The sequence below is a fragment of the Sturnira hondurensis genome, unplaced genomic scaffold, assembly GCF_014824575.4.
Source record: "Sturnira hondurensis isolate 20B ecotype Veracruz unplaced genomic scaffold, ASM1482457v3 Scaffold0009314, whole genome shotgun sequence".
Taxonomy (NCBI): Eukaryota; Metazoa; Chordata; class Mammalia; order Chiroptera; family Phyllostomidae; genus Sturnira; species Sturnira hondurensis.
Genome location: NW_028081945.1, coordinates 2,246,031 through 2,390,209, shown reverse-complemented (window position 1 = coordinate 2,390,209; position 144,179 = coordinate 2,246,031). Strand labels below are relative to the sequence as shown.

At 36.8% G+C, this 144,179-nt stretch overlaps 1 protein-coding gene across 4 annotated transcripts; it reads right to left on the bottom strand.

Moving 5' to 3' along the window:
* Positions 1–44,042: 44,042 nt before the first annotated feature.
* Positions 44,043–135,736, bottom strand: ORC5 (origin recognition complex subunit 5). Of its 4 annotated transcripts, none has more exons than XM_037057076.1 (15): positions 135,609–135,736; positions 135,504–135,533; positions 131,265–131,357; positions 129,616–129,816; positions 117,897–117,971; positions 114,805–114,916; positions 109,165–109,295; positions 100,411–100,459; positions 100,235–100,325; positions 89,541–89,593; positions 88,063–88,175; positions 87,071–87,118; positions 79,156–79,266; positions 53,358–53,470; positions 44,043–44,761 (listed from the first exon to the last, which is right to left on the bottom strand). In XM_037057076.1, exons 1-15 carry the CDS (start codon positions 135,648–135,650, stop codon positions 44,716–44,718), a joined length of 1,308 nt encoding a protein of 435 aa, XP_036912971.1. In that variant the 5' UTR covers positions 135,651–135,736; the 3' UTR covers positions 44,043–44,715. The 4 variants fall into 4 exon arrangements, with proteins under 4 accessions (XP_036912971.1, XP_036912972.1, XP_036912970.1 ...); XM_037057077.1 differs by lacking the exon at positions 135,609–135,736 and adding an exon at positions 132,836–132,975 and having other exon boundaries at positions 135,504–135,574; XM_037057075.1 differs by lacking the exon at positions 135,609–135,736 and having other exon boundaries at positions 135,504–135,596.
* Positions 135,737–144,179: the final 8,443 nt, after the last annotated feature.

The following is a 144,179-nucleotide window of genomic DNA, read 5'->3' as shown; positions in this document are numbered from 1 at the left end:
GGGCCAGTTCCCTGCAGGGGATGCACCAGAAGCAACCATGCATTGATATTTCTCTTCTTCTCTTCTAAAGATAAATAAATAAAATTTTAAAAAATAATTGGTTCTAACTACTCATCACCTAACCCTAAATGGCCCTGAATTTTTTCTAAAAATAAATTGAATCAAGTATAAAGCATATCTTAAACATACAAAATAAGAGTCAGGGTAGACAATTGATTTATGAAATAATAGTTTTGATTTGTCACAATTCACTGGTGAGAGACACTCCAATGTCTAAAAATGCAGTTTTAAAATAGAAATTGTTAAAATCTGTGTAGCATTAAACAAATTGTCTTTTGATTCTCACAACCAACCCATAAAGGGGAATAGAATGGTACTTACAAATGATGGAATTTTAGGGAACTATATTTTACCCCACTTTATTATATGAAAAATTTCAAATAAAGTTAAAAGGAAAGTACAGTGGATACTTAGGTACCCACCACTTAGATTGAACTATTGTTAATATTTTGTTAATTTTGGACCCATGAACAAAGCCTGTGAGAGGAGGATTGCAAGTAGAATGTGGGGAGTGTTTAGGGTGGGAGAAATTAATGGGGAGGGTGAGGATAATTGTAATTGAGCAACAATAAAAAATAAATAAATAAGAAAAATATTTTTGATGTTGCTTTATCTATACATATATAAAAGTATTTGTCTTTTGCTGAACGATTTGAAAACAAGTTGCAAACATAATATAAGCTTTATCCCCATATATTCAGAAGTTGTTAATTTTAAATGAGGACATTTAAAAATTTTTTTTATTTAATTGTTGTTCAAGTACAGTTTTCTGTCTTTTACTCCCATCCCAGCCCACCCCTGACATTTTTCTTTTATAGCTATTTTCAGACTATGAAAATTAGAAATTATTTTATAATATAGTTTAATATTTAGGCCATGTCTAAATTTTCTCAATTGTCCCCTAAAAGGTCATTTTTATTGACATATAACTCACATACTATAAAATTTATCTTTTCAAAGTGTGCAGTTTAGTGTTATTAGTGTTGAACATCATGATTGTCTAATTGCAGAACATTTCCATCCTCTCAAGGAAATCCCTTACCCATTAGTAGTCACTCCTCATTCCCTCCTTCCTCCAGTCCCTGACAACCATGAATATATTTTTGTCTCTGTGGATTTGCTGTTCTGGACATTTCATATAAAAGGAATCATAAAGTATGTGGCCTTTACTACAGCTTCTTTCATTTATCACATTGGTCTCAAGGTTCATCCACGATGCAGAATGTGTCAGCATTCCATTTATTTTCAGAGTTGAATTGTGTCTATCCATTAATCAGTTGATAGACATTTGGACTGGTTCTACTTTTTGGCTATTCTGAATAATATTCCTATAAACATTCATGTACAAACTTTTGTGTGAACACATTTTCAATTTCTTTGAGTATATACCTAGGAGTGTAATTGCTTGGACATATTATAACTCTATGTTTAATGTTTTAAAGAACTTCCAAACTGTTTTCCAAAGCAACTGAACCATTTTACATTGTCACCAGCCCTGTATGAGGGTTTCGGTTTCTTCACATCTTCATCAATACCTATAATCGTTCATCTTTTGATCATAGCCACCCTAATGCATGTAAAGTAGTATCTTACTGTGGTTTTGATGTGCACTTATCTAATGACAACGATACTGAGAACCTTTTTACTTACTCCTTCGGAGGACTGTCTATTCAAATCCCTTGCTCATTATATTAGGTTATTGGGCCTTTATTGTTGAGCTGTAAGCATTCCTTATCTATTCGTGACTTCAAACTCCTATCAGATGTATGATCTATAAATATTTTCTCTCATCCTGTGAGTTGTATTTTCACTTTGTTGATGCTACCCTTTGAAATACAAAAGTTTTCAATTTTGATGATGTTTACTCAATTTTTTCTTTTGTTATTTGTTCTTTTGGTATCATATCTAAGAAACAACTGCTTTGTCCAAGGTTGCAAAAATTTACCTCTATGTTTTTTTCTAAGAGTTCCATAGTTTTTGCGTTTACATTTAAGTTTAATTTTGGATTAATTTTTGTGTACAGCATGAAGTAGAGATTAAATTTCATTTTATTGCACATGGATATCCAGTTACTGAAAAGACTATTCTTTCCCTATTGAAGTCTCTTGACACCTTGTCAAAAATCAGTTGTTCATAAATGTATGAGTTTGTTTCTGGACTGCCAATTCTATTCCTTTGACCTATATGCCTAAACATATGCAAATTTTTTGCCAGTCTTGATTACTGTAGCTTTGCAATAAATTTTGAAATTGGTAAGTACATGTTTTCCAACTCTACTCTTCTTTTTCAAGATTGTTTTGGCTATTCTGGGTCCCTTTTATATCCACATAAATATTAATATCAGTTTGTCAATTTCTGCAAAAAATACAGGTGGAGTTTTGATAGTGATTGTGTTTAATATTCTAAAAAATTACATACACTGACTTTTCAGTAATAGCCAATACATTTTTTTCAACAAATAGGACAATCACTTTTAACTATTGCAATTGTTTAAAAGGACTAAATGTGAGATATTTATTCCCATTTTAAATACCTTCATTTATTTTGAAAAAAAATTACACTGAATAGATGCAAAACTGAATTTCAAAGGGTATTCATGAATAAAGATGTGCATTACTAAGTAATCTACATCACTCTTACCAAGAACTGGTGCTCTTTAATCAGCAACGCAAAAAAAAAGATAATTTTGCAAGGTTTTTTTTTTCTTTTGAAGAAATCTGATTGCTAATTATTAAAGAGAGTACTACATAGCTCCAACAAATGAGGAACAGACTGAAAGATGAATTTTCAGCAAATGAAAATTCTAAAAGCAACAACCATTCTTCAATCTGTTGGTGTAAGCTCTTAAATGTTATCTTCTAGAAGCCTGATTGCCTAGGATTTCAGTTAGTGATACTGTCATAGCAAAAGATTTTTAAATGCTTCCCCTGTGTGTTTGCATGCCAGACCCTTGCAGATGATTTTGATCACTGCTTTTTCTCTTTCTCAGTTCTTCTCATCACTCACCCATATCCTCTTCACTGAGTGCTTTCTTACTTGGGAAACTTCATGTCTAAATTTTAAAAAGTATATTAAATAAAGTTACAATATGTTATTACTTAAATAATTTATTTTCTTTTTAAATATATTTTATTGATTATGTTATTACAGTTGTCCCATTTTCCCCCTTCACTTCCCTCCACCATGCACACCCTGTCCCACCCTCATTCCCCCCTTTTAGTTTATGTTTATGTGTCATACATATAAGTTATTTGGCTTCTACTTTTCCCATACTATTCTTAATCTCTCCCTGTTTATTTTCTACCTACCATCTATGCTATTTATTCTCTGTGCCTTTCCCCCCTCTCCCCCTCCCCCTCCCCCGTTCAAAACCCTCCATGTGATCTCTATTTCTGTGGTTCTGTTCCTGTTCTAGTTATTTGCTAGTTTGTCTTTGTTTTTTGTTTAAAGTGTGGTTCTTAATAATTGTGAGTTTGTTGTTATTTTACTGTACATATTTTTTATCTTCTTTTTCTTAGATATATCCCTTTAACATTTCATATAATAAAGGCTCGGTGATGATGAACTCCTTTAACTTGACTTTATCTGAGAAGCACTTTATTTGACCTTCCATTCTAAATGAAAAGTTTCCTGGATAAAGCAATCTTGGATGTAGGTCCTTGCCTTTCATGACTAGGAATACTTCTTTCCAGCCCCTTCTTGCCTGTAACATCTCTTTTGAGAAATCAGCTGATAGTCTGATGGGAACTCCTCTGTAGGTTACTATCTTCTTTTCTCTTGCTGCTTCTAAGATTCCCTTTAATCTTGGGTAACTTGCTGATGTGCCTTGGTGTGTTCCTCCTTGGGTCCAACTTCCTTGGGACTCTCTGAGCTTCCTGGACTTCCTGGAAGTCTATTTCCTTTGACAGATGAGAGAAGTTCTCCTTCATTATCTGTTCAAATAAGTTTTCAATTTCTTGCTCTTCCTCTTCTCCTAGTACCCTATAATTTGGATGTTGGAATGTTTAAAGATGTCCTGGAGATTCTTAAGCCTCTCCTCATTTTTTCAAATTCTTGTTTCTTCATTCTTTTCTGATTGGATGTTTCTTTCTTCCTTCTGATCCACACTGTTGATATGAGTCCCACTTTCCTTCTCATCACTATTGATTCCCTGTACATTTTCCTTCATTTCATTTAGTGTAGCCTTCTTTTTTTTTAAAATCTAATTGGTGACCAAATTCAACCAATTTTGTGAGCATCATGATTACCAGTGTTTTGAACTGTGCATCTGATAGGTTGGCTACCTCTTCATTGCTTAGTTGTATTTTTTCTGGAGCCTTGATCTGTTCTTTATTTGGGGCCTTTTTTTTTGTCTTGATGAACCTGAGGTGTGGAGCCTTAGGTATTCACCAGGTCAGGGTAACCCAAGTGACTGGGTTGTGGCGCTGTATGTGGGGATGGGGTCCGAGAGGGAACAATGGTACTTGCTCCTTTCTCTGCTGTATTTCAGTCACTTCCCCCACTTCCCTCAAGCAAATTAGGCCGTTCTGGTGCTGATTCCTGTGTGGGTGGCTTTGTGTATGTTCTACGACCCTGTGGGTATTTCCAATGAACTTTTCTGTGAGGCTGGGAGTTCCTGCTCCCCCTTTTTTCACCTGGTTTATCTGCACATGAATGTGGGACCACCTTGTTTGTCAGCTGCAGCTTTGCTAGCCTCCTTTCACAATCCATTGCCTCACTGGGTCCTCCAGCTGTGGCTTTGTCATGAGTCCTCTCTATCCTGGCTGCCCAACTCCGCCCCTCTTGCCTTCTTTAACTCCTTGGTTGTTGGACTTCCATACAGTTCAATTTTCTGGCAGTTCTGGTTGTTTTTTGCTTTTGAATTGTTGTTGTCCTTCTTCTGGTTTTGTAAGGAGGCACAGTTGTGTCTACCTACCCCTCCACCTTGGCCAGAAGTCTTAAATGATTTATTTTCTTACATCCACATCATCACTGGCACATTCTACATCAAAATCTTGGGTTACATCCTGAAAAGTGGCAGGAACCTGGCTAGGTAGTATGGATCAAGTCAGAGGAATGTGCACACGAATACCAAGATATGATGTTACTCACCCTACACTGACTCTACACATAACATTTTCTAATGAAAAAGTTTGGTACTTCTAAAGCAAATTTATTGTAAATAGGATTCAACATTAGAAAAATTAAATTTTTTTCTACTGAAAATATTATGCAATAGAAGAAAATAATAGTCAAAGGTATATGTCATAAGTGTAATCTTTTTACATTTCTTAAATATATTTTATTGATTATGCTATTACAGTTGTCCCATTTTTCCCCTTCATTCCCCTCCACCCTGCACACCCTCTCCCTCCCACATTCCCCCCCTTTAGTTCATGTCCATGTGTCATAAGTTCTTTGGCTTCTACATTTCCCATACTACTCTTACCCTCCCCCTGTCTATTTTCTACCCACCGTCTGTGCTATTTATTCTCTGTACCTTCTTCCTCCTTCTCCTCCTTCTACTTTCCTGTTGCTAACCCTCCATGTGATCTCCGTTTCTATGGTTCCTCTCCTGATCAAGCTGTCCACTTAGTTTGCTTTTGTTTTTGTTTTAGGTGTGCTGTTAATAACTGTGAGTTTGCTATCTTTTTACTGTTCATAGTTTTGTATATTAAATTTTGATAGTTGCAAAATCTCTTTAAAAATAGCGCTTTCATGGATTATATGAGGCAAATTTTAACCGCAAGGTGGCAACTTTCACTTAGTTTGCTTCTGTCACCCTCCCTTCCTCCACTGTCAGAGATTCTATGTTCAGAGAATAAAGTTCATTTTAATAAAACTATAAAGAAAATACGCATAATAAAGTATATATAGAAGAAAAGCTCAGGCAGCACATTCCAAAATGAATACAAGTGATATTTTTGTCTAGTATTTTGAATTCAATCATCTACAAACCTCCCATGTATTTTACTAAACTATCAAAAGATGAAAATACGTAAATTTAATGTATCTGGGCTTCAAAAGTTAACGTGTGTTAAGTTAAATACCCACTCACAAACAGATACATTCACCCTCACTGGTTTTACTGAAAGGTATAACCTGCCAGTTATATGCAGTTTCTTAGAACATCCTTGTTTACTCTGGTTTGAAACAATTCAAGCCTGGGCTCTTCTTATCACAAAATTTTCTGGAAAATTATTATAACAAAGTATGCTCTACCAGAGAATTTTTAACTAGTAACTTGCTATTATTCAAGAAAGTACTGCCCTGGCTGGTGTAGCTCAGTGGATTGAGCACGGGCCTGCGAACCAGACGATCGCGGTTCGATTCCCAGCCAGGTCACATGCCTGGGTTGCAGGCCGGTTCCTTGCAGGCTAACTACCAGCAGGGGATGCACAAAAAGGCAACCATACATTGATGTTTCTCTCCCTCTCTCCTTCCTATCTAAAGATATATAAATAAATAAAATCTTAAAAAATTTTCTAAAAAAAAAAGAAAGTACTCTATGACAGTAGCATTCAGTAGCATTGAAACTTCTTTCTGACCCACATAAAAAATGTATATTGCAACTCAACCCACCCCACTGATTTCACTAATTAGTGATGGTTTCCAACCTGCAGTTTGGTAAACACTGCTTAAGAACAGTCTTATATTAGAGTAATGTAAAAACCAGACCTGAGTCTGTGGCTTAATAACCCCAGCTTTGATTCAGCTGCTATGATGTACTGCAGGTAAGTACAAACATGCACGGATATAAGACTCAATAATCTTGTAGCATCAGTCACATGATTTTAAAAAATCTTGGAAAATACCATATGATCTCACCTACAAGTGGAATCTAATGAATAAAATGAACTAATGAGCAAAACAGAACCAGAGGCATAGAAACATAGAATAGACTGACATCTATAAGAAGGGAGGGGGGAGGAGGGCAGTGGATGAAAGAAGGGGAAGGGACTAGCCAAAGAGCATCTATGAATGGCCCATGGACATGGACAATGGTGAGGGGATTGACTGGGAGTTGGGGGTGGACTGGGTGGAAGGGGACAAAGGGGAAGAACTGGAACAATTGTAATAGCAAAAACAATAAAATGTTCAAATAAAAAACCCCTCATCTTAAACATGACAGTGTATAAGATTGACGATTATGTAATCTGCAATCTAGAGAGGGGTGCATACTGAAGAAGAAATAGTCCCACAAAAGCAAAACACACAGTGGTACTGCTGTACAATCTGCCTTTCTCTCAAATCATTTTTTATCCTCTGTCCTCCCTAATGTCAATTTTCTGCTGGGTAAGTAGAATACAGTTGACTTCTGTGCCCTAATGTCTGCTTTCTTTCCCAGAAAGTTGCTTTTCTGTTAGACTTATGGCAGCCTTCCATGCAGTCTCTCCCCATCCTTCTCTTGAACTCTCTGAATAATGGAAGCTCTTTTCTTCCATCCAGGGCACTAGTTCTCGCTTGACTCCTCACCCACAATCAATCACTCACTGCCCAAGGATTCCCAGTAAACTCTGGCTCCCCTGTCTCTCCTGCCAGAACTCGTCTTTTCAGCTTTCATCAAACAAAGGCACATGATTACATAGCCAACCTAGATAAGAATAATACAAAACAGGGATTGAAAGAATTATTTCATTGCAGACAACCATGTGGTCTATTGGGTAGATATTAGTCCTTGCATCTACCCGGTGTAAGATAAAGTTTTATTTGATTTATCCAGGGATCAGGTGAAATTCATTGACCCATAGGGCGTTGCCTACTCCAGCTGTGACTAGAAGAAAATTCCGTTAGAAGTCTCAGCCTTTCTGTTTAACTGCACATATTACCTTACTAGTGAGGCCATGTCACTTTTCACCTTCCTTCTCATCAGTTGTGAGTTCTGTTAATTGGTTTAACTTTTTCTACAGTGAACTTTTTTTCTTGGTGCTTAGATGGACAAACTAAATACAAATTAAACTTGTAATGTAGAGTGGAGTAGCTGTTCAAAAATGTTTTAGCATCTACCATATCATTTTTTGGAAGTCATATTTTGTTATATTATTCCATCTAAAAAGAGATGATCTGGATAATATTTAACACCAGGTTCAAAGCAAAAATATAACTCAGTTGAGTCTTTTTACTTTATTGATTTTTCTCTGATTTTAACTAACAGATATCCACATATATTTTTTCCAATATTATATAAATGTATATAGATAAAAGTAAATATCAACCATCATTCCACCACCTAGAAATAAGCACTGACAGCACTTTGGCATATATCCATGGAGACGCTTTTCATATATATATATATATATCACATACAGAAATACAATATTTTTAAAAATATCAAAGCCATTGCTTGGGGTGGTTGGATTAATGATAATTTTTTCCTACTCCGTTATGCCTTTCTCTGCTCTCCACATTTTAAAATAATATCCGTTGCTTGCAGCTTACAAAAAGAAAATAAAACACCAAAAAGATTAATCTAGGGTCCCTGGTAATGAGAAGCCCCAAGTCACATGGCAGCAGGGGACAGTAGGGGCAGATAGGGTGAGCAGGCATGGGGGGATTGCAGGTGGGACTGGGGAAGAATCTGCAGGGAAGGGAATTTCAACTAATCACACCAGTTCCCAGTTCCTCCTGTTGTCCTCTCAGAACTTTCACACTTAGGCACTTGCACATGTTTGTATTTTCCATAACTTTACTAATAATAGTTGATAAAAAGATTACCTAGGTCTTTTGTCAATGTCAAGAAGGGAAGAATAATTCATAAGTATTTCTTTAACTAATGCTGGTTGGATCACTATGAAAACTCCTGCTCATAGGTAGGACGTAGCTGGCAGGAAGATGTGATTATTATCTGTGTTCCTCCATCAGGCTTGGGGAGGAGGAAGTAAGCTCATCTATGCAGGGCTAGAACTGACTCCCCATAGGCCACTATTTCAATTCAACTTTGTTAAATTACACTACCTCACCAATCCCAGGAAACTCCTCTCTTTCCCTAATGAAGCATTCATCACCCTCTCCACACTGAATCTCCAGCCTGTTCCCTCTCCTGCACCTTCATATCTCAGCCCATCCATCTCCTCCCTTTGTTTTACTTTAGGAGGGAGGATTGTTATATATTGCTTGTGTAATGCTTTAATCATGGATTATGAGTTACTTTACAGCTCCCTGAATGCCTTGGCAAGGTCTCTACATAAATAAAATTATTATTATTAAAGTCAATTAATCAGAGACACAATTCACTTTTCAGTGTCTGACATCCTGAAGGCTTACTGATATAGAAAAGTCTTTTTGTTTACTTCCAGTGTAATAACATTTTGGAGAATCAATAATACAGAAGATACTACTGTAGAGGTCTTTAATTAGATTGTAATTTGTATATACATGTGGATACACTTCTTTTTGTTGACTGTTAAGAATCAATGATTGATCAGCAGTGAAATAAGATATGGTACTGAGTAAATTATGTTTAGGAAGTGCTGGTGAGACTTGTCATATAATTTGGAAGTTATTTTAATTTATACTCAGTAAAAGAAAGAAAGGGAGAAGCAGCTCCTTGTATAATTAGAATCTCTCATCCACCTTATCTCTTTTGATAGGTTTTCTGACTAGGGCAATTATTTGATTTTTCTTCTTTAGTAAACTTTTCATTGAAGCATACATAAATACATACAGAAAAGTGTGCAAATCATTAGTGTACAGCTCAAACAATTTCACAAAAGAAAAAAAAAGTACCACTGAGATCAAGCACCAGAACATTACCCCCGCTCAGCATCCCTGCCACACCACCTCCCATTACCACCTCCCATTATCACCTTTACTCAAAAGTGGTCCTGACTCCTATCCCCAGATCAATCTGCCTGTTTTGGACATTTCTATACAGGCAGTCACACAGGCTGCATTCTTGTGTCTATCCAATGATTTGGCTTCAATGGTACTTAGGTTTTGAATTTATTAAAAACATACCATGAGGCAGGAATTATATAAAGGGCCATGACTACAAAAAATTACTAGAGACAGTACCTGCCCCTGACAGTTTTTCACTCTGGGCTGGGGTGCAGAAGGGTGGGCACAAGGGTGTACACAGCTGGTAGTTACCTGTTACCGGTTCTGTGCAGGAAAACAGTGGGGCCCCATCCCATTCAGGCTCAGAAGATGAGTTAAATGTCTATTTTGGTACCTATTACAATTTTTTTAATTTTCTAAGGACTTAAATAAAGAATAGGAGGGCCTAGAAGGGTCATTTAGACAAATTATCCCAGAGAGACTTTCTAGGTGGTTGCTGGAGTACTTCCTCCTCCTTTTTTCAGTTTTTCCACCCCTGTCCTTCCCTAAACTTCCTTCCTCTGAATTGTCCTTCTCCCTCTCCACTTTCTTGGCTTCCCTCCCATAAGAATCTGTAGGTTCTTACCCCACATCTGGTCTAGATCCTTCTCTCCTGACTGACCCTTGCTTTCAGAGTGAGAGGAGACAAAAGTTTGGAGCCTCTGTGTTCACGATGGCCTGCATGTTCTGCCCACTCACTTCCCCTGTATTTTTCTTGGGTTTAGTGGGCTCAAAGCATTCCTGGCAGTTGAAGCAGAGCAGGTGGAAAGGATAGATAAAGGGAAGGATAAATGTAGGTGGAGAATGAACAGAGGAGACAAGCAAACCCATTTTAATCAATTCTATTCTGTTTCCCACTTTGAGTCTTGTGGTCAATTGAATTGAGTTTAGCTGATTTAAGATTTATTGTTCTTCTTGTACCATTGCCAAACACTATTCAATTTTTGGTGTTGACAATAGAATTTTGTTTTGTTTTGGCTCCTATAAATCCATCCTTCTCTCTAAAAACCCAAAAGGTGGTTTGTGGTGATTGCTGGTCCACTGAAGAGATGCTGCTCTCGGGTCTCCTGCCAGAGGAAAGCTCTATGTTCAGTGTCAATAAAGATCATTTAAAATACCAGCAAAGGACCTGGACTTCCCACTCACACTACAGCAAAAATCCCCAGCTGTATTTTTTTTATTCCGACAGAGTGGTTTTTGTATTTTACTCACTGGTTGCCTAAATTGGAGACTGGGCTGAAAATGAATTGGCTGAAGTTCAATCCTGTCAAGAAGAATATCCAGGAATGGTAAACTACAAAAATTGGAAAAGATTGCCTTTTCACAGGATTTTCCTTCAGAGGATGTTGGAGTTTCAGAAGAGAGGATGAGACTATCATTTGGCAAGTGTTAGGTTATGTTAAGTGGCAGAGTACTGAAATAGTAAACTCAAAGGGCTTTGGATCAAACCATCTGAGTTTAAGTCCTGGCTCTATCAACTAACTAGCTGGGTGACCCTAGGTGAGTTGCCTAAACTTGAAGGCTGTTTACCAGTCTTTCACTTGGGCTGGGATAGCAGGCCTCACAGGTACTGAGCTGGAATCAGTGTGATTCTGCATGGGAAGGACTTGGTGCATGGTCTGATACAGCTAATTATGTCTTTATTTCTTCTGGATGGGATTATGTTTTTAAACCAGGGGATGCTCTGGTACTACATGCCAAAGCTTGCTGGTGAAAGGCAGATTTTTGAACAGGCCAGATTTCAGGTCCCATTGGAGGTTAGATTTCAGAGGGACATGGTTGTAGCTCTCTGGTTTGGCTGTCTGATGAACAGATCATATGGAAGGCCAGAGGTTTCATCATCTGTACAACAGACAGTGGGTAAGGATCTTCCGGTCTCACTGAGCTGTCACCGAGACCCAGACATTGAATGATAAAGAAGTGCTTCTAAAGAAGCATCTCCTTATGCTTTTTTGAGGTGGAAATTTAATAAAAATCAGAGATAATAACTTAGCCAATATAACTGCTTAAGCTGCTTATGCTCCCACTGGGAGGTAAAACTCATTGGATAAGAATAAATATCATATGGATACTGATGTAGATACTTAAGAGATAGTAAGTAATAATAGAGTGCTGGGGTTATTTGCAGGTTATTTTCTCAAAAGATGTATGAGAGAATTGCATGCATGTATCATATGTATAAATAAAAATATAACATCTCTTTTTATGTTATAAAACATTTATTTAGAGTCTGTACCTGGAATCATGTCTTATGTTGGAGTCAGATGTGGGAAAAAGCAGCCTCTTTCCCAAATGCTGCCACAAGTCCCACGTTTGAATTCACGATGTTCCTATGAAGAACTTACAATGGTAGGGAAAAAATCAAGAACCAAACAATTGATATCTCTTTTTCTTACATACTATATCCCTGTAGGTCAGGAAATCCATAAAAATATAACTAGAATCTACCACTTCCCACCTCCTCTCCTCTATCACTCTCGACCAAGCCATCCTCATCCTCTCTCACTTGGAATAAGCTCCTAACTGCTCTCCCATCACATGATTCTAAACACAGCAGACCACCCCTGTACTCAAGGGTCTATGCTCCATGGTTTCTTACTTCACTCAGAGAAAAGGACAGAGTCCTCACAGTGGCCCTTACGGATCTGGGATCCCATTCCCTCTCTGACCTCACCTCCCCTTGACCTCTCTGCTCTCCTACTCCTTGCTGCTCCCTTATCCATCATCCCAGCTACCTTGCCCAGGTCTTTGTGTAAGTTCTTCCCTCAGCTGAGACCATTCTTCCCCATAAAGCCATGAGACTAATCCCTTGTGTTCTTCAAACTTTTATTGAAATGTCACCTTCTCAACTAGGCTTGTCCTTATGATAGTATTTTAAATCACGTCCCTCTCTCCCTGTCTCCCAGTCTGTCAGTCTCTCTCTCTCTCTCTCTCTCTCTCTCTCTCTCTATCACACACACACAACAAAACAACTCTAGCACTCTGATACATCTAACTTGCATTTCTATCATTTACTTACTGCTCTACATTTGTTCAATTTGCTCAGTTATTTTGTTTATTGTTTATTCTTCTTCTCCTTCCACTAGAATGTAAACTCCATTTTTGCTACCTTATTCACTAGTGTATTTTAAATATCTGAAACACTTAATAACATATTTGTTACATGGATGAATTAATCACACAACCAGGGTAGAAAGATACCTTAGAAAGAATCTGGCCTCTTCTGTCTGATACCTCAAACTTCTCAGGATGCCTCTGATATGAGAAGTGAGGACAATCTATACTCCTACACTCTCAATTCAGTTCTGCTAAGACTCCTGAGCAATGGTTTCATTTACAGAGTTCAATTTTATTTCAAGCAATGAGTCCAAATATGGAATCCTTGTAAATTCTAGTTTAACAGAAGCCTAGTGAATTGACATTTGGAATGTGGGGCAAAGCCTTATCTTTCTAAAGTCATTCATTCTTCTTCTCCTTTTGTAAGATTTTATTTATTTATTTTTAGAGAGAGGGTGAGGGAGGGAGAAAAAGGGGGAGATAGATCAGTGTGTGGTTGCCTCTAGAGTGCCCCCTATTGGAGGACCTGGCCTGCAACCCAGGCATGTTCCCTGACTGGGAATCCTATCAATGACTCTCTGGTTCACAGGCTGGCACTCAGTCCACTGAGCCACACTAGCCTGGGGTATTTATTCTTCTGTTGGGGCATGGCAAGGCCACTCTGTAAAGTTTATTTTATATTTTATTATGCTCGCTGTTAATAAAATTTCTTAAAATGCACATGCTTAATATGGTTTGTATATGTAATACCTGGGATTATCTAAAAATAAATCTAAAACTGTATCCATATGTGTAAATGTAGTGAACAATATTATATTTCCCTTATTACACATCATTTAATAGGCTATTATCTAGACACAGTAATAATAAGAATTGTATCTGTAAAAAAGATGTGACCATTTAAACTGCCAAATATGTTTCAGGAAAGAAAGTTGAAATATAATTTTGAAAAAAAAGGTAGTGAACTCATATTTCTCTAGACATTTAAAAAATATGACATATGAAGCTGAGTTCACATTTCAGTGTGCTGCGCTTTTTCCTCTTAACAATACCCTGACTGAGCTTTTAGTTACCAGGCATTTGTTTTCAGTTTACGGACAGGATTTCTCCATGGATATACGCCCATAACATGAAGGCATCCAATATGGAAAATGACATGCAATGCCTTTATTCCTCCAGTTTAAATAATGCCATGACAACCTCTTGGCAGAGACTGCAGTGGGGAGGAGGCCTCTGCAGGGAACTGCAGGTTATAAGCAGTAAGGAAACTGTCAAACTGCTCCTGGGATCCAANACCCTGACTGAGCTTTTAGTTACCAGGCATTTGTTTTCAGTTTACGGACAGGATTTCTCCATGGATATACGTCCATAACACGAAGGCATCCAATATGGAAAATGACATGCAATGCCTTTATTCCTCCAGTTTAAACAATGCCATGACAACCTCTTGGCAGAGACTGCAGTGGGGAGGAGGCCTCTGCAGGGAACTGCAGGTTATAAGCAGTAAGGAAACTGTCAAACTGCTCCTGGGATCCAACACATCAAAACCTGAAGCTAACGCTGCAGCATAACTGGAGATAAATTCCAAGGAGAACAAGCACTTGCAGAATTAGGTTGTTTAGTCTAACAAAGAAGTTGATAGTGGTAGAACTTGCAATTTTTGATGAATCTCAAATGTCTGGAAAATAGATTTCCACCTTTAAAAAAATCCTAAGACCTGGCCAGTGTAGCTCAATTGGTTAGAGCATCGTCCCCATTTGCCTAGGTTGCAGGTTTGATCTCAGTCACAGCACACACAAGAATCAACTGATGAATGCGTGCATGAGTGGAGCAACGAAAATCAGTGTTTCTCTCCCCCTGACACACACTTTTTTCTCTCTATTTTTAAAATCAACTTAAAAATGGAGTGGGGGCCAAGTTTATCTCTCTATGGGAGCCATGAGCTGAGTGATGTGATCCCAGTTACGTGGAGCTCTTCTGCCAACCAGATACCACCCCTCACTCTTCTGGAAGAAGAAAGCATGAACATCCCCTTAATGTCTTATTTATTCTTTAGTGCCCAGGCCACATGCCACTGTCTCCCTTGCACACTTGTCCCTTGTTCATTGCACACAATGAACTGTCTCTATTTTGTCCAGCTGAATGAATTGCCTTCCTATTTGTCCACCCTGTGTGATCTATCACAGCATTTACCCTAACCAGGAGAAAGGAGGCCTCCCATGACCCCCAAGTGAATGGGACCTTTCCTTTTCTGAGACCCTCATCACTTTTCTTGGTCATGACATAACATGGTATTGGCACCCTGGTTCCATCATCCTTACTAGATGAAGCTCTGTGCAGGCAATGATGGGGTCCCACTCATCTGTGTATGCCCTGCACAATGCCTCACTACATAAGTGGGTGCTTGATGAATACACAGGTATTCATGGTAATATGGTAATATGGCTATTTTTCTCCTTAACAAAGAAGAGTCCTCACAATAGCTTATAATAGTGGCAGGCACAATAATAGCTCCCCAAAGTTGTCCATATCCTATTCACTGTGAATACATTGCCTTACATGGGAAAAGGGACCTTGAAGATAGGATTGAGTAAGCAATCTTGAGATGGGGAGGCTACTCTGGATTATCTGGGTGGGCCCAATGCAATGCCAAGGGTTCCTATAAGGGAGAGAGGGTGGCAGAAGAGGCAGAGATGTGATGACACATAAGGACAAGTCAGTCAGAGAGATTTTAAGATGCTCTGCTGCTGGCTTTGTAGATGAGGAGGGGTCAAACAATGGATGAAGGAAGCATCTGGAACCATCTGGAAAAGGCAAAGAAACAGGTCTCTCCTAGAGTCTCCAGTAGGAAGTCAGGCCTGCTGACAGGTAGATTTTAGCCCAGTGAAACCCATTTCAGACTTTTTTACCCCCAGAACTATAACAGATTTGTTTTAAGGCCCTAGACTTGCAGTTATTTTTTACAATAGGAAACTAATGCATCGCATTGTTCTTCAGCTGGCAGAGGCCTCTTCCTCTGGGCCATGTGAGCCCCAGGGCTGTCTCCAGGAACACTGCCTGAACTTGCCTTTTCAGCATCACGACATGCCCACTAACTTGCATTACCTTCCAGGTCCTTTTAAATGTCTCCACAGGGACAGAGGCCACATCCTCCCCACCTCTCCACTCCACCACCACCACTGAGATTAGAGTTTGCTCAAACTTAGAGGCCACCATTTAAGGAGAGCCCCATTTGAGAATGAACTGTTTTTACTCTATACGTTGATAAACCCAGAAAAATTCCCACATTCTGTGCCCTGAGTCTGGGGAGAGGTGGGATCTTATAGCACAGCTTGTGGAGCAGGCCACTTTCTGCAGAGGAGCTGGGACCCCTGCAGCCCTGCTTGCAGGCCAAGGAGACTCTCACAGACTCTATGTGCTCCCAGCATCTCTGACTCCTGTCAGGTTTCCTGGCATTGCCTGTCCAGGAGCCCTCTTTCCTGAAGTAGTGTATGCCTGTGGGTGCAGGGTCTGTGCCTGTCTGCATTACCAGGCCCAGCATGGTGCCTGCCTCACAGGGGCCAGTATACATCTGAATGGGATGGATGAAGCCACCACTAGGTGTATTGCCTAGAAGGAAAGAGCTACCCAGAACCAACACCTACCGGTGGTTGAAGAAGGTACTTTAAAAGGGATTCACTGCCAGTCATTGCCCTCTGCCTTTTATTCCTTTTCATTTGACAGAATTCATATTCTTTCCACTTGACTTTCTCCTAGTTAGCATCTATGTCCCAAATTTCTCTGGTATCTTGACCTTCCTTTCTTTTCACTATTCCTCTTTGCAGGATTCCAACCACTGTCAGGACTTCCGCTGCCACCTGTAAACGGATGACCCTCGAATCCAGCTCCAGAGCTCAGGATTTCCCCAGTGATGCTCAGCATCTTAAGGTGCCTGATTATCGTAAGGACAAGCCTAACATAAACAGATCACCTTGAACAATACACAGTAATGATAATGAGGCCCTAAATCTTTTGATAAAGTTAAATGATTTTCTGTCTTCATCACTTTACAAGGAAGGACATATCACCCTGTTATTATATAAACAACTGTAAGTAAGCATCCTCATTTCAAAAATCCTTAACAAATAACCAGAAATATAGTCACCTCTTCATCTGATGTGAGAACAGAAGGGAAACATTCAGAAGGAATAGAATCAGCTGGAATACAGTACTCCTCCCCAAACCCACTCTTTCACCTCCAGCAATTTCAGTTACCTGTGATCAACAGTGATCTGAAAATATTAAATGGAAAATTTAAGAAATAAACAATTCACAAGTTACAAATTACATGCCATCTGAAAAGGATAATGAAATATCTTGCTAGCCATCTTCTCCCCACCCTGGATGTGAATCATTCCTTTCACCAATGTATTGACTCCAAGGGGCTCTCCAGCCCTCAGTCACCTCTGTTTTCAGATCAACTGCCAAGGTATCACAGAGCTTTTTTTTAAGTAACATCCATTTTATATAATCATGGCCCCAAAGCAATTCATATAACTTTTATAATTGTTTTATTATTAGCAATTGTTAATCCCTTACTATGCATAATGTATTAGTTAAACTTTATCACAGGTATGTATATATAGTAAGAAACATAGTATATGTAGGGTTCAATACTATCCATGGTTTCAGACATAAACTGGGGTCTTGGAATGTATTCCTCACAGATAGGGAGGGAATACTGTAATCACATTTCCTCAATACCAAGCTTTATGTCCCTCTCCCAAGTATGACCTTCATGAACGACATTGTGCCACTAGATAATAGTAAGGTCAATTACCTGTTTGGCATCATACAGCATGTATTTTGGTATTGTTATTTTGTGGGGGGAGCTTCTTGCTTTCAAAAATAAATACTCAGTAGAATTTGGTTATAAAGATACTGTCTACAAGGGACATCTCTGAATTCTTCAAGAACCTGGCCAGATGATCCTCAGAGTAAGTGACTGTTGATGGAGAAACTCTGTGGTGGATGCCCCTTTCTTGGTTGTTGCTGTATTTTAAATGTGGTTGTTGTTGTTTGTATTGCTTATTTTCTACCTTTGTATTGCTTAATTTTACTGCTGGTGACACTGATCTACAATCACAATAATTATCAAATGTCATTAATGCACCATTTGTTCCATAGATGGAATGGTCCAAACATTTACAAACCAAGTTCAAAGCCTCCACTGAGCACTGCCCATCCTTTGGTACATTGCTAATGATTGACCTTCTATTTTAATCAGTATACTTTTAGATATATTAATTTATAAGAACTAGTTTGAAAAAGGCCTTTTTCCAGATGATTTTATTTTCATATAGACATCTAATACTTCTTGTTTATTAAGTTTGAGAATTTACAGATACAAGGCTAGGATGTTTAGTAAATAATTTTCAAACCCTGGCTTTGTTCTTAATAAGTCCATTACATTGTCTCAGCAACACAAGTCATAGATTTTTAAAGTAGCATGTTATCCTCAGTGCATATTCTTCTGTTAGCACTTCAAACAGATTCCCATGACAACTGAGCTCCACAGGGTCCCGACTGGCTGCTCATGACTTACTGGAAGACTGCAAACCCAGCTGAGAAAGATTGTGGGGTCAAAAGCTTCAGCGGCATCCCCTCACCATGACCCAGGTGCATTTCCAGAGACAAGGAGACATGACTGGCCTAAACCTATCAGCAATGCCCACCCCTTCCTACACATGATTGTTCTTGATTGTACTCCCTCTCTGAGCTAATCAAGGGCAAGACTTTAAAGGAGAAACAGACCAGCTCTTCACCACAAACATTCTGGGGCTCCTTGGAATACAATGCAGTGCAAATATGCTGATTCAGTACTTGACAAAAGTAAACTAAGAGACCCTGAAATTGATGTTTGTGGTACCTCTATTCCCATTAACTAGAATTGTCAAGGACTCGATCTGTGACATATGCAGCTTGTAGAGAACAACATTATTGAAAAAAATACTGATCAACCTACATCAACAAAATTGTAGGCATGATGTAATGGTTTGAGTTTGAAACCTGGCTCTGCATCTTGCTTAGATGTGCCTTAGATACACCTGCAAATCCCTTCTCCCACCTCAAAGCTGTGGTTTCTTTATTGATTAAAAAAAAGAATAGAGTCTCCCTTACAGGGTTGTTGAAAATGTAGCAGAATTTGTAAAAATGGAAAATTTAAACCTAGGATATGCTTCTCTCCTCTTTTTTCCTTTCTGCCTTTTCTTTGTTTTATTATGATGATTAAAACCACTATAAACATCCAAGTACAGCTGTGTTTTTGTTTGTTTTTATTGTTGTTTTGGTGGATAGTGGTTTTTATTTCTCATGAATAATACCTTAGGAGAATTGCTGGGGTGTGTGGTTAGTGTATGTTAAACTTTTTAAGAGTCTGGTAAACTCTTTTCAGAGTGGCTGTACCATTTGGCATTACCAGCAACACCAAAATGAGAGAGTTCTGATTGCTCTGCATCCTTGTCAGCACTTGGGATTTTCAATTTGTTGTTGTCTGTTTGCTATCTTCAGTTAATCTAATATGTGTGCACTGATGTCTCCCTGTGGTTTTCACTTGGAATTTTCCTACTTATTAATGATGTTGAGTATCTTTCATGTGTTTTCTGCCATCTTTATATATATTTTTGTTAAGGTGTCTGTTGACACCATTTGTCAATTTTTTCATGGGTTATTTTATTACTGAGTTGTGTGAGTTCTTTACATAATACCAGCCCTGTGTTATATCAATCACTTAGTCTGTGCCTTGTGTTTTCATTTTCTTAACTAAAGAAAAATACTTTTAAATTTTGATGAAAAATGACATCACTTTTTCCTTACATTGTTGGCAATTTTTTTGTCTTAATAAATGTTTGCCTCACCCAAGATCACAAAGATTTATTCTTGTTTCTTTTGGGATTTTTATAGTTTTAGGTTTTAAATTTAAATTTATACTACAGTTTAAGTTATTTTTTATATTCTATCCAAGTTATGTACCAAGGTTTTTGTTATGCATTTGGATGTCCAATTGTTCCAGCATCATTAATTAAAACAACTATCCTTTCTCCACTGAATTAACTTGGCATCTGTGTCAATCATCAATTGATTTATTTATCGGTCCATCTATCATCTATCTACCTATGATCAACTGATGTTGAACAAAGGTGCTAAGATAATTTAGTAGGTATATATAATATGTATCATATATATAAGAATATATATGTAATTCTGGAGTCTGTATTATGTTCCTCTGGTCTATGTGTATGTACTTCCATCAATACCTCACTATTTTAATCACTGTAGCTTTATATTTGGCCTTTAAATCTGTTAGTGTAAATCCTCCAGGTTTTTTTTCATTTTTGAAAAATTGTTTTGACTATTCTATTTCCTTTGCATTTCTATATAAATTTTACAATCAGCTTTATCAATTTCTTTCCCAAAAAATCCTGCTAGGATTTTGAATATTATTGCATTAAATTTATATGTAAATTTGGGGAGAAGTAACTATACAATCATTCGATTCATGAACAGAGTATATCTCCACTTATTTAGGCCCTCTCATCATTGTTATTTTGTAGTTTTCTTTTTTAAAATTTTGTTAAAAATTATGGCTCAAGTACGGTTTTCTGTCTTTTACTCCCATCCCAGCCCACCCCCACAGTGCTCCCCACCTCCCTCCCATTTCCACTCCCCACCTTAGTTGTTGTCCATGTGTCCTTTATACTTGTTCATGTGAATCCTTACCCTTTTCCCCTGTGATTTTTTCCACTCTCCCCTCTGATCCCTGTCAGCCTGTTCTGTGTTTCAGTGTCTTTGCTCATACTTTGCTTGCTTGTTTGTTTTGTTGTTTAGGTTCCTGTTAAAGGTGAAATCATATGGTATTTGTCTTTCACTGCCTGGCTTATTTCACTCAGCATAATGCTTTCCAGTTTCATCCATGATGCTGCAAAGGGTAGAAGCTCCTTCTTTCTCTCTGCTGCATAGAATTCCATTGTGTAAATGTATCATAGTTTTTGGATCCATTCATTCATTGATGGGCACCTAGGTTGCTTCCAACTCCTGGCTATCATAAATTGTGCTGCTATAAATATTGGAGTGCATAGGTTTTTTTGGATTGGTGTTTCAGGGTTCTTAGGATATACTCCTAACAGTGGAATTGCTGGGTCAAAAGGCATGTTCATTTTTAGTTTTCTTAGAAAATTCCATTCTGTTTTCCATAGTGGTTGTATCAGTCTACAATCCTACCAACAGTGAACTAGGGTCCCCTTTTCCCCACAACATCTCCAGCACTTGTTGTTTGTTGCTTTGTCTATGATGGCCATTCTGACTGGTGTAAAGTGGTATCTCGTTGTGATTTTAATTTGCATCTCTCTGATAGCTAGCAATATTGAGCATCTTTTTATGTGTCTCTGGATCCTCTGTATGTCCTTCTTGGAGAAGTGTCTGTTCAAGTCCTTTGCCCATTTTTTAATTGGATTGCTTGTCTTCTTATAATGGAATCGTGTGAGTTCTTTATATATTTTACAGATTAAACCTTTGTCTGAGGTATCATTGGCAAATATGTTTTCCCATGCTGTTGCTTCTCTTTTTATTTTGATACTGTTTTCCTTATCCATGCAGAAGCTTATAATTTTGATGAGATCCAATTTGTTTATTTTTTCCTTTATGTCCCTTGCTCTAGGGGACATATCAGTATAAATATTGCTGCGTGGAATATCTGAGATTTTCCTGCCAATGTTCTCCTCTAGGGCTTTAATGGTTTCCCAGCTTGTATTTAAGTCTTTTATCCACCTTAAATTTATTTTTATGTGTGGTGTAATTTGGTGCTAGAGTTTCATTTTTTTGCACATAGCTGTCCAGTTTTCGCAACACCATTTGTTGAAATACTATCTTTACTCCATTTTATGTTACTGCCCCCTTTTTCAAATATTAATTGACTGTAGAGATTTGGGTTCATTTCTGGGCTCTCTGTTCTATTCCGTTGGTCTATGTGCCTGTTTTTATGCCAGTACCATGCTGTTTTGATTACAGTGTGATTTGCCAATATTTTGTTGAGGATTTTAGTGTTTATGTTCATCAGTGAAATTGCCTGAAGTTTTCTTTCTTTGTTGTGTCTGTATCTGGTTTTGGAACTAGGATGATGCTGGCTTCATAAAGAGTTTGGGAATCTTTCATCATTTTGGATTTCTTGGAACAGTGTGTGAAGAATAGGGGTTAGCTCTTCCTTAAATGCTTTGTAGAATTCTTCTGTAAAACCATCTGGTCCAGGGCTTTTGTGTGATGGGAGTTTTTTTATTACTGCTTCAATTTCATCTACTGTTATGGGTCTATTCAGGCTTTCTGCTTTTTCTTCATTGAGTTTTGGGAGATTATACTTTTCTAGAAATGTGTCCATTTCACCTATGCTTTCAAATTTCTTGGCATGCAGTTCTTAGTAATTTCTTACAATCCCTTCTATTTCTGTGGTGTCAGTTGTAATCTCTCCTCTTTCATTTCTAATTGTGTTTGGGTCCTCTCTCTCTCTCTCTCTCTTTTTTTGATGAGTCTACTTAAAGGCTTGTCTATTTTGTTTATCTTTTCAACAAACCAACTCCTGGATTCATTGATTCTTAGAATTGTGAATTTAGCCTCTATGTCATTTAATTCTGCTCTGATCTTGGTTATTTCTTTTCTTCTACTTGCTCTGGGCTGTCTTTGTTATTTTCCATCAGTTCTTGTAGGTATAGGGTTAGGTTGTTTGTTTAAAATGTTTCTATCTTTTTTAGACAGGCCTGCATTGCTATGAACTTCCCTCTCAGGGCTGCCTTCCCTGTGTTCCATAAGTTTTGGGTTGTTGTGAGTTCATTTTTATTTGTTTCCAGAAACTTTTTGATTTCTTCCCTAATTTCATTCTTGACCCATTCGTTGTTTAACAGCGTGCTATTCAATTTCCATGACTTTGGGTGTTTTGGGTTTTTTCCTGTGGAATTGGTTTCTAATTTCAGTTGCTGTGGTCAGAGAAAATGCTTGGTATGATTTCAATTTTCTTTAGTTTGTTGAGGTTTGTTTTGTGTTCTATCATGTGATCTATCTTTGAAAATGTTCCATGCGCATTTGAAAAGAATGTGTATTTAGGTTCTTTGGGATGAAGGGCTCTATATACATCAGTTCAGTCCATTTCATCTAGGGCACTGTTCAATGCCACAATATCTTTGTTGATATTTTGTTTTTAAGATCTGTCCATTTTTGACAGTGGGGTGTTAAAATCCCCTACTATAATTGTGTTGCTGTCAATATGTTTCTTGAAGTCCTCTAAGATTTTACTTATATATTTGGGTGTTCCTATGTTGACTGCATATATATTTACAATGTTTATGTCTTCTTGGTGGATTCTTGCCTTGAATATTATGAAGTGACCTCTGGATCTCTGTTTATGGCCCCTTTTTTGAAGTCTATTTTGTCTGATATGAGTATTGCTGCCCTGTTTTTTTTTTTTTTCTTGTTCATTTGCTTGGAAAATTGGTTTCCATCTCTTCACTTTTAGTCTGTGTAGCTGTTTTGTCCTGAGGTGGGTTTTTTTAGGCAGCATATGTGTGGGTCATGCTTTCTTATCCATTCAGCTATTCTGTGTGTTTTGATTGGAGCATTTAATCCATTTACATTTAAGGTTATTATTGATAGGTACTTAGTCATTGCCATTTGTGTACCTGTGTTCCTCTCTGTCTCTCTCATTTCCTTCCTTTCCTTAAAGCAGTCCTTTTAGCAACTCTTGCACAGCTTGTTTGGTGGAGGCATATTCTTTTGGACATCTTTTGTCTTGGAAGCTCTTTATTTGGCCCTGTATCTTGATTGAGAGCCTTTCTTAGTAAAGCAGCCTTGGTTGCAGTCCTCTGATTCTCATTACTTGAATTATTTCTTGCCATTCTCTTCTTGCTTGGAGTGTTTCCATTGAGAAGTCAGCTGCCAACCTTACTGGGGCTCCCTTGTATGTTACTTCCTTTTTCTCCCTTGCTGCCTTTAAAAATTTTCTCTTTATCTTGGAATGTTGCCATTTTAATGATGATGTGTCTTGAAGTGGGCCTCTTTGGGTTCCACTTGATTGGGATTGTCTGTGTTTACTGAATTTGTGTGACTTTTTCTCTCTTTAAATTAGGGAAGTTTACCCTCTTTACTTTTTGAAATAGGTTTTCTATCCCTTGTTCTTCTTCTCCTTCTGGTAACCCTACTATTCAGATATTGTTATGTTTCATATTGTCTTGCATTTCTCTTAATCCTTCTTCATATTTTCTGAGCCTCTTTTTCTTTTCTTGCTCTTTCTGGGTGTTTTTTTCTACTTTGTCCTCTAACTCACTGATTCGATCTTCTCCTTCATTGATTCTGCTTTTGATTCCTTCTACTGTGTCTTCAGTTCAGAAATTGTATTCTTCATTTCCTCTTGGCCTTTGCTGATAGTTTCTATTTCCCTTTTCATGTTGATATAGTTTGCAGTGAGTTCATTGTACCTCCCCTGTAGTTTTGAGCTCTTTGAACTTTCTGATAACCAGTGCTCTGATAGTTGACTTGCCTCTATTTCATCTAACATTCTCTCTGAGGCTTCCTCCTTTCCTTTCATTTGGGGATTGTTTTTGTCTTTCCATTGTTTGTGAGACTCTTCTTGTTAGCTTCAGCTTCTTGAATTGATTTCTTCTGGCTTCTTGGGTTTATGGTGTGAACTTCTGTGGTGTAATGCCTGTGAGTTTTGGTGGTGTAGTCTCCTTGATCTCCCAAGCTCACTTGTCTTGGGCTGATGTTTAAGTTGGCTCTGTGTTCGTCTTTGGGTTTTGGTTGTTTTTGAGTCTTTCTTTTGCGGGTCCTTCCCACCAGCTTGTTAACTGAGGGTCACTCTGTCTACCACTTCTTGTATTTTATTGTGCTGGTAAGGGCAGGTTAGGTTGAAGTTAGTTCTTCCATGTGTACAAGATTTTGAGGATTCTCTTTTGCTCTTGTTCAGTTGTTTGTACTGGGTAAGTTTCTACACTATTTAGTTGTATTTCCAGATAGGTCTTGGATTGAGGTTTGTATGGTTTCTACTCCCTCCTTTACCTTCTTCTGTTGTTATCTGTTGGTGGTTCCTTTGTTGTTGGGTTTCCTTTTCCAGTGGGTATCCTGGTGTTCACTGCTTCCACCTACTCCTTTGTGTGTGTGTGTGTGTGTGTGTGTGTGTGATCAGTTGGAGGGGGAGGCAAAATGGTTTATGACAGAAGGAGAGTATTTTATGATATTTACAGTCACAGCAGGTAGAGAAGAGATAGAAGATCTTTAGGCTATGTATAGTGTTAACCATGGTCTTCCACCCAACTTGCCTCTTTTAAGAAAAGATGGACAAAATATAAGTCTCTTGTTGGGGAGGGAAGGCTTGTGAGTTGGATCTAGAAAGCAGTGAGATTGTGGGAGGTCAGATTCTGAGGTAAAGTGAGAGTAAAGGATAGTAAATAGGTGTAGTGTGAGAGCAAATAGAGTTAACCACTACAGTAATAGAGTTCAGGAAACTGTGAAGTGGGCTAAGACCCGAGAGATGCGTTGTGAAGTATTTACAGTTGTATAGAACAGCTATTATTTAAAATAATATTAAAGCAACAATCATATGACAGACTCTTTGTGATCTGGGTAACATGAATAGGGGGTATAGAACTTTGGGTGGTGTGCTAAAGGAAAACAAGTGGCGTGAAGTATAGAAAATTAGCAATACACTGTGGAGGAGAGAACAGGGAAAACCTGTCAAATGATACAATATAACCAGCCAAGGCAAAGAAGCCTATAGAGAAAAAAGAGGAATACAAAGATACTACTGAAATATAAAAGAAGTGAGAATAATGAAGAAAATAATAATGATACAAATACGCAGCAACTTGTGGCTTCTCTGCTATAGCAAAGTGAAAATTGTCTCTCTGTCTCTACTATTGGGATGCCCCTCTTTGGGTCCAACTCTGGTCTTTTCGCAGTTCCAAGTTGTTTGTGTCACTTGTGGGTAAAAGAAAAAAAGGCAGGAGAAGAGAGAAAGATGTGATAAGTTTGGAAAGAAAGGAAGAAGGAGTAAAACAAGAAAGAAGAAAATAGAGGAAAAGAGTATTGAAAGATAAAACAATAATAAAATTAAAAAGATACAAGATTACTTTAAAAAGAAACAAACGTCTCTTGTTGATTTCAAACTGGCCAAACCAGTTTTTCTGGTCTCGCTGGCTGCAGCAAGCTGTGGGGTGATTTGTGTGGTCTTTCTGCAAGGGCTCTCCCAGGAGCCAACCTGGTGCCTCTCCCCAGAACCTCAGGAAGGGGATCTAGGTCCTCTTCAGAGCACTTTCTTTAGGGGTCATCGCTGTGGGCTGGGGTGCGGGGATGTGCGTGCACAAGCCAGGCTGCCTGGGTCCTGCGAGTTCGGGACCCTTCCCAGTTCTGTGGGGGAACGCAAGGGCTTCCGCCCAACCTGTGGATCGCTGCCAGGGTGGGTGGGGAGCAGGTCAAGTGGCTGTGGCACGAGAATCCTTCAGTTTACTTTCCAAAAATGTCTCCTTAAGAAAGCCTGCCTCTCAGCACAGCCTCATCCCCCAGCCAGACTGGTGAGTATCAGAGTCAGAGCTGGACACTGCGCCTCTCAATTCTCCCAAGCTGGCGACCACAGACTCCGTGGTTGATCACCACCCTTTGTCCTTAGTACCCTCTCTGCAAACCCAAGCAAACAGGTCTCTTCCAGTGTCAACCTTGCTTGGCCAGGGAGGGAGGAAGCTGATGTCTCTTCCAAGGACCCTTCGGCAGGCCCGGGGCTCCCAAAGAATCCGTGGTAGAAGCACTGGGCACTGGGTGCTTGGCGCCGGCCAAGGCCATTGCTGCTCCTATCTTTGCTCAGGTCCCTGAGACCCTACTGTCCTACAACCACCTCCTTACCATCTGGTCTTTCAGTGTCCGTTACAATTTCTGGTCTCCTATTTTCATATATGCTGGGGAACTGTTGGCTGTTTGCGCTGTTCCTCCATAGATTGACCAGGAGTTTCTCTCATGTGTATGGGGAAATGTAATTCACTCTGTCCTACTCCATCCCACTAGTCCTGTAGTTTTCAACATACAAATGTTGTAATTTGTTTATATCTAAGTATCTCCTGATTTTTGGTACTACCGCATTTTTTATTTCAGATTCTTTTTTAAAAGATTTTATTTATTCATTTTTAGACACAGGGGAAGGTTGGGAGAAAGAGAGGGAAACATCAGTGTGTGGTTGCCTCTCACTCACCCCCCACCAGGGACCTGGCCCGAAACCCAGGCATGTGCCCCAACCAGAAATCAAACCAGAGACTCTTGTGGTTGACAGGCCAGCACCCAATCTTCTGAGTCATACAAGCCAGGGCCTATTTCAGTTTCTGATTGTTCATTTCTAGTATAAAGAAATACAATTAATTTTTGTATATTGCCCTTGTATTCTGTAGCATTGCTAAAGTCACTTATGACTTCTAGAAGTTTGTTTTTTATAGACAGTTGGGATTCCCTGCATAGTAAATTAGGTCTATGCAGTTAGTGACGTTTTTATATCTTGTATTCTAGCCTGCATGATTTTATTTTTTTTTTCTGTTATTGCATGGGCTAGACTCTCCAGCATATGTAACTTATTTATTAGAGTATGAATAGGAATGATGAGAGTATATTTTATAGGAGTAGTGAGGGTAGGCATCTTTGCCTTATTCCTGATGTTGAAGGGAAGCACTAGGTCTTTCAACATTAGTTGTGATGTTAGCTGTAGGTTTTTCACAGCTGTCCTTTACCAAGTAGAGAAAGTTCTTTTAATTTGTCATTTGCATGGAGGTTAGTTTTTTAAAGTCATAAATGGATGTTGAATTTTGTCAAATGATTTTCATTACCTATTAATCATGTGGTTTTCTTTTTTAGTCTATTGACTGGTGCATGATATTGATTGACTTTTTGGATATTAAATCAGTCTTGCATCCTTGAGAAAACCTCACTTGGTTATGATATATTATTTTTATATATTCACTGTGTTTGATTCATTATCTTGCTGTGGATTTCTGTATCTATTTTAATGAGGGATATTTGTCTGCAAGTTTTCTTATTATGTTTTTGGTTTTGGTATCAGAGTAATGTTTCCCTTGTAAAATGAGATGAAAAATGTTCCCATTTCTTCTTATTTTCAGAAAGAACTTATATAGAGTAGTTATTATTTCTCCCTTCAATAAATGTTAGAATTCTCCAGTGATGTACAGGGCTCCTTAGGTTATTACTTTTTGCGTAAGTTTTAGTAATTTGTGTGTTATAAGTTTCATTTCATTTGAATAATAAAATTCATGGGCATAGGACTATTCAAAACATTTTATAAGGTCTGTCCAGGAAAAAAATCCAGCTACTGTTGATATAATGAGAACAGTTTTCACCACATCAATGAAATCGAGCAGCCAAGGAGAGTGGACTGGAATGCACAGGCATGAACAATGACAAATCTGCATCAAATTGTGTGTTAAGCTTGAACATTCCTCTGTGGAAGCAGAAACTATTTGGATGCAGCTGTGGACAACTGGTGATTGGCAGCTCCATCATAACAATGTACTCATTCCTGCATCACCTCTTGTGCAGAGTTTTTTGGAAAAACATCAAATCACTCAGGTGACTCGGCCCCCCTACAGCCCAGAGTTGGTACCCTGCAACTTCTGGCTTTTTCCAAAACTAAAATCACCTTTGAAATGGAAGAGATTTCAGACCATCAGTGAGATTCAGGAAAATATGATGGGGCAGCTGATGGTAATTGGGAGAACTGACTTTGAAGGGGACTGAGACATCATTGTCCTATGTACAATGTTTCTTGTATCTTGTATCTTCTTCAATAAATGTCTCTATTTTTCATAATACATGGCTGGATACCTTCTGGACAGACATTGTATTTTTTCCTTACAATGACTGTGAAATGAGTGGTTATATTCTTTCTATTTTAAAGTTATTCGTGTCTTCTTTTTTCTTGGTTAGTTTACCAACTTCGTTGATCTTCTTCAGTAGTAGACATTTATTTTTCTGTTCCTTTCCTTTGGCTGCAATGTGTCCCCAATGATTATTAGATTTGTTTCCTTTCCCCCCAGTGGTTTATGGCCTTTTTTTCACCCATAAGGAAGTTGGGGAAAGACATTTGAGTGGATCTTCATGCCTTTCCCCAGCAGCTGTTTCTCCCCTCTCTCAAGCCAGCACAATGGAGGAGAATTTCTTCAGTCTCTTGCCCTGCCTTCCATCTTTCTGGGGAACATCGAAGAACCTGTGAATACTTGTAAATTCACTCTTTGTCTGCATCTCCCAGGAATTCTATATTCTCATAATAGGTGACATTCAGTCTTTAGCAACTTGTTAAAAACTTTAGCTGTATTATTTTTACCAGCTTATATGACACCTGGCATCTGGTCCAGGGTAAACAAATGCTCATGTCTTGGTTTTCTTTAGTTTCCAGTCACCTATCTTTCCCTAGATCTCTAGCAAGTTGGTTGCTCTACCACCTCAGCTTTCTGATGGGCTAAGGGAAGTCATTTTTTTGTAGATTTATCTTTTTTTGCTGTAGGGTTGAAATGCTTTCTGACTTATTTAATACACAGCTTTTGATCTAGCAAATACATTTTTTCAATGCCCATCAGAAAGCAGAATCACATGCATTTCTTATTTATATATAACAAACAATTATATATATTCATGATCTTATTCCAGGGTTATGCTAATTCCCCTGCTCTCTGTTACAATATACCCAAAAGTGTTGGGAACTGCTCTGCCTGGTTTCAGGAGTTGTAACTGCCCCCCACCACGGCTAAGGCTGAGTGAGTGACCTCCGGAATGTGAGCCACTAAGGAGACAAAGCTTGTCTCTGCTTCATCCCCTGCCCCCAATGCTTGGTCAGTTAGTCAATGACCAGTACGACCCCTCAGAGGAGGGGCAACCTAAGCCAGACACAATCACTTGGGAGGCCATCATGGAAGGACTCGGGGGGCTGCAACAAAGAGGGAGTGATGGACCTCCCCCCCGCCACCAGCTATTTTGACATAGCTGAGTCCCCATGTCCTCTGGGAGAAGGGCTTCTTGGCTCTAATCCACTTAAGATTGAAAACCTGTGATAGGGAAGGTGGTGCAGCCCCTTGCCTGGCTAGAGTAGGATCTTGGGTGATCAAGCATAAGAAAGAATATGTAAAATCCTGTGAAACCTGCTTTGTTTAGAATGCTCTCATTTAAATGATAAGGGTCCAAACAAGAAGTTTGTTCCTCAAAGTTTTATGGCTCTTTAGCTATGTCACCCAGAGTTCTTTGAATGCTATCTATTGTTTGATTCTTACCTATATTCTTGCAAATAAACCCAATAAAAGCCCCTTGAGGAAGGGGCTCTTGGCCCTTCCCCTTTGAGGGATCGGCCACCTTTCCTCCCCAAGCAGATCACATCTTGGTAGTTTCACTTTCATTCATGGCAGACGAGGGGACTTGCTGGCAAAGTTGTCCCCACACGAAGGCACCTGAGCCATCTGGATATTACATAAAACCTCACGTTGGTACACTGTGTCGATGACATGGTATTAGTGGGTCTACTAAGTAAGAACCTACAAGGAATCTAGGTGCATGCACAGTATGGCAATGCCTATGTCCAGGTGCTATATGGGAAATAAGCTTCATGACAATTCAGAAGCCTTCCACATATGTAAAGTTTTGGGAGTTGGTGGTCTAGGACATGATGTGACATCCCTTCCAAAGTAAATGTAAGTTATTGCATGTGTATATTCTATTGCTAACAAAGGAAGAGTGCTTCATAGGCTTCTTCAGATTCTGGAGGCACTATGTACTACTCCTTCCCATTTATAAGTGAAAACAGGACTGCTATTTCTGGGTAGGGACCAGAGCAGGAAAGAGGTCTGCCATGGATATAGGCTATAGTACTAGTAACCCTGTCTTGTGGGCTGTATAATCCAGTAGTTACCATGGTAATAGAGGCCTGTCAGAGAAAAGGATGCTGCGTGGAGCCTCTGGAAAATCCCGATATGCAGCAGTGGAGCAAGGTCCCCCTTTAGGCTGAGCAAATAGTTCTTGATATGCTACAGTGTCTTGGTAGGAGTAAGCACCAAACCGTGGACATCAAGGGTCACATGGCCAAAATTATCCATTATGATGAACTGGGTACTCTCAGACCTACCAATTTATTAGCCTCTATCCATTTTCAAATGGAAATGATACATCAGAGATCAATCTCAAATATGTCCAGAAAACACAAGAAAGCACAAGAACAGGAGGCCCAGATCCACCATTGCACCAATGCCTGTTCCTCAGGTCATTTGTATGGCTTCATTGTGGGTTTCCTCATGATCAACTGATGCAAGACAAAAAGGCTGTTTTTGTTTCAAAGATGGGTAAGCTCTGTATGTTTGTGCAAGCTGAAAATGGACTGTTGTTGCAATAGAGCCCTACTCAGTGGAAGTGAAAAGACAGTGGTGAGTAGAAAGCCTCTCAGTGGGCAGTTTTGAATAAAGAGAGAAGTGGATCCAAGTAAGATTACAGTCTGACTTGGGGGCAGTTGTGAATGGCTTGTCAGGTTGGTCAGGAGCCTACAAGGAACAAGATTGGGTAATCAGGGACAAGGAAGCCTGCAGAAGAGTCATGCAGACAGCCTTATGAGAATGGGCACAGCCTGTGAGAAACTTCTGTATCCACTGCAGAGGATGCATTACCTTACCAAGTGAAAAGAAATACTGGGTCAGACAATGCCAGCTAGCTTCTGTCCTCAGCTATTCCACTGCCTGCACAATAGTCTCATGAATACAGAGTCCAGCCGTGCATAGGCCTGACAATATGGATGGAGGGAAAGGAAAAGAACCCTGGGAGGCCAAATTCAAACTACAAAAGGCTGAATTAATCTTGAATTGGCCTGTTAGTTTCTACCATCAAGAAAAGTGGGGGCTCAAAAGCTAATTCATTTATAAAAAATAAAATATGTGATACTTTTTGTTTGGATTGGTCACATCCAAGATGTACCTGAATTCCTCGTTTAAACGGAGGAGTTTGAGGTTTACATTCTCATGGTCACTTCTAATCCATTTCTTATTTCAACTAAGTTTGTGGTTTCCCTTATTATTTTGTAGGCTTTAACAGCAACTTACTCTAGTGTCAGCCCATTTGTAGGAAATAGCCTCTTTCCTGCAAGTCATCTCTCCCAGAGCATGGTTATTGCCCGTGACAGACTGTTACAGAAAACTGAAGGGTTCTAAAAAACAGTCACATCTTGAATTGTAAAGCAATAAGTCAGAATTTCTTCTTGGTTATATCACCCACCCATACAAGCTCTTGTTCGGCAGACCTTGTATTGATCCTCAGAATCAAAAACACATTCTTCCTCTTTTTTTTAATGCGGAAGGGTTCAGCCATCTTTCTGCTGCCTCACTTCTTCCAAGGAAGAATTCAAGTCTCATCTTCTTCCCTTCCTGCATCTTCTTTCTCAACTTTTGTTTCTACCTACCCAGCAAGGTATTTTCTTCCCTAAAAGGCATTCTGCTGTCAGCTGAGTGAGTACATTTTTTATCCAAACTATACAATATAAGCATTACACATAATATATGTGAATTGTCTATTACAGTACCAGGCACATAGGTGTGCAAGTAACAGTTATCATTATTACTATCATATAGTTTTAACAGTGGAAAGTATGAGGAAAAGAAAAATCAATTTCCATCTAATAAACAATGTGTACCCAGTAATATAACTCTTGTCCTCATCTTTCTTACTCAGGTAGCTGTTAGTTATTGTATGATGATGATGGAACTATCTTGACAGTTTTAATCATTATACAGGCCTGTTGGTTTCACTCTGTTCTGCCTCCTATAATTGCCTTGTTAATGACTGCCATTGTTCACAATGGAAAGTAAGAGAAAATCCGTGCAAACAAATCCAACATCTGGAGCCACAACTCCAAGCATGCCCTCTACTGAGTGTGATTCAGTGGTTGATGTGTCATGATTAGGGGAAAAATGCAACAAAAGATAGATGAATAGTTTCTGGAAAAAGTTAGATATTAATTAACAAATAATCCTGCTTAGATCTATTTAGAAGAAATTTTTCTTTATGATGGAGAAATTCAGCATTTAACCTTATTTGTTTATTTCTAAAATGGAGAAAAAATAAATATATACTAATAAGAATAGCTCTAAAACAATGGGCTTTTGAAATTTAAATAGCATATTTTACCTGTGAACTCAGGATTTAGAGGTCATTTTGTGCAGACTAGGCATAACATATATTGTTATATCTAAATGATGCAGTCACTCCCTTTTTTCTTTTTAATACTGCAAAGACCAGTTAAAAGTTTTGTATTACAATTGAGTATTTTAAATTTTAGTACTTAAGTGAATCCTATCTTCCCACAGAAAAACTGACCAAGGTTCCTCACAGTTTAGCAGCAACTTCCCAGGAAGAAAGTCCCCTTCTAGAGGTGCTCTGAATGCTCCCAGGTGGGGCTCAGCCAGTGAATAGGACAGCTTTTCTAGCCCAGCAGAGTCAATCACCATTCCTTTATATACACTGTTCCATTACATGTTTCCATTTAAGTACTGGCAACCCCACGTGATATCCCCAGCCTGGGCTTCTGCCCTGAACAGCAGTCTTGTCTAACTGTCTCCTTGACATCTCCATTTAGATACTTAATAGCAACCTCCAATTTATCATGTCCACACCTGAACCCCTGGATCTTTGCTTACTTCTACTCTTCCAGATGTTCACATCAAAAACTGTGGCATCTACCTTGACTCTTTCACAATCAATATCCAGTTAATTAGTACATTCTGTAGACATTTCCTTCAAATTATATCCAAAACCTAACAACTTCTCAACACCTCCACTGATAACACCAATACCTGAACGACCATTACCTCTCTGTTCAGATTAGTTTAATAGCCTTCTAACTATTCTTCCTGTTTTTATCCTCATCTCCCCTATAGCTATCTCAGTGTGGTATCCAGTGATCCAGATGGTGAATCCAATCAAAGTCAGATCATGTGACTCCTCTGCTCAAAACTCTCCTCATCATATAGAATAAAAACCAAGGCAGTAAAATCTTGAACATTTCTCATAGCAGTATTTTTTCTGATATATCACCTCAAGCAAAGGAAACAAAAGGAAAAAATGAGACTACATCAAAGATGTTTTTGCACAGCAAAGGAAATCATCAACAAAATGAAGACAACCCACTGAATGGAAGAACATATCCACTAGTGATACATTTGATAAACGGTGAATATCAAAAATATATGAAGAACTTACACAACTCAACACCAGCCAGAAAAACAACCCAATTCAAAAATGAGCAAAACACCTGAATAGACACTTCTCCAAAGAGGACATACAGATGGCCAATAGACATATGAAAAGATGCTTAATGTCATTAATCATCAGAAAGATGCAAATTAAAACCCCAACGGGATGTCACCTCACACCTGTCAGAATGGCTATCATCAATAATAAATCAGCAAACCACAAGTGCTGGTGAGGGTGTGGAGAAAAGGGAACAATCATGCACAGTTTGTGGGAATGTAGACTGGTGTAGCCACTATGGAAAGCAGTATGAAGTTTCCTCAAAAAATTAGACGTGGTACTGTCTTATGACCCAGTGATTCCACTTCCAGGAACCCTGAAACACCAATTCAAAAGAACATATGTATCCTTATGTTCATAGCAACATTGTTTACAATTGCTAAGACCTGGAAATAGTAAGTACCCATCAGTAGATGAGTGGGTAAAAAAGCTGTGGTATGTTTATACAATGGAATACTACACAGCAGTAAAAAGGAAGGAGATCTTACCCTTTGCAATGGCATGGATGGGCCTGGAAAGCATTATGCTAAGTGAAATAAGCAGTTCAGAGGAAGACTAATGCCATATAATGTCACTCATATGTGGAATCTAATGAACCAAATAAACTAACAAAATGGAAACAGACTTAGAGAACAGAGTGATAGCTGTCAGAGGGGAAGGGAGTTGTGGGCCTGGGTGAAAAAGAAGGAATTAAGCAAAGACAAAAAAAAGCCTTTAGACACAGACAACAGTATGGTGATTTCCAGAGAGAAAGAGCAGTGGGGGGAAGAGGGTATAGAGGGCATAAATGGTGATGGGAGGAGACTGGACTTGGGGCGATAAACCCCCAATACAATATAAGAAATGTTTTATAGTGTTGTACACTTAAAACCTATATAATTTTTTAACCAATGTCACACCAATAAATTCAATTTAAAAACAAAGAAAAAAACAAAGTTTTTCAGTGTCCCAAAAGGGTCACACATGACCTAGCCCCATGACTTCTTTGATTCCATCTTTTCCACAATTGCTTTTGTTTCCTGTGCTCCAACCACATTGGCCTCCTTGTAGCCACAGCTCCTGTGCTTTAGAAGAAGGAAGGAGAGATACTTGTTGAGGGTAGAGGGACAATCGACAGTCACTGCCACACCAATTCAAATTTGGAAATGACATAAAATAAAGCCTGTTTGCAATTTCTTTGACATTCCTTCTATCAAGAAGATGGTTTAATTTCGTTCACTTTAAATATAAGTAGGCTATACTCACTGCCTTAAACTCAATGCTGCCAAAGTGATGCAATATAACTTCTGATGCTGGATTAAACAAGGCCTTGCAGCACCTCTTGGGATGCTGGCTTTCTGAACCTAATCATCATGTCCTGAGGAAGAGCAGAGAGCACAGAGATCACACACAGGTGTTCCAGGTAAGAGGCACCAGCAGGCACCAGCCTCCAGACATGAGGCCAAATGTGAGGCCAGACATGAGGCCAGTCTTCATGGGACTCCAACTTGAGTCTCAAGCTGCTGTTTGGAGTTAAGACCTGCCAAAACTACAGTTTTATGATCAAAATTGTCTTTGGGCGATTAAGTATGTGGTGGTTTGTTTCCAGCAATAGAAAACTGGAACATCCTGTTCCTGTGCCATTTTGATTAAAATTTCTGTAAGCTGTCACCTATTCACTGCCTTCCTCCTCCCATACTTCATTTTTGACTCTTTTCTTACTTTTCTGTTTTGTTCTTTCTCCCATTTTATTATCATAATAAGCATTTTAAATAAGCAATTCTACTAAGATACATATTGAAAACACATATTTGAGAATTAGTTTTTGATGTTTTTATTATGTTGATGTAGATTCACATTTCTACTTGTATATAAATGACTAAAAAAACTTGTCACTCTGGGAAGGTGGCTACAAGGGCACTAAATAATAATGGAAAAAATACAATAAAGATTAAATTAAAAAAAAACTTGTCACTCTAAACATTTTTGGTGAAACTTTAATCTTAATTCTCCTACCAATCATATTTCAGACTGCTGTTTGCCATTGGTCCACCTGACCTGTCTTTTCTTTCTCTCTATAAAACACAATTATACTTTCTGTTAAATTACAAGAACAATATAGTAATTAGAAGTAAATATACAGAAACTTGTACTAACAGTCAACATTTTTTAATTAAATAAAGCAAGACTGATGCATAAAACATCAGGAGTTTCTGTTTCAGCATCTTTCCTTGTGGATGTCTATGGGTTAGTGCATATCAGTTCCTTTGAGGCTCCCTTCATTTCCAAATGAATGAGTCTTATAATGTGAATCTAAAGAAGGTTAAGAAGCTCCATAAACACCTGAGCCAGAGAAATGCTTCTATTATAGTTGACCCCTGAACAAAGCAGAGGTTAGGGGTCAGCAACCCCCAACTCCGCCCCATGTAGTCAAAAATCCACATATAACTTTTGACTCCTTGAAAACTTAACTACTGTTGACTGGAAGCCTTGTCAATAGCATAAACAGTAGATTAATACATATTTTGTCCATATGTACTATATACTGCATTTGTAGAATAAAGTAAGGTAGAAAAAATGTTATTAAGAAAATCATAAGAAAAAATGAAAAGATATTTTATGCATTTATGACATACATTTTTCTTAATTTTCTCAGTATTTGTAGGTTATGCAGTTTGCCAGTTTTTTCAAGTTATATATAGTGAATCTCCAAAAAAATTCCAATATATTGAAAAAAACAGCAACATATAAGTGGACTTGTACAATTCAAACCCATTTTGTTCAAGGGTCAACTGTATTGTGAAAGTCACCCAAAAGTGATGAAGATGTTTTTGGATCTAACACTCTCCACAGAGCTAAAATTCTAAGTTGGCTTGGCTTTTCATTTTGGGGCCCTATACTACATGGAACTTAGCCCAGGTTTCTTACTGCTGCTTCAGATACTGAAGCAAATGAGGTTTACATGAATAGTGGAAAATTGTTACTTAAATAATTAAATTAACTTTCAGTTGAAGAGCAATAGTTATAACCACCTTCTATATCTTTTTTTATTGCTGTTCAGGTACAGTTAGTTGTCCTGCCTTTTTCTCCATTGCTCTCCCCTGCCCTGTTCCTGCTGACTCCCACAATCAATCCCCCCTCTATTGTTGGTTCCAATAAGTCCTTTATTTGTGTTTCTTGGTTTATCCCTTTCCCTTCTTTCCCCGTTATCCCTTTCTCCCATCCACTCTGGTCACTGTCAGTTTGTTCTTTATTTCCAAGTGTCTGGTTCTATTTTGCTCATTTGTTTGTTTTGTTGATTAGGTTCCATTTCTAGGTGAGATCATATGGTATTTGTCTTTCACCACCTGGCTTCACTTAGCGTAATACTCCCTAGGTCCATCCATGCTGTTGCAAAGGGTAGGAGCTCCTTCTTTCTTTCTTCTGCATAGTATTACATTGTGTAAATGTACCACAGTTTTTTATCCACTCATTTACTGATGGGCACTCAGGCTGTTTCCAGTACTTGGCTATTGTAAATAACGTTGATATGAACATTGGAAGAACAATAGTTATAACCACCTTCTATATATTGTCTTTAATTCATTTCTCATTTCAAGATGGCTTCCCCCTCACCATGCCATGGAACTACTTTAAGAACTAAGACCTTAACTCATTAGTTACCTGTATTCTGATGACTCCCACACTTATTCTTGTCAGTAACTCTGATCCCTAACCTAAATCCAACCACTTACTTCATATCACTCTTTGAACTTATAAGCACATCAAGGGCAACAGGTCTAAAACTGAACTCACAACCTTCCTCACACCACAGACCTAACTCCTCCCCAAGGATTTCCAACCTCAAAGAATGTCTTTGCCAATGTTGACAGTACTTGTTGTCCAGGTCAGAAATCTGTATCTCCTGTATCCTACACAATGCCTGGCTCATAGCTGCTACTTAGAATTTGCTGAATGATTGCTGAATTATTACTGAATACTTTTATGGAAACTGCTGTTAAATCAGACTCTCAACTCCTTTATAGACCAAGAAATGAATGATGGTTTATCTAACACCAAGGCAGATCTTTACTGACTAAGAATCCAGGCTTTTCCATCATGCCAAAAGCTACCAGTATTTACTCCAACAGCTAAATGCCTTCTAAAATTCCCATCATTACTGTGCATCAACATGCAGTTAAATGAATGGATTGATTATAATTTTCTCTGCTCTACCAAATTTCTAGTTCTCATACTGTGCCTCATGAATGTGTCACTGTTGGAAAATGAACACTGTGTATTCAGGGCATTTAATGGCAAATTTGAGTGAAATGTTGATATCTTGATAGGAAAGATTTCTCTGAGCTCTACTAAGCATTTTTGAAAGCAAATTTTTTCAGCAGACTAAAATTACATGCAAAATTATCTAAACTATTCATATATAATAGGCAGTCCCACTTTGTAGCAGATGAAGCTCAAAATGTAGGAAACGAAGCTGAATAATATCAACCTCTGGTCTAATTACCTCCGAGTCTCTGTTCATGGCTAAAGGCATGAAATGCAAACAATTATAGTACGCAATAGTGCGAGGCATTGGGTAGCAAGAGAGGACACCATCATAACCCTGACTGAGCATACGAGGCAGTTGTCACATTTTATCTACTATTTTAGAGACCACAAAGTATGTGATAAAGGATGCATTATTTCTAGATTTAGACCATTATTTTACCTCTTTTAAATTCAATTATTTATTTATATTTAGAAACAAAACCAATTATTTTATGCTAGGATATTTTGCATATGGATATTGTTATTGCTTTCTAGAATTACATTTTTAAAGTATATTTTATTAATTATGCTATTACAGTTGCCCCATTTTTCTCTCCCCTTTAAACTTCTATGCTAGGCACCCCACCTCGCTCAGCATTCTCTGCTCCTCTGCTTAGTTCATGTTCATGTGTCATACATGAGTTCTTTGGCTTCTCCACTCCTTATACTATTCTTAACCCCTCTATTTTTTACCCACCACTTAAGGCTTCTTATTCACTGTACCTTTCCCCCCATTTTTCCCCCTCCCCATTCTGGCTGATAACCCTCCATGTGATCTCCATTTCCATGACTCTGATCCTCTTCTAGTTATTGGCTTAGTTTTTGTTTTTGTTATATTCTTACTGATAGTTGTGAGTTTGTTGTCATTTTACTGTTCATAGTTTTGATCTTCTTTTTCTAAGTCCCTTTAACATTTCATATAAGGACTTGGTGATGATGAACTCCCTTAAACTTGACCTTATCTGGGAAACACTTTATCTGCCCTTCCATTCTAAATTATAGCTTTGCTGGAAAGAGTCATCTTGGACATAGGTCCTTGCCTTTCATGACTTGGAATACTTCTTTCCAGCCCCTTCTTGCCTGCAAGGTTTCTTTTGAGAGATCAGCTGACAGTCTGATGGTCACTCCTTTGTAGTTAACTATCTCCTTTCCTCTTGCTGCTTTTAACATTCTCTCCTTTAAGCTTGGGTAATGTAATTATGATGTGCCATGGTGTGTGCTTCCTTGGGTCCAACTTCTCTGGGACTCTCTGAGCTACCTGAATTTCCTGGAAGCCTATTTCTTTTGCCAGATTGGGGAAGTTCTCCATTATTTTTTCAAGTAAGTTTTCAATTTCTTGCTCTTCCTTTTCTCCTTCTGGCATCTCTATGATTCAAATGTTGGAACATTTAAAGTTGTCCCAGAGATTCCTAAGCCTCTCATTTTTTTTTAATTCTTGTTTCTTCATTCTGTTCTGATTGAATGATTTTTTCTTCCTTTTGTTCCAGCTCACTGATTTGAGTCCCAGTTTCCTTCCCTTCACTGTTGGTTCCCTGCATATTTTTTTTATTTCACTTTTCATAGACTTAATTTTTTCTTCTATTTTGTGACCATACTCAGCCATTTCTGTGAGCATCTTGATTACCAGTGTTTTGAACAATGCACTTGATAGGTTGGCTATCTCTTCATCGCTTAGTTCTTTTTCTGGAGCTTTTATCTGTTCTTTCATTTGCACCGCATTACTTTGTCTGAGTGCACCTCTTATATTGTATCGGTCAGAGCCTTAGGCGTTCACAGCGGTGGGGAGTGGCAACCCACTATGCCATGTTGTGTGTGGTACTATATGTGGGGGAGGGAACTTCCCTTGCTTCCCATAAGCAGATTATGCCCTTTCTAGTGCTGATACCCAGGTGGGTGGGCCTGTGCACATTCTAGGATCCTGTGAGCCCCCCTAACAGACTCTCCTGTAAAGCCTGGGAGTTTCTCCTGCCACCATAACCTTCCACAAGTTTTCATAGCCAGAGGTTTTGAGGTTTTAGTTTCCTGTGCTGGAACCCTGGGTTGCATTGTCTCTCTCCCCACTCGTTTCTCCCCATTCATCTGTACATATATGTGAGATATCCTGGTCCGCCAGCTGCTGCCTTGACACCTGCCCTTGCTGCCCCAGTTTCCTGTCTCCACCCCTCCTACCTATCTGGATGAATGTTTCTTTAATTCCTTGTCAGACTTCCATATAGTTCAATTTTCTGGCCAATCTTGTTTTGTTTTGTTTTTTTAATTGATTTTTATCCTTCTTTGGTTGTGCGAGGAAGCGAAGCTTATCTACCTATGTCTCCACCATGGCCCAACTGCTTTTCTTTGTGTAGTACAAACAGAGTGGGGCAGACTGTGGAGGGATTAAGGAAGCTTCTTCTTACTGAGATTTCATGTCCTGGACCACCTGAATTACATTAAACAGTTGTTGGTTAACTATAATGAACCCACTGCAGGTGCACCACTGTCTAGCCATCATACCTTGAGGGCAAACAATGTAATTTCTCAGTCATCTGTTCTGAATCAATCATTCTCAGCTGATGCATTTGACTGACTATTCAACAAGATTCTGAACAATAAGTAATGAAATCTGCATATGGATTAGAACCTAGTAGACAATTTCATTCTAAAAATAAAAATACAGCCTTGACAGGTGGTTCAGTGGGCTAGGCATTGTTTCACAAAAGAGAGGTCGCAGGTTCAATTCGTGGTCAGGGCACAAGTCTGGGTTGCAGGTGTGCCAGAGACAATTGATGTTTCTGTCCCTTTCTCTCTCTCTGTCCTTCTAAAATACATAAATTTTAAAAATCTTTAATAAAAAAAATTACAAGGTATTGTATCCATTTGAATAACCCTCAAATTTTAAATAAGAAATAACTTTCATAGGTAGAGTTTGGCCAGAGTACATCTTTTTTTAGCTGTAAACCTACCACATTCTCACTTAGCTTCTTTCTAGGCCACAAATATTGGTAAATATTTCATGGTAATAACAGTACCTACCATTTATTAAGCACTTATATGTGACAGGTACCTCGCTTAATTCAGTTTCTCAACCTTGGCAGTATTGACACTTTGGACCTGATATTGCTGTGGGATATCCACCTAGTATGGTTAGCAGCATCCTAGGCCTCTACCCTCCACTAGCTGGGACAAAAAAGTCTCCAGAAATTGTAATCATTCCCGTAAGGGCAAAACTGCCCCTGAGAAGTATTGCCTTAAATGTTTAATTAATTAATCCTCTGAACCAGGGGTGTGAAACTTATTTCCACCAGGGGCCACATCAGCCTAACAATTGCCTTCGAAGGGTCAAATGTAGTTTTAGGACTGTATAAATGTAACTACTCCTTAACTAGGGGCAAGGAGCTTGGCGCTGCGGCTGGGTAGAAACAATGTGCTGGGCCGGATAAAACAAGTGGAGGGCCAGATGTGGCCCATGGGCCTTGTGTTTGCCACCTGTGATCTAAACCACTCCTTAAAGTAGTTCAATTCTCCATTGTACAGGTGCAAAAACAGGCACAGAGATTCAATAACTTGCCTAAAGTCACACAGCCTGTACAGATACAGCCAGTATTTGATCCAAGGTAGTCTTACTCTAGAGCCCTAACTCTTAACTGCTGCCCTAGGGACTTGACCCCTTTCTGACTTTAGGGCTTAATGAGAAGAGGCTAGCTGGCTCACAGTCATTTCTGGAGTTATTGAAAAAGAACTGCTTCGGCAATGAATTCAGGGATTGAAATTGACATGAAAGTAGGAAGAGGAGGTTAGTATCTCCACCTGACTATGTATACCTGGGTCATGGTAATTGAAAGAAGACATTTTAAATCTGGATTAGCCATATACAAAAAAAAATCTAAAAACTCACAGCTTGGCAACCTTCTTCTACCACCTAAAGCACTTTTAACTAAGTAGAATAGATGCTGAGTATAATGTAAGAACTTCCTTCTTTTAATGAAAATATCTGGCCCACCAACCAGCATAAATCTCATCATTCTACTCCCTCCTGTAATTGGAGATTTATACCTTTCAATTTAGAGGATTCACTTGCAGATGACCCACGTAAAATACTAATATCCATATTAAGTCTTCATTTAATAAATTAATCAAATTAGTGAGTCATTTAGCAAGTCATTAGAAAGTAAATAACAAGAAATTTCTGACTGATGGCCCTGTCAGGGGCTGAGAAAATCTCGTTCCAAGGCATTCTGCAGTGCAGCTCAGTGTGGGGCCACACAGGAGAGGCATCGTGCTAGGCAGTGGACAGTTGGCCAACAGTAAGGTGAAGCCATGGAGAGTCACAACAAACTGCCTCCTTTCTGTCCTTCTCCCATGTTCCCTCTTTGACGTTATCTTCCCTCTCTGATACTCTAGAGTGCTTCCCTTATAATGCAGACTGGTCCCAGCCTATCTAAAAAGGCTGCACAGCAGACCTACCACTTTATAACAAACTATGAAGGCTGAAACTGCCCTAAGTGGCATTGTTCTTCCCAAAATCAGCTATCCAAACTGTTAATCAAGTGTAAATAAATCTGACTTTGCTGAAAATGGCAGTTTTAGTCAATGATCTAAGTAACATCCAGAGTGTTCCAAAGAAAAGGGAAAAATTTTGAGTTAATAGTAAAAAGTTCATTCTTAAGAAAAAAATCAGTCCTGCATTCTTAGCTTCTGGATTGGTCTGAGATGGTAATCTCTGTATGGTTATCTGGATATGCATGTCAGGTGGTCTGGACACATGAACATGCTTTCCTAAGTTCTTCAGAGGATTATCTATAGGATATATAGATATATGTACAGGACATATGTACAACTGAAAAGCTCAAAAGTTTATGTTCCCAGGCCAGTTAAAACAAGGATACGATTATTTCCTCAGCCTCAACCTACTTCATTTTAGTCATTTATCAGCTTCACTATACCGACTCCATTTTTTTCTTTACTCTTTCCTCACTACTGTAATGATACATCAATTTCTATGTGCAGGAGACCTAAGCTTGAATTTCCAATGCACATGGTTTTCCCTGGACGCTGGCTTCTGTACACACAAAATTTTACCATCTTCTGTGGGATAAAAGACTCAGGGTGAGGGAGCTCTATCACCCTTTGTGGATGCCATCCTTTGGGCAAGAAAGTCTTCCCTTGCTGTCATATGCAGGGAGACAAAAGGAATTCCAGTCTTCTCCCTCTACTCATTACCTCTAAATAAATGCAAGTAGACAAGTACTTGTTTCCTTTGATCCAGAAAATGTTATATAATCACATTTTTAAAAGGCTTCCTATCTGGGAGTGCCCAGTGTGAGAATTTTTCTTCAAGATGCCACTGAAATTTAAACTAGTCTCTGTAACTGAGCACTTTAAATCTGCTCAATTTTCAATTATTCAATTGTTAACAGAAATCTTCCATAAAAATATGAACAGACAAGAAAACCAGACTCAAGGTTACACTGATATAACTGAGAAAAATTTTATTGTAGAACTACAAAAGTCAATGGTTAAAAAAAGAAAACCATCATGCGGATTACAAAGCTAAATTGGGTGGTTTAATGGCAAGAATGACCAGATGAACCTCACACACTAGTTATCAAGTAAGCTGACGGTGGAAAGTTGGCCAATTTTTAATCAAACTACTTTGCCTTTTGAGAAAAGCAGAGTGAAAAATAAGCATATACAAGCTTGAATTAAAAAAAGGCTTCTATTTATTATTTTTTGCAACTATGATCTTTTAAAACAGGGGCCTTAGGAAAATCTGCTTTGGCAAGAAACTGCAAAGGATCCCGTGGAGAGGAAGTGAAAAGACTGGGCTTATATACAAGGGCTGCTGGCACCTTCAAAGCACAGGGGATAGTTCACAGCAAAATGTAGTCCTAAGTAAATGGGTTTCAGGCAATTTCAGTGTTAAGATAACATCATTAAGAATAGAACAGATTGTGCTCAAACCCTGCTGTTTATAATTAACACATTGCTTCCAAATACTCCAGGGTCTCTGGTAAATAGTCTTCTGCTCACATCCACCCAGACCAATCAGAGTATTTTCATCAGATACCATGCTGGGCCAGCACCTGTCTGGACAAATCCAATAGAGCCAAAGAACTCCTCTCCCTGGCCAGCTAAATAGTTGGATGAACACAGCTTGGCTTAGTCATTGTCACAGTGTCCATATGGCTTTGAAGCTTGTTTTCACAAGAAATCATACAAGTATTTTATTATGTCAAAGTTCACCGTCCTGTAAACAAAAACAGAAAATAGGTTAGCATCCTCACCGCCCAGACTGCTCAGCTTTGTATGTCTGACTCTGGGAAGCACATGCAAAATAATTTACAACTGATGGTAAATAATTCTATGGTGCTGTCAAAAGCACCATGATAAAATTGACATTAATTTTTTAAAAATTAACTAAGAAAAGAGTTTCTTTAAAAAGTTTATTTTCCCACTCATAAAGTTTGTTTCTCTAAAAAAGAACAAAGTTAGAACTATTCAACATTGTGTATTTCAATTATTCTACAGAAAGTTTAGATTTCATCTGAAAGCTATTTGCTTTTTGTCTAGTAACCAGAATAAAGTAATTAGAGATGCAAAAGTATTTAAATCTTTGCTTTTGAACACTGTTTATCTTCCAAAACACCTGTTTTATCATTACAGAATGCATAGCTCATCTGTCCTCATTTGAAGTGTTCATTCTTTTCAGTCTTTTAACACTGGCTGACCTGTGTATGTATTGTAACTAAATCTGTCTGATCCAAGAATACGATACAACAGACTGATGTGAATGTATATTTTTGTACTCTGATAGCAGGCAGAATAAAATAGCAGGGAGAAAAAGACATATAATTATTTTCTTTTCTCCAAACTCATTTTTCACTATAAATATTCAGACTTGGAGGTTTATTATTTGAATAAATGGTCAAAATAATTAGATATAATGATCTAGCAATAAGTATAAAATTAAAGCCTTAAAGTATTCAATTCTGCAAAAATAATCATCCATGTGAGAACAGCCTTTTAAAGATTCACTAATTGCATGCTCTTATTTATTAGACCATCATCAATTAATGTTTTTGTCTATCATGTCGTAATATACTTTCTAAAAACGTTTCTAAGCAAATGACTGACATCTGAAATATTTTAAAAATTTGGAATGGGAATTATAGATATCGCTTATGAAAACACATTTAAAAATAGCTGAAATGCGATGCTTTGGCCATTGTGGTACCTAACAGCAGACTGAAAAATACCTTAATTGTTTCATTCCAATTGTGCCTCGGAAGAATACTTAATCTTTCCAGATGCACACAGCACTGCCAAAACAATCCTATCATCACCAGAAGGAATAAAACAACTAAAAATAGGCGCTAAAATTTAAAAAAAATCTTATCTCAGGCATAAAAAACATAAAAGGTACAGTTATATATCATAAAAGCTATTTTATTTTTATGTGTTTTTCTTTCATTGAACTCTGGGACATTCCCACACCCCCACCAAATGTACCATCAACAAGGTACTGCTAACAAATGACTTTTTAAAAAAATTATGGTACTGGCTGGAAAAAAAATCTTTTTAGAAGATCTTAGAAGAAAAGAAACATAGCAGGCTATTTTTAACCACAAGCAAAAAGGGAAGTGAAATTTGTACATCTTTCCAGGCACATTTCCCTATAATAACTTTGGGTTTTAAGGTTATAAACCTAAAGTGACAAGGTAAAGTGAACTTACTGTTAACTTTTAATGTTATTTCTTAGCATTGGGTGAAAAAATAGTTTAGAAGAAGCTAAGATTAAAATAATTAAAATTCCAATACTATGCGATTAAGAAGACATTCTTTAATAGAATATCACACAGCCATACAAAACGATCTATATGAGAGATACCCACAATATTAAGAGGGAAAATGAGAACAGAGAATTGCACTTATGATGTGACAACTAAGAAGAAATGTTTGTGTCACAGACTAAAACTAGAAGAGAACACAGACAAATGAAAATACTGTGATGTTAGTGGCAGGACTTCTTTACTTTATTCCATAATCTATTTGTGTAACTATAGCATAGTTTGTTCAATAAAAATTCCTTTAATGGAATGAATGAACTGACTTAAAAACACCAAGTGATTTAAGTGTATTCATTTATAAAAGCTCCACTACATTCTATTCCTCTGCTTTGCCACTGAGAAATACTCAAGAATCCTGAATCTTACAGTTAACATTTTTGGAGTTTTTAATTAAAAACTAAATTATTCAGGAACTGAATATGTAAGATCATTCCTTTAAAAAAAAAAATTTCCTCCTCAACAAGTATGACTACCTTTTTCTATGATCTCTCCATCCCCCAACAAAAACAGGTGACCTGCCAATAGATCCCCACATATGTTATTCTAAGACATGGCAAAATAACCACAAGGACAATATAAAAATTATGTAATATAGTCCAAAGAAAACCCTTTTGCTTTAAGGGCCTGGAAACAAATAATTCACTTAAAAGACAGTTTTAACTTACAAAGAGACTCATGTACTGTAGTTTTTCATGGCTTCGGATGCATATTAGATTCATATGAATACATTTTTAAGATTTTAGATAGTTTTCGGGCCCTGGCTGGTGTAGCTCAGTGGATTGAGCATGGGCCTGTGAACCACACAATCGCGGTTTGATTCCCAGTCAGGGCACATGCCTTGGTTGCAGGGCAGTTCCCCGCAGGGGACTCATGAGAAGCAACCATACATTGATATTTCTCTCCTTCTCTTCTCCTCTAAAGATAAATAAATAAAATCTTTTAAAAAAGAGTTTAGATAGTTTTCATACACTGCAAGGAGCTTTCTCACAGAACCTAAATGAATCATTTTCTAAAGTAAGCATGTAGAAAGAAATAGGATCAGTACAAATAGTGCTGGTGGTAATTTGTCTAGGAGTAATTTTTAAATCAGAATTTAGAATATTTTAATGCAAGTTAATTACATATATAGCTAAGGAGAGAATTAGTCTTCATCCTTTTATTTCCCTTTGTTGATTTTTTATGACACCAAAGTACTTCTTTCCTATGCGATATGTTTATTTCCTTTTACTTTAGTGGGTATTTTGAGTTTGAAGTTTTTTTCTTTGTTCTCCTGACAACTTGCAACTATACAACTTCAAGCTGTAACCTTAAGTTATCTTGTTGTATCTTCCTGCTGACTATGGAGGAAAAAAATTGGGAACTTAGAACTATCTTTCCCACAAAAACAGTCCAAGGACAATATTTAGTAAGCTTCTCAGCCATCTGTCTTTTCTCATACTCTATCTGTATATTCTGCGCTCCCCTTCTACAACAAGTCTCCTACCGCATCTCTGAACAAATCTTTTCACTGTTCTCTATCACCTCTGTCTCTCCCACAAACTTGTTTTTTCTCTTCTGGGCTAACTGAACAATGGCTCCTCATAAGGACCAACCCTCCTCTTCAGCTCTGACCCACGCAGTTAAGATTTGCTCCTGTACCCAGACACTCCTGTCAGGTGGGGTTGGTGTCCTCACACAAAAAAACTCTCCTCTGAGACTCGGACCATTCCATTCACCATCCTAATTCCCTTTATCACTGAATAACGTAGCACCCAGTTTAGACAACCTTCCCATCCCAAGATTTACATGAGCCTTAGGGACTTCTCTGCACACTTATCTTTTTTACCTTCAATGGCCTTTCCAACTTTCTCGTGATCCATGATCAAACTCAGAAATGTCCTACCTCTAAAAACACAAATATATACATTTTACTCTCTCACCCCCATCTCTTCCTTTAAGGTACCTGGAACAACTTGAAGTAACGAGTTCATAACCCCCTTCATTTTCTCCTGATCAAATACTTACTACCTATGTGCCAGGTACTGAACTAACAGCCATCTACTGGCTTTACACTTTTCCTTCCCTTCCTAGCTTAAACTCCAGTTTGTTCCTTCAAGCTTTCATTTGCTAGCATTCACTGAATTCATGTGGCAAAACCCCAATTTTACATGATTTCAATTATATCCTTTTGCTGTCCCAGAACCTAGCGTATCTCCAGAATGCTCTTGGAGAAGATCACAAATTTCACAGATTCTTCACTATAAATTCAAGGTCAGGAACTTCAACTGAACCCTCAACACTCCTAGCAAGTTGCTTTCTGTTGTCAGTACTTTCTTCCATTCCCCACAGCAGCTATTTCAAATCTCTACATTCCCCTCCAATTGCTACCACTCTATCCTTAGTGTCAATTTTGCCTCCTCCTTTACAGGCAACTGGTAGTCATCAGATCAGAATTCCCCCAGCTTCGTGCTACCAAAGCTGGACAAACAACTCTATCTGCACCCTTTCCTCTTGTTTTAATACAAAAGGATTTCCCTCCTCATCCAAGGCTATTTCTTTCTAAATCCCATGCTATATATCATTTTCAGGTCTTCACAGTTTAAGTTAATCTCTATTTTTTATCATTAACTCCCCTTCTCTAGCAGTCCTTTCCTGTCTGCATTTAAATATGCTCAAATCTTTACAGAATAATGACCCTCTCACAACACCTTTTGTAGGTAATAATCCTCTGTCTTTACGGTAAAACAATCTAAAATGTTGGGTCATGGGCATGGTATATAGATCTGTTATACTTGTGATGCCACAAAAGCCCAGCATAATGATTACAATGGGCAACACAATAAATGTTAAATGAATGAAGCCATTCTATCTGCTGCTTCAACTTTCTTAGAAATACTATTTAAACACATTATAATCTGACTTCCACCCCACTGTATTCCTAAAAGTATTCCTGATAGAGATACAGTGCCTGTTTAAATTGGGTGGACTCTGCTTTACTTCTTGGTAGCAATTGACAATTTTGACCATTAATCCCTTCTCTCACGTTTTTCTTGTATATACAACTTTATAAATAACTCCTTTATCTGTTTAAGCTCATAATTATTCACTTAACCTCATGTGTTTATCCTTCAATAGTACGATTTTTAATAACTATACTGTGGTTTTTAAATAAGAATTTACAATAAATTGCTATCCCACTCCCTTATTTTGGACATTTAGGTTGTGTTCTGTCAACTAATTGCTGGCGCTCTGCCATAGGCGTCTGGAACTAGGCCTACCTACCTCTCCTCTGGTAACTACCCTTGGGATAACCATCCTCGGGCTCTCCGCTCCCCACTAGGCCTTGATTTGGAAGAAGACTTTGTCTCTTTAGCTTCCTTCTTCTTGCTGCCCCAAAAGACAAGCCCTTTCATCTAAGGTTTTACTCTTTCTCATTACAGGAAAATAAATGATATTTATATATTTGGCTAAGTTTATATATTTATGCTAAGTTTAAAACATTGTGCTAGGTTTGACGTAAAGTAGAGATTGACACAAACACAGTCTCTGTTTTGAGTTTTATGGACTTACGAAGAAAGAAAGATGAATTCTAATTGTTAAGTTAATTAATTACAACTATGATTAAGTATCAGATTGTATGTGCATGTGTGTTTGGGGGAGAATGATATGATGGTGTCAGGTGTCAGTGTATATTGGAGGCTTCCTGAGAAGTAAGGTAGATGAAGGAGAAAAGGAGCTGAAAGTGCTACATATATGCACAGATAGGAATCACAACAGTGAATATCAAGAACTGAAAAAGCCAGACAGGCTGAGGTGTAAATAACTAGGAGAGAGGTGTGGGCCAGATGTGGCAGGGCCCCCTGGTCCCCTTAGTAGGCAGGGGCTAGGTTACTGGGGCCTTGTCAGCTATTTCAAAGATTCTGTTTTTATCCCAATTTAGAGTTAGGAAAAACTATTTGAGACTTAAGTAGGAGGGTGATATTAAATTTTTACATGACCATTTTGGCTATAGTGTGGATAACAAATTACAAGGGGATGATAAAAGACCAATGAAGAGGCTATTAGAGAAGAGATGATGGTGGCTTTGTCTATCGGGATAACAGTAAAATGACAAAAGTGAATGATTTTGTGATCTATAGGGGGGAACTGTAGGCTCAACAGGACTAATGCTTGGATGGTAGAAGTGTGAGACAGAGCACTGTCAAGAATCCTGTGCAACACGGCAGGATACAGTGCGAACTAACTGCTGAAATAAACACTGAAGGAAAGTTGGATCATTCCATTTTTGTTGCCAGGCAGAAGGAGAGGTTGGAATTCCTGAGTTTGGTTTTGAAAGTATGTTGTTGTAGCTGAGAAACATCCAATAAAGGTAAGGAATATAGAAGAAAAATCTTGCCTTTACAATGAGGGGGTTATTAATATATAGGCGTTGAAGTCATGGGTACAGCTAAAACTGACTAGGAAAAAACAGCCAAACCTCAAGGACCAGCTACACTTAAAGATTAGGTAGAGAAGATAAGCTGGCAAATAAAAATGTGCCTTAGAAAAAACAGCCAAAGAATAAAGAGGAAAACAAGAGACTGGGACCATGGGATTTAATAGAAGAGAGTTTTATGAAAGAGAGAGTGGTCAACTTGCCATAGAGTGGACAAATAGCCTGAGGAATAAAAATTATTCTAGGGAAATGGAGAAAATGGAACTCAAAGCAAAAGCAGAAGAATCCACCTTAGATAGAAAGAGGCACTGTCCCTAGTGAAACAGTAGAGAAGAGATGGATACCAATGCAGGCGGCAACTGAAAAAATACTCAACTGCTGGTTTTAATTTGTTCTGTGAAACATAGTGAATACTGAACAGAGTGAATACAGATGTTAGGATTTGTAGTTTGAAGAGTCAAGAATCTAGGTTGAAGTCTGTGAACCACATGCTCCAGCCTTCAATACACAAAGTAGAATGGTTGCGAGGTTGATGGAAGATAATCACAGGAGAATAGGGAAACAGAGCCAATTGCATGAGTCTCCAAAAACCCTTAGTTTTTACAAAAATTTAGGGTTAGTAACACTCTGTAAGCAGCAATAAGAAAACAGGATGGCACTCAAAGTGCTGCAACCCTGACTGGGATTTGAGAAATAAGTAGCTACCAATACAGAGAACTCCAGGGAGAACTAATATGCCCAGATAAGAATCAGGTTTTCATTAAGGCAGTATATTAGGAAAAGACAGAAGAATATGGGAGAAAGGGAAAGAGTGTAAAGTTAAATCAGCGAAAAGAAGTGGAAGGGGGCAATGTGGGACGATGGAGGTTTATTCTTTGGACACTGTCCATGGAAACTGAGAAGAGTCAAAAAACAAAGGTAACAAAGCAGATTACAGAGTTGCCAAGTTCCATGGCAAAATTCCAGGTCTACAATTCCTGCTCCCTTTTGAAGTGCATTCAAAATAAAGAAGTGCACTCCTCTGGATGTGTCTAATATCACTGATGCTACGGATTACGTGATGCCCAATTCAGTTAGGTTCACTGTATATGCACCATATTGGGCACTGACAAACCTCTGTCCTATTCATGGTTATCTTGGGGCACGGCCCAGCATATTCACAGCAGTGACAAAAGCCCTGAAATGAAGATATTTCATTCAAAAGTTATGCCTTTGATAGAGTCTCTTATATAGAGAGTTATTAATATTGTTGTTTGGAAAAAGAAAGTTACTGCCTTATAGTTACACTGAATACATTAAAAAATGTTTTGCTCAATTTATTCTGTGTAAAATTTTGCTCAGTTTTATCATAACAACACATTTCAAAATCTTCATTTTATGTTTTTAGAGTTTACACATCAAAATACTTTAAATACCTGCATCATATTATCATTTTTGATTCACAAGAGGCTTTTAAGGTATAGCTGCCAAGCTGTACACTTCAGAACTTCAAATTGAAGATCTGAAAATCCATAATGTCAAACTCTGTTTTCAGTCTGGATAAAAAAATGTGTCATGCCTACATGTTATTAATTTTTAATTTTTAAATAAATGTAAATACCTTCATGATTAATTTTAAAAGGATATTAAAATAAAATCTTCATATTCAAAAAGGCTGGGAAGCACTGTCTTACGGATTGTCTTCTTCCACATACCAGTCTACACACACGTCACCTCTTCTATCACAAATCCTAACAGGTCGTTATCCAGCAGCGACCATGAGATGAAGTTATTTATTCATGCAAATGGCTAGAACATTTTCCACAACAGTAAATACACTTCTTTGCGAGGAAACTCATTACATTTTTAGATAGTCCTCATTTTGCCACAGTTCTTTCCTAGAACTTGTAAGGCTCTACAATTACTCAGAATTAGTTTCATCCATTTTGCACATGACAATCCTGAAATACTTGACATAGTTACCATATCCTTCCTAAGGCTTTTTTCTCACACCCCGCCCCTCAGCCAGGGATGTGACACGGTTCCTCATTCTAACACTGTCCTCATGACTCCTCAGCATGTACCTGTTTGTCAATGCCCCTCTTAAAACTCCAAGCACAGCATAGCATAGCACAGCACAACAGAGCACATCAGATTTGACCAGCCTAGGGCAACACATAGTAGACAGACCTATTACATCCCTTAAATGAGACACTAGCATTTTTAAAACCTTATAGTCAGCTTCAATACTCAGAACTTCAGCCAAACCTCCCCTACTCTGTCTGAGTACATATGAATTTTTTTGTAGCAAACTGTCTGTTAAATCCTACCTTGCTACTATGGGACCATTATTCCATTCTGTTAAGGTCCTTCAGAATCTAGATTTTTGCCATCTAACATATTAGCTAATTCTCTCAATTTTATGTCATTTATAAATTTGATGAGAAGATTCATTCTACAGTGAAACTTATTCATTCTTAGCACTTCAATGATCTTTTCTTGTTTAAATGACTAATTGCATTTGGAAGAACATAAATTTTTACATTTAGTATATAATTTACACAATTAAAGACAGTTTATGGTCATTGCCATTCTATGCTTACCTAGCAATAGCTCTGATGAAGTCCAGAGACACTGTGCATTTGTATTTTGGTCCATCAAGCTGGTCGTCATGGCCAACCAGGGTCAACAGCTGCAGGGTCACTAGAGAGGTAATCTAAACATAAGAAAGCATTTTTATGAGAAAATGTTGCAATGAGATTACACAATGTCCTTTTTCTAAAACATTTTACAGCTCCTTTGATAAAGACATATAACTAAATTCATAAGAATATTTGCAAAGAATGTCACCACTTTCAAAAATGTATACACAAATTTGTAGATATGCCTCAAGTCCTAGTTAAACTAACAGTCTTTAAGGATTTCACAAGAGACAGCTTTGTTTCATTAATGACTCATACATGACTGCTACCCTTTAAAAACTACAAATAAAGCACATTCCTTCTCTCTATATAAGGATTTTATGGAGTTCCTATCTAAATACCTCAGAATATCAAATCTGCATTCCCTTGAAAATAAGCAGTTAAAACGTAAATGTGGGGCTTTTTCAAAGTTGGATAGCAGCTGGTTACATGAACAAAAAGTAATACATTCTTTAGACCTGGACTTACTCTCGCTTTAAACATTGTTCACTAATTAGGTAGTCAGGAAACACCAGAAGATTAATCCAAACTAAAAAAAACCCCAAAGGTTTGCTATTGCACTCAAGGAAATGCCTAAACTGCACCTTCAGGTGAATGTGATCCTAGTTAGAAGGTCTGAAGAAATACAGAAATGAAGAATAAAGAAACTGGTAAATATGATGATATATCTAAATGAATTTGCCTGTATAGATTATAACAATAATGTATTATGAGTTTACAAATAAGATATTGGAGAAAATAAAGTTTAAATGTGCTAAGGTCCTGTGGCATCTGAGAGAAAATTAAAAGTACTCATTAAATTTAAACTTTAGTAATTTAAATATGAATAAGTACTTACTTACATTATAATTTTTAAAGTAACAACTAAGAGAATAAAACAAGAGTGTGTGCTTGTAAATTAGTAGAGGGTGAAAAACTGAATTATAAAAATAATTTAAAAAGAAACAAAAACAGTTCGGACAAATATGAAATATAAGACTTCCAGTCAAGATGATGGCATAGGTCAGTAAACAAGGTTTGCCTCCTTGAACAACTACACCAAAATTGAAATAAAACCGTGGAACAACCATCACTCAGAATCATCAGAAACTGAGCTGAGTGGAAGTCTGACAACTACTGAATTAAAGAAACCACATTTATCAGACTGGTAAGGGGGGCGGAGATGTGGAATGGGCTGGAACCACATCCATGCATGGTGGACAAAAATTCGGGAGGGATATCTCAGAAGCAGTAAGTCCCAGACCCACACCAGGCCCCCCCAAGCCCAGGGTTCCAGTGCCAGGAATATAAGTCCCCATAACTTCTGGCTGCAAAACCCAGGGGGGATTGAGTCTCTGGAGGAAAGTTTCTGGACTTCCAGGCAGTTCCTCTTAAAGAATCCACACAAGGACTTAGTCACTCACTCCATCAGAACTCTGGCACAGGGGTAGCAGCTTGAAAGGCACCATCAGCATACAGGGAGGAGATGAAGTGTCTGGCATCCAGGTGAGAGCCGGGGGACAGCTTTCTCCAGACAGGAAAGTGAGCGGAGGCCATTTTCCCTTTTCTGAACCCTCTCCACAAAGAACCAGAGTCGGCAGATGGGTACCATATCTGAGACTCCATCAACCACACTAACACTGTTAGCCCCACCTAGGAGATACCCGGAGGCACCATCTCACCCAACTTATAGGCCCACCCAAGCTGTTAACAGTGACTTTCCCATATGAATGGGTGGTCTTGGTTCATGATTCACAACTTCCTAAATCCTCTCAAACAAGCAAGAACCAGCCTCAGTGAGCTCCCAAACCGCCTACCTCTAGTTAAGTGGCCTCAGTCCCCGCAGAAGCAGCCATCTCAGATTGCAGTGTACAAAGGCAAAGTGGCAAAGAGGCAAAGTGGCCTGGGGCAAAAAACAGATGGAGGCTGACTTTGGCCTGCACAACCTGGGAAACCCCAGAGTCTATGGACCCAGTGGACAGCTACAGATGACATCGGAACACCACCACCTTGCCGCTGCACAGCTAATATTCCACAGAGGGCAGTGGTTGGTGGTCAGTGGTCATGGCCTGTCCTTGAAGCTGACTGGCCTGGGTAAATCCCTCCCACTGACCTGCCAATAGCAATTAAGGCTCAACTACAAGAGGAGGGTATACTCAGCTCTCACAAAGGGAACACCCTGAGTACCCAGCTTGTGTGATAGGGGAGTCTGTGCCACTAAACCCTACAGGACACCTACTACAACAGGCCACACTAACAAGACAGTGAGTCATGGCAGCTCTACCTAATACATAGAAGCAAACACAGGGATGCTGCCAAAATGAGACAAAGAAACACGGCCCAAAGAAAATAACAGATCAAAACTCTAGGAAAAGAGCTAAATGAAATAGAGATAAGCAATCTATCAGATGAAAAGTTCAAAACACTTATAAGGATTATCAGGATGCTCAAGGAACTTAATGAGGACCTCAACGGCATAAAAAAGATCCAGTCAGAAATGAAGGATACACTAACTGAAATAAAGAACAATTTACAGGGATACAACAGTAGAGTGGGTGAAGCTGAGAATCAAATCAATGATTTGGAACATAAAGAAGCAAAAAACAACCAATCAGAACACGAAGAAGGAAAGGGAATCCAAAGAAATGAGGATAGTGTAAGCAGTCTGTAGGACAACTTTAAGTAATCTAACATTCACGTCATAGGGGTTCCAGAAAGATAAGAGAAAGAGCAAGAATTAGAAATCTATTTTTAAAAAAAAAAGAAGAAAGAAAACTCCCCTAACTTGGTGAAGGAAAGAGAAACAAAGTCCAGGAGGCACTGAATACCAAACAAGATGGATGCAGAGGCCTACTCCAGAATACACCATATTTAAAAGACAAAGATTAAAGGTAAAGAGAGAATCTTAAAAGCAGCAAGAGAAAGGCAGATGTTTATCTATAGGAGAATTCCCCTAAGACTGTCAGCTGAGGAGCTTCCAGCCAAGATAGGGGCATAGGTAGATATGCTTCACTTCCTCACACAACCAAAAGAAGGATAACAACCAATTTAAAAACAAAAAACAACCAGAACTGCCAGAAAATTGAACTGTATGGAAGTATGAAAACCAAGGAGATAAAGAAACATTCATCCAGACTAGCCAGAGGGGCAGAGATGGGCAGCTGGGGCAGAGAAATAATAGGGTGAGGCAGTAGGTGGTACAATGGGCAGGTGAGGGGGCAGGTGAGGGGGCAGCTGGCAGACTGGGTAAAGTTAAAGGAGTTCATCATCACAAAGCCCTTACTATATGAAATGTTAAAGGGACTTATCTATTAAAAAACATCATAACTAGGAAGAGTTAAATAATGACAAATTCACACATCAACAACTGAACCTAAAAAAAAACACACCCAAAAACCAAAAAGAAACTAAGCAAATAATTAGAACAGGGAGAGAATCACAGAAATGGAGATCAAATGGAGGGTTATCAGTGGAGAGGGAGCAGAAGGAGAATGGGGGAAAAGGTACAGGGAATAAGAAGCATAATTGGTAGGTACAAAATAGACGGGGGATTGAGAATAGTATAGGAAATGAAGAAGCCAAAGAACTTGTATGTATGACCTACGGACATGAATTAAGGTTGGGGGAATGCAGGAGGGAAAAGGGGCACAGAATGGAGGGGGGCAAAGGGGGGAAATTAAGACAACTGCAATAGCATACTCAATAAAATATATTTTAAAAAACACTGTCAGCCTATTTCTTAAAAGAAACTTTGCAGGCTAGAAGGGACTTGCAAGAAACATTTAAAGTCATGAAAAGCAAGGATCTACAGCCATGACTGCTCCACCTAGTGAAGATATCATTTAGAATTGAAGGACAGATAGTTTCCCAGACAAGAAAAAACTAAGGGAGTTCATCATCACCAAACCATTATTATATGAAATCTTAAAGGGACTTACTTAAGAAAAAGAAGATCAAAACTATGAAAAATAAAATGGCAATAAATATATACCTAACAATTAAATCTAAAAAACAAACTAAGCAAAGAAGAACAACAGAGACAGAATTACGGATACAGACAGCATTTGATGCCTGCCTGATAGGAAGGGTGTATAGGGGAATGGGTGAAGAGGTGAGAGGATTAATAAGTACAAACAGGTAGTTGTAGAATAGTCATGAGGATATAAAGTACGGTGCAGAAAATGCAGTAGCCAAAGAAACTGTATGTATGACCCAGGGTCATAAACAAGTATGTGGGGATTACCTGAGGGAGTAGGGAATGCTGAGTGGGGGGCACCTGGTGAAAAATTGGGACAATTATAATAGCCATAATCAGTAAAATAAAAAATATGAAATATAAAACAAGGTAATAGATATAAACAAACAAAATTACAACAATAATTGTATGTAAACTAACTGAAAAAATAAATCCAACTATATAATGCTTAGAGAGATACATCTAGAACAGAAGACAGGAAAAGTAAAAGTCAAAAGATAGAATATGATCCATCAAATACTAACAAAAAGAAAAATGAAGGTATATTAACACAGACAAAACTGATTTTAAAAGAGATCTAAAGAAAGGTTCACTTAATAATGATATAATACAAGCCTTGAGCTCCTATGTCTTACAATATGAGTTGTCTGAGATCTTTGAAGGGATGAGATCCTATGAAGGGATGAGACAGAAAAGGATGGGAAGCCAAGGAATATGGGAGTCTTTGGGGGAGAGTAAGTACTGCTGAAAAGTCAAGACAAACTTGTATCATTCCCAGTTTAGAAACAGGTAGGAACCATGATGAAAGCAGGCCTGAAATTTTAACAAATGGAAGACAGAGAAAAGCATTAATACAATCTCTCCTATGGCAAATATATTCATTAACTTCAATCCTTCCTATTTTTCTATAAGGGATTCATGTGCTAAAGTAGGTTAATAATAGTCATTTGAAACACACACATTAATCTCCCTTTACTATTAAAGGCAGGTTTCTTTAGTACTTCTTTCTCTATTAATATAAAAGAAACCATTGATTACCTTACCTTTTATTTTGCCAGTGGCATTTCCATATTATGCTTATGATTTCTACTTTTCTGTATTCAAATACCCTCGTACATTTAATCAATTATTTAACTCAAATAATGTACTAAATTACTCTTCCATGTTTTTTCAAAAACACAAAATCTGCCCTTAATTAAGTTAAAATTTCAAGAATATTTTCAGATATCATCTAGTTTTATTACTGTTACCATATTAGTTACAACAAATTTCCAAAGACAGTAAGTTGAACTAGACAGTCCCTTGAAGTCACTCAATTCTACCAGAATTCCATGGATAAATTAATCATGTAAATTGTGCAAAGAATACAGTATCACTTCAAGATGTAGAGTTCAAAAGGCATTTCCAAAATACTAAGATAACTGCTAAATTCTGTGGGGGAAGGGTCTGATTTAGGAAAAGCTAACACAAAAAATTTAAACCAAAATGAAGCAACTCAATTGGAATGTGATTTTTCACATTAAAAAAAATGTCAGTTTCAGAGATTTGTTACTCCTTGGTCTTGTATGAACAAAAACAACACGCAAATACAGAGTTGAGGAGAACATTACATGAAGCACTGTACAAATGTATTACCAATGTAAAAGTACTATGCCAGTTTATTAAAATACTGCTGTTGGCCCCAAAGATTAACTTATGTGGCCAAGATTTTGAAACTCAAACATATTAATTTATACCTATACAAAAAGTTCCAGAAAAAATATACACAACTTTGGGGAATTTCTATATATGCTTAAGTACAAAAATATTCACCTTCCTCTCCATTATCCAATTCCTAAAATTATTAAGTCTTTTTGCAATTGCATATTCATGCAACTCTTGAGGACTTGCTCTAGGTACTATGCATTCAAAGATAAATAGATCACAAAAAATATTTATTTATTTCCTTGCCCAAATTTAAGTGTTCATGACAATGTGATGAAGTCATATCTCCACACTGGCACTAATACCTAAACAGCTTGATAGGGTCCATAGGTCCACAGGCACACAGTAGAAGTTTAGTTAGTGAAGGTACTGGGGACCAGATTCTTAGTGTCATCTTGGTTTTGTATGTATGCATGTGAATGCAGAATGTGGAGGTGGGACCAACTGCTGTAGTAGCCATTCCTGTTATTAGGGCCCCACATGCAGAGAGAGATTTAGAGTAAGGCTTTAGTCCCAGTAAAGAATTAATTTTTTGTTCAAAAAGAATAATTTGGAATATTTTATAGCCAATAAAATCAATGCTCTAGAATGACAATCTTTGTTGGAGAAAAGCTCTCTAACTGTAAAACAGCCCTGGCTGGTGTGACTCAGCGGATTGAGCACCAGCCTGTGAACCAAGGGGTTGCTGGTTCGTTTCCCAGTCAGGGCACATGCCTGGGTTGCGGGCCAGGTCCCCAGTGTGGAGGACACAGGAGGCTACCACACATTGATGTTTCTCTACCTTTTTCTCCTTCCCTCTCCTCTCTCTAAAAATAAGTAAATAAAATCCATAAAAATCACGGTAAACCTACTTAAATATGCTAAAATGTTTTTTAGCACCTAGTTATAGAAGGCTTCTTCTCATGCAATTAAGCTTTGAATTACCCTGGAACATATTTCATAAGTACTAAACCTAAATACTAAACTAAACCAAATGAATAACCAAACTAAAGAACCTAAACTGAAGGGTTAGAAAGAGAAGAAAAATACAAAAAGACTTTTTCTCCAGACAAGATGGCACAGATTCTTCCATGCTAAGCACAACCAAAGAAGGGCTCTGCAAGGTAGAAAAAGGAAGGTAGACTGCACAGGGACCTAAGACTGGAGGAAAGATGTAGAGGTAAGGAATCTTGTGACTCTCCATCCAACAGCACAAGGTGACCGAAGTCCAGTATCCTTCAATCCCCAATTTAGAAGAGAAAGCTATGCAGGTAAGTTCATTCTTCCCCTGGACTTAACAGGAATCCTGCCAGAAAGAAATGAAAATTGTGAATTCTGTATCTCAAAAAACTATCCATCTTGAATAAAGTAGAGGGAAAAAACTCCTCATGGGAGAAAAAAACTAAATCTGTTACTAGCAGACCTACATAAAGAAAGTTCTTCAAACAAAAAGGAAATGACAAAACAAAGAACCTTAAGCATTAAGTTCTGAAAGACAGCTTGGTAGAAGAGTAGAAATAGGGATAAATCAAATAGACTATCTCCTCCTAAGTTTTCTACATCATATTTGATTAAAAAGTAAACCACTACCTGATACTCTTAAAGAGTAGAGATGTAAAGAAATCTAAATGGAAGTGAGGGTACCATACTTCACTGAGAGAGGAGAAACATTGATACCACTTATAAAACTAAATATGCAATTACCATATTGCCCAGCGATTGTACCCTTGGACATTAATCCCAAAGAAGTGCATGTTCACACAAAAACCTGTACATGAATGTTCACAGTAATTTTATTTGCAATAGCCAAAAAACTGGAAAGAACCCAGATGTCCTTTGATGGGTGAATGGATAAGCAAACTGTGGTACATTCATATCATGGAATATTTACTCCGCAATAAATAATAATGAAGCATTAATATACACAATAATTTAGATGAATATCAAAGGATTTAATTAGACTGAGGAAAAAAACAACCTCACAATTTACTCACTATATAATTATGTTTATATAAATTCTTGAAGTGACAAAAATTTTAGAGGTGGTGGTTAATAGCCACCAAGGATTGAGGGCAAGGGCAGGAGGAAGGGGTGGTTGTCAGAGGAGGGTCCTTGACAGGAATGGCCCTGGCCTGTACCTTGACTGGGGTGTCAGATACACAATCTTACACATGGAGTGAAATTTCACATAATCAAATATGCACACACATATGCAAAAGTAAATACATGTAAAACTGGGAAATCTGAGTAAGATCAGTGGACTGCATCGATGCCAATTTTCTGGTTATGATATTAGTTTTTTAAGATGTTAGCACTAAAGGAATCTGGGAAAAGGGAACATGGGAAGAGAGAGCCCATATTATTTCTTACAACTGCATGTGAATTTACAATTACTTCCAAAACTGTTTAATTAAAAAATACACGAGAAAAATTTTTTTAACTTTTATGGTGATGCATGTTAACTAGACTTATTATAATGATCATTTCACAATATATACAAATATGGAATCATTATTTATACACTTGAAACTAACAATGTTATGTCAATTATTACCTCAATAAAAATATAAACTGATAAAATACATAAAACAAAGAGGGCTTTCAGAAAGACTTTATAATGTGCCAGAATAAATTTTACTCAAAATGTTTAAGTATCTTTGAAGTTATAATAATCTACTTGTATAAATAAAACATTTTTTGACCCTAATTTACGGGATTTTAAAGAAACTACCTGATAAAATATTTCTCAACATGGGCAAATTAGAGAATGTTCATTATTTCATATTGATATATTACTGGGGTGAGGCAACATGGGTGTTAAGTTTATAGATTTTTACAAATTTTCTTCTTAAAAAGTCAGATGATTACTTATGACTTGTGGTTCAGCTGCAAAAGGGGTTTGCAACTGCTGGTTTCATGTTGTGAGCCCATAAGGCTGCTATAAACATGTGGCTTGTACAACTTAACTCTATAGGACAGGATTATTGTAAAACTATTACATAAACCTGAGTGTTATTACATTTTCCCAAATTCTACTGTTTCCTTTCCTTTTTTCTTTTAAAATAGAAGATTTTTTTGTGAGCTATAAAAATCAACTGCACTCCACATTTATTAAAAACGGAAATGTTCCAATGTAAAAATTATTACCAAATAAAATTCAGAGCTAGCCTATCAGGACTAGCTGAAAATCAATGACTCGTTTTACAGATGAAAAAACGCACGTCATAAAAGGATAAATGACATTATCAGTCCCTATTCAGTTGCCCCAAACAAATAGGTTGAGGCACTTAAACAGATGCTCTAAAATTATTTAATCCAAAAGCCCCAATGAAAAAAAAATAGCACATTTACCATGCTAGAAAATAACAACAATTTTAAATTAAGCACTGAATCTTAAGAATGCTTAATATATTAAAAAATGTAATGCCTCATTTTGGGTGTTGATGAATATTAAAGGTGGTCTGCCAAACTGCAATCAGTGCTTTTTTCTTCTATTGCCCTTCAAACACACATGTAGTCTTGTATCCACGCCTTCCCTCAGGATCTAGCAGAGGATATGGACAAAATTTGAGAGAGGGGGTAAAAAAAGCAATGAGAACTAGTTAATATCAGGGCCGTGGGTAATTAGCAGTGTAGGGATTAGAATTTATCCAGGCACTCAACTGTTTATGGTATCAGTAAGATATCCAGTTAACAGCAGGCTAGTAACTAAGTTTTGGGGAATCAACTTATACGTGTTTGGACGGTGGAAAGGAGTGAGAATCCATGCCCCTAACCCCTGCATTGTTCAAGTGTCACCTGTAATTTCTTCAGTCCTCATAACAACCCTGCCATGAGTTAAGTACTAAAAATAAATCTTTTTTTTCCAGATGGGGAAACAACTTCAGAAAGGTTAGTAAATGTTCAGGGTCACTGAGGTAACAGCAGCTCTGGATTTGAATACCATCTGAATTCAAATCCCATATTCCTCATACCACCCCAAATAGGGAGCTGCAGAACCCAGGCAAGAGGTAACTTTGTTGGGAGAGACAAAGTCAAGTTTCACAGAATAAGTGAGTAAAATGACAGCTATGGAAGCATTCTACATTGAAAGGGGTTATACTATGAATATGCAGGAGGTTAGAAATGGCAGCAGCACAGTGTAGAAAAATAACCTTAAGTGAAAGTGCAGGATAAAGGGTAAGAAAATATCTCAATATAGGCAAATATCGTGCCCAGGGACAATCCCGTGAACAAAATGACCTGATATGAGGTATCTGATATCACCAAAGTAAAATACTAATGTGACTGTTCAAGGAGCACATACAGAGGGCCCAGAGACATATGAAAGGATGCTCAGCATCACTAGCCATCAGATATATACAAGTTAAAACCACAGTGAGATACCACTTCACACCAGTCAGAATGGCCATCATAAACAAATCAACAAAAACTGTGTTGGAGAGGATGCAGAGAAAAGGGAACCCTAGTGCACTGTTGGTGGGAATGCAGACTGGTGCACCCACTGTAGAAAACAGTATGGATTTCCTCAGAATAGTAAAAATGGAACTGCCTTTTGACCCGCCAATTCCACTGCTGGGATTATATCCTAAGAACCTTGAAACACAAGTCCAAAAGAACCTTGGGATCCATAGGGATCCAAAAGCATCCCAATGTTCATAGCAGCACAATTTACAATAGCCAAGTGCTGGAAGAAACCTAAGTGCCCCTTAGTAAATGAGTGGATTAAAAAGCATGGTACAATTACACAATGCATATGATGCAGCAGAGAGAAAGAAGGAGCTCCTACCCTTTGTGACAGCAAGGATGGAACTGGAGAGCATTATGCTAAATGAAATAAGCCAGGCAATGAAAAACAAATACCATATGATCTCACCTATCACTGGAACCTAATCAACAAAACAAACAAGTAAGCAAAATATAACCAAAGACATTGAAATTAAGAACAAACTGACAGTAACCGGAGGGGAGGTAGGAGAGAATAATGGGGGGAAAGGGGAAAGAGTTTTACCTAAGAGGGGTAGGACTGAGGGCAGGAAATGGGGATGGCTGGGGTGTGGGGGAGTGGTGGAGAGAAATGGAGACCATCCTACTTAAATAACAATTTTAAAAAGTAAAAAGAAAATAAAAGAAAAAAAAACAAGTTGCACACACACATAAAATAAAATACTAATGTGAAATGTATTCACCTAAAGATTTAACTTTTTATAAGTCAGACTGCATACTGTATTAGACACAAAATTACTGTTTTTAAGGTTTAACTTTTAAAAGATAAGTAATTCAAGGAGGGGAATGAAAGCACAATTTCTTAAAATCTGAAATTATTAGACAACTGAAAATGTTCTCCCAATGCAAAATTTGTTATATATTTGTGGATTAAAGATCATTTACAAGAAAATTTGTGACTACAGATCACACAATGTATACTAATAATTAAATAAATTAGGTTAGTATAAATATTAACATTTTAAAAAGCAAAGGCAATAAAAAGATCTTTCCTGAAATACTGGAATAATTTTGATTATTTTAATTACTTAAATAAATTTATAAACTTATGGGGAAATTATTACTGCCTTTCTTGGTTTCTGCTACCTATGAAGATATAATGTTTTGCCAATAATTTTCAGATTTGAGGGTCCATAACTGTTTTCCACAGCTGCTTTTTTGTCTATTGTATCAAGTTCAAATTCAAATTAATAAAATTCAAGTAAATAAGAAAGTAGCCTAGGGAATAGATTTTCTTTTTCAAAGTGGGGATTTAGGATTTGTGCTAGGAAGTACCAAACAAATGTTTTTTTTTAAGCTGTACTGAAAGTCAGTGACTTCACCTCTAAGTTTTAGTCATATGTTTCCATTAACAGTTTTCCTCAAAATATAGAGTTCTTGGTTTAAAAATAAACAAAACTTCCTAAAATTTTAAGCATCTTGCTATTGGAGAGAATGGTATTTCCCTAATTTTTTTTACAAAAATCGTTATTGTATTTTTCCATTACCATTTACTTCCCTTATATCCTCTTTCCCCCAATCACCACACTGTTGATTATTAGCAGCATACTGACACTAATTATAAGACTTGACTTGACTTTACCATTAAAAATCAACCTAATTCAAATCCAAAGTATTTCCCTCTGATCAGCTCCTATGGTATGACTGATGCATTCACAAGTAAAAAGAAAAAATGAAAACTTCCTTACACATAAGATTTTTTTAATTTACACTTTAAATGGGGTTCTGCAATATTTGCTTAGTTAATCTTTATTCTGTGTACTATTATGTTCTTTGTTCTCATCTGTGTAGGGGATGAGCTGATTAGTCTTAACAATAGGAGTTCATGTACCACGGTGAGGATTTTTTTCCCTTAATCTGAGAGGCAGTCACTAACAAGCTTCAGCTGGAAGTAAGTGCTTGATGTTAAAACAGTGTGAACCTGTTCCCAGGCTAATAAACTATGTTCATTCTGCCAAAAAACAAAATCAATTTACAACTGTAATTAATTTTGAACATGCTCATTATTTTTGTACTTGCAAAGGTTGGTATATATGCCAATTGATTTGTGAAACAGTCTATCCTGCCTGTCCTGAAGGAACTTTACAATCAGAAACATTAAATAATTTAAATTTTAAAAAAACCTCAATGTGTGATATGTCAGTGTATGAGGGTCAACCCAACAAGCACTACATTTGATCTGATTTCAGGTGATGCAATAGTTCATGAGTATGTGGCATGTAACAGGCAAGTTCAAATGACATTTTTACACTTACAAGGTAGCGGTGAGGAGTGCAGCAACGGAAGAGAGAGGCAAATACTCTTAAAGCTATTCAACCTAAAATCATCACCTCTGGAAAATCATCTTTTCAATTTCTAGTTCCCCCCCAAAAAAGGCAGGAAGTAGACTGTTAATCTACAAATATGCTCAGATGGAAGACAAAAAGTGACATATATATTATACAGAGGTAAATTAAAGATGACACCTCCCATCTCTGGAACCTGTTAGCATACAAATGACTGTAAACCTCTAGTGCTCAGGAAGACCATAATGATAGGCTTAACGGAATAGAAAGTCACTGAGTGAGTGAATCTCATATCCAAGGCACTGTGCCAGAGTCACAAAATTAAAAGACAAGGTCTTTGTCCTCAAAGAGTCCAAGGTACTGGGGAAAAATACAATAAATAGCAATAACAATGTGAGAACTATGCTAGAGATATGTAGAAATGCAAATATGTGATTATTATAGAGAAGTGAATGACTACGAGGAAGGGAGGCAAAAGGTAAATTCATTGAGAAATGACATTTGGGGGATGAACCATGAAGCATAAACGAGAGCTCAACAGTGGTAGAGAAACAACACAAAAGAAAAACTGGTGGGTTTTAGGGAAGAAACAGCTTATTGTGAATGGTGTACAGGGTGAATGAAGGAAGTGGTAGAAAATGGGGCCAGTCTGTGAAATACATTGCAAGAAATGCTATGGAATGTAGGCTTAATTTTATAGAGGATGTAATTCATTTAAAAAGTAAAAAATGAGACCAAATTAAAAAAAATTACTGATGAATGTACGGAAGATGAATTCGAAACTGTTTGTTGACAGGCAGACCAGATAGGATGCAGTGCAAGTCTAAGAAATAATGATGCTATGGATTTAAGAAGTGGCAGTGGGGTTGGAAAGAAAGGAGTAAGTTTAAGAGACATTTGTATTTAGGAGGAAAAACAGACTGGACTTGCTGACCAACCAACTAAATGGAGTGGAAACAAAAAAGGGTTCAGAGATAATTTCCCCATTTAACTAAACTAAAAACTAAAAAACATGTTGTTTTTCTAGCACCTAATTGTACATGCCACAAAAGTATGCACTTAGTAAAGAACAAGTAATAATGACTAGATTTGAAATCTGAAAAAAAAAACAGGAAAATGTTTATGGAATAATTTGGTTTGGCACATTTAGGTATTATTGTTCAGGCAAAAATCTGGGTCCAGAGCTAGAGGATACCGGCTAGAAATACAAAATACAAAAGATATCAGTGTACACATATCACGTGAAGCCAGGGAAGTAGGTAAGGCATATCCAGATAAGCCTAGTTACTTTTCTTATTCATACTTATAGGGACATGATTACTTTCTATTTTAAGAATTCAACTCTCCATCACCATTCACAGTACCCAAGGTGAGGGAGCAACTAGGTTCTATAGTGACCTAGGACTGAGGACCCTAATTTCTCATCTAGGGAAAATGACAAGGACTTTTCTGCAATACCAACTACTTAAATATGTCTACGTATAGGCAGGTGAGGCCAGTCTCCCCCAAAGAACTCCAAATAGTTGTGACCTGACAAGGAATGAAGACAATTTTTCATTGGAAACCATTTCCTTAAGCACCAACATTTCTTTTAAAAAAGATTTTATTTATTTATTTTTAGAGAGGGGGAAGGGAGGAAGAAAGAGGACAGAAACATCAATATGTGGTTGTCTCTAGCATGCCCCCTACTGGAGACCTGACCTGCAACCCAGGCACGTGTCCTGACTGGGAATTGAACCACTGACCCTTTGGTTTGCAGGCCAGTGCTCAATCCACTGAGCAACACCAGCCACGGCTCTTTTATTTATCTTTTTATAGGACATCTATAAATATAAATATCTGTATTTATATATTTATAGATATTTATAAATCTATATATTTAAAATATATTTAAAATATATTTTAAAATGTAGCACACTTCCATAATGTAGATTTTCCCAAATTACTTATCTCCTACCTCATTTTGTTAAAACTCCTTTTCGCCCTGGCTGGTGTAGTTCAGTGGGTGGAGCGCGGGCCTGCGAACCACATGATAGCAGTTTGATTCCCAGTCAGGGCACATGCCATGGTTGCAGGCCAGTTCCCAGCAGGGGACTCACGAGAGGCAACTATACACTGATATTTCTCTCCTTCTCTCCTTCCCTTCCCCTCTATAGATAAATAAAATCTTTAAAATAAATAAATAAATAAATAAAAATTTAGAAAATTTAAAAATCCTCCTTTTCTAGGCATAAAGTTCCAAGGTTTTTGTTTGCCTATACAGTCACTATATTGACAGTACATATTTTCCTAAATAGGCATGTGCGAGCACATATCCACACAAACTTTTTTGTGTGTTTTCAGCAAAAAATCTGCCAAGTCAAATGAAACTTATTGATGTTAAAAACATTTCCTCAAAAATATGAATAAAAGGGATACATTTGGTATATTTATTAGAAACAAGCTTTGAGAAAGAGCTATAAAATATTGTCTACAAAATGAAGTTATCGATGTACTATTTATTCAAAAGTTGAAAGCCTACTGTATGCATTTTTAAAATCCTGTAAGCAGTATTTACATGTCACCCTTAAGCAAAGGTTCCATTTTTCTAGAGTTCAATAAAAATTTCTATTACTGGGCTGATAGATTCACAAAGGTAAAGTGGACACACTGAAGGAATTTAACACCAGATTTAAGGAAGACGTGAATAGGGAAAAAAACGGTGCTCTTTTAAAAAGGAAAACAAGACAACTTTTTTTAAAAAAAAGATTTTATTTATTTATCTTTCAACGGGAAGGGACGAAGAGAGGGAGAGAGATATCAATGTATGGTTGCGTCTCATGCTTCCCCTGCTGGGAACTGGCCTGCAACCCAGGGATGTGCCCTGACTGGGAATCGAATTGCGATACTCTGGTTCGCAGGTTTGCACTCAATCCACTGAGCTACGCCAGCCAGGGCCAAAGACAACTTTTCACTACTAGACAGGGGAGTAAAATATACCGTCCTTATTTATTTATTTGTTTGTTTGTTTATTTTGGTAACGATTAGTATTAGTATCCCTTACAACAGAAGTGCTGCTGGGGAAAAATCATAGATCAACTTTATCCTTTTCCAATATGAAACATCCCAAAAGTTTTCAAAATTCCCCTGAAACAGGCATCTATTGCACAGTGATGTGATGGCAGAACAGTGATGCATCCACACCAGGGAGAGGAGGGTATGACTCTCCTGCCCTGGTGGAGACTGAGCACCAGAGCTCTTCACTGCTAGAGAAGGGCCTACCTCTGTCAAACAACACCCTTGCTGTCCTATTCATCTGCTGAGTAGGTATTAAGGAAGGTTTCTTTATCATCTTGGGAATGGAATGCCTCACAATCTCACTAGTGGTAAAGAGAGAAAAAAACTCATAATAAGATTATTAGAAAATGTCAGCATTCAAGATACTTTCTGTGATTTACATAATTTACCTTAATAGCATAAAGTATTTAAGTATTATAGAGAAAGTGGAATACTAGCACAAGCCAAATGATGCACAGAGACACTGAAAAACAATAAATAGTGTTTCATCTTTAGAAAATATAATAGTGTCCAAGGAATTTGTTTTCAGGAAAACCGTCCTGTGTGTTCACCAACTTTAATACCTATAAAGATAATTCTCATACTCAAATCACTTTATGTGAATATATCATAGACAGATCTTAGGATATTACACTTTGTGTTTAACAGATTCAAATTCTTTTCTGATCAATATACAAGATCTATCTGGGAAAAGTCCAGCCATTGTTAATACAACAAGAACAGTTTGCATGACATTGATGTAACCTAGCAGCCAAGGAAAGTGGACTGGAATGCACATTAGGTGAACAATGACAACTTCACTGTACTAGTCAGTGGGCACAGTAGATGCTGCTGAGTGAGCAAATACACTGTGTAGCCATAGCATTCAAAATGACTGAGAAAGTAGAGCAATCAATCTGCATCAAATTTTGCATGAAGCTTGAACATTCCTCTGTGGAAACTATTCAGGTGATTAATTCATAAGGCTGCAACTATGGGCAACTGGAGATTGGCAGCTTCATCACAACCGTATTACTGCTCATGTATCCAGTCTTGTGCAGAGTTTTTTGGTGAAACATCAAATCACAAGGTGACTCAGCCTCCTTACAGCTCAGAGTTGGTACCTTGTGACCTCTGGCTTTTCCCTAAACTAAAGTCACCTTTGAAAGGGAAGAGATTTCTGACCATTGACGAGATTCAGGAAAATATGATGAGGCCACTGATGGCAACTGGGAGAACTGAGTGAGGTCCCAAAGCACCTACTTTGAAAATGCATCACTGTCCAATGTACAATGTTTCTTGTACCTTCTTCAATAACTGTCTATTTTTCATATTACAAGGTGATACTTTCTGGACAGACCTCATATGCATTCAATAGTATTTCATTAACTATGATTTCTGATATTATAAAACTAGTGTTTAATAAATGTTATTTTTAATAAAATATAAATCAGACATATTATACAACATATACAAATTTTTCAGGGCAAAGAAAATTATAAATCAAGTCTCTAAAAACAGTCATTTGGCTGAAGTGCTTTTGGTTAAAAATCTATAAAAATAATTTGAAAGATGTATATAAGAGTGATGAGTATAATACTTAATCATAAAGTATTTGAAAGTATAGCCATGTAACTTTTTAAGAGCCATGTAGGTTGTAATAGGTCACATACAATACACTATTTATTTGTTCATACATTAAGTTTCAAGTCTTAATATACCAATAAACATAACTCACTAGTTATAAATAAATTTAATTGATAAGTAGCAAAATTTAGTTATGACACAGGTATCAAACAATCATGTTCCACAACACTAAGTTCAAGGCATGTCAGAAGAAAACAGTCAACAAAAAGATTTATTCTTTTACTCAGAAGACACTTAAATACATAGATTATCAAATAACAGGGACTATCAATGTAAAAAATCCTACTTTTACTTAGTTATTTGAAGTATTTAAGTTAGTTTTCACTTAAGTATTCAAAGCAGATACTTCAGCACATACATCCACTCACTAAATACATATACACAGCACTAACTCTAGTACAAACTAGAATCTGGCAATCACCAAGTACAAAAGAAGGGGAGCGGAAGCCACAGACTGACTGTAAGATCCTTGAGGGCAGGAGTTCCATTCTCCTAAGAGAACACTTATGTATTCTCTTCACTCAACACAGTACCTGGCACACAGTAGGCCTTCAATAAATATCTCTTAAATGGAATGTTAAGTACAGAAAGAAAATTTAATTTCATCTAGGAAAAAAAGTAAAAACTGACTTTGATTTTGAAGCCTGAATTAGATTAAAATATTTTATTTTAAAATATTTTTGAGTTAAATAATATTCACAAAATCCTCTACTTTAAATTGGAAACTGTATAAATTTACTATACACCCATGTATATTTGAAGGGAAAACCCAAAAATCTGTTTATGATTGAATAAAATGTTGGCTGCCCTAATAAGCGTAGCAAAAGCATCTTCCTACAGCTATAGCAGAGATAAAGCATTTGCTTTGAAAAACTCTCCTAGATGAAATAACTAATCATTTTTCTTTCTGATTAATAACAAATTCATTTGGAAAATATAAAAAATAATTAGTTTAAATATATTCTGCATGGTTCATAAGCCAACACCCAAATGAGTAGAAAGCACAGATTATATAAATGTTACTACAGTTAATGTAATCTTTCTTAGAAAACATCAGCCCTGGCTGGTGTAGCCCAGTGGATTGAGCGTGGGCCTATGAATCAAGGGATCGCAGTTCGATTCCCAGTCAGGGCACATGCCTGGGTTGCCGGCCAGTTCCCAGCAGGGGACTCACGAGAGGCAACCATACATTGATGTTTCTCTCCTCTCCTTCCCTTCCCCTCTAAAGATAAGAAAATAAAATCTTAAAAAAAAAAGAAAACATCAAGTTGATTCATGATGACTAATTAAAATGATGTAACAAAACTAGTCCAAAAAATATTCCAATATCATGATTTACGTTCAAGAGCAAATAAATTATAAATGGAAATGTATATTTTTGAAACAATATGTTTGTACATTATACTTTGCTTCAAAATGAATTTTATACTTTTTTAAAAATACTTATTTATTATTAGAGAGAGGGGACAGGAAGGAGAAAGAGTGGGAGAGAAACATCAATGTGTGGTTGCCTCTCATGTGTCCCCTACTTGGGACCTGGCCTGCAACCCAGGCGTGTGCCCTGNGGCACGTGTCCTGACTGGGAATCGAACCACTGACNATAAATGTTACTACAGTTAATGCAATCTTTCTTAGAAAACATCAGCCCTGGCTGGTGTAGCCCAGTGGATTGAGCGTGGGCCTATGAATCAAGGGATCGCAGTTCGATTCCCAGTCAGGGCACATGCCTGGGTTGCCGGCCAGTTCCCAGCAGGGGACTCACGAGAGGCAACCATACATTGATGTTTCTCTCCTCTCCTTCCCTTCCCCTCTAAAGATAAGAAAATAAAATCTTAAAAAAAAAAGAAAACATCAAGTTGATTCATGATGACTAATTAAAATGATGTAACAAAACTAGTCCAAAAAATATTCCAATATCATGATTTACGTTCAAGAGCAAATAAATTATAAATGGAAATGTATATTTTTGAAACAATATATTTGTACATTATACTTTGCTTCAAAATGAATTTTATACTTTTTTAAAAATACTTATTTATTTTTAGAGAGAGGGGACAGGAAGGAGAAAGAGTGGGAGAGAAACATCAATGTGTGGTTGCCTCTCATGTGTCCCCTACTTGGGACCTGGCCTGCAACCCAGGCATGTGCCCTGACTGGGAATGGAACCAGCGGCCCTTTGCTTCACAGACCTGTGCTCAATCCACTGAGCTACACCAGCCAGGACTGCATTTTATACTTTCAAAAAAGGAAGTACCTTTAAGGACACTTAAATTATTTTTTCTTATTATATTATGTACAACTAAATATGAAGCCATTTCAAAACTAGATATTAATTATTAAAATAACAATGTAACTTGTCAATAACATACAAAGAACTATTTTTAAGGCACTATGCTCCTTTTAGCTATTTTTTAATATTAATTCAGAGTACACTGTTTCTTAATGTAGTAATGTAATAACTGCATTATTTTAAAACTTAAAAATTATAGAATTACAGTGAATTGCCATCAAAATTAATTTTTTGAAACATTAGCTGATTAAATAAGTTTAATAATATGTAATATAATACATGTCCCTAATTTTTTAAAACATAACTCTCCTTTTAAAAGTCACTTTAGAAAGCTGTAGTAATAATCTTAAAAATAAACAGCAACAATTCTATCATCTGGAAGAAAATAAAACATTATGGCTTAATATTTTAAATAAGACACTTGATGACAGTTGTAAAGTACTGTGTGTACTCCACTGCCTTCAGCTAACTACCAGATCATGGTGAGGGTGGGCAACAATAATCAACAGAGAATACAGAAATCACACAAATAAAATATATTAAAAATTTGCAAATAAACTATAATTTTTCTTCAAGAAAAAAGTAAAAAGGCATAACCTGTTCTAATATACCTCTGGAAAAAATAAACTGCCATTTTTCTTCAAGAAAAAAGGCATAACCTGGTTTTAATATACCTCTGGGGGAGGGGGAAGACAACTCAATCATATTTCTCTTAAAGATGATAAAACCTATTCAATAATATATCTCATCAAAGTGTTTTGAAAGTAATAATCTTTACCATTTCCTGCATGTAAATAGCACAGTTTATACATTCTATCCATGCTGAGAAGGAAAAAAAAAGAAAACACTAGAAATAAAGCTTTGTCATTAACAAGTTCAAGTATATATGGGACTACATTTATTTTATTTGAATGAAAAGCTTTAAAATGATCCAGGGTCATTTTTGCTTTACACAGTCAATTGCATAAAGCAAAAATCTTACAAGTCTAAGAAAATTTAAGAACCACATTTCAATTCAGTTAATGAGAATTATTATAACATAAAATTTAAATGCACTAACATCCTTTTATTCCCTTTTGAGATTAAAAAGTTAATAATAATTTTATTCAAAATTTATTTAAAAATAAAGAAATTCAGAAGAATACCAACTATAATATAATGCTATTATTACTACTACTGCTATGAATTTGAAAATTATTCTTAATTGCAATTTTAGTAACTTTAAAGATTCCTTATACTACTATCTTTATAAGCTTATTACAGAATAGATTTAGATGAAAAGAATTGGAAATAAACTTATGCTTCAAGAGATCTTAAACATATATACACATTTGATAAATTGATTATATTTAAAAATTATAAATAATTATGTAACTGGTAAATCAAGCTATTCAATAGCATATTGCTACAAAACAGATCTTTAAAACTTTTGATATAAAATAAATAAACAGAAAAAGTAAGGATTATCACATATAAACCCATTATAGCCAATAAAAAGAAATTTACTTCCAGATGGAAAATGCTTATGTAAAGACGACACCTTACTAATTTTATTTGCATTTTCATGGAAGTGTGTACAGTACCCACATATATTATCATTAAATATCTCCAGTTAATTTTGTTTTAGTCAAATAAACCAACGTATTAAATTAACAAACAGCTTTTCTAAATATCAAAAACAATATTAACAAATTGTTTCCTACTTCATCTTAAAGCTACAATGTAACAATACTGCCACCTAGTGTTCCTATCGAATGAGTACTTCTAATACAAATGTCACACTTCTGTTTTTCACTTCAAAAATTAAGTGTGCCCAGGTTAAATGCAAACTGCCATTTCTATTGACAAGAGTATAGTTTTGATAGATGAATAAAAGGACAAAAACAGAAAAAGTCTGTTTTTCTGTTGGAAAAGAAAAAGAAATGGAAAGAAAAAGAAAATAAGGCATACGGGAGAAATACCCTTCCTATATATCTTTGTGATTTTTGCCACACTTGGTTCTTTTATTAATTTTTATTTATTGATTTTAGAGAGAGAGAAAGGGAAAGAAAAGAGAGAAAGATATGTTGTTCTACTTACTTATGCATTTACTGGTTGATTCTTTATGTGCCCTGACAAGGGATCAAACCTGCAACCTTGGCATATCAGGACGACCCACTAACCAACTGATAGACCCGGACAAGGTCCACATTTTGCTCCTAAACACGGTATGTATGTGACTTGACCGCCTTGTATATTTTCCTGACCAAGCAAAAGCAAGGGACCCTTTGTGGCCCTCTCGCCCTTTGTATCGCAAATGGCAATCGAGTGAGATCAAGTTAAGTGATTTGTCAACAAATGAATCTCAGTTCTTAGAGCCAAATTCTATACAAAGTTTATCATTTTGATTACTGCTAATCAAAAGCAATAGAAAAGTAAAAAATATATTTTGGGTGGTTAGGGTGAAAAAGAATTATCATTACTGTTAAGGTGGAAAACAATTTAATTTTGTTAAAAAATAGAAAGGCATTACAAACTGTTTCTTAATTATAACAGGGTGCATCTTTGGGCCAAACAGGGCCAAACTGTTTCTTAATTATAACATTAAAAGCATTGTTGAAAACAAAGAAAAGTAAATCCAACCACCTCCACATATATCACATTCAAGGGGCAAACTCAGTGGGAACCAGACCCCACCCCTGCTCTATGGGGTGGGCCCCTGTGGGGCTGATGCTCCATGGTGGTCAGTGGTCACTGCCAGTACTTGCAGTTGATCAGCTGGGGTGCAGGGGAAGGTGGGTGAATTCCTCCCACTGACATGCCAACAGCAATCATCTACAAGAAGAAGGTGTACACAGCCCACCCAAAGATGCACCTCGAGTGCCCTGCTTGGGTGATCAGGCAGGCTGGACCCTACACAATACCTGCTACTCTGCCAAGCCTGGAAGACACAGCAGCTCTGCCTAATACACAGAAACAAACACAGGGAGGCTGCCAAAATGAGGATGCAAAGAAACATGGCCCAAATGAAAGAACAGAACAATACTCCAGGAAAAGAACTGCACAAAATGAAGACAAGTGATCTACTAGATGCAGACTTTAAAACACTGGTTAAAATTATGCTCAATGAATTTAGTGAGACCATAAAAAGCATAAAAAAGGACCAGCCAGAAATGAAGGATACACTAACTGAAATAAAGAATAATTTACAAGGAACCAACAGTAACTCAGATGGAGCTGAGACTCAAAGCAGCGATTTGGAATACAAGGAAGCAAAAAACACACAATCACAACAGCAAAAAGTAAACAGAATCCAAAAACATTAAATTAGTGTAAGGAGCTTTGCTTAAGGAACAACCTCAAGCAAAACAACATTCCCAGCATGGGGGTATCAGAAAGAAAAGAGCAAGAAATTGAAAACCTATTTAAAAAATTTATGACAGAAAGCTTCCCTAACCTGGTGAAGGAAATAGATATGTAAGGAAGCACAGAGTCCTAAACAAGATAAGCCCAAAGAGGCCCACAGCAAGATACATCATAAGCTAAAGACAAAGAGAGAATCTTAAAAACAGCAAGAGAAAAACCATTACTCACTTTCAAGGGAGCTCCCATAAGACTGTCAGCTGATTTCTTTACAGAAACTTTGCAGGCCAGAAGGGATTAGCAACAAATATTCAAAGTTGTAAAAAGTGGGGACCTACAACCAAGATTCCTCTACCCATCAAAGCTAGCACTTGGAATTGGACATATAAAGAACTTCCCAAACAAGAACACGCTGAAGGAGTTCATCACCAGTATTACATGAAATGTTAAAGGATCTTCTTTAAGAAGGGGGAAAAAAGATCAGAAATTTGAATGATAGAATGCTTTAGTAGATACATTTCTATCAACAACTGAACCTAAAAACAAAATAGGTGAACAAAGAGAACAGAAACAGACTCATAGATAACAGAGAACATTTTGACAGCTGCCAGAGGGGAAGCTATTAGAAGGGAAGGATGAAAAAGGTAAAGGGATTAAGAAGTACAAACCGGCAGTTACAGAATACTCATGGAATGTAAAGTACAGCACAGGAAATATAGTCAATAATATTTTAATTACTATGTAGTGTCATGGGTACGAAATTTATCAGGATGATCACTTAGTAAGTTATGTAATGTCTAATCACTGGGGTATATACCTGTAACTAATGTAATGCAGGTCAACTGTAATTGAAAAAAAATAACTTAAGTATGGGAAATACTAAAAGTAAAAAGGAGATAAAGAAAACAAAGACAGATGACATTGTTTAAGTATAATCAAAGCCTGCTGCTTGGAAAATCTTCAAATCTGGACGCTACCAGTATAGTAATTTACTACATAGCCTTGGACAAATGTCTTAGGCATATGAGAGTTTCAGTTTCTTTTAAGATGAACTTATTATGTGACAAGACTATAAAATGTAAAATGCTCCATCAATTGTAGGGTACCAATAAGCAAGGTATGATTAGGTGGTGGTAGCACTATTGCCACTTACTAGATTGCAATAATAACTGCTACTGCTTCCACAATATAATATACATATTTTTCAATTAAACCAGCTTGAGAGTTCACAAATGTGTCTTGTTTCTTCCTAGTCCTATCCCTTTGGTCATATTATCCACCCTTCAGAAACCTCTAGTCTACAAAAGTCTATCTACTGGAAATAAGGTGTTAGCTAATTTTATTTATTTTTTTCCTTTTAATTTACTCATTTTCTCATTTCTGTGTAATAAGAATGAATCACTATGTAAATCAGAAGTGTTAAAAAAAAATCCTACTCATTCTCCACAACTCAGCTCCATTTTTCAGCTTTTTCTGTGAAGTCATCTATTGTATCCTGCTCATTCCAGAAGTGATTTCTGTTCTAAATCTCTCAGAAGCACTAACTAGGATTCATTTGCAGCCATAAAACATTATTTTTATGTACCTGTTTTATCCCTCAGGAATAAATTAAAAGCTCTCTAAAAGGGAAAATCATTTTATTATTCTTCTTTGTATCTCCCACAAAGGTAATTTGGGGGTACCTGATAAGTACAATCACATGTACTTAAGGAGTACCTCATTTCCTTAGGCTTTAGTTCTCAAAGATTTACATGTGTCACACTGATTGGCAGCATATTTAACCTCTCTGAGGCTCAATTCCTTACAGCAAAATTCGTAATTCCCATTTTACAGTATTGCAACAGCAAACACAGACAAAAAACCTTAGGTATCAAATGAAGAAAGCTAAGTAAAATGTAAACTTTGAAAAGCAGTTTAAAAATATATAGGAAAACAATCCCTATAAAACAGATTAAATCTGAATTGGAGTTTTTTAATTATTGGCATTAAGGCTATCAATCTATCTACCTATTAATTATATGCATAACCTAATAAATGACTACATTACCTCCTTTCAAGGACACAGTAAAGGTAGATGAAATTTTCTATAAATGCTGACATAAAAATTATCTAACTTAAATGTTGAGTTAAGTGAAGAATTAAAAGTTACTACCACACACTAGATTACAATGGCTAACATCCATTCAAGAATCAAATTTATTTGCAGTGAATTAAAATGCAAATGCTATTATTTACATACTCCTCAACCTAAAAACTTATACATAAAGCAAAATCCTCGTTGCACCATCTCATGCGACTTTGCTCTTCAATAAATACTAGTCATGTCATTTGATTTTTCTTGTTTTTCTAAATCATTGAAGAAATACTATAATTATATTTCTAATAGTTTTTTTTCTAAAAATAGCAACCAAAAAAATCAATTTTGTTAAGTATGTCATGGTTCCTATTTTTAATACTACTGCTGCCATCTAGTGACAAATTTGAGAACTTAACCATTCTAGAAATAGTGCTTTTTAAAAAAGTGCATACTATCAACCTGAAAGGAATATATGAGGAATAGGAATATTACCTCCTTGCAAAAAAGTGTTTTAAACTTTTGTTTTCATTAAAGTATATTTCTGTATTATAGTTCATAAATAATCATGAAGCCACTTGTTTGTTTAATCAAAATCATTATAATCGTAATTTTAAAATTCCTTTACTAAAAACAGGAAAAAGAAATCCAGTACTACTGAGCTGTTTTTAATCATCCAGTTATACTTATAAGGAAATTTCAGTGATACCCTAAAGATTTAGAATTTTCAATTACTTACCAAGAACAAATTTTCATTACACCGTTAAAACAGTAACACCTACTGAGCAAAACTCTATATGGCTAGAAAACCTATCAACTATACTACCTGAAAAATTCTATGAAAATAAAGATGATAGATAATAACCTATCACAAAGCTTACCTGGGAAAAGATATTTGCCGTTGGAGCAACTCTGCTGTCCACAATACTATATAATATTGCTAATAATCTATCTAGTGGAAACATTTTTGGTCCGAGGAGATGATTGCTTGTCTGTAAGAAAAAAGAATATGGATTTTCTTCTTATAGCAGAGGACTCATTATCTGTACTATAAAAGTCCCAATAACGAAGTATTTATGCCCTATAGTTTCCCAAAGATGTTACCAAATCTACTTGCCGTCCCTACGTAAAAACTTTACCTGATATAATCATGGCTAACCCCTGAGTACTTTCTTCAAGATTTTCTGATTTAGCATCAACAAATATTAATTAAAGAACTCACAAGTCATCCAGACTAGACCTAAACATCACCTCTATTTTGCTGTTATAACCAGATGTTAAATGACTTAGACACGTCATTAGTAAAGACAGTACAAAACAAAAAACAGGGTCACAGTCTTAACTCCTAGCCTAGAACTTACTACTTTCTTCTCACCATTTGGCTTTGTGCAACAGACTGGAAAATGTACTTATTCAACATTAACAGTTCAAAAAACATCAATTATAGTAAATACTACTTTAGAAAACTAATAAAACATTTCATAATTTGTGAATAAGCTGTTGGCTTAAAACAATGTAAAAGTCATAAAAAGTTTAAACATTATAAAATGTTCATACTGGTATACACTATCATGTGATACAATTACTTGTCATTATAAAACTGCAATGTAAGTGCTTAAGTACTTTATATTAGCAGTGACAAATAAAATGAAAAGCTACATTTACACACACAAAAATAATTATTTCTTTAAAGAATGACTGTAGAGGAAAACATCTGCTTAGAATTACAAAATGAAGATATATTTACCTCAGCTATTTCTATCTAAAACATAGTTCAGAAAATATTTTGCAAGTCTTAAATTTTATATGCTTTCATCATTAACTACTTCAAACATTTAGAAAGTAACGATAATACAGTTAGTACCAAAGAAACCTCAAATTCTATCAAACCCTAAGACGTAATACAAAGAAATGAAAGTACAAAGAGATAAAACATTAGGTCACATTACAGATAAGCTGAAGCTCCCTTTCACTCCTCTCACATCCAATTTTCTCTTTCTCTGCATAAAAGACAACTACCATCCAAATTGGTGTTTTTATCACTATCATGAGCTTTTATACTATATACGTGTCCTTATACAATATACAGCATTGATAGTGGGGTAGGTAAATAAATGGGATAGTAGGGTAGGTAAATAAATGGGATATTCACCTCCTCCCACAATCCCATCAAAATTACAATAGAACTACAGAACAACCATCATTCAGAACTGCCTGAAATATGGCTGAATGAAAGTCCCACAACAGGGAATTAAATAGGTGGCGACACCAAGACTTGTAAAAGGGACAGAGACACAAATGAGCTGGTTCCTCAACCACGTGTGGTAAATAAAAACTGGGAGGACTACCTTGGCTGCAGAGGTTCCCCCTAAAGATCAAGGGGTCCCAGCCCCACACCAGGGTTTGAGATGGAGGTCCCAGCCTCCAGCCCCCAGTTCCAGTGCCAGGGAAAGAAGTCCCCATAACTTCTGGCTGTAAAAACCAGTGGGGATTGAGGTTGAGGAAGACAGAGGGCTTCTGGAGTCCCAGGAAGTTCCTTTTATGGTCAGTGCATGGACTTACTCAGGCTCACCCCCTCTGAGATTCAATGCTGGGGCAGCAGCATGAAAGACACCAGAGACATACAGGGAGGAACTGAATTGCCTGGCATCAGGGTGAGAGCTGGGGGGACAGCTTTTCCAGAGAGAAGTGGTGGCAGAGGCCATTGTTCCTTTGATGAGCCCTCTCCTCACAGAGCCAGCAGGTGGGCACCATATAGCTGAGATTCCGTCAATCTGGCTCAGACTGTTTGCTGCACCACAGTGATTCCCTGAAGCCCAGCCCCACCCAAGCTGTTTCCAGTGGCTTTTCCACATGACCAGTCTTGCTCATGCCTCAGATTTTCCTAACACCTCTCAAATAAGCAGCATATGGCCTCAGTGTGTACCCTGTACCCTCAGCTAAGTGCCTCAGGCTCAACACTAGCAGCAGCTAGCCCTGGTTCACAGCCTAGCCTCACCTGGGCACCTCCAAGCCCAGCACAAGTAGCAGCCATCTGCACTTCACTTTGTAGCTCATGCAGGCAGAACACAGGCAAAGACTAACCTTAGCCTCCAATTCCTGGGAGGCTCCACAGCCAGAGCACCAAATGGACAGCTCTGACCACAATGAAGCACTGCCATCCAACCATCTCCACAGGCAACATACACAAGAAGCAACCTCTGTGGGCATCAGAGCCCCACTAAAGTAAGTCCTGCTCTATGGGGTGGGCCCCTGTACAGCTGATGCTCCATGGTGGTCAGGGGTCACTGCCAGTACTTGCAGCTGATCAAAGTCATGAAAATTTACAGATACAGAGAACATTTTGACAGTTGCCAGATGGAGAGCAGTTGACATCTAGGGGGTGACAGAGGTTAGAGAGTGGAGGGATTGGGAAAAAGGACTCATAGACGTGGACAACAGTGTGGTGAATTCTGGGTGGAGAGGGTAAAAGGAAACTAAATAGTAATGGAAAAAATACAATAAAGATTAAATAAAAAGTAAAAAGAATGACATTGTGAAAGCTGTTGACAGTTTTCTTATTTTCACTTTTGTTTTTATGATTAGAAAACACATTTCCAAGTTAAAAATAAAGTGCTTTAGTGGCATCAGGCCATATGATACTTATTTTCATCACTGAACTATACGTGCTATAAATGCAAATTGACCTCCCACCTAGAGAGGAAGGGAGTCTGAGAAATAATTGTCTAGTTCCACTACAGGTCATTAGGGACTGAATGCCTATAACAATGGAAGAAAGAATCAAAAAATGAAACCAAATAAAATAATTTTTGAGAAGGTAGAAAATGGAATGAAAATTGGTGTCACATGAAAAATAGCCCTGGCTGGTGTAGCTCAGCGGATTGAGTGCGGGCTGCAGACCAAAGGGTCGCTGGTTTGATCCCCAGTCAGGGCACATGCTTAGGTTGTGGGCAAGGTCACCGGTGGGGGCCACACAAGAGGCAACCACAGATTGCTATGTCTCTTCCTCTCTTTCTCTCTCCCTTCCCTTCTCTCTAGAAATAAATAATTTAAAAAATCTTTAAAAAAAAAAAGAAAGTTCCAGCCAACATGGAGGCACAGGTAGAAACCCTTTACTTCCTCCCTTGCACAACCAAAAGGAAGATAACAACCAACCTAAAATCAACAAACCACCAAAAGCTCCAGAAAATCAAACTGCGTGGAACTCCAACAACCACGGAATTAAAGAAACAGTCAAAAAGAACAACCAGACCAGTAAGGCAGCAAATGGAGAAAAACCACAGTGAACCATGGGGGCAGTCTGGCTGCAGCAAAGTAGAAGGCTGAGTAGGAGGGGCTGATTTACAGGGAAACTGAGAATCACAGATGGTTGTGGACTATGGCAGTTGCTGGAGGGAGAAACTCCCAGGCTCAAAAGAGAGTTCATTGAAAAGAGTCCTAGAGAAGAGCAGGTGAGTTCCCCTTCTGGCCCCTCCCCCACAGGCAGTGCTGCAGCGCAACAAGGAGGTCTGCCCTGCCTGGGTGAATACCTAAGGCCCTGCCCTCTTAAGAGGGGCCCCAAACAAACAAAGAAATAGGACCAAATGAAAGAACAAAGCAAAAGCTCAGAAAGAGAGCTAAGTGATGAGGAGACAGCTAACCTATCTGATGAAGAATTTAAAGCCCTGGTAATCAAAATGCTCACAGAACTGATTGAGCTTGGTAGAAAATGAAAGAGCAAATAAAAGACACCCAAAATAAAACAAAGCAAAATATTCAGGGAACCAACCAGGTTCCTTCCTGAACAGGAAGGAAGCCAGGACTCAAAGCAATGCTTTGGAACAAAAGGAAGAAATAAACATCCAACTGGAACAGAATGAAGAAATGAGAATTCAAAAAAGTGAACAGAGTCTTCTAAACCTCTGGGACAACCTGAAACGTTCCAATATTTGAATTATAAGGGTGCCAGAAGAAGAGGAAGGCCAAGAAATTGAAAACTTATTTGAATAAATAATGAAGGAAAACTTCCCCAATCTGGCAAAGAAAACAGACTTTTAGGAAGTCCAGGAAGCCCAAAAAGTCCCAAAGAAGTTGGATCCAAAGAGGAACACACCAAGACACATCATCATTAAGTTACCCAAGATTGAAGACAAACAGAGAATCTTAAAAGCAGCAAGATGGAAGGAAAGTTACCTACAAAGGAGTGCCCATAAAACTGTCAGCTGATTCCTCAAAGGAAATCTTACAGGCAAGAAAGGGCTGGAAAGAAGTATTTGAAGTCATGAAAGGCAAGGACCTACATCCAAGAATAGTCTATCCAGCAGTTTTCATTTACAATGGAAGGACAAAGTGCTTCTCAGATAAGGTCAAGTTAAAGGAGTTCATCATCACCAAGCCCTTATTATATGAAATGTTAAAGGGACTTATCTAAGAAAAGGAAGATAAAAAATATAAAGAGTAAAATGACAACAAACTCACAAATATCAACAAATGAACCTAAAAAATACAAGAAAGAGGAACAATGAAAACAAAAACTAAGCAAACAACTACAACAGGAACAGAAATGGAGATCACATGGAGGGTTTTCAGTGGGGAGAGAGAGGGGAAGAATAGGGAGGGAAATGTGCAAGGAAGGAGAAGCATAATTAGTAGGCATTAAATAGATGGAGAGAGGTCAAAAATGGTATAGGAAACAGAGATGTCAAAGAACTTACATGTACAAGCCATGGACATGAACTAATGGGGTGGAGAATGCTGGAGGGTTGGGGATTGCATGGGGGAGGGGCATAAAGGGGGAAAATGGGAAAACCATAATAGTAATCAATAAAATATACTTAAAAAAAGAAAAAACAGTGACAGCCATATAAACTTAGTTATGAATACTTATGTCAGAAAAACTAAAACTAGAAACAGTTAAAAGATATTGTTTGTGGGGAAAGGGACTAAGGGTAGGAGAGGAAAGAGACCATTGCTTTTCCACATAAATTAACTGGCAAATAATCTGGTACAATATACATGCATTTACTGAATTAAAAATAAAATATTTTCAAAAATCCATGTCCACTGATGATACACAGCAAAAAACAATTATATAATTGAAGATAAGTAACAGAATTAAAAGCAAACATGTGGTTTGCTTTTTAATGCTTGATGCCTGATTAAGCTGAGAACTTCTTGAGGGCAGAGACAATGACTATTTTGTTCTCCACTGTATCTGTGGCATCTAGCAGAGTACTTGGCATACAGTAAGCTTTCAGGTGAAATTTCAGGAACAAAGAGAACAAAAATATAAAGAAACTAGTAAGTGTACACAGGGAGCTTTCAGTTAAGTTCAGATTTTTAAAACATGAACCAGAGACAAAAGAGGCTGCTACTATAAAAGTCATATTTAAGAATAACATCAGAAGAACTAGAATTCATCTAGAACTAGAGACATCTTTCTTCATGATGTCTTTGCTCAGACAGCTTCCTCAGTCAACACTGTCTTCTTCCCAGCTTTGTACAAATCCACCCACTCTACACGGAAGGTCTAAAGTGCCAGCTCTTTCACAGTCCTCACTCATCATCACTCTGTATCTCCCTCCTCAAATTTCTTAAATGATTCTGTCTGAAAGATAAAATTCTTAGTTTTATATTCGTTCTTTAATTTTCTTCATTCATTCATTTAATTTATTCATTTTTTTCAACAAACAACCATCAAATACCACCAAGTGCTGAGACACGGAGGTAAATAGATGGGTTTCCTTCCCTTAAGATATTGGTCAGTTGAGGATATTCCTTCACAATTTTACCTCAATTGATTTTTCTCTGAAACTCACCATACATGACAGCCAATTATTTTTCATTATTTATTTTATAAGCCCTACACTTCCTCACATCTGCTTCTTGGTGTAACTCATTTCATCAACTGAGATGCCTTCCTCTCCCATCACTGCATATCCAATCCTCACCATTCCTGAGCACCCAAATGCAAGCAAGCCCTACCACAAATCATTTTCTGAACATTCTAGCTATTATGTACTCTCTTACCAATCCTTTATGATCCACAGCAGTCACAAATGTATGAAAGAAGGGACAAAATCAATAATCTGCCTATGGTGGAAAGCCTAATTAAAGATGTCTTAGTTAAAGGGCATACTAGGAAAATCTTTCCATCCTAAGCAAATGGATTTATTAATAAAAATTCCCTTCCAGACTCTGGCATGGTGTGAAGGGAGGAAAAAAGTCTTCCCTAAAAATTTTAACTAGAAACTAGGGCTAACAATGATGTGGGTGCAGAATTCACACTCCTTCTGGTCTGAAAATCACAGGTAAAAATTGAATTTCAAATGATCCCAGGTTATTTATTGGTGTTCCTGAGTGCCTGCACAGAAGTAAATGTAAAACCTTTTTAAATGAGCACACCCCAGGTCTCAAAAATTCTAAAGATTAAGTTGAGCAAACATCTAAAAATAACAAAATATTCAATAAACAAGGCATAAATGCATGAGTCAGCAAAAATGGAAAATGTAGAATTAGACCACCAAGGAATTCTAATACAGGGTAAGATACAGAATATAAAATAGGCATTTTTATGTTAAAAATATTACTAGAAAAAGTGTAAAAGTGAAAAAACTTGAACCAATAAAACTTCTAAAAAATAGAAATAAGATTACTGAAACTACAAAGTTAATATAAATAAAGGACAGACAAAACTAAAGAGAAACATCTCAACACAGAACTGAAAAAATTACTGACAATATCATATACAGAGACAAAAGGGAATGAAGAATGAGGACTTAAAAAAGTTGGGCAGAGTGAGAAGACTTATCTATGTATCTAAATCAGTATATCATAATGACATGTTAGAATGGAGAAGCAATATTTGAAAAGTTAGTGACAGAATTTATGAGAACTAAATAAAGACATCATTATTCAAATTCAGGAAGCAAAACTAATTCCAAGTAAAGAAAACTTCAATCCAGACACACCACAGTGAAGCTATAAAAACACTAAAGGAAATGGAGAAAAGAACTTAAAAGTAGCTAGAGAAAACACAAAGAAATTGAAAAAACAGACTTTTTAAAGCAGGAACACTAAAGACAGAAGACAGTAAAACAATGTCTTCAAGGCCCTAAGAAAACACTATAAATTTAGAAGTATATCCTGCATTTTTAAGAGTAAGAGTAAGAAACACAAGCCATAGCTTCTATAGTGCCAAGTTTATAGTTCAAACTTCACCTTCTGCCAACAGAGGCAGCAGTGGTTTAGATATACAACGTGGAACAAAAATGCTCCTTTAAACTTCTTCTTCCCCCACACCTCCACCCTCAAAGGTACTCAGTGCCTTTGATGTCTATGCATTTGCTGATTCCTCAGGTCAAACCAGCTTGCACTGGGGGTTTAGGTTTCATTCAGCCTCTCTGGTCTGCTTAGTCCCCTGCATATCTATGTACTATGCAAGTCCAAATTTTGTGGGTCTCTCATCTGCTTATTCCTTATATATTTACCTTTTTATTTCTTCAATGACATTTTTGTGGATGTTTCAAAGAAGGAAAGAGGAAAATCTTCTGCGTTTAATAAAAAACTCCAGGGTGATCTTTTTCATCTATTAAGTCACTAGAAAAAGTTGTTAATTTTTATCTCTAGTACCAGCTCCCTTGAATGTACTTCAATTACTGTATTCAACATGGCAAAATACTAGTACTATATTATAATGGTACTGTAGCGATACAAATAACTTCTTATGCCCAACCGACAGATAAAAGTATGTATTATCCACTTCCCATAGTATCCTAAATTCACGATTTTTTCTTACAGAAATTAAAATGTGAATACCTTTTCATGTTTCTTTAGAAAATTGGTTTTCTTGATTTTCCCATGATGCTGAAATTAAGGAAAATAATTTTAAGATTCAAAAAAGATAGTATTCCACAAAACCAGAAAACACAATTTGTTTAAAACATGGCATGGATAATACTAACTTATGTATCTTAAACTTTTTTATTTTATTCTGCTTATCACCTCAGATTATCACCTTAAAATATCAACATATTTTAGCCTGATTTGACTGAGATTTTGTTGTATAGATTACTTCTATATATAAAGAAAAAGCTCTTAAAATAGTCATACTTCCTAAAAGAACTTATTATATACTGGTTTATTATAGCATATTTATTTTTATAAAAACAAAAGTTCTAAAGATAAATGGGTTTTTACTCATCCCTTAAGGCAGGCTGTTAATTCATTAAAAAAAACTTAATTGAGAACATTTAATTAAGCACTTGGGATTCAATAATAGAAAAAAAGATAGATGTGGTCCTTGCCCTCATAAAACGAAAGACATGAAAGAGATGGGCAAAAAAATAAACAAAGCTTATTACAAATATATTTAATAATATATAAAATTGCATATTATTTTTTCAAAAAGAAAAGAATTCTAAAATGGGATTTCTTCAGCTAATATATGTGCAAAAGAGGATCCTAAATATTCCAGATAATGATGTATGGAATGCACAACGTTGTAGCAGTTGTGCTACAATAAAGAAGTTACCATCCTTAAAATTACTCCCATCTCTCATACTTCAAACAAAATCTTATGTATGTTTAAAATCTAGAATTATTACCTAAGGTATACTTGAACTCTTCTGTGAAACTATCTATTTTTCCTGTTTAGGTTGTGATTGTAAATTAAAGCCTTTAGAGGATGAGTCCTAATTATATATTTAGTAGTTTTTTATTATGATCTCTGCCCCTCAGAAATTCACAGGTATTGAAAAAATTCAAACTATTCATGGGATCTAACAAAATAAAAAAGAAGTAATTATTACCTTTAGGAAGAACCTCTTATCAGTTCTCGCTGGATTATATGAAGCAAGGTATGCAGCAATTAGAATAAACTTAGAGTAATACGGAAGTTCCACATGAGTGTATGTTGAGAGACCTATACAACAAAAAACTTTTATGAAGGTATTGAACAGGCTACCACAAAATTTTAAGTATCTCATTTTTTCTCACTTATCTTTGACTTCCATATGGCATTATCTCGTCAAAATGGCCTTCTCCTTGGGCTTAAAGTACCGTGATAATGATGGTGGTGGTGGTAGTGATTATTATTGATATGCTTTGCTCATTCTATTATTTTTATTTGGCTCCTCCTACTCTGAAGTCTAAATCCTACCCAGCCTACCCTTCAAAGCCACACCCTCCATTTAACCTTCAATGATGCTCCCCTAACACACCAAAATGGAAGAATCTGTCTCTATTACTATGAATTCCTACTCTGTGTTTTTCACTTATGGCCCATGTAACTTTATACCTATATTATTAAGTTAACTATACTGAAAGTATATTTCTTAGCAAGCTATACTGTTCACTGAAGGAGCCATGTCTGATTTCTTCTGTATCCCTACAGTGCCCTTCACAAAGGAAATAATGAATGAATGGATAAATAAAACAACTGGGCCACTTGAGCAGCACTGATTTTTTTACAGGAGAAAAGGAATCTGATATTTACTGAAAATATAGTAGGCGTCACACATCGTGCTAAGTATATCTGAATCTTTGCAGTAACTTAAAGCTAGATATTTTTCCCATTTGATGAAGACACTGACTGAGGTGGGTTCAAAACCACACAATTAGGGAGCAGTGAAGACCAATTATTGCAGATTTTCTAACTCCAGCATCTATTTATTTTCATTAAAACACACAAGTAACAATCACTTGTATAACATCCAGAGAACTGAGAAACCAAAATAGACAAAATGCAATCTCAGTACTACTTTGTTCATACCAGTTCCCTCACCACTAGCCACTGATCTATTTTTTAAATAAGAATACTTTAGATATTCACTTATTTAAAAAAATAAGTGAATAAGTGAATAAGTAAAAGCTGTTCTATTGGGATAAAACCAAAGTAACAGTTTCTTTAAAGAAAACAAAAACAAAGCTTTTAAAACATAACCAACTGAAATGTATCCCACAAAGTGGGTTAACATAAAATTGAATTTTATTCCATAAAACTCATGAATATACATATCTAAATGAAACTGTCATGTAATTGTTTTAACAAAAGCATTTAACTAACTAGAAACCACTTGATTTTTGTATGACAAAATTCCAACACTCAGAAAACAGAAAACTGGTATACTAACTTTACCTCCTCCTACTAAGTTGGAGCTTCACTTAAAATATCAGCATAGCTTACAAAGTTAATTTACTTTTACAACACTTCTGACTGATGTCATCTATAGTATAACTCAGTATCTTGTTGATTAGTAATAAGACAGTCTTGGTATTTTCTTAGTACCTTCCAGTTGTCCTGGATCTGCATCATCTTTCTGTAGCTCTTCCCACTGTGAACTGGAAGAAAACAGAAAAGCAATAATGGGTTGAAAATATACAAAACCGGTATACCCTGCTTAACACAGAGTCCTAGAAAAACTAAAATCTATGTACAAAGCAGATTCAATTTCCCTACAAACAAAATACATACATGCAATATACATGTTTGTACCTCTGCAAAATCATATAGAGTGTATCAGAACATAAACTTATATAACAATATCCACATACTAATTATTTCAAAAACTTTTCTCTGATCATAACTGTAAAGCTATCAAAAGGTACCAACAAATAAATAATATTACCTGTCATTCAGTAAAACACCCAGTGTTCCAGTTACCATATTAAATAACAATTGTTATACACTATGTCTAATTCAATAACAATTCTTAAAATAAGCATCATTGTATCAGGACACTGAGGCCTGCAAGTTAAGTTGCTAGAACTGAATCCTTGTAGGTGTCTGAAGAGTTCATACTATTTCCACTGCCCCATTCTGATCTTACTTGCAAACAAAACTATTTTTTTTTAAGATTTCGTTTATTTACTTTTGGAGGAAGGGAGGAAGAGGGGGAGAGAAACATCAATGTGTGTTTGCCTCTCACATGCCCCCTACTGGGGACCTGGCCCGCAACCCAGCCATGTGTACTGACTGGGAATTGAGATGGAGACCCTTTGGTTCACAGGCCTGTGGCACTCAATCCACTGAGCCATACCAGTCAGGGCACAATTAAAACTAGTAAACAGCCCCAAATATTACTAGGACTATGAAGTGATTAACACATGTCAAATCCAGTTCATAAGAAAACATACCATAGTGTAGTGAAAAGACTGCCCTGGGGGACCAAATATTTAGTTGTATGACCTTGAATAAATCAATAACCTTCACTTCAAAAACTAAGGCATCAGATGCATTGATCTGTAAGAACTTTCTTCTCTAATAAAGCTCTTAAAATGCTACTGAAAAGAAAATCCAGAACAATTAAATATACTAAAGAAAACTAAATACTTTTTAAAATCTGTAAGCACAGCTGAAAATTCTAAAAATAGAGAAAAAGGTAAATTTTGATAGGCTACTAGGAACCTATGTGAAGAGTAAACCTAGTCTAACAATCTGACTTTCAAAGTAGATAATTTCTAGTCCTGACCAGTGTGGCTCAGTTGGTTGGGCACTGTCCTGCAAGGCGAGGAGTTGCAAGCTGCATCCTGGCTGTTCGATTTCTAGTTGGGGCACATAACTGGGTTGTGGATTTGGTCCCCAGTAAGGGTGTGTTCAAGAGGCAACCAATCAAAGTTTCTCTCCCACTCTTCTTCCCTCTCCTCCCCTCTATGTAAAAATAGATAAATAAAATCTTCAAAAAATAGATTATTTTTTCCATCTCACAGTCACTTGATGGCACATCACAGATTAGAAGGCATTTTCACCTTTCTTACTTCTTATAAATGGAAATAAAAATAAATTTTTACCAGTTACAATATTACAACCTAGGCTTTGAGACAGTTTAAATTAATATGATTTTCTTACATAGTAATTACCCATTTAAGGTTGTTGTTTAGTCTCTCAAAAGACAATGGGAAGAGAGGAGATTATAACATTTATTAACTGGGCCTGGCTGGTGTGGCTCAGTGGATTGAGCACAGGCCTGCGAGCCACACGATCGTGGTTCGATTCCCAGTCAGGGCACATGCCTGAGTTGCAGGCCAATTCCCAGCAGGGGACTCACAAGAGGCAACCATACATTGATATTTCTCTCCTTCCCTTCCCCTCTAAAGATAAATAAATAAAATCTAAAAAAAAAATAGTAACATTTATTAACTGTCCACTATTAACCCAGCTCTTAACTTATCCTATTTAATCCTCATAATCTTATGAGATAGACTTTCATTTATTCTTTAGGTTTTTTTACAATGGCAAAACTAAGAGTCGAAGGAGTTAACTAATTTGACAAAGGCTGCAAAGCTACGAAGTTTTGGAACCAGCTACCAATTAAGATTTGACTAAGAAGTCCATCAATGTTCTAAATAAATATGAACTATTAATTCCCAGAGGTGAGTCAGAGTCACAGAGCACAACTGTATTAATTGAGATAGAATAGGCTAGAACTCAAAGCCCTGACTGGGTAGCTTAGTTGGTTAAAGCATCATCACCACATGCCAAGCAAGGTTGAGGGTTCAATCCCCGTAGTGAGACATACATGGACCAACAAGAGAATGCATAAATAAGTGGAACAATAAAAGTCAATCTATCTGTCACTCTTTCTAAAAATCAATAAAAATTAAATTAATAAGAGAAACAGTAGGCTAGAAATCATAATTGTCCAAGTTGCTTATAAAAGCTATACGAAATCAACAGACATTCCAACAAGAGTTTGTTGAGTCAGAATCTAGCCTTCTATGACTATTGTTTTTCTTCTGCTTATTCCAAGTATTTAATCTCAATTGGAAAATATAAAATATGTAGTTGTTTTTTTAATTTAAGAAAATTTATTTTACATGAATAAAGGAGGTCAGGGATATTGGGGGGGAAATGGGCAAGTCATTTAACTGGAAGCAATTTAAACACTTTCAAATGGATCAGTAGATACCACCAGTCTTACATGGAAAGTCTCACTGGTCCTTTATGCCACATTGAAAAATAAGGGGACTATGGGCATTATGAGTATGAGTAGAAAGGTAACCAGTTGGAATCAAAATGGAAACTGTTCATTCAGCAAATTAACATGACAAAGTTGCAAAACATATATACTTTATATCAATAAATACAAATGAGTATAATTCACCCATTAAAATAAAAGGTTTTCAGAATGCTTCAGTGAGACAGGAGGTCAGATCAGCAATGCTTATTTCTGTGCTCTACATCTTTTTTGTGAAAAAGCATACTGCAGGCTACATATTATTGCAAATTGCAAAGGGAAGATGCTTTTGCACATATAAAGATACATATGTACATATATGAACACATTTTTAAAAAGATACAGAGAATAGGCCAGAAAATCTGGGAGGTTAGGAAAACAGTGAAAGAATACAGATGGATATGTGGCTTCCTCATAGTTTTAACTCCTGATTTTTTTGGTACTCTTCTCTTCCTTTTCCAATAATCAGTGAATGAGTTTGTTTTCCTTTGTCCTTTCTCTCTCCCTCTTCTGTGCATTTTCTAACTTTGAAACTGTGTTATTCCTACCCTGCTGGAACATGTAATTTATATATTATATTCTTTCAACCTTTTCCTCCATCTTTTAGTTTTGAGCTAAAATTAATTAAATTAGTGCTCACCATAAATCCTTTCGGTAGTTTTCCCCAGTCACCTCTGTTCCACCAACATTGTCAGTAGAAGACTCTTCTGAAGGGGTTTGGGAACACAGTGTTCTCTGAGTTCTTTCATTTTTAAAACTGTTTTCTATAGCCCTGATACTTGAACAACAAATTGGCTGGATATAGAATTCCTGGATATAGAATTACTCTCTCCCCGAGTTTCTTGAAAATGTTGTTCCACTTGTCTTTATCAGAGATTCACTTTCCCTGATAAGTGAACGTACTTTTCTGCCTGGGAGCTCAGAGACTTTTTTCTCTTTAATATTTATTTTTAAAGTGAAACGTATAAAAAGATCTCTGCAATAGGCTGAATAGCAGTCCCTAAAGATGCCCATGCTACAGGCCCTGGACCCTGGGAATGCTACCTTACATGGTAAAAGGGAATTCAGATTACCTTGGGATAGGGATGTTATTCTAATTATCTAGGAAACCCAATGCAATGACAGGATTCTTAAAAAAAAAAAAAAAAGATAGCAGTTCAGAGAAAAGAGAAAATGCTACACTGCTAGCTTGGAAAGCAGAGGAAGGAGCACAAGCCAAGGAGCAGACAGCCTCCAGATGCTAGAAAAAGCAAAGAACCAATTCTCACTAAACACTTCAGAATGGATGCAATCCTATGTACCCACTTTAGACTTCTGACATGCAGAAATATAAGATAATAAATGTTCCTTGTTTTAAACTCCAATTTGTGGTAATGTGTCACAGAATAACAAACAGGACAGTCACAGAATTGACTTTTGTGGGTCAAATGGAGAGAGGAACCCCTTAGAGTTGTTTTTAACTTCTGGAAAAGTTTTCATGGAGTATAGTTTTAGATCTTAATTCATATCCATTGCTTTAAATTTATTTCTTCAAGAATTCCAATCATACATATACTGAATCTTTTTTGCCTGTAATATTTATTACTTTCTACCTGATTATATTTTATGTCTTTAGGTTTGTCCTCTCGGTTTTTATTTCCCTCCTCAATACCCTTTATTATACAGTGGAACCTCTGTTCTTGAACTTAATTTATTCTGGAAGACTGTTCAAGAAGTGATTTGTTCCAAAACTGAATCATACTCATACTCATGCATCCTCTCCTTTGTAAGTCACCTGAGACATCTGACTAATCTCACAGTATCAGCACAAAAGGGTTGTTGGGTCAAGAATCAAAATTCTGTTCAACAACCAAGACAGTTTTTTTGTGAACAACTTGATTCAAGATAGGAGATGTCAAGAACTAAGGTTTGACTATATTCTCAGTTAAACCCACTCACACTAATGAAACCTTAAAATTTCATTTTCATTTCTGAGATGATTAATTTTGCTTGAATTCCATTTGTGAGTTTGGTTAGTGTTTGTTTCCCAACCTCTTCTTCTTCACCATTTTTTCTGAGTTGTTAAATTTCTAAATTTAAAGTATTTTTCCATATCTGAAAACGCTGGTTTAAAATGTTTACATCAAGTTGGAATATTGTGTTACATCTTCCTCTACTTTATTTTGGGTGCGAAGGGGCAATTTTATCAGTTAAAATGTTTTTATTCACATATTCTGTTTCTTCCTATAATAACCTTTTCATGGCTTTTCTATTTTGTTTTCTCTTCACTTTGAAATGCCCCAAGTTTGCTTGGATCAGCAAACAGATGATTCTATAAATGCAGGTGTGAGGGTTTTGGATGACTTAGTAGATTTCTTAATTCAAAAGTAATTTTTTTCTTTAAGAATAGTGCAGTAGTTTCTTTAATACCGGTATAATGACATTTTAACTGGGAGCGACTAGCTTATCTTCTGATTTATTACCTTCCCGTTTGTCAGAGGGTAAGGTATAAGGACTGGGGAGGGTATTAGTCTTAATTACTACCCCTTTCTTCTTTCTTTACTACCAAGCCTCCAGGGGATGGTATGTCCTTCCAAATCATACCTCAGTCTCCCCTCAGAAACAATACTTTCCCAAGACTGCCATGCTAATTCCTGTCCTAAATAATCATAAGACACTTCCCTTTTTTTGATTCTCTAATAGACAGCACTCTATGCATAGGGTCCAGACCTGTTCTCAGTATTCCCCAATCAGGGTTAGACTCTCTTTCTGGAGGAAATTTCATCTGTATTTCACCACTACTAGTCCACCCTATCCAAGGCCCTCACTATCCTCTTCTGTTTTCCATGCAGTCTTTAGTTTTTCACTTCAGCCTGAGCTCCAGAGCTGGCTCTGCATACTTCAGTGACTTCACTATCTGCATATAAATTGAAGTTTTCAGTCAACTCTACAGACTCCTAGTATGCTGCAGCAAAGGGATACCCCTGCAGGAAAGTGGTGTTCTTTGCTCTTCTTACCGATCTTGTGGAGAGAACTAACTGGATTAGGTGGCCATCATTATCCTATGGAAAACTACAGTCCTTCTTTCATTGTTTTGTAAGAATTATTATAACAAACAGTTAATTTTTCCACCTTCAAAAGACCACAGGATTTTCTATTCCATGACTTCCAAAACCTCTCATGAATAAGTTTTTATAACTGAAAAGAAAAATAACAGGGCCTGGGCCAGCCAGTTGGCCATAGGCATATTAAGAGACTTCCAGCCAAGATGGAGGCATAGGTAAATACTCTCTACCTCCATGCACAACTAAAACAAAAATTACAACTAAATTACAAAGCAAACATCACCCAGATTCATCAGAAAATTGAGCTTTATGTAAGTCTGACAACCAAGGATTTGAAGAAGCCACATTCATCCAGAGGGGTGCCTTTTCTATTTAGGCCATGCTACTTCTGGGAGTCAAAGCAGCTCTACCTAATACACAGGGGGGAAAAAAACACAGACAGGTTGACAAATTGAGGAGACAAAGAAATATGACCCAAATCAAAGAACAGAACAAAACTCTAGAGAAAGAACTAAATGAAATAGAGATAAGCAACATATCAGATGCAGAGTTTAAAAACGCTAGCTATTAAGATGCTCAAAGAAACCACTGTGTACTGCAACAATATAAAAAAGACCCAGGCAGAAATGAAGGTTGGATTAAGTGACATAAAGAAAAATCCACAGGGAACTAATGGTGGAGGGGATGAAGCCAAGAATCAAATCAACAATTCTGGACACAAGGAAGGAAAAAGCATTCAATCAAAACAGCAATACGAAAAGGTATTCAAAAAAATGAGAATAGAGTAAGGACCCTCTGGGACATTTCCAAATGTACCAATACCTGAATCACAGGGCTACCAGAAAAAGAGAAAGAACAAGAAACTGAAAACTGAGTTCCAGCCAAGAGGACACATAGGTAGAAACCTTCCACTTCCTCGCACATTGTTTGGAAGATAACAACCAATCAGAAATCAATAAACCATCAAAAGCACCAGAAAAATCAAACTTCATGGAACTCTGACAACCAAGGAATTAAAAAAAAAATTAATCAGAACAACCAGACTGATAAGGTGATGGACCTGTACAGGCCGACTCAGAAAAACTGCGGTGAGGCAGTGGACCATGGGGGCAGGGCTGGCTGTCCAGCTTTGTGGGCTGCAAGGAGTGGGGTGGGGGGTCTGACTTAAGGGGAAAATTGAGACTCTGAGGTGGCTTTGGACTACAGCAGCTGCGGCAGTGAGAAAAACTCCCAGTCCCACATGAGAGTCCCTTGGAAAGTGCTATGGAGATGAGCAGACAGGCCAACTGCACTGTTCCCTGTCTGGCTCCTCTTCCACAGGCAGCATCACATGCACCAAAAAGGGTAACCCTGCCCAGGTAAATACCTAAGGCCCCACCTCCTTACAACTTAACAGGTATGCCAATACAAAGAAATATTGCCCAAATGAAAGAACAGAGCAAAACCTCAGAACTAAGCAATGAGGAGACTACCAACCCATCTGATGGAGAATTTAAGGCCCTGGCCATCAAAATGCTCACAGATATGATTGAGCTTGGTCGAAAAATGAAAGAACAAATGAAGGACACCCAAAATGAAATAAAGCAAAATATTCAGGAAACCAAGAGTGACAGGAAGGAAACCAAGACTCAAAGCAATGCGTTGGAACAAAAGGAAGAAATAAACATCCAACAAAACGTCCCGAAACAAAATGAAGAAACAAGAATGAAAAAAGTGAAGAGACTCTTACAAACCTCTGCGACAACCTGAAACATTCCAATATCCAAATTATAGGAGTGCCAGAAGGAGAAAAGGAAGGCCAAGAAATTGAAAACTTATTTGAACAAATAATGAAGGAAAATTTCCCCAATCTGGCAAAGAAAATAGACTTTCAGAAAATCCAGAAAGCCCAGAAAGCCCCAAAGAAGTTGGACCCAAAGAGTAACACACCAAGACACATCATCATTAATTTACCCAAGATTAAAGACAAACAGAGAATCTTAAAAGCAGCAAGAAGGAAAGAATTACTTACAAAGGAGTTCCCATAAGACTGTCAGCTAATTTCTTAAAAGAAACCTTGCAGACAAGAAGGGGCTAGAAAGAAGTATTTGAAGTCATGAAAGGCAAGGACCTGCATCCAAGATTACTCTATCTAGCAAAGCTTTCATTTACAATGGAAGGACAGATAAAGTGCTTCCCAGATAAGGTCAAGTTAAAGGATTTCATCATCACCAAGCCCTTATTATATGAAATGTTAAAGGGACTTATCTAAGAAAAGGAAGAAAAAAAACATGAAGAGTAAAATGACAACAAATTTACAACTATCAACAAATGAACCTAAAAGAAGAACAATGAAAACAAAAATTAAGCAAACAACCAGAACAGGAAAAGATTCAGAGAAATGGAGATCACATGGAGCGATTTCAGTGGGGAGGGAGAAGAAAGGAATAGAGGGGAAAAGGTAGAGAGGAGAAGCATAATTGGTAGGCATAAAATAAATGGAAAGAGATTAAAAAATGGCATAGCAAACAAACCACTCAAAGAACTTATATATGCAATCCATGGACATGAACTAAGATGGGGAGGGAATACTGGCAAGTTGGCAGTGGGCAGGGCAGAGGGGGGATACAATGGGGAAAATTGGAAAAACTGTAATAGCATAATCAATAAAAATACTTTAAAAGGTGAAAATGAACTGAAAACTTATTTGAAAAAATAATGCAAGAAAATTTCACTAATTAAGTGAAGGAAGTAGACATACAAAACCCAGGAAGTACAGAGAGTCCCAAACAAGTTGGACCCAAGGAGCACCACAGCAAGACACATCATCATTAAAATGCCAAAGGTTAAAGATAAACAGACAATTTTAAAAGCAGCAAGAGAAAAGCAGAGAGTTACCTACAAAGGAGTTCCCATAAGACTGTCAGCTGATTTCTCAAAAGATACTTTGCAGGCTAGAAGGAACTGGGAAGAAGTATTCAAAGTAACAGAAAGAAAGGACCTACAACCTAGATTACTCTATCCAGCAAAGTTATCATTTAGAATTGAAGGGCAGATAATGTGTTTCCCAGACAAGGTAAAATTAACGCAGTTCATCATCACTAAGCCATTATTATATGAAATGTTAAAGGGAACTATATAAGAAAAAGAAGATCAAAACTATGAATATTAAAATGGCAACCAATGCACAACTATCAACAACTGAATCTAAAAAACCAACTAAGCAAACAACCAGAGAGGAGCAGAATCATACATATCGAGATCATCTGGATGGTTATTAGCTAGGAGGGGGAAGAGGGGAATAGGAGAAAAGGTGCAGAAATTAAGGAGTACAAATTGGTAGGTACAAATATATACAGGGGGAGGTTAAGAACAGTATAGGAAATGGAGTAGCCAAAGAACTTATATGCATGGCCCATGGACATGAACTAAGGGAAGAGATTGCTGGAAGAAATGGGGTACAGGGCAGAGAGGGGCAAAGTGGGGAAAATTGGGATAACTGTAATAGCAAAATCAATAAAATGTATTAATAAAAGAAGAATAATATCTTTGTAATGTTCATATTTATTCAGAAACTATTAAATTTTAACCTTAAATACTAACTATTAAATTTTCACTAGCTAATTAAACTGAAAACAAAGTTAGTAAACCTGCTTTGAAAATAAGGCATTTATGAGAGAAAAATAATAAAACAGACTAGAAAGTGAACAGACAGCAATAGTGCTTTTAAATTTCCTATGTTGCTTCATAACCTAGGCTTCATTTAACACCTGTAAGGTATTTATATTTCAAAAATTATTTTACATATATTATTTAAATCTTCTAAGAATTGTTATAGGAGGAAGCTGAGAAATGGCATTTTTAGGTGACGTGCTCAGACTCCATAAGGCAAAAAATGGTTGAGCTGGAAATCAAAACCACGTTCTTCCTACTGTACTATGTGCCACCATGTCTCTTGAGCAGTTTTATTACAGTGAAACCTAAAAGACAAATACAGGTCTATAACTTGATTTACACATTTCTTTAATGATCAAATTTTCATAATACCACTCAAACATCTCACACAAATATAAAGAACAAAGCTAAAACTAATTTTTTGTAGCTTTCCAGATTTTTAAAATTTTACAATAGTTAGATATACAAGGTCTGTCAAGAAAAAGTCTGGCTAATATAAACAAGAATGTTATGAGTGACATCGATGTAACCTGGCAACCAAAAACAGTGGACTGGAATACCCATGCGAGAACAATGATGACTTCACTGTACTAGTCAGTGGGGGCAGCAGACACTGCTGAGTGAAGATGTGTACTGTGTGGTCATCGCATCCAAAATGATTGTGCGAGTACAGCAATGACTCTGCATCAAATTTTGTATAAAGCTTGAACATTCCCCTGTAGAAACAATTTGGATGATTCAGAAGGCTGCAGCTATGGGCAACTGGTGATTGGCTACTTCATCATGACAATACAACCTCTCATGCATCACATCTTATACAGTTTTTAGGTGAATTATCAATTCATCCAGGTGATCCAGTACCCCTAATAGCCCAGATTTGGCCACCTGGGACTTAAGGCTTTTCCCAAAACTAAAATCAGGTGATTTTAGGTGATTTTCCCCTTAAAATCACCTTTGAAAGCGAAGAGATTTCAGGCTGCTGATGAAATTCAGGAAAATACCATGGGGCAACTGATGGTGACTTGGAAAACTGTGTGAGGTCCCAAGGTGCCTACTTTGAAGAGGCATCATTGTCCTATGCACAGTGTTTCTTGTATCTTGTATCTTCTTCAATAAATGTCTCTATTTTTCCTATTACATGGCTGAATACCTGCTAGACTGACCTCATATACCTTATGTCAAATTATGTCCTTCCCTAAACAACAAGAAATAATTTAAACCTCTAGAGTTTTTTCCCAATTTGAGCAAGGTAAAAGAAAACTTGTATACTATAGTAAACATCCCAAATAAATATATGGAAATAATATACCTACTAAATAGAAAATTACCTTGATATTTCCCTGAGATAAACAGTCTGCATAGCTTTCTTCAAATGAGGTTCAATATTTCTCCAGAGTTTGCGAGTATCACGTTCACTTGCTACACCAAAGGGAAGAAAATGTCAGTAATTTAGAGCTTACAAAATGTTTTCCAAAAAAGTTAGTAAATAAAATTACATAGTTACCTTCTCCTTTAACCACAGGTTCACAATATTTAGGAAAATTAAGTACTGCCTGTAAATAACAACAACAAGAAAATAGTTATCTGCCACAATTAAGAAATATTTTAAGTAAAATTTTTATTACAATTCAGGCTATTTTGATATAGTTGAAGTAGAATGTTATTATAGATTATTACTGCAATAAACAGCAAATACTAATAATGGTAGTAAAACATTATGTAAAATATTTCTTAATTGGCTAAATCCTGATTAATCTATTGGCCCTTAGATATAAAACAATACAACACAGCATAATTTGCCATTTTACAACAATTATGTTACAAAGGACCATAAAACACAAATGAAATACCCCTAGCCCAAAGAATTAACCTGTTATTTGCCAAGGTCTCTTCATTCTCACACATTAAAGGTCACTTAGTTCTGTACAACTCAAACTATTTTGACTGGCAGCACTGCCAAAGACTGTTACAAATTCAAATTCTTAACACCATCAGAATCCTGGGGATGAGGCCCAGGAATCTATGTTTTAACAATCTCACTAGGAATTCTATGAATTCTAAAGTCTGAGAAGCACTAGTTAACCATAATTACTTAGTACTTTTCCATAACTCTACACTGAATTCTACCAAAAGGTATTTAAGAACATCTACAAAACCTAGTCCTTACTAACAAGTGGAATTCTAAAAACAAAATATTTGTTAAACACAAAGTACTTTTCACAACTTTGGTTACTGACATTTAAATGTGCTCTCTAACATTACGTCCATTTCTCCTACACTAATCCTTACATACAGACAAATCCCCACTTCCTTGCATTAAGGTTATTTACAATGAAACTGAAGTACCAGGCCATTGGTATTTTAAACTGCCCTCTCAAATACCTGGAGAATGAAAATATATAGGATACTAACAAATCACAAAAATATCCAAAGACTAAGCAGAAATCATTTTATATGACTTTTTTATATTATGAATTTTTAAAACCACTGTACATTCTCCCATGTAACTTCCCATTATTCCTTACCATTTCAATATATAACTTACTCTTAACTAGTCTCATTAATGTAAAGGGGGATAGGAGAGGTATACCTTTATTAAGAAATGACCAAGTGCTCAGGGCATTTTAGTACTCATAACAGTAACATAAGGAGAATTATTATCAAAAGTTAATTACGGCCGCTAGTTCTCATTACTGGCAACTGAACTTTCATTATGCCCATTCGTGGGCTGCAGAGACAGAAGAAAAAATGTGCCTATAGACATACACATAAATTCTACTGCCTGAATTTATGATTATGAATCTGTGAGATGTTCTGGGAATTTACCTCAAAACCAATAAGATGTCGTGTTATCAGGCCTGATTCAAGTGAAACAGAAAATACAGACATCTCTAGTTTTATTGTGCTTCACAGATGTTGTTTTTTACAAATTGGAGGCAAGACCATCTACTGGCCAAAAAATGTAAAACTTGCTTTATTGCCGAACTGCAATACTTAATTATGGTGATTTGAAACCCAACCTGCAGTATCTCCAAGGTATACCTGTTATTTCCCTAATATTGCAAAGAAAAGCCTGCATTCCTCTAAGCAAAACAATCTGTGATGAGTCCTGAGTAGGTTGCCACAAAATAGGGCAGGCAATTTGAGAAGCTTTTCCAACTCTTTCTTGGTGAGATTTTTCAGAAAGCCCTCACTATTGTATTTGAAATTATTTGTGTTAGAAAATAATCTGATACATGTACATTGTAATAAGCAAAATTGTAAGACAGACCCCAAGACTACTGGCCCCTAGTGTACACACACCTTCTGTTATTCAATGGAACACTAATTTAGGCTGTGAAGGGACTTTGTAATACAGTTAAGGTCCCAGAGATTATACAATACTATTTATGGAAGAGTTAAAATGAGAAGGGGATCAGATAAGTTGGCCCTAATCACAGGAGCCCTTGAAAAGCAAAGTTTCCTCTGGCTGGTCCCAGAAGAAGCTAGAGATTTGGTGTATGAGGACTCAACGGCACTTGCTGGCTGGTAGATGGAGAAGGCCATGTGGTCAAGAATGGTGTGGTCTCTAGGTCTGAGACAGACTCTCTTGGCTGATGGCAAGCAGGGGAATTTGGGACCTCATTCTTACAACCAAGAGGAACTGGGTTCTGTCAGCATTCTGAATGAGCTTGAAGAAGTTTTTCTCGAAATGAGAATTTAGTTCAGCCAAAATTTTATTTCTAGCCTTGCGATGTCCTGAGCAAAGAAGCCAGCGACAGAGTGCCTGGATTTCTGACCTGGAAAGCTGTGAGCTAATAAACGAGTGTTGTTTTAAGCCACTAAATCTGTGGTAATTTATTATGCAGAAACAGGATACTAATACATACATCAAGTACAAATATAAAAACATACTCCATGGCTAAACACAAGTAAATTCTTAAGAATACCTACATTTTATTTCACAAACAGGAGAGGGATAAAAATCAGAAGAGAGAACATTTACATTAACAGTAATTTTTAGAAATTTTCATCAAGCAATGAGACCTTACCATGTGCCAGGTCTTACTATTTTAAGTGCTCTATATGCATTAACTTATTTAATCTTCCAAATGATGCTATAAAATAGACATTATTATCATCCCCATTTTACAGTGAAGTTAAATTATGTTTCAAATCTCTGCCTTCCACTTTGATCAGCCAGAGAAAACTAGCCCCTTTTAAAGGACTCATGTGATTAGGTGAGAATCACCTGGATGTCACTGTCTTAAAACAAAATATCCTGAAGCCAGAATGATATAAAGAAATTAATAAGTTGAAATTCAGATGAGGAATAAGATATTTACAAGGCTTCAAAGCACCTCCCCACGAAATACCACCTTAATCAAAATGAACATTATCAGAAATGAGATAAAATCAAATCTTGTAACACCTGCCAAGATGCAATGAGAACACTGCATCATTTCTGTGATATTCCTGTCAGACACATAACCCAAATCTAATCAGGAAAAAACATCAGATGACTCAAACTTAAGGGAGAGTCTACATACAAAACAACTAGCCTGTAACCTTCAAAGGTTGTTAAGATCATGAAGGTCAAAGACTGAGGAACTGTTCCAGATGAAAGCTCAAGAGACATGGCAACTAACTGCAAAATATGATTCTGAACTGGATTCTTTTGCTGAATCTGATGTGTACAGGTCTGTCCAGAAGGTATCCAGCCATGTAATAGCAAAAAGAGACATTTATTGAAGCAGGTACTAGATACAAGAAACACTATACATAGGAAATGATGCCTCTTCAAAGTAGGCACCTTGGGACCTCATACAGTTCTCCCAATTGCCGTCAGCTGCTTCATCATTTTTTCCTGAATCTTACTGACAGTCTGAAATCTCTTCCCTTTCAAAGGTGATTTTAGTTTTGGGAAAAGCCAGAAGTCGCAGATTGCCAAATCTGGGCTGTAGTGGGGGCTGAGTCACCTGGTGGTTTGATGTTTCACCAAAAAATTCTGCATGAGATATGATGCATGAGAGAGTGTACTGTCATGATGAAGGAGCCAATCACCAGTTGCCCATAGCTGCAGCCTCCTGAATTATCTGAATAGTTTCCATGGAGAAATATTCAAGCTTAATGCAAAATTTGATGCAAATTCACTGCTCTACTGCTCTACTCACTTAGACAGTAAGCATGCTCACTCAGCAGCATCTACAGGGGTCCCCACTGACTACTACGGTGAAGTTGTCATTGTTCACACATGCACATTATAGTCTGTTCTCCTCAGCTGCCAGGTTACATCTGTGTCATGCAAACCATTCTCATTATATTAAAAATGGCTGGACTTTTTCAGGGCAGACCTCATATTACTGGAACAACCGGACAATCTTGAGTTGGGTGTGAGTATCAGATTGTAGCAATAAACCAACTTTCTAATTTTGAAGGGTGTACTGTAGTTATGTAGGTGATGTCTTTATAGAAAACTGCATGCTAAAGATTCAGGGGTGATGGGGCATTGGTCACAAACTTACTCTCAAATCTTTTGGGAAAAAAGAGGAAAAGTTCTTTTTACTATATTTGCAATTTTTGAATATTAAAATTGCTTCTGAAATTTTAAAATAAAGTTTAAAAACATCCAATACTTTCACTATTTTGAAAATACCATACCTAATAAAATAACTAGAGCAAATTACTGATATGTCAGTACCACTGAAGGTGGTTTTGATACAAAAGAATTCTTAATTATCAAGGCCATAAATGAAGGCACCCTCTGCAGGCCTAACTAGGAAAGGTGTCTTAAATACTACTTTCCGCTTATGTCATGTCTAAAGACTATGTGACCTGTCAGATATGCCACAGGTACATTTAACAGGGATGAATATCACAAATAAAATGTTGAGCAAAAGTAGATAGATAAAAAAATGCATGCTGTATGTTTATATTTACAGATAGTTCAAAAACAAGCAAAACTAATCTTTGATGTTATAAGAATAGTAATTACTTCTGGGGAGCTTCAAAAGCAAGCAAAACCAATCTCTTATTTTTTAAGTGAGAATTATGATTACCTCTGGGGAGGAAAGAAAAGGCAGAAATTGGAAGCATGGAGTAGCTCCTGAGATGCTGGTAATTTACTACTGCTTGACCTGGATTATATCTACCCAAATGGTTTTTGCTTTGTGATAATTCATTGGGATACATATTGATTGATGCTCTTCTTTACATATGGTATACTTTAATCAGATAGTTAAGAAAAAAGAAAAGAAAAACAAAGCTCACAAAATGATTTCTCCTAACTAAAGACTCCACCTCTCCCTGAAGTACCCTTAACCACAGAGTAACTCTTCTCAGTGAAAAAGTCATTCTCATGCAAATCAATACAGTTTATAAAAGGGTGCTAAAGAACACCCATTGATCCAGCCATCTGTCAGGCCAAATCAATGGGATGATATCTCTTCTGCCAGATCACCCTCAAACTTCACATGACTTTAATACCTGATATGAACCTACAGCAGGTATTATCAGTCTCCACACTTGGGCTCTGGTTCATGTTCTTGCAGCTAGTAAAATCCCAACCTATTTCTAAGCCCATGACCTTTTTGCTCAGCAGAAGGAAGCAAACTAAAAGTAACTGATCCCCCACAGGTTATCAGGCATTTTACCTGTGTTCCTTTCTTTTTACTTCACAATATATCTACGTAACAGAAGAGAAAAATCACATTCGGGGTTAGGTAATTTGGCCAGATCACAGAGCTGGTAAAGGAAGAAGTTTCTTCATCTGTAAAATTAGGATTCATGATAGTACTTTCCTTCATGGGGTTCTTGTAAGAATTAATTGAACTAATAAAAGTAAAGTTTATAAGAGTGCCCAGCACACAGTAAGTGCTCAGTAAAGGCTGGCTCTTATTTAAGAGGCAGTATAGTACAACGTTTATGAACATATGCTATGGAGCCAGACACCATGATTCTTTCTCCACAAGCTTCTATAATCTTTTTCATTTTAGTTCTCAGGAAGCATTTTTTCCCATCACACAATCCCATGGTAAATAAGCAAAAATAACTAATATATATAGAAACACTTTAGTGTATATTGTCTTTATGAATCCACTGATAGCTGAAGGACAAATCTGTAAGCATTTCAGAACAATCTTTTCCTCATCAAAAATATTTTTTAAAAAATACACTAAAGAACTTGAGATCTGAGACTGTCATGATACCATTTAAACTAGCCAGAGATTACCTTGGGTTGGTCACTTGCATGTGAGAAAGCTAAGTTCTGTATGAGGTATCAAAAGTCTATCTGTACTTTATGCAGCTTCTCTGTGCCAGCTCCTTTGCTGTCCTGCTACCTAATATCCAAGGGCCCATCTACCTAGCCCCATGCTCAAAGCATGAATGTAAAACTTCTATTCCCCAGGAAATGCTGGTTATAAAAAGCAGCTGCATTATTTAATTAAAATAATTCATCAAATACTAGTGATCCTCATAGAAATTATTTGTATTTTATAAGAGGACTATTTATTCAAATAAGTGTTATCAGTAATATCACCTAATATCTTTATAGATATTCTTTATAAGCACTTTAATGTACAGAATTTCATTTTACATTCATAAAAATCATATGAGGTATATATTCTTAGTCCAACTTCAGAAATGAGAAAACAAAAGTACAGAAAATTAAGGGTCATACCCTACATGACACAATTGGTAAGCAGTAGAGCTTACCAATTTAGTATTTCAATATACTTACCAATTAGGTATTTCAATATAAGTCCTCTTCTCATTCTAACATATAGACACTTCAGTTATTTGGCATTTTCTTATTAGTCATTATGTCACTCACTAGTCACTACCACTAGCCACACAGCCAAACAAGTCAACAACAACAAACAGGCATCAGAAACGTGGAATTGCACTCTAAAAGACTGCTAAGCTCTAGCTAAGTAATTCATTTTACTGAGCAATTTCTAAGAAAATTATGATGTTGGGGGTAAAAGGTTTGAAATACAATAAACATGATGCATGACAGATATTTAAAAATACGCAAAACTAAAATTTAGAAAATACATTATTGTATGGATGGCATTTACATGAGTATAAAAATAACTTCAATTAAACTTTTTAAAAATTGTAATTACTATTTCTTAGGAATAATATATGTAATGTCAGGAAAGACAAACCTAAATAAATACTCAGAGCACTACTTTAATTTTTCCTATCTTGGGCTACCTGAAGAACTAGCATCCAAAAAATAAGCCTTAAAGAAATACCAATTCCTAAAGCAAATTTAAAAGCATATAGAAAAGATGAGTGAAAAAGAATCTTTGGAAGGTGATTTATTAAACTTTCAAGAAATATGTCACTTGCAATCTTTGAAATAAGTAGCACTATCCATTTGAAGGATAAAAAGGAAACTGTATCTTTATTCTCCTATATCTACATATGGAAAAAATAAGAACACTTATTTTTCCTCCAATGGTTAAAGATCATTTTTTAAAAATTTACTATCACTAATAGTAATAAATGCTTAGGCCATACTTTAAGCTTCAAGTCTATGAATATGATGAAATAACAAGATAAGTTGTAATCTTATTCCTAAAAAGTAATCATTCCTCAGTGAAACCCAAAGGACTTTATAAAATACCATATTTGGATATATATTTTTTCCTTCTACATTATTTTCTAGAAATAGTTTCTGTAAATAATTCTTCCCTCTTGTATAATCCAGTTTTAAATGGCTGCCATCACAGGTTCCCACCGGTTTCACAGACATCAGTGCTAAGGAGCGGAAACTGCAAGTTATTTCCCAGGACAGACAGTGGATGAGTACTTGCTCCCAATTCCATCTCACCCAAGGACAGCTCTCTCCTCTGCTGTCATTTCCCTTGGGTACCAGGGATCCAAGACATTCAAATTCTAGAGAGATGTTAGGGATCGGCTTGAATTACAACAACTTGTCATTTGTTTGTTCCTTACCCACAAGATGCTTGAATCTACATCTAAATCAGAAGAGGCCTAAAATCTGAAACTTCTGAAAGGTACTAAATGTGAATGTAAGTTTTAAATGGTCATCTTGTCCTAATGCTGTCTCAAACACACACTGAATCCTTCTAGTAATACTTCAGGGGAAAAAAGAAAAAGGGCAAAGCAAATGTGCCAATCAGAATCTGTTACTTTAAAAGTAACTGGTTTCCAAGGGGTGGGTAGAATCAGGGGAAGGAGTTGGGAATGGCTGTGGTAGGGGGTAGGGGGCAGGGGGCATTGGGCAGTGGGCAGTGGTGGGGGGCAAAGGCAGACGACTGTGCTTGAATGAATGAATAAACAAACAAACAAACAAATGAAAGTAACTGTTTTCCAGCCTTAGATATGTTACTACTTTCTGTTATATGGAGAGATCTTAAGTATTAATTGAAGATTTCTAAAAGGAAAGCCAGATATTCTTGCCTTTCTTTCTTATCACCACAATGAAAATAAAAAAGTAAAAAAAAATCATTAAAGTAAACACAGGGTCTGGCACAAATACCCCTTTTTACTATAAAATCTTGTATTACAAAATCATAAGCATGTAATTCTGTAACATAACAGTATCACACTCAAGCACACCATATGACATTTTAGGTGAAATGTTCAAATTAAAACTATAAATTATTACACCCATGTTATTACCCTACCAACCACACTCAAGCAGGCCTTACTTCTGCAGGACCCTGTATATTTCCCAAACTGCCTATAAAATATAAACAGCTTTTCTAATGTTTAAAATACTTGAGTACCATTTTCTGTAATTTATAAAAGTAATATGTCTTATAGATTAGTAACTCAAGGCCAATGGCTAATGAAAGACCTAAAATTAAAGCTTCTGACCATTTTCAAGTTCACTTAGATTCCAGACTGCTATCACTACATACATAAAACCTGAAAGATATTTCTTACAAAAAATTCTCAAAGAGATGTAACACTGCTTATTAAGTTTTTACAGCTTTCTATTACTCTTTATTTTGATATTCACAGAGTTCTACATTTCCTGCAACTAGGGAAAAAAAGAGAAAGCAGGGGGAACACTCCAAAGGACAAGTAAAAAGACCTAGCTGAAGATAAATGGAAATTTCCTAATCAGGACAAAATTTGCACTAACTCTCAGATTTCTTCCTTTCTATGGTGTATTAGCCTCAAAGGGCCAAATCAAAATTTCCAGAATAAATTTTCAATTTCCAACCTACCACACACTATTTCTTCACGGAAAAATCTTAAAAGGCATACTTTTCTTGACAACAAAATGCTCACTCACCAAATGACTGAGCTCTTTTAAATCCCGACAGACAGTGTAGAAAACTCCAAGAAGAATATTAATGTAAGCAGCATAGAAATCAGCCGAATACTCTGGAGGATGATCGTGGGACAGGATCTTTTGAAGGTTCCCTGTTCCCAGGACACAAACATAGACTGATTATTACAGCACCCTACTCTAATCTTCCAGCATTTATAACAAAGGTTTAAAATAGCAAGAATTAAAGAGTAATAAAGCTGTTACAATAAAAAAGTAATACAAATCTTGAAACTGAGATAAAACAATTCTAAATCTAATGTTCTAAAAAAATTGTTAAATGTTGCTTGAGACAAATATTAAACAGTGATATCTAAAGAAAATTTCAAGAATCTTATTACTGGCAAAATCAATATCAGAGAAAAATAATGCATTCATTTTATTTTTCTGCCTATCAAGGATAGCAACTTGTGAAAACAAGAAGGGTACTACTTAAAGTAGGACTACTACCACTAAACTAAAAAACACTCATTTTTTTGGTAAAACTAAAATAATTCATAAATATTTTAATGACAATCATCATACTTTGTCCTTCCTCTTTTAATAAACTGTTTTCTTCCTATAACTTTAGTATCTTAACTCTATATCTCTTCTTTCTTAAAGCCTTTATATAATATCACACATTTAGAGTCCTAAGCTTGTATTTATTTATTTTTAATATTTATTGCTTTTAGAGAGAAAGGGAGTGGGAGAGAGAAACATCAGTGTAAGAGAGCACCCCAACCGGGGACTGAATCTACAACGTAGGCATGTGTCCTGACTGGGAATAGAATCTGCAACCCTTTGGTGATGAGATGATGCTCCAAATAACTGAGCCAAACTGTACTTAATCCTGCTAGAAATATTATATTATAGAAGTGAAGTTAAAATTAAAAAGAAACAACCACCTATTATTCAAAATTTCCCAGCTATAGTAATGAATCAATTCCTTATTGCAATCCCCTCTGACTTCTTGGTGCAATGGTCTTTTTAAAATTAAATTTATTGGGGTGACATTGGTTAATAAAATTATATAGGTTTCAGGTGTACAATCCTTCAATATTGCACTGTGTGTTTACCACCCCATGCAATGGTTTCTTTACATTTCTCAATTAAGAGCTCTTTGAATTTTACTGATACTTTAAACATAGTTCCACAGGGTTCAAGACTTCTGCAATACTTTCAAGTAAAAACTCTTACAGGATGTTCTGATCACATCAATTCCCTTTGGTTTAATGTTCCAAACAAGTGAGCATTTTTACCATGGTTAATATGCCATCCACCAATAGCTCCTCACTTTAACCATTCTCTTATTCTCTTGTTCCTTACAATGAATTAGTTATAGGTGTAAGATCAAACAATATATGTGGACTATCAACAGCTATTCATGAACAGAAATTTAGAAAAAGCTATATTCAAGGGATCTTTTAAACAAGGTAGTGATTTTAAAAAATCTGTTACTTGATTTACGTTTCTATGTCACAGCTACTGCAAAAATACAGAGGACAAAGCTTGACTTTGGGGTCTATGTATTTTTATATTCTAATAACAAAATGTAAATCTAATGTCACTAAGCTCTTTCAGCTATGCATGGGAAAATATCTGATGCACAGAAAATTTCCAAAGATGTCTTAAAACTTGGAGATAAGTATATTTTCTAATAAAAGTCACCAAATAACTGGATAGATGGAAGAAAAGAAGGGATAAGTGGTCAAACAGATGAACATACACAGGCAAAAAAGATGATCTGGATGCATGGATGAGGAAATTTGGAGAAGAGTTAAGTCTCCAGCACAGACCACACTCCTGAGTTCCTCCGGAACATCTCCATCCAGCTATCCCTTACTGGTGACACTGCCCCATGTGAAAGTTGTTTAGATGTTACCACTGGCCCATTTCAATCCTGATGAAAGTCCTATAAGAATCAGAAATCTTCCTGTGTTGCTGTAGAAGTAATGAGCTGCTCCGTAACAGGCTACAGACAAAATCTGAGAGTACAACTCAGCATAAGCCACGTCAGCTCTAACAGTCTAGGACTATTCAAACTTATTTAAAAAAATACCCCATCTCTGACAGGAAACTACAAACAGTGCACTAACTGGTAGTAAATAACGGGAGGGAAAAAAACCCCATTTGATTGGTCTTCTAGTGTCTTAAAATTTCACTATTTAATTACCATTTCTAATTTGGATAGAAACTTCTGTTTCTAGTCATGATGGTGGAAGAGGATCCAGAAATACTATCCTATAATAAACAACTAAAAACTGGACAAAATACAGAAAACAACTACTTTCAGACCCCAAACAACAGGCAGTAAAGGGATGGGATATGTGAGAAAAGAGAAACAAATGAGTTCCACCATCAGGCAGGCTTTCTAACTACAGGGAATTTTAGAGTTCCAAAAGAAGTACATTAATCTCACTGACTTAAAGACACAAAGCTGAGAGTACAGGGAGCTAAGGTAGCTAGAATTTGTGGAGCACATAACATAACAGAGCTATGTAATAAGAAAGAGCTCCAGAGATCTGCAGAGGTTCCCCCTGAGTCTTGGTTGAATACCAATGTGTATATGAACAGAGTAAAACCCCGTAAGGGGAAAAACAATTATTGGAGAGCTATAACTCAAACAGTTCCCAGAGTCCACACATGCGAACCATTCATGTTGCCACCAGTCAAAAAGAGAAACTGCTGAATATGTGGGGCATTCAGCTGAGATCCCAGAAGGGCTACGTCTTAGAAGGGGAGCTAAAATTAGCCATGGAATAAAAGACTAGATTCTAGATTCAAAAAAGCTTAAAAAATAGTCCTGAAAGGGTCAAATATAGCTTCAACTAATTTAAATGCTTACCAGAACATGCAAAAACATACAAAAACAAAAAACACAATATCATACAATCAAAAATTGCTAACCACAGAAAAAAGCATAATGGATTCCTGTACTGGAGAAAAATTAGTCAATAAAAAAATGCCCTAAATGAAAGAGGTAAAAGAATTAGTAGACAAGAGCATTAAAACAACTATTACAAAGATGCTCAAGGATATAAAGGAAAACCAAAGGATCATGAGATCTGAAATGAAAAATTCTACTGGATGGGATTAAATGCAGATTAGATACAAAAAACAGTGAACTTTTAAAGATATAGAAACAAAAACTATCTCAGATAAAACACAGAAAAAAAGTATTTAAAATTTAAAAAGTACAGACTTAGTGGGACAATATCAAGTGGTCTAACATACATATTATGCAGTCTCAGAAAAATGGAAGTGGTACTTAAATTTTTGAAGAAATAATGGCTGAAAATTTTTCAAAATTTACAAAGCTTTACATTCATGTATATAAGTTCAGCAAATCCCACATAAAATAAATAATATTTTTCTCCCCTTTTTAGTTCTTTAAAGCCCAAATAATAAAGTATCATAGGGTTTATAATAAACATAGAAGTAAAATGTAGGGTGCAACAGCACAAAGGTAGTGAGGTAGATAATTACAAGTCACTGAGATTTTCATATTATTATTAGAGCACAACTTATCCTGATACAATAACTAAACTAAAAACCTGATCAAGGTCATTATAATTCACCTGAAGAAAAGAAAAATGCACTTCCAAAACATGAGTAATCTTCATGTGGCAGAGACCAGAAAACAAGAATTTCAAAGTTTGCCCCTAGCCTCTGAGTGTAGAGGGTATCCTCAATACCAGACACCATATTCCTAAGGATGGCATATGTATCAAAGTATTACATAATTTGGAGACTCAGCTGCTCAGATTATCCTCTTGCTCTGGTTCCATGCTTACTTATTCTGACTCCAATTTGGCTTACCAATTAACACTTCCTTTCTGAATGCCATTTTGTGTGATTTGATATTTTTTGCTTTAAAAAAGTTAAAATGTAAATGACACTAGAATTTAATAATTAGACTAAATTAGTCTCATTATGATATACTTTTCAAAAATCTACTAGCTCACACTTTCTAAAATTGGCAAGATCACTTTAGTAATTTAATTATGCCCCTAAATTTTCTCCATTTATGCTGCTTTATATCTTTTCACTGTTTAAAGTTTTAATCAAATTCTACAATACATTATACCATACTTTACCTCAACTTCACTAAGATGTAGAAAACAAATATTTTTATTATCTTAAGTATATTAAATAATTTTTCAATACTAAAGCCTAAAATGGGTCATGAAAAAATTTAACTTCAAACAGTGATGACACAGGTATAAAGAAAACTTTTTTAAAGATTTTTTTTATTTTTAGTGAGAGGGGAAGGGAGAGAGGAACAAAGGGAGAGAAACATCAATATGCGGCTGCCTCTCGAACACCCCTAACTGGGGACCTGATCCACAACCCAGGCATGTGCCCTGACTGGGAATCAAACTGGTGACCCTTTGGTTTGCAGGCCAGCACTCAGCCCACTGAACAACACCAGGAAGGGCAATAAATCTTTTTAATGAAATCCTTTGACTTATTCTGTTCTTCCTACCCATTTCTCTTTTCCTTGTTTTGTGATTTTCATGAAAGAGAAGCTATTAAAAATAAGGGCTCCTATAATCTATTTTGGTGTTTTTTTTCCATCTCAAGTTAATTAGTTAAGGCAGGAGGTGTTTTTGCTTGCTGTTCTTGTGAAAATAGGCAAAAAATGTGTTGATCTAAATAATGAATGTTCACAGCTGATTAGTTCGAAAGGCTGGTGTTAATGGGCCAAGGTCAGGGAATACTATTTTTTTCAGAACCTGCTAACCACTTTGTGCTTCACAGTTATAATCTTTGAATCAGAAGTATCATATTTGTATAGTGACATCCAATATTAATCTACAAAACTATGCAGGAACACAAAAAGCTATTGTTTTCTCCAAGATAAAATTATCAGGATCTATGAAATGTAAGATTAAAGACAAACCAAAAAGATATAAAAAACACAAAGGCTAGCAATTGGCACTCTAAGAGTCACAGTAATAAAAAATGAAATTTACAGCCCTGGCTGGCATAGCTCAATGGATTGAGCACGGGCCTGTGAACCAAAGGATCACGGTTCGATTCCCAGTAAGGGCACATGCCTGGGGAGCAGGCCAGTTCCCAGCATGGGACACTGGGGAGGCAACCATACATTGATATTTCTCTCCCTCTCTCCTTCCCTTCCCCTCTAAAGATAAATAAACTTTAAAAAAATGAAATTTACAAAAAGAAAAATATATCTCACATAGTTCTTAAGCCAAGAATATAGTTCATGGTAAATAAAGATTTCAACACAATTTTAATGTGCTTTGCCCACTTGATCTGATCTTATTTGTATGGGTGTTACAGTTACAATATATACATCTAAATTTCTAGCTAAAAAGTGTTAAAACACACCATTAGCAAAATATGTGAGAAACTACTTATTCAAAAAATTTTCATTGTTACATAAGAATTATCCCTCAGAGTTCCAAAATAAAATCTATATAAATGCAGAAACATAAGCAACATTTTATTTGAGATTGAAGATAAACTTTAACAATTTAAGACATTAGAGTATTAAAAAAAAAGACTTAGAGTACTTCCATCTGAAGATGCTAGCTTAATCTTCCAAAGATTATATTACTGAATTATCACTTGTCAAAACAATGTCTTAAAATTTACCTATGCTATAATCAGGGAAATACAAGACAAATGGCTCAAAGCATCCAGTACTTGGACGAAACTTTTCCCAAATAATTTCACTGAGAAAGATCACAGTCACATTTCTGTCACACTGGAAAAGAAAAAAGAAGTAACTTTGAAACATTTAATAATCAGAGCAGTAATTCCATTTGAATTTTTCTTTCAAATAAATCCAGCAAAGTTTCAACATATAATAAATTATTTGCATATTAATATGCCATATTTAGAAAATCTAATCAAGGAGTTCATCCACTTGCAAAGTTTCATACATAATTACTTGGAATTTCCATAAAACAGTTAGGTTAATCAACATTTCAGTTACCATGAATGCTAGGACTTACTTCATAAAAATTAAGCAACACATTTGCTTAAATAATTAAGACAAAAACTTTTCATGGGAATTTTCAAAGAAATCATTATCTTTCAATCAGTAAACAAAAAAGGCAAAAACTTAACATCTCTCATCATTAAAATGGCTAACAGCAACCCAGAAAAAAAAGAGCTGGAGAATAACAGATAAGCCATATTATACAACCACATACCCATTATTGTTAGAAAAATTTAGTTTTTAAAGGTTATTTTCACACAAATTAGTAAGTAAAACTGGCTTTACATATACATTAAAAATAAAAGCAAGTATGATCTAAAACACTAGCATTAAGAGACCAGACATCTTTTGAAGTATATTTAGAAATTATAATTAGTATAAAAAAGAACACTAAGACAAGAGACCCCATGCATGTTATCCTTCTTCAGAGTGGCCATGACTACCCTATACATGCTAGTTAGAATCTATCGGGAGACACCTCTCAACATCATTCTCAACATCAATTTTAGCTTTTCCCACATTCTTTTACATCTTCCAAGTTGACAAGCAGCTTCAACAACAATTCTCTTTTCTGGTAGAGTGAAAATTACTGTGTATCTTTTAATTTTCCTCAATTTCCATAATTAAAACTAAAATAAAAATGAAAGCTATTCTGTTCTGTAACTATTCTTAGGACCCTATTTCATAAATAAATTATACTATAATGGTGATTTACTATTAATTGATTCCTAACTTACAGGTAATCTTACATTCTAATTTTCATTATTTAGAAATATTATTTTGGCTAACAAAGGCAACTGAGTTCAATAAATTAATAATTCTATAAAATCTAGCATCTTATTTACTTTCAAGTGCTCTTACAACATTAATTCAAGAATCCTTGAATTTACTTCTATAGGGATAAAAAAGTATACTCTAAACATAATCTTAATTCAAAGCATTAAGTTGTTTTGGCTTTAAAATAATTTCCAAGGGGGATAAATAGTAATAGGAAAAATATAATAGAATAAATTAAAATGATTATCCAAAAGCATTTTATAAAATCAGTTAAAAATAATGAGAGATTTTAAAAAATGTATTTTTCAGTCTGAAAGGATTTTAAGTTGGTAATGTTTTCATCTGTTCATCTGAAAGTATTTCATTTCAATCAGATAAATATTTAATATAAAAATGGGAACTATTTTTGCTATTTTTCTCATAAACAAAATACATTTTTTAAAAAGTCAACCATGTTTTCAAAAATATCAAAACAATTCTCTTTTCTGGTATAGTGAGGATTATGGTGCATCTTTCCATTTTCTTCAATTTCCATAATTAAAATTAAAATAAAGTGAAAGACCTAACTACTATGAAGGGATGCAAAGTCACCATTGCTGGACAGGAGGGGAAAAAACAGGGTAAGCTATACTGGAAGGGCAAGAAGACATCAGGAATGCACTAAGGATACCAGATGGGGAGTCCGAGACCAAAGCAACGGGAAATACTGGATTTGGATGCAAACGAAACAACAAAATAATAAAAGAAAGTAGTCATCCTTGATCTCAGTAGTAAATGCTCAGAGTTAATCAAATTGAAAAAGGCTAGACTGTCTAAGGAATCTTCCAGGATAGGCCACCAGGAGCAACACTTACCACACTTCATCTCTTCCTGTCCTCTCCATACTGGCCCCAGAAAACTATCACTAACCGTGAGTTCTAGGACTTGGCCTGAGGCATACAATAATTTCAGTGGTACTTGGAAAGCCTCTCTGAATTTCTAGCAGTTTCTCAAATTTGAGTGTGTTTAACTTTTCAAAGGCGGAAATGCTCTAAGCACTATATTTTACTTAATATTTTACTTAAATATTTTTTAGCCCAAATATTTACTTAATTTTTATTCTAATGTTACTTAATACTTAAATAATATGGACATAAAACTAGATATAAACTATTTATGCTCAGAGCAACTCACAAAATTATAAATCTAACATAAATTTGTAAGTTAATGCAAAACTAGAACACCAATAAAATTTAAATTGGCATTAACTGACTAAGACAAACAATACTGTTGGCTCAAACTAAACCTCTGCTGGCTTTGTGAACATGGTTCTAACACAAAAACAGCCATAGTTCTATTGACTTTAGCGTAACTATACCAACTGGTATTGGTGAACAATGAATTCTCTCACCAATTCTCTTTACTTAAACTACTATAAAACCTGTTGTTTGCCCTAATAATATCTGGCTTTCACCTGACGCATACTCCTATGAAAAAAGTTACCTGCTCTTCTCCCAGGCCATAACAATTACGGTAGTATTAACATCATTCAATGCCAACACAATTGAAAATTGAAATATAAAACTGGTCCTGTTGCTGAGTGAACATGATATAGAACTCAAGATAACCCAGAACAGACATACCATTCTATTTTAAATTACTAAAATGGAAAATTTTTAAATTCTTGCAAGTTTAATTCAAGTCTAGCCACTGCCATTTACTTTAGCAAACACCTAAAATCTCTTACTAGAAAGCAGTGCTAATCACTTACAATTAGGAACAAAAGCTAAAGTTGAAGAATAAATGTTATCAAGTTACAAACTGCTATGCCTTTGAAAAGAATGCTAATATCACTCATAACAGATAAATGCAAATTAATATAACACGATATCATCTCTCACTTATCAGACTGGTAAAAGGACAAATATTGACAACACAATCTATTGATTATGCCTTAGGGAAAAAGAGACTCTCATACATTACTTACCAATTCCTGTAACCTAAGAAACCCAGGCAAAACATTCACTTCCATATCTCTGAGATACTCTGCTTTATCAAGAACCTTATAAGAAAAAAAATGCAGCATCAAAATCAATTCACAAAGCTCTTTACAAAACACTTAACATTATGTTCCAAATATTATAAATATTAATGTACAACTCAAGAATTAAAGTTTCCATATTAAAAATTATAATTTTTAATTGTTATATATATTTGAAGATATTTTAAATAAGTTTAAAAAGTGGACTATATAACATGTTTTAACCCAAATTTCTAAATAGAAAATGAGTCATTTTGAGCTACATTAGAAAGGTTTACTCTACAGGTATACTATGAAAAAGACATTAAGGTGCTCTAAGGACACTTTCTTAGGTTTCCAAGAAACCTTTTTTATTCCACTTGATAAAAGATAAATGTCCACCATGAACCAAAAATTACAGTTCTGACTTCTGGCAAAGATGGAGGTGTATATAGATACACTTTACCTCCTCTGACAACCAAAAAAGAAGGACAATAACAGATTAAAAAAAAAAATAACCACAACTGCCAGAAAATCTAACTGTATGGAAGTCAGACATCCAAGGAGTTAAGAAACATTCATCCAGACTGGTAGGAGGGGTGATGAGTAGTCGGAGAAGAGAGGCAAGGTGGCGCTGGCAGACAGGAGGTGGCAACTGATGGATCCACAGCTGTCCCACATTTGCATGTGGGTAAACCAGGATAAACAACTGGGGAGCGGGACAGACCACACAACCCAGGGTTCCAGTGTGGGGAAATATAGCCTCAAAACCTCTCACTGAAAACACCTGTGCCAGATGAGACAGCAGGAGAAACTCTCAGCCTCACAGGAGAGTTCATTGGAGGGACCCACAGGGTCCTAGAATGTACACAAACCCACCCATCCAGTAATCAGTACCAGAGGGCCCAATTTGCTTGTGGGTAGCAAAAGAAGTGACTAAAAGTCTCCAAGAGCTGAGCAAGCATCATTGTTTCCTCTGACCCCTCCCCCACATACAGTGCACAACACAGGGATGTGGGTTGCCATGCCCCTTCGAATACCTAAGGCTCCACCCCTTACTACATAACAGGCACACAGAGACCAAAAAATATGGCCCAAATGAAAGAACAGATCAAAACTCCATAAAAAAATACAACTACGCAATGAAGAGATAGCCAACCTATCAGGTGCACAGTTCAAAATTGGTAATCAGGATGCTCACAGAAATGGTGTGAGTATGGTTGCTAAAGAGGGGAAAAAGTGATGGCTATGAAATGTGAAATAAAGGAAAATGTACAGGGAACCAACAGTGAAGGGAAGGAAACCAGGACTCAAATACATGGTATACAGTAGAAGGAAGAAATAAATCTTCAACCAGAACAGAAAAAAGAAACAGGAATTCAGAAAAAGAGATGTTTAGGAACCTCTGGACAACTTGAAATATTCCAATATCCAAATCATAGGGGTGCCGTAAGGAGAAGAGGAAGAGCAAAAAATTGAAAACTTATTTGAAAACATAATGAAGGAGAACTTCCCCAATCTGGCAAAGGAAACAGGCTTCCAGAAAGTCCAGGAAGCTCAGGGTCTCCGAAAAAATTGGACACAAGGAAGTATACACCAATACACATCATAATTACACTGCCCAAGATGAAAGATAAGGAGAGAATCTTAAAAGCTACAAGAGGAAAGGAGACAGTTACCTACAAAGGAATTTCCATAAGACTCTCAGCTGGTTTCTTAAAAGAAACCTTACAGGCAAGAATGGGCTAGAAAGTATTCAAAGTCAAAAAAGGGCAAGGACCTACATCCAAGATTACTCTATCCAGGAAAGATATCATTTAGAATGGAAGGGCAGATAAAGTGCTTTCCAGATAAGGTCAAGTTAAAGGAGTTCATCACCACCAAGCCCTTATATGAAATGTTAAAGGGGCTTATCTAAGAAAAAAAAAGATCAAAATAACAAACAGTAAAATGACAACAAACTCACAACTATCAACAACCAAACCTTAAAAAAAAGAGAAGTATGCAAACAACTAGAACAGGAATAGATTCTCAGGAATACAGAAATAGAGATCACATAGTGGGTTACTAGCGGGGAGGAGAAGAGGAGAGAATGGAGGAAAAGGTTCAGGGAATACAAAGCATAAATGGTAGGTACAAAATAGGGGATGTTAAAAATAGTATGGGAAATGGAGAAGCCAAAGAACTTATATGTATGACCCATGGACATGAACTAAAGAAAGGGAATGCAGGTGGGAGCAGGGTATAGGGCAGAGGGGAATAAAGGGGAGAAAAAAAATCGAACTGTAATAGCATATTTAATAAAATACATATTTTTTAAAAAATTAAAGTTCTTCCTGACCCAAGAGACACACAGAGAAAATTCTGAATTTCATCATGTAAAATTTTTCTTGACTGAACTTTAACATCATGTTAAACCCTGTTTAACTAGATAATGAATCATGTTAAAAATAATAAAATTTTCAGTGTTAACACAATGCTATTGGCACTGTTTTTCAAAAAAAGATACTTATCTATTAGAGACATATAGTAGAGTACCTGTATACAGATTTATGAGTCAAATATATATGATATACATATATAGTAGATATATAGCATAGATACAATATACACATATGTTTTTATGGACTGATGTGATTCAGGAAACAATGAATGACGTACAGGTGACACAAAAGTCTTGGCCACATGTTAGTAATTATTGAAGCTGGATAATGGGTTCATTTTGGTATACTATACTATTTTCTTAAAAATTCTTTAAAATTTCTAAAAACAGCTGTTGAAGACATTATCCATTAGTCCATAAAAAAATTAAGGCCTTAAAAACATTTTTAAAACATTTATTTCAGCCCTGATATACTTTCCACAAATATACCAACATAGAGATACAATTGGTGAGTTTCTTAAAAAATAGAACTACAGTATCATTATGCCTAAAAACCTGAATAATATTCCTTAATATCCTCTAATAATCAGTATTCAAAGCTTCCTACTTATTCCATGAACGTTTTTTTTTCTATTCACACCTAAGGACATTATTTTTTGTTTGTTTGTTTTGTTTTTTTTTAAGAGAAAGAGGAAGGGTGAGAAAAACATCAGTGTGAGAGAGAAACATCAACTCATTGCCTCCCATTTATGCCCTGACCAGGAACAGAACTCACAACTTCTAAGTACGTGTCCTGACCAGGAATGGAATCCTCAACCCTTCTGTTATGAGACAACAATGCTCCAACCAACTGATCCACACCAGCCAGGGCCAATGAATGTCTTCTTAGAGTAAGCTTATTTGATTCAGGACCCAAAAAGGTCCAAACATTGCATTTATTATACTAGGCTTATCTGTCATCTAAGTCTGTTTTAAATAACAGTTCCACTGACCCTTCTTTTTTCCTTGCTATTTGTTAGAGAAACCAGGTCACCTGTGACGCAGAATTTTCCACATTCCGGATTGGCTGATTGCATTTGTACAGTGTCATTTAATGTGTTCCTATGTACCCTATATTTACTGTAAAATAAAAGGTAGATCCAGACTTTTGATCAGATCCAGGTTCGAGTTTTAGGCAAGAATACTTCACAATTAATGCTGCCTATTTCTTACTACAACCATACACTACCTGCTGTCTCTCTTTTTTGTCAATTTAGACTGACTGACAGGTTCAGGTGGTGTCAGCCTGATCCATCCATTAAGTTCCAACAGCAGTGTTTCACCTAATGATTTCAGCATCAATTGATAATCATTACCTATGTACATTACTTAATTAGGGATTGCAAAACTATAATCTTTATGGTTCTTTCTGTATATAGTAGAGGACATTTTCCTAGAAAGAACTTCCCCCATTCCCTATTTGCCTACCCAGAAATAAAGTTTAAACAGGACAAAAGGGATTAATGCTTGAATCTCTCCCTTTATGTACCAATTTTCAGAATAATGAGTGTGTAACTGTCTTAGCTCTCCGTGGTTGCTGTAACAAATTACTACAAATTTGGTGCCTTGAAACAGACAAAAACTTTAGTCTTTCACAGTTCTGGAAGTCTAAAGTCCAAAATCAATTTTAATGGGCCAAAATCAAGGCACTGGAAGGGCCATACTCTTTCTATCAATTCTAGAATATAATCCACTTCCTGCCTCTCCCAACTTCTGGTGGCTGCTAGCATTCTTCAGTGACTGCATAGTCCAAATCTTCAGGGCCAGCATCTTCAAGTTTCTCACCCTTGCTTGCCCGTTTCTGTTATCCAGCCATCTCCTCCATGTATGTGGTGTAATCAAATTCCCCTCGCCTCTCTCCTATATGGACATTTGTGATTATACTTGGGGCCTATCCAAAAAATCCAGGTAAATCTCCCTACCTCAAGATTTTTAACTTCATCAAATTTGCAAAAACTCATTTGCCAAATGAGGTGACATTTACAAGTTCCAGGTATTAGGACCTGATGTCTTCAGGTGCCACTTATTCAACCTACTACAGTGCCCAAAAGATCCCACGGTAACTGAGGAGCTGGGATTTTGTGCTTTTTATATATTTATTATCATGAACTCATGGATTTTAACATAACTAATGTGCTAGCATCTATTGAATTCATTCTTTTTGATAGTTAATTGCCTTAGTGTTAGCCAGTTGAAGCCCCTTCAGATTGACTTTGTCTTTCTTTACCCCCAGCTTTACTGAAATATAATTGACACATGACACTGTGTAAGTTTAAAACGTTTGTGTTGATTTAATATACTTATGTATTGCAGGATGATTACCGACATGACATTAGCTAACACCTCTATCACCCACATAGTTACCATTTCTTTTTTGTGGTCAGAATGAGTAAACGAGTAAGGATTTTACTTACTTAGTAACTTTCAAGTATAGAATACAGTATTATTAACTGTAATCACTGTTCTACATTAGAGTCCTCAGAACTTAAAGTCTGTACCTTTGACCAACATCTCCCCATTTCCCTTTACCGGCTAACTCCTGGTAACCACCATTCTACTTTGTTCCTGTGAATTTAGATTTTTTATAGATTCCACACATAAGTGAAATCTATTGCATTTGTCTTTCTCTGACTTGTTTCACTTAGCATAATGCCCTCAAGATTCATCCATATTGTTGCAAATGGAAGAATTTCCTTCTTACAGATCATGGAGGAACAGAACTTCATTATAAAAAATAATATAAAGTGAGCCTTTTCAAAATGGAGCCAGAGCTGCGATTCCAGAGAAACTACCTAGCATGTCTTGTTCCTTGAATCTTCGTGCGTGGTCAAAAGGAAAGTTGCCTCCTTTTTCATTATGTTGACATTTGCACTTTGTGCTTGGTCAAAAGGGAAGTTGTATGAACTCCTTATGTATTTTGGATATTAATCCCTTATCAGATATATGATTTGCAAATTATTTTCTCACATTCTATAGGTTGTTTTTCATTTTGTTTGTGGTTTCCTTTGCTGGACAGAAGCTTTTCTTTTTAAAGCTTTTTTTTTAAAAGATTTTTATTTATTTTTAGAGAGAGAGAAGGGGACAGAGAAAGAGAGGGAGAGAAACATCGATGTGAGAAACATCAATCAGTTTTCTCTCATGATTACATGCCCTTACTGGGGACTGAACCTTCAATCCAGGCATGTGCCCTGATCAGGAATCTAAGAGGTGACCTTTTGCTTTGGTAGACGATGGCCAACCAAGTGAGCCACACTGGTCAGGGCTGGGCAGAAGCTTTTTAATTTGATGCAGTCCCACTTGATTATTTTTGCTTTTGTTGCTTTTCCTTTTGGTGCTAAACCCAAAATATGAATGCCGAGAGTGATGTAAAAGACATTTTTTCCTATGTTTTCTCCAAGGAGTTTTACAGGTCTTATGTTCAAGTATGAATCCATTTTAAGTTGATTTTGTGCACGGTCTAAGATACTGACCTAGTTTCATCCTTTTGCATGTAACTAGCCAGTTTTGCCAGCAGCAACTATTGAAGAGACTCTCCTTGCCCCACTGTATATTCTCGGTCCTTCTGTAGCAAATTCATTGAACATGTGTGTGTGTGTGTATATGTGTGTTTTGGGGGGGGGGGTTTATTTCTGAGCTATTTTGTTTCTATGGTCTATGTGCCTATTTTTATGCCAGTACCATACCGTTTTAGCTTTATACTATAGTTTAAAACCACAAAGCGTGATGCTTCCATCTTTCTGAGGATTTGTTCTTCTTTCTTAGGAGTGCTTGGGCTATTCAGAATCTTTTGTGATTCTATACAAATTAAAAAATTTTTTTTTCCATTTGTGTGAAAAATTTTACTAGAATTTTCATAGGGATTGCACTGAATCTACAGATCACTTTGGGTAGTAAGGACTTTTTAACAATATTAATTCTTTTCACCCATGAGATTGTTTTTTATATATGTACTTACTTATTTTTAGAGAGGGGGGAAGGGAGGGTAAGAGAGAGAAAGAAACACCAATGTGTGGTTGCCTCTCACATGCTCCCCACTGGGAACCTGGCCCACACCCAGGCACATGCCCTTAATGGGAATCGAACTGGTGACCCTTTGGTTCAGAAGTCTGTGCTCAATCCACTGAACTGAACCAGCCAGAGAAAGATTCTTTGTCTTTTTAAAGTAACCCTAGAAGTAGTTAATAGTTCCCCAGTTTTCTATTATGGCAAGATGTTCTAGGTTTCTTTGGTATATTTTCTTCCCAGAACCGAAATCACTCTTTTTCTAAAGAAAGCTGTTTAATCATTTATACTTTATTAATAAGTCTTACTGCAAATTATAATTATTTAAATTAGAAATAAATTGAAATGTAGAGAATATAATATTATTTCTCAAAATGGTCCACATTGTTTTATATTTGTTTTACTAATAAACAAGTTTGAAACAGTACATGAGGAATCAACTTAAGATATTTCATTTCTAGTTTGACAAAATAAAGTTAAAATTATTTACTGCTAAAAAATATCAATTAGTTTCCCCACAGTGCCTTCACATTATTCAATTTTCCCATCAATCTCCATTTAAATAACTCTCTAATGCAGGACACAGTTTAATTCAAATAAATTGGTCCATTTTTATCCCTATTTTAATACAAAACGCAAAGCTGGAAACATAAATTAATAGTTTGCTCTGATTTGATATAATTAACCCACTATAATTTTATGGTATTCTAATAAATGATCCTTCTTCAAAAGCAATTATTAGGCCTGGCTGGTGTGGCCAGCAAATTGAGTGCTAGACTTCAAACTGAAGGGTGGCCGGTTCTATTTCCAGTCAGGGCACATGCCTGGGTTGCAGGCCAGGTCCCCAGTGGGGGGCACTCGAGAGGAACTACACATTGATGTTTCTCTGCCTCTTTCTCCCTTCCTTCTCTAGGAATAGAAAAATAAAATATTTTAAAAATAAGGCAATTAGTAATAGAGAAGCAAACACTGTAATTCAGATCCAAATTTCTTTCTTACTAATTTACATGAAGGCATTCTAATCAACTCTTGGTTAGTAAAGTGGTTTACTGACTAGAAAACATTTTCAGCCACCTTTCTGTGTTATTTCCTAAGTACTAAAGTTTACCAATTTATATACTAGACAGCTAAACAGTCTACAGATTTACTCTAACAAATGTTCTACATTAAATATATGCAACTTTTCCACCAGTAACATTTAGTCAACTAACACATTAACGAATGTCTACTTTGATTCACTTGGTTTGAAAAATGAATAGGGTTCAAATTACTCCTCTTGGTTATTTCTAGAAATTGATTTATTTTCCTTCCTTCCTAAGGCCACACAGCTTTGAAATTCTACTTGTTGAAGCCATCATATAATCTGAGGTTATTCCTCTTTACTCTTAAATATTACAGTTTCTGACTATCACTTCTCTAATACAGCTCCAATGATATTGTCCCCTACCTTTCTTCAGTGAAAGACCAATTGTTTTTGAAGTGTGATCTTGGCCCCAGGCAGCAGGGGGGAAGGGGAGAGGCATGTCTCTGAAACCTTTTCAGGAGGTTGGCAAGGTCAAAACTATTTTCCTAATAATATTGAAATATGACTTTCCTTTTTCATTATGTTGACATTTGCACTGGTGGTGCAAAAGCAAAAGTAAGTTAAATGAGAACCTTTTCAGCATAAATCAATGTGGTAATTATAGGGAACTATTCCTCACAGTGTGGGAAATGTAGCCCAGCCCCCACTCGGAAAGGCCAGTGGGGAGTAAGGTTCGGCACACAGGACCCACACCCACAGATAGGTTTTCCTCTGGGGAATCAGGCCTGCATTACACCTAGGCTGCTATGAGACTTGCTTTTGCTAAAACGCCCTCACCCTGGATTGAGACAGAAAATGTCTACTGCATATCTCTAAAGTAACTTTTCCCTTTAATCTGAAACATCCTTCTCTTTGAAGTAATTAGCAACATTCTTTCCTTCGTTATCTGTAAAACGTAATCACCTACAGCGAACCTGTGCATAGTAAACGAGGACCATTCTCAATGTAACGCACCCAGAAAGGCAATAAAAGACCGTCTAGGCAGAGGCCAGGGCCCTCTCTCTCCCTCAGAGAGTGGCCATGCCATCGCTTTTTCTCACAGGACTTCTGTAGTCCACGTGAATTTGTCTCTTGCAGCCACAACACATGGACTTCACGGGCTGGAGTCCACATCAGGTAATGATGCCAGACTTTACTAGTAGTTGCTGTATTCTTCACTATGCTTTGCGTAAAAGAAACAGACTTGTGCTTCTGGAAAGATGGAGCAAATGTACTTTTTCCTATTCTTCCTCCTAAGGGAAATTAAGAATCTGGAATATTACGTATAAATCAAACAGAGCTCTGAAGGGTGAAGAGAAGGCAGACCAGCTAGGAAGTTCAGTCCAGAGGAATGGCAACTCATGTCAGAACAGCCTTCTGAGTATCTGCCTGAGTATCCTTCTGTCTCACATAATCCGGATGTGGAGCTGAAGAAGCCAGCAGCACAGAAAGGCCAACAAGCATAGCCAAAAAAGTCCCAACAAAAGTCTGCTCTCTAGCCAAAGGACAAAGAAAGGGCTGCTCAGCAAGACTTCCGGGACACTGCATTCTCCAAGTGTTCTTTGTACATCACTGATTTCTTCCGTCTCCTTGTTTGTTCTCTATCATTTCCTCATCCCTTAGCACTGGAGTGCTACAGTGCTCAGTCACTGGACACATCTCTATTCTAACTCATTCACTGTCTTAGTGACTTAATCCAGTCTCAAAGCTTAAAGTACTACTCCCTATAGGCTCACAACTCCAAAATAGCACCTCCACAATGCACTTCTCTTGTGACTTCAAACTCAAGTGTCCAAGTGCCAATTCAACATCTCTGTTTAGACTTAACAAGCTATAAACCAAACTTCTGATCACTCCTTTCCCCACAGAAAGACCCTAACTGCTACAGTTTTCGCCAAATACTGACAACTCCACCCTTTCAGGTACACACAAACTTTTTTCTTTCTTCCTCTCATCTTCCACACTCAACCTACCATAAAATTCTGTCAGCCTTTCCTTCAAATATATCCAGACCACTTCTTACAACCTCCATTGCTACTACCCTTTTCTAAGCCAACATGATTTTTGCCTACATTAAAATACCTCACAACTAATCGTATTAGTTTCCCAAGGCTGCCATAACAAAGCACCACAAACAGTATGGCTCAAACAACAGAAATTATATTGCCTCACAATTATGGAAGCTAGAAGCCCAAGATCTAGGTGTTGACATGGTCACGCTTCCTTCGATGTGCTAGAGAAAAATTTGTTCCAGGCCCATCTCCTAGTTTCTGCTAGTCCCTCAGCCTGTAGCAATATACATACAATCTTAACATGGCACTCTCTCATGGGCATGTCTTTCTCCATGTTTCCTTTTTATAAAGACACTAGTCAAAAGCCTCAAAAATAACTTTTCTAGTCATAGTGAACTAGGGGCCCAATCTATTCTATTGTCATCTTAATTAATTACAATCGCAATAATCCTATTTCCAAAAAGGTTATATTCTGAGGTATCAGAGGTTAGAACTTAAACGTATGAATTTCTGGAGGAAACAAGTCAATCCATAACACTAGTCTATAGGCTTATATATAGCCTTGCAACTTTCTTGTTGATTCTCAACCTTCACTTTATTTAAACTATTTCAGCCTCAATCCCTGATATTCTCTGAATATAAAAGGCATGCTCCAATCTTTGTACTCTCATATAAATCTCCGCTTGGAATATTCTTTTTTCATATCTTCTCTGTCCTTCCTATTTAGAAAAAAATAACTACTCTCCCCCATCCACTGGATTTGCCCTTCCTCTACTAATGTATCTTATCAGACATACGTTAACTTGCTTATTACCAATTTTCTTCAACCAGACTATAAGCTATAAGTGGGCAGAAATTTTGTTCCCTGTTCTATCTCTAGTATCTAGAATAGTGCCTAACACACAGGAAATGCTCAATAAATATTTGTTGAAAAAAATAAGTGAAATTAAAATCTGGAAGAAACTGTTTTATGCAAGAATGAATAAGATTTGGGGCCTGGCTGGTGTAGCTCAGTGGATTGAGCTCGGGCCTGCGAACCACACAATCGTGGTTCGATTCCCAGTCAGGGCACATGCCTGGGTTGCAGGCCACTTCCCAGCAGGGGACTCACAAGAGGCAACCATACACTGACATTTCTCTCCTTCTCCCCTTCCCTTCCTCTCTAAAGATAAATACATAAAATCTTTAAAAAAAAGAATGAATAAGATTTGATCCCTTCAGTTAGTTAATAACTTAGTGTTTTGATAGGCTCCATAATACAATTCAATACTAATTCAGAGATTCATCAAAAAAATTCACTAATGTAAAACACATTCTACATTTTTAGTTATCTGTTGGTCATTTTCATACTGATATAACAACCATAATTCAAACGTAGCCAACCTAAAATTAGTTGACGCATTTTTCCCCACAAACTTACCCCATAAGAGAACTGATATTTGACCTTTGCTATCTCTTCCATTTATTCCTTTCTGTGTCTCCTATCCCAACTCTAGTACAGGCCCAAATTTCCTCTAATGTAAACAACTACAAAAGGCTCAAAAATAACTTTTCTAGTCTTCAGTCTTTCATCCCCTCCAATCCACTTATCCAACGGGCTTTCAGAGTACCCTTTCTAAAGCATATTTGTTGCTCTAAAGTCATCACTACCTCCTCTCACTCTCTAGAAAACAAAATAAAGTGTTTTAGTATAGTCTCAAGACACTCCATGATCTGTCACCACCTACTTTTCTAGTTTTCTTTTTATCCCTTCATACTTATAACCCAATAAAACTAGCCTACTTGATATTCCCTGGCCTTCACTCCCATCCATATGCATTCACTTATATAATCCCTCCATCTGAAATTCCTCTTCTTCGGCTTTGTCCTATTAACACCTTAATCATTCTTTTAGGTCTCTCAAATATCACCTCTTGAAACTGTACCAAATGTGCCTAAGTCAGCATTTTGCATCTCGTGGTTATCACTTATCAATATTCTGTATAGTCATATGCCAATTAATGTATTATAACTCTTCTATTAAACTAAAGCTCACTTTAGGTTAGAAATATACCTAAAACATTTTTGTATCCCAAAAGCACCTTGCATGGTGCACTGCACATTATGAGACTCAAAACAAATATATGGAAATTGAACTAATAAACAAACCAATTTTTAAATAATGATATAATGAAATTAAATACTTACAATATATACAGTCTGGTCCTTGAGATTTTTAGCTTTGGTTACTTGTTTAAACAAGCGAACAAAGTCATTAAATGTGTCACAGGTTATCTGAGTAGAACATCCATCCTCTGAAGAACTAAGATGATTCAGCTTGTTTAAAATTTGTTCCAAAAGCAGCCTCAAGGTAAAGCATTCAACACAATTCACAAAGACATGTGGGAGCTAAAAACAAAATACAAAAAAAATGTAAACAGAAAACAGACACATACAATATAGCTCTGCAGGATAGTTTCCACGGGCCCTTCTAGACCTATACCCCACGCTCTCCCAACCTGCCCTGCATCTCAGGGGTCTGAACATTACACACTGCATCGCCCAGACTCTACTTTCCCACACTGACTAGATTCAGCCAATGGAAAGAACCAGCAGAGGACTGAAGGAGAGTAGTAAGAGAAAAAAGTTGAGTATTTATTCTCTTGATTCCCAGCCCCACCCCTCAGGAGCCCACAGTGTGACAGTGGCTTTGACCTTCTACTAAAGGCCACAGCTCCAGCTGGGTAGTCCTTAGTGGAAGGCTACAGTTCTTACAGGGAGCCAGTAACAACTCCTTCCTGTGGGGCTCATTCAGGTCTGGGAGAGATAAAGGCTATCTCTGCTTTACCACCCCTTATTGGTTCCCTTAACATTAATTCAACCTTTGTAAAATAGTCCCTTCATTAAATTCACTTCAATTATGTAAGTTTGCCATTTGTTTCCTACAGGATTAAAAGCAAATTTGTACTTCCTCTAAAGAATTATATAAAAAAATATAGGTATATTGGAAGGTTAAAATCCTTAGTAGAAATTTCATATTTATGATTTTAAGATAATAACCTTAATGATGAATGAACCTAGACTGAAAAAGAATTTGAAGAGTTAAAAACTCTGTGAGGATTGAGAACTAGCTCTTTATTTAGAGAATTATCAAAATGGAGGTAATTTCTGAAGTAACAAGGAAGTAAAAGCCTTGCTCACAAATAACAGTCTGTTATCAGGATGAAGTCACAAAAGCAGTACTGACAATTCAGAGGAAGATAACTTATGACATATGGCACAAACAATGGAACCTAAAACTATTTTTAGTAATATCCTATACATCTCACCCAATAAAGGGGCTTTTCTTTTTTGAGTAATGATATAACTCAGGTTACATTACATTTACTTAGGCACAGTTTTACCAGCATTTACTCAAGGGGTCTGACCATCTTTATCCTCATTCCTTTATGAACTAGAAGCTGCAAGCACTCCATTGTGAATGTGTCTTGCTTACAACTATGTCCTTGCACATGATCTTTAGTGGCAGCATATTCTAAGTGTCTCTTTGTGTATCTATACCAGAAACAGCAATAATCATTTAATTAAATGATTAAGTAGCAGCAAAAATAGTATATCACCCAATTAAAATTAGAAATAAAAAATAACTTTCTAATATCAAGGCTAAAGTTATTTAACAATCCTTTCTGAAGCTTACAATCTTTGAAGGTATTCAAACAAAAGCTGGTCAGAAATGTTTTATGTATACAATGTTTCTTCATAGAAAGGTAAACCAGACTAAATAATCTCCCAGATCCCTTCCATTTCTAGGACTCTGAGTAAAAATCAATTAACACTGAGTATGGGGTTATTTTTACCTCTAAAGTTTTCAACAAGGTTTGTGTGACATAGGTCTTTCCACTGGCAGTATGTCCATAAATAAAAATTGAGGGAAAGCTGAAATGATGTCTCTAGGGGAAAAAAGAAGATTATCAGTCTGGAAAATGGAACTAATTGAAAATTGAACAACACAGAAAATTAACATTTATTAGCTTGCAAGAAAGTTTTATGTGGTAAAATATTCAATCCAAATTCTTTCAACACTGAGCAGACAATGGAGTCACCACCACATCTTAAATTTACTTGACTCAGTCTAAGCACTTTCTCAGTTAAGAAATTCAAATTTCTGAAAAATTTTATTTGGTTCATTTATTATATACTATACATTCATACTTTTATATTATTGTACAAGTTTATATAAACAAACTCTTATATTTTCAAAGGAAATTTAAGAAATTTTTCCAGAATAATTTTGACCATATTCCACTTTTATCTTAACTCTTTTGTAAAGAATATAATCTCACAAAAATACTGCAACTTCATTATACATTTTAAAGCTCTGAAACTAAATAAATGTGATCACAGGGCTAGAAGGATTTAAAAGTCCTCTGTTCTTAGGAAAACTTAAGGGATACTTTTGAGGTATGCGCATTAAAGTTACATCAGCCTAAATGTCATTTCACAGAATAAAATATGGTAAAATCTATAAAGAATATATTTCAAAAGACCTATTTCCAAGATTTTCCTGCAGAACATTAAGAATTAGCTGACTAGCAAATGTTTTAGTTATACAACAAACATTTATTAGACATCTATTAAATGCCAAAAACAATGATGCACTGAACAATATAAATATCAATTAAAGCTTAACCTACTTTGGAGATGTTCATAGTCTAGTGAGAAGATACACATTTTAAAAATAATTACAAGAATCCTGGAGGATTCAATTTTCATGAGAAAGTAGAGTATCTATGATCATCATCTATCACTACAATAATAGTTACAAGCATTTATTACATTCTAGCCACTAAGTTATACATTTCCTTTTGCAAGACAAATTGGAAATCAGATTTATACAGGAAAAACTTTTCTAAATAAGCTAAAAAATGTTTATTTTAACACATTAATCCCTTTCTGAAAATGTACGTAACAGTCTTGTAAATTAATTGGCTCAAAAATTCTGCCCCAAGAGTTAACCACATGCTTGCTGAGCATCTCTGCTATACAAATACTACTTTTCACCTTTAAAGAAAAGTTCAAGACATCCTTTAGCCATTTTTTTCAAGCTACACCAAAACTCTTCTTTCTGGATTTCTGCCACACTTGTGTGCATACATTATTTGGTGCTTAATAATATCCCACCTCATAACATCTTCCCTATTGTTCCCTCGAATTAAACTGAATTTTTGCATTGTTATTTAACCTTTTTACCTTCATAGACCTCCCTAACATAAAACTGTAATAAGCCAGGATCTAACCCAGTGCCTGACACAGAGAAGGTGCTCAGTGAGTATTAGTTGCTGAACAAATAAATAAATTTGCTTAAAAGTATGAACTAGTTTTTTCTATGTCCCACATGCACAACACCTTGCAGAAAAGTGATAATAACATTGTTAAACATGATCTGCAGTAAGAGTAGAGGTTAAAACACTTTCTGTGGTCCATACCATGCTGATATAGCTCATCTCTATTTGCCAATATTCTCTTTCAGGAGGAGCATTTCTGGTTGGAGTGATCTAGGTTTAACAACTCCAGAGAAGGAATGCATAGAGAATAACAAAGAAGACATTTCAGTGATAACATAGCTAACTGTAACTGAAAGCATTATGACTAAAGAGGATGCAGTCACTGTCCTCTTACTTCCATAACTAATGTGCCCCTTAAGAAGGATGGTACTTTTCCCTAATACTTCATAGGCCACCTCAGAATGCCATCCAACATTACCAGTGCGATGAAAGTACTTAAAGGATTTAAGACCGAAAAACAGAAAATGGGGCATGGAAGGGGGATGCAGATAATAAGAGTAACTCTAAATTGTCATTTTCTCTCCTTACAGATAAGATCCACGTCTGAGTAATTCCATGTCTAAATAATGCATATATAGCCCTGGCTGGTGTAACTAGGTGGATTGAGCACAGGCCCGCGAACCAGAGGATCGCGGTTCGATTCCCAGTCAGGGCACATGCCTGGGTTGCAGGCCGGTTCCCTGCAGGCCAGTTCCCAGCAGGGGACACAGGAAAGGCAACCATACATTGATGTTTCTCTCCCTCTCTCCTTACCCTCTAAAGATAAATAAATAAAATCTTTTAAAAATAAAAAAAATAAATAATACATATATAAAGATGGTGTGAATTTAAAAAAAAGAAATACAAAGGAAAAAATAATAATAATGTGTATGGTATACATTGGTGGTCTAGTTTCATTTTTTTGCATGTACCAGTCCAGGTCTCCCAACACCATTTATTAACGAGGGTAGGGACAAGGGGAACTAACAGGAAAAATTAACAAATGGGTCTCTATGAAAGTAAAAAACACAGGGAAAGAAACCATCTTCAAAATGAAAAGGGAACCCATCGTATGGGAGAACATATTTGCCAGTGATACATTGGACACGGGTTTAATGTCCAAAATATATAAAGAACTCATACAACTCAACACCAGGAAAACAAAACCAATTCAAAACTGGGCAAAGGACCTGAATAGACACTTCTCCAAATAGGACATACAGATAGCCCACAGACATATGAAAAGATGCTCAGCATTACTAGCCATCAGAGAGATGCAAATTAAAACCACAATGAGATATCACCTCACACCTTTCAGAATGGCCATTAATAAATCAACAAACAACAAGTGTTGGAGAGGATGTGGAGAAAAGGGAACCCTAGTGCACTGCTGGTGGGAAAGCAGACTGGTGCAGCCATTGTGGAAAACACTATGGAATTTCCTCAAAAAATTAAAAATAGAACTGCGTTTTGACCCAGCTTCCACTGCTGGGATTATATCCTAAGAATTAAGAACCATCATGTCAAAAGAACTTAAAGCACACCAATGTTCATAGCAGTACTATTTACAATAGCCAAATAATGCTAACAGCCTAAGTGCCCATCAGTAGATAAATAGGTTTAAAAAAACTATGGTATATTTACACAATGGAATAATACACAGCAAAAAGAAAGAACTCCTACCTTTTGCAACAGCATGGATGGAACTGGATACTATTATGCTAAGTGGAATAAGCCAGTCGGTGATAGACAAATACCATATGATCCCACTTATAAAAGGAATCTAATGAACAAAATAAACTAACCAGCAAAATTGAACCAGAGGCATGGAAACATGGAACAGACTGATAGTGGCCAGAGAGGAATGGGGAGGGGATAATGGTGAAAGAAGGGGAAGGAACTAGTCAAAGAACATGTAAGAATGATCCATGGACATGGACATGGACTTGGACGGTTGTGAAGACTGACCTGGGGGGTGGTGCTGGGGAGAGAAGGGCAAAGGAGGAAAAATTGGGACAGCTATAATATAACAATTAAAATATTTTAAAATAAATAAACAATGCATATAAATCAAAAGTCCCCTCCCCAGGTGAGAAAATAATAAAAAATAGATTAACTTTTGAATTCGTCAATGCTACGTCCTGCCTATGAATAAGACTACCCTACTGTGTCCATTCAGAGAAGATACTTAACCTCTTCTCTCAGACAGCACCTGAAGTGCTAGTCTGTAAGTGTGGACTAGATCTCTTCAGGGCTCTTACAATTCTGGAAAAGCCGATGAAGTTTTAAACATGAAGCATTGCTTTAGCCCACACTTGTCAAAACCACCACCTTTCTATCCATACTTGACTTACACCAACTACCTTACTGAACTGTGCAAACTTGTATTTGAATAAGTAACATACTCCAAACACTTCTGTTGTATAAAATCCTGTTCAGTTGTAAAAGATAAGAAAATACTATTGGCCACTGTGAGCCAACACCATGTCAAAAGTGCGGCGTGTGTAAAGGAACTCGCCCTGAACCAACACACTGCAGAGCAGGCCGGTCCTTCCGGCGTAGTTTTCTTTTAAAGGGACTAACACAAGTTACTTTGGGTGGAAGAGTGGAGTAGATGTATAACACTCCCTATTTCAACGCAAAAGATGATTTACTACCCCTCAATCCACACACCAAAACTAAATAAATAAGTAAACAAACAAACACATCACAAAACCACAGAAACGTTTGCCCCCAGGATTTGGAAGAGAAAAAATAGTTTGACCGTAATACCTCTCCAAATAGGGACTGCAACGTGGACACCTGCGACTCGCGACAAAGAACCGTGTTTTCCAAGTGAGGCATTCCGGCGTCTCCCAGGGCACTGGGCAGGGACACCTGCGACTCGCGACAAAGAACCGTGTTTTCCAAGTGAGGCATTCCGGCGTCTCCCAGGGCACTGGGCAGCCCGCGGACAGTTAATCTCTTGAACCTCCACCCCCACGTCGTGGTACGGGTTCCCGCCGGAAACCAGACCGGAGGAGTTGTGGGTGGGACCAACGTGGCCCGGCGTCTGCGTGACGTCAGCGCGCACGCGCACCTTTGCCCCGCCCTAGTCTCCGAGGGACCGTAGTATCTGTGTGCTGTGCACTGAGGAATGGTTTTGCTGAGGTTGCTGTCTTGGAATGGGCGTCTCACTCCGTGGCCTCTGCCACTCAAGGGCGGAGAGGACACGGGAATACGCGAACGGAGTTGGGGCTGGAAACAGCTAAGGAGGCTGTGTAGGCTCTCAATGGTCCGCAAAACCGTGGCTTCGATGTTCCCTGCTTGAGGCCTCAAATTTAGAAACTGAGTACCCGGGACCTTTAGACGTGGAGCTCCACTGAGGAACGGAAGGTAGTCGTGGAGTGGAGACCGGCTGCCGTTCAGGGACTTTGCCTCCTTAAAGAAGTAGGGAAGGCAGACGCAGGATTTTGTTTTGTTTTGATTTTAACCTGAGGATGGGGTGGGAAATTCGTGTCATCTCTGGGCAAAAAAAAAAAAAAAAAAAAAAAAGTTTAATTGCTTGAACAAACAACTTAGAATTGCTACCCTTCATGCAAGCCTGAAACCAAACCTTGAAGTTCCTCAGCCCAAAGGGAGGGAGTTCTAGTGTACGTTGGTTAAGGCGTGACAGCCAAGCGAAAATAATTCTACTTTCAGCATAAGGCCTCCTTGTGTATTAAGACCTGCTAAAAACCACACACTAGAAGATTCTGGAAATAAAAATATAAAGAACTAGACAAATTATGGTGAAAAGAGGACTTGGGGTCCTGAAATCCCTGGACTGGGGCCACTGGATGACTTCTGAACAGAGAGAGGCCTTAGAAGAGTCACTGAACCATTCATTTTGAATCTCAACTTCATTATCTATAAACGAATAGCCCTGGCCAGTGTGGCTTAAAGTTGGTTGGACGGTCCTCCCATAATAAAAGGTCATGAGTTGGATTCCAGGGTGGGTGGCTGGGGGCACAACCTGGGTTGTGGGTATTGGTTACCAAAGGCAGCGAATAAATGTTTTTTCTCTCACACATAAATATCTTTCTTCTACCCTCCCTACCCCTTTTTCTTTCTCTAAAATCAATTAATATATCCTCAGGCAAGGATTTAAAATATGTGACACTAATATTTAATAACACTAATAGCTGTTATTGCCAGAAGTAAAAGATTATATACTTAGTGTCTGGTACACCTAGATTTAAATTGTGGACATCATGATAAGATTTTTGTATTTGTGATGGCCCAAAGGATCTTTTGATAATCATAAGCTCCTAGGACTTATTAGCTAATCAAAATCGTATTTTTAAAGCAATAGCTTAAATGCAGTTGCCTTAGCACTTTAAGAGAGATTTATAAAGGATGAAATGGGACTGTCATTCTTTCAATAGCTCTTCCTATGGGAAACTAGCCCCACCATCTTAAGACTGTTACGCATTTTTATAAAGTACATTTTTATAGCATTCAACAAAAATATAACTAAATAACTATCTAAGTGTTGGCCTCCCTCTCCAGACGCTTTAGTAGAGCAGGATACTATGTATTCTTCACAGCTCCATTTCAGCATATACTGTAGTGCCTGGTGCATACGTATTAAGTCAGTAGTAAATGATTGTTGACCTAAGAGGAAATGCTTTTTTTTTCATTGTTGTTGTTCAACTACAGTTGTCCCCATTTTCCCCCCACCACTCTCCCTTGCCCCACCCAGCCCTACCTTCCACATTCAATCCTACCCACCCCACCCCAGAATATTCTTTGTTCGTGGGTCCTTTATACACGTTCCTTGCTGACCCCCTTCTTTCCCTTGTTTTACCCCTCCCTCTTCCCTCTGGTTACTATCAGTTTGTTCTTTATTTTAATGTCTCTGTTTATATTTTGCTTGCTTGTTTGTTTTTTTGATTAGGTTCCACTTATGGGTGAGATCATTGCCAGGATAGATTTAGTAAAGTTTCCCAGAGGAGGGAACCTGGAAACTGAATCTAAAGAATGGTTCACATGGACACCAGTATGGTGATTGTGAGGGGTGTGGAGGGGATAAATGGTGATGGACAGAGACTTGACTTGGGGTGGTGAACACATAATACAGTCAGATCATGTGTTGTAGAATTTTGCACCTGAGACCCATGTAATTTTGTTAATTTATTCACCCCAATAAATTCAATAGAAAGAAAAAATAAAAGAAAGAAAGAAAAAGTATTCATGTGTGAGACCACCAAAAGCATTCTAAGCAAAAGAACAAAAAGACAAGAAAAAGACAAAAAGTGGCTAATTGGCAATTTCATACCAGGGACTAAAAAAAAAACTAGTGCATGGTAGGATGCCAGGTTGGGGACAATTTATGTTATGCTGAAAGACTGTATCTTAAGGAAGTCGCAGGGAGCCAATGAATTTTAGGCAGAGAGGCAAATGATGAGTCTTGACTTGTAACGATCCCTTTGGCTACAGCTTGGAAAGTGGAATCAGTTTGACTTGTTAAAAAGACTATTGTGATGTTTAATTTATAAATCATAATGGCTTAAACTAAAGCAATAGGGGTAGGGGTAAGAGGGAATGACAATGAAAGTTTATTAAACATAATGTGGCAAGTGCTGTGATATGTATATTATCACATTTAAGCTTCAGCAATGTTATAATAGAGAGGTTGTTTTTGTTCACCTTATGGACAAACTAGCCAAGGTTAAATAATTTATCCAAAGTCTCACTGTTACTGTATACTTAAACTTAGGTCTGGTGATCGCTAAAGCCCTTAACCTTTCCATTACATGGAAATGAGAAAAGGCTCAATCTAGAGAAATTTAGAAATACATTTCATAGACTCAGTGGCTGCTTATGTGAGATGGAGAAGTGCATCACTGAGAATAGCATTTAGGTCTGACTTAGGTGATTTTATGTTTGCCAGTACTTAAATAAAAAATAAAGAATGAGATTTATTGACTTAGTTTTATCTTTACAGGTTAAGTTAAGTTTTATCTTTATGACCAAAGTGAGTTTGGTATATTAAATTTGAAGTGTCTTCAGGATAACCAGGTGGAGAAGTTGAGTAAAAATAAGATCTGGAGCAACAAAGAGTAGCCTAGAGAAGGAATTAGCAGAAGTCATCACTATAGGAGTAGGTGAGCCAGTGCTGGTTTAGATTACCCACAGAGAACGTGTTTGTTATTCAAATAATCCTTTAAAAATGTAGTAGTAGATGAAGTAGCATTTGGTGTTCCAGTACTATAAATTATTTTCCATAGAAAGAATGTGTTTTTAAGAAATATCCAGTAGTAAGTTGGGTATTTCTGAATCCTCTGGAATCCTCTCACTGAAACTCACTGGAATCCTCTGCAGTGTATTGAATAGCTATTGTTTTGCTCTACTGTACTGAAATTCAAGTTTTAGTTAAAGGAAAAGTCAGGAACACCAACAATCATAAGTAGATTATTGACAGACCTAGGTAGGCCTTGGAGGAATGGAAAATCACCAGGCAAGAAAACTATACTGTGGGAAACTGTAGCCTGGGAAAACGTCTTCCTGGGAAACTGCCTGCCAACTCTACTCAGGACAAGCAGATGCCCAGCTAAGGTTAGGGTCTGGGGTCAGCCCACCCGGCATAACAGGATGCAGCTTTAACTTGAGCCTGATGAGATGTATCAAGAACAATGGTCAGCAGAAATGGCACCCAGCAACCAGCTCTAGCCAGTCAGACTCTGACACCCCAACCGTTACCCTTCGTGGGTTTTTGCACTTAAAAACCCTGCCCTAAGAACAACCAAGCGAATATTAACCTCCCTTGGTTGGCTCCACTTTTCCCTCTTATTCCCAGCTAATAAACCCTGCTCCTTAGCTCGCTGCGTCTGTCTGGTTTCTTGAGTGACTCTGACCTAACAATTATTTCACTAGGCTTTCTTCTACTTATCAGACTTAATTTTGTATGCCCAAAATTCTGACAATACATATGACCCTAGTTTAAAGAATGTAAAAACAATAATGTAGAAATGGTTTCTCATAGAAAAAAAAAGTGAACACATCACAAACCATGGATCACCAATAGGTATACAGTAAGGATGTTTTAAAGGATAGTGAATATTGCCAAGTCTATATATATGTAAATATGTAGCAAATAAGTATAGTATTTATAAATTTAAAAGATCTTTAACCCCAATTTTGATCTCTTAAATCTAAAACATTAAATAAATATAAAACAATAGGAAATTTTATTTTTCAAAATATAGCTTAAATGACTTATAGTACTGAAAAGGAAATTAATGAAACTGAGTTTCACTATACTTTTAATGCTATCAATAATATCTTTGTATTCTTTTAATATTTGGTTACTTATCCTCTAGTTTTTAACTTACTGATGTGTTTGCAAAACAAATGTAGAAGCTTTATTCCTAAAATAGTGGGTCATAAAGTGTGCTTTCAGGTTAATTTTTAATGCCATTTTGAAAGTCTGATATACATTATGATGTGCTGTTATCCTAGGACTAATAAAATACAAATTAATTGTTTAAAAAGTAATCAGGTATATAAATGTCATAAAGTTGTACACCTGAGGTTTATTAATTAGCCAATGTTATCTCAATAAATTTAATTTTAAAATGCGGGGGGATTGTAGACTGGTACAACCATTATGGAAAACAGTATGGAATTTTCTCAGAAAATTAAAATTGGATTTGCCTTTTGACCCAGCAATTCCACTGCTGGGATTGTATCCTAAGAACCCTAAAACACCAATCCCAAAGAACATATGCACCCCAATGTTCATAGCAGCACAATTTACAATAGCCAAGAGTTGGAAGCAACCTAGGTGCCTGTCAGTAAATGAATGGATCAAAAAACTATGGTACATATACACAGTGGAATTTTATGCTGCAGAAAGAAAGAAGGAGCTCCTACCCTTTGCAACAGCATGGACGGAACTGGAAAGCATTATGCTGAGTGAAATAAGCCAGGTGTTGAAGGACAAATACCATATGATCTCACCTTTAACAGGAAGCTAAACAACAAAACAAACAAGCAAGCAAAATGTAACCAAAGACACTGAAATAGAGAACAGGGGGAAAGCGACCAGAGGGGAGAGGGGAGGGAATTTCAGGGGAAACAGGGGAGGGATTTAGAGGAACAAATATAAAGGATACATGGACAACAACTAAGAAGGATGGAAATGGGAGGGAGAGGGGAACACGGGAGGGGTGGGATGGAATGGGAGTAATAGACAGAAAACTGTACTTGAAAAATAATTAAATAAAAAAATTGGAAAAAAATTGTGGGTCTTAGTAATGGCATCATAGAAACAAAAGATAAGCCCAAAGGTAGATGGAAAACTTCAAGATTTTATTTTAGCAAGTTAATAAATTAATAACCTATGAAAGTAAATCCATTGTTCCCCTCTGCTCAAATCCTCTTTTCTACCCTCCCCACCAGGTCTTCACAATATATAAGACGGTACTGCCCCAGGCCAGCATGACTCAGTTGGTTGGGTGTTAGCTCACAAACTGAAAGGTTGCCAGTTTGTTTCCTGGTCAGGGCACATGCCTGGGTTGCAGGTTTGGTCTCTGATCAGTGGGAGCGCATACAGAAGGCAACCAACCAATCCATGCCCCTCTCTTACATCAATGTTTTATTTTTTATCTCTTTCTCTTTCCCTTCCTCCCTCTCTCTCTCTCTAAAACAAAACAAAATTAATGCAAAACAAAACAAAAAATGCTATAGAACCTGCTCCCCACCTTACCCCTTACTTCCTTACCTCAACTGATCCTCTCCCTTCATCTCACAGCCCTTCAGCTTCACTGGCCTCATTGCTTTATCTAGAAAATGCTGAGTATGCTCCAGCTTTTTGTGAATCTGCACTTGCTGTTCCTCCTGGAATCTTCCTCATGCTTACTCCTATGGCTCACTTCTCACCTCCTGAAGGTGTCTGCTCAAATGTCATCTTTTTAAAGAGGCCTTGTTTGACCACCAAGTCTGCTATGCCCCTTTCCGTTTTTTCTTTGTTTTGATCGTGGTTACTTATCATCATCTCTATATTTTCCTTGTTTTTTGTGAGTCTCCCACACTAAAATGTATTAGGGGCTTAAATAACCTAGAAAAGTTCCTGGTACAAAGCAGGCACTCAGTAAATATTCATTGAATTAATGACTTACCCCAAATGACTGACATGAGTTCTGGCACAGTCTGTATGTTTAACTACATTTTTTTACTGAAATAGTCTACTACGGAAAAATTACTGATAAAGTAAAATACAAAAAATGTCCTAGTTTTAGTTGCAAAGATGATTTTGTTTTGTGTCTTTCAATATGGCATCCCATCTTTACTCAGCAATCTGATTACTGTAGTTATAGCCACTTTAAGGACTACCCTGAACCTAAAATAAAGTAAAAAATGGTTGTTGTGCAAAAAATAAACATATAAATAAATACAATTGGGGTAAAGTTCAGATAGTTTGCTCTGAAATGAAATTACCTTTAGGTCCTTTGACCACCTACTGACAAGGAAATTTGAATGTTAAGGACCATCATGGTCTTTATAAAGTGGGTAATACGTCCTTAGTACCATATGAGACATTTGTGGAAGTCCTCCTAGATAGATGAGGACATTGTTTAGGGTATTATCTAAAAATAAACCAAATATTTTTCCAAAATAAATATATTTAATAACACATAAATAGTGAATACATAACAATTATCTTTACTCACATATTAGGAGAAAACATGAAGTAGACTTAAAAGCATGTCACACTTAGGCAGTTTGCTGTATTATTACATGCACCTTCTCTAACATTATTATAAATCTCTCTTTAATTCAGTCTAAGCATGATATCTAACTTTCCCCCTCCCTCTATTTACCCCCTGTAGTAAGTAGAATGATTGCTTTCCAAAGAGAGCCATGGCTTAATTCCAGGACCTGTGAATATTACATAACATGGCAAAGGGGAATTCAGGCTGCAAATGGAATGAAAGTTATCAGCTGACCTTGAGATGGAGAGAGGAAACTGTACTATCTAGGTGGGCCCAGTATAATCACATAGGTCATTATTAGTGGAAGAGGGAGGCAGAAGGAAGAGAACCAGAGAGTGACAGTGTGAGAATGGTTTGCCCTGACATTCTTGACTTGGAACTGGGAGGAATGGGGACATGAGCCAAGGAATGCAGGCAGCCTCTAGAAGCTGGAAAAGGGAAGGGACTGGATTGTCCCTTAGAGCTTCCAGAAAGGCATGCAGTCTGCACAAACCTTGATTTTAGCCCAGTGAGAATTAATTTAGACTTCTAACCTCCGGAACTATTAATATAAGAAAAAATTTATGTTGTTTTAAGCCACTAACTATGTGGTGATTTGTAATAGCAGCAATAGAAAATGAATACACCACCTGTTACATTAGAGTTCATTCTGATATTTATGCTAGGACAAAAACTTATACATACTCCACTAATTATTACTCATATTGAATAATTTTTATAGTAATCTAGCTTTGAAAAAAATCAGAGATATTGAAGTGATGAAAAAAGATATTTCTCTCATAGACTTTAAGACTGAGGGTTATTATACAATATACCCTGAAGTATTATAACTTTTTTTGATTGCATCAACATATAGAACAACTCTATTAGAATTACATCAAAATATAAAATACAAAAAATGGCAAAAAAACCCCAGGAGGATACATACCAGACCATTGCTTGACCAGTTTCAAGAGATCTTGCCTGGGAGAGTATTTCCTGCTCTGCTCCTAGGAGTAGAGGTTTTTCTCCTTTTACCCTTCTTTCAGCTCTACAGCTTTTCACATGTATCTTGAAAGTGACAATGTTTGCTGCCTTTCTTCCAAAGACTTAAGACCTTTTGGGCTCACTGCCCAATGTGCGTAGAAGCTAATACTATGGCACCGGCTTTTGAGAAAAGATAAAGCTTTAATTGTGAAGTCAACTGGCAAAAAGACAGGAGGCAAGGCTCAAAGGTGCCTCCCTGATTCAGAGTGAGTTTAAAAGGGTTAGGGGGAACAGGCTGGTATTCACACGTGGCAGAGCGGGTTTTGATTTGCAGTGCTTTGGAACTTGACCATTTATGATGAAATATGGTAAGTGGCTTTAGCACTGATCTTTCTGTACAATGGACTTTTCACTTCAGAAAGGGTTTCTCTGTTCAAGTTCTAGTCATGTCTGGCTCCTTTGGTTCCATTGGAGTGGCAGGGGCAAGACTTTGGTTCCATTTGCAACTGGAGGTCAAATTGCTCACCTCTGCACATGGTTTGGCTTCATGACCTGACATTTTGGTTGGTTGTCTGTTAAAATCAACTTAATATCTTGTTAGGTTCAGTTTGAGCTGGTTCTGCAGTTATAAATCTCCCATTTTTGCTATTTAGTCCTTTATCTTAAGAGAAATAGGGCAAAAGGGTCCAGGCTCAGTTAAAGAGTGGATAGCTTCAAGATGGAGATTTGTTCATCCATTGTATTT

Coding starts and splice junctions, on each gene's coding strand:
- ORC5 (XM_037057076.1), bottom strand. CDS start 135,650: ATGCCTCACTTGGAAAACACGGTTCTTTGTCGCGAGTCGCAG. Junction 53,471..79,155: donor CGGCAAATATCTTTTCCCAG/GTAAGCTTTGTG, acceptor TCTTATGTTTAG/ATTACCTCTCTAGTGACCCT. Junction 44,762..53,357: donor TTCATCAGAGCTATTGCTAG/GTAAGCATAGAA, acceptor TTTTGTTTACAG/GACGGTGAACTTTGACATAA.